A 144,179-nucleotide genomic window follows, 5' to 3' on the forward strand; every position below is an offset into this window, starting at 1 on the left:
CAATGTATTTGATGCACTAAAGAACTGCTAGAAGAAACATTTTGAGTAGTTGAATCAATTTCACCAATTGTTTCTCCAAGTTTTGATATGCAACTTCCAGATTTTGATAGTTTTTGATAACTTTAGTCATTGATGTCAAAGGGGGAGAATATATGGAAAATTGTATTGTAAAGAATTATAATATGTATGTAAGGGAGAGCAATAAGTTGTAATAGGAAGTGTAAATCTGTCACAACATGAATACAAATGTCTTTTATGTTTTGTGTTATGGCTATTTATTTTGATTGGCATGACAGCATGTTTGGGACTTAGTCAATTTTTCAAAATGTTGCCATCAATACCAAAGGGGGAGATTGTTGGAAATATGTCCAATCAATCAGATAAAGTAATTCATAGTTTTCATTTATGACAATATAATTTTTTTGCAGATTAACCTCATTTAGTTGCAGAAGAAAATTGTCTAAGTATCAAACAGCATTACAACAGCAAGATAGTTTTGATGATAACAAAATATTCCCTTAGAATATTCTCTTGCACAGTTAACCAAAGATGCATGGCATCATAAGGATGATATATAGCCATGTGCATGTCCATATAGTCAACCAAACTTGAGTTATGATGAAAAAAATGATGCAGTGCTAACATAGTGCAGAACAAAGCATATAAGCAAAATATGTTTAATGATTTGATTTATTGTTTTAAGTTATTGAGCCAAATCTAATGATGTTATATGAGCTGACTAAAGAAGAATTCACTAAGATGCTTCATATAAATAAAGTATTTTATTTACAAAGTTAAAGTGTGTGTTATGGGTTGTAAAAAGGGTGAAAGCGAATGATTCAGTAATCAATTGATGTGAAGTCAATATGATCTTGTGAAATGAGATTAACAAGTGAATGTGACACTTATATATGTGATTCAAAGATCTGATGCAGACTGATCTATGTGCAATTTCTATTATGTGAAGAATCATCAATCAGAAGGTTTGCATAGTACAACAAACAAGTTAGCATTGTATGTATACTTGTTTCTTGAAGAACTTATTGTATAGTTGCATGTTAGGGCAATGGGCTCTTCTTGCACACATTTGTATATGATCCACCAACTCCTAACAGGTTTGAAGCAACTCCTAATAGGGTCAATATCCTTAACCAAATTCTTATATATAGTGAATCATCTAGTGGGTTCCATCCCAACTAGGGTTTTCCCTTGGCCAGGGTTTCCCTAGTTAACAAAATATGTTGTTATGATCTCTCTTTGTGTATGGTTGTTTACATTTCTCAAACTATTGGTTTATTTTCTTATGCACATCATAAAGTGATTAATAATATTCAGTTATGGTTAAAAGGATTGAAAATACTAATTCACCCCCCCTCTCACTATTATCTATTTCTAACAACTATGCATGGATGGTGTATTAAAACTTGAGCATCAACATCTTGAGGCAAAAGGCTTAACACATATTCCTCATATGCCACAAGATTTCCAAGTTAAATGGATTAGGTTTATCCTCAGTCATGTGAAAAATAGTTAGTTATGGCTAGAACAACCAATTTTGATTATCAAGAAGATGATCCATAGGATCACTAGTTTCCCAATGTTGGCAAAAGCTAAAAAAACTAAAACCCTAGTTTAGGTCAAACTGGAGAAGAAAACCCTAGCGAGTGGGATGGTAAGGGAATGAAAATAAGCAATGTCACTGACCTAGAATTAAAGTTTGGTATTCATGTCATTCCACACAAGATCTACAATTCAAGAAAATTGAATAGTGTGTCATGTGAAGTTGTGGACTTGGCATACAAGGTAGTCAAGAATAACCTTTCTCTTGACCTTGCCAAGCTATTGTTGCATCAATTCAACAAGAACGTGTAGAACCTTAGGACATTAAAGAAAAATCCATGTAAGTTTGGCTCACTTTTGACATTCTTATTTTTCTATGTTTAGAAATTCTTTCCATCAAAAGGTACTATCGTTTGAAGGAAAGATGTGCCAGTACTTCATCAGATAAATGAATACATTACTGAGATGGGAGAAAATTACACTAGTATCATGGATAATTATTCTGATGCATTCAAGGAAAAAATGAATAATAGATTATGAATCCCCAAGAAACTAGTTGAGAATTATAAGGTTGATGTTTGTTTTATGGTGGATAGTGATAAGGTATACATTTAGGCAGTTAGGCCTAGAATTTCATGGGTGAAACCTCTAGGATATGAGGTAAATATTGATGAAATAAAAGATATGATTGAGGCACTGATAAATGAGCCATTTGACCTCAAGGCTACATATTTTGACACATGTGATGAGGCTAAGGCCAGAATAGAACTAGAGATCAAGCTCCCTCAGGCAGTTAACAAAGGCAAGAAGAGGATTGCCAAGTTGAAAAAAAGTTCCACTCTTATGTTGACCAAGGGCAAAGCTGAAGATGAAGAAGCAAAGGATGAAGAATTAGAGGAAGAGGAGCCACTAAAGAAAAAGGGTAAAGTAATTATTACTAAGCCTACCAAGGCAATCACTATAGTATTCACTAGGAGATCCTCCAGGAAGAAAGCTGACAAAGAAGGGGGAGACATGATTTTCAAGAGGTCTCCACCCACATTTGAGGAGAGAATGAAAGTATTGGAATCAGGTTCTAGGATAACAAATTTTAGGGCATTAAAATATAAAACCAAAACAGTTGATGAGTAGAATAAAATTGAAGACATGTTGATATCAAAGATGGGTAAGTGGAAATACTCACCTGATCAGCTCACTCAACAAATTCTCAATGCTTTAATGGATCAAACTAAGCCAAGATGGGAACAAGCAATGAGAACTATAAAGGATATTCATGAGCAAACCTTAAGACAACTTATGCCAAATTTGAATAACCAAAAGGTGAAAGAATCTTTAAATAAAAATGAAGAAAAATTAAGATTCAACACTTGTCTTATTTTGTTGAATGAAATAGAGCATGTTATGAAGAATGCAACAATACTTGGAAGAATATCTATCTTCTTCACAAATTGAGTGATTTTCCAGTTAGTATAAGTGACAAGGATGATGATGATGATCAAGAAAAAGATGAAAAAGATGAAGAAGTAACACATTTTGATAATGTTGATGATGAAGAGGAACAAGAGCAAGAGGTTATCGAATAAGGTACACAAGATGATGAGGAAACTGACCTAGGTAATATTTTTGTAGTAGTTACAACCTCACTTCCTTGCTTTCCAAGAAAATTATTGACTACACCAAGCATGGAGATAGCCTCAACAAGATTGATTGTGTCTAGCACTGCAAGCACAAGCATCCAATCAATCTTTGCACTAGTCCAACTCAGCACATCATTGACTAAAGTACCAAACACTTAATCTACCGAGCTACAAGTTCCACCCTCTACATCAATTTTGGCTACAACAAGGTATTATTTCACCTAGCATTTTCACAATGAGTGCAGTATCAATTTTTGCAGCGAGCCCTACTATTTCAACTATTGTTTCCATTTCAAGTACACAAGCAATAAGTGCAAGGATAGTTGATACCAAGCCTCAACCAAGCACAAATTTTTTGGGTAAAGGTAAAGAAAAGGAGGAGGACATAGATCTTGATGACAAGATTTTCATTCTAGAATGGGACATCTCTAATCTAACTCTAGATCAGATGCAAACCTTTGGTGAAATTCTTCAAAAGAAATCCAAGCAACAAAGGCCAAGAGAAGAAAGGAATAAGGAGTTCAAAATCACTAAGGATGCCAAGAACATTCTAGCAGAGGCTATAGGTATAGAGGTTGATACTTCTGAACAAATTTTGTATTAGTTCGAAGAGGTAGTCTAGAAATACAATGAAGATTTGAATGGACAGGATAAATTATTGCAGAGAGCAGACAAAAAGTTTGAGAATAAGGTTTTAGAAATTATTGCTCAATAGATTGCCCTTCACCAAGTAGAGTTATCTACTATTTTGGGCTCTCTAGAAACTTCTTGTATTAATTTAACCTTACTTTTGTTAAGTTATGTGACACATCAATTTTCATAAAAGAAATAAAAGACAATTTGTCTAAAATTGATGAAAATCTGAAGGAAAATGCATAGCAGTTGTAGCTTGACCCGATTTCTAGCTCTACTTAATTCAATAGAATCATATTTCCAACAGATATGTAAGAAAAACTACTCAGAGAAGAGGCCAGAATCAGATCTACACTAATAGATATCTAGAATATGATTCTCCCTAACATGGATGCACTACAAAAGAATATTGCATATTCAAAAACCCTCATCCATGATAATAATTTCTCTATTGTAGCACTTGATTGAATTGTCAGCAGAAGTGTAGGTGGCATTGCACACATGTAGGGTCTTGCAAGATAACTAGGACAAGACTTTAATGCTGATAATAAAGGTACATTCAAACTTATTGTCTCATTTTGGCATTACTATGTAAATATATAGTATAAATATTTGGCATTAATGTCAAAAAGGGGGAGAAACTATAGAAGAAGCTAAGCTATAAAGGGGGAGAAGCTTTAAAGAAAATGGGGGAGAAAGATGTAAAAAGATAAAGGGAGAAGATTGTAAGAAGAGTCTAAAGCAAAGATGTATTTAGATGTACATATTAGATGTATAGTATATTTTATATTATATGAAGAAGCAATACCATTTATCCTTTACAAAACCAATTTTGAAAAATCTCAAAAATAGTATACTCTACCGAGTTAGAGACATAAGGTGATGATTAAAGGTGTTGTTGAACATTCTTGAATTCAATTTTGACTGATAAGTATTTTTGTCACTAATGCCAAAGGGGGAGATTGTTGACATTCTAGCCATGTTTTTTATTAGTGACATACACTTATTTAGTTTGCGAGTTCATACTAAGCATATTGTAAAGTTAACAGTGTTAACCAAGCATTTTAGTTGCTATCGAGTCCCATGGACAGATTTTAGTTTGCACCGAGCAGTTACTATAGAGGTGATGATTAGTAGTGTAAATCGAGTATCTTAGTGTATGTTGAGTTTACTAGTGCAAACCGAGTTGTGCAGTGCTTACCAAGTTCATAGTTGATGTGATGTGATTCTAGTGTTAACTAAGCTACTTAGTGTTAACCAAGAGACTCAGTTTATACTGAGCTTGAGGTGATAGTGTTGACCGAGCTATATAGTGTGAATAAAGTGATTTAGTTTATATGTTGAGTTTCACAGTATTTTTTGAGTCACCAGTGCAGACCGAGTTCAAGACTACTTGGAAGTGATCAATATGGACCGAGTTTCTACATCTACTAAGTGCATGATGATGATGAGCATTGACATTGGATGTTGAGTATCAAAACCTCATTGAGTCAGTCTTTAGAGCTTGAGTTTCTAAACTTTGGCCAACTTTGTAATATCTATATAAACTTGTATTATGACTGACTTTGTAATTATGTAATTGGATTGATATATATGTAATGTATTGTATCGCATCCAAATCATCGAAGAGAATTAATATAATCATAAGAGAAGAGCGGAAGAGTGAATTAAAAAGGCTACAATAGTATAAGGAGCAACAAAGATTCATCTATCAAAACAAGGTGATTTGTATACTTAAAGAAATCTCATTCAACAAATCAAGTTGCAGATCAGAGATAAACCACTTCTTCATCCTAATAGGTGGATCAGTCAAACCCTTTAACAAGGTAGACCTAACAATCTTATGTAAATCTTTTTATTGAGTGCATAATTTATTGTATGTTTGTAAATCCTTTTGCAAGGTGGACCTAGCAGTCCTTATTGCTACTAACAAGGAAGATCATTAGAAGCAATCAATGTAAGCCTTAACAGGACAACTTTATATTATAGTACTAAAGCTTGTGGGTACCATCCCCACCCCAATTTTACTTTCTATTTGGAATGTTTTTGGGTCACCAAATCTTGTGTTAAAGTGTTATGTATGTTTTCATGTTTTCAGTTTCTCATGCATGCAATTAGATCAAAATTCATATAAAGGATTAATTGCTAATTGGAACAAAAGTTTTAGAAGTTACCAATTCACCCCTCCCCTCTCAGTAACTTAGCTTGTCATAGTATTTCCAATAGAAAGATCACTTAAGATAGTGATATTATAGTGCATTGATAATCTAATTAAGGTTGCAAAGGATTAATACACCGATTAAGTTCAGAAGAACAAGTTAAAAGAATTGTTTCTACCAAGCTTAACAATCTGCATAGTAGTTGTTGAGCACAGTTAGTGTAAGCCAAGCAAAAAATCAGTTGAAGCCTAGAAAAATCAATTTTAGTGTAAGCCGGGTGATATGGTGTAATTCGGGTAAAGTTTAGTTGATTTTGAGCACCAATAAACTTTAGTTCATGCCAAGTGTTTTCATAGTGGACACCAAGCAATGTAATATGTGTCAAGCATCAGAAGAAAGTTAATGTGAAGTATCAGCATTATGAGAAAGATTGTAAATTTGATGAATCTAAGCCGACAAGTTTGATTTCTTGAATTGTGTGAACCATGTAAAAGATAAGCTTGATGAGTTAATGGCGCAGAATTCAAGATAAACCATTTTAAGAAAAATTCAAAGAGGATTGAAGGAGAAGTTTCTAGAAGGAAATAAAATAAAATGATGGGTAGATTCATTGAATCTTACCTAATCCAACCTAACCCTAAAATGGATGGAGGATGAATGAAAAAATCTTAATTTTCTATTTATAGAGATGGTTGGTCACAAGCAAAGGTTGTCATGTGTGAGAACCTAAGGAAGACAAGGAGTCTGGGGTATTGTTTCATTCAGTGACCTAAGATAAGAGTTTGCATTGCAAGCAAAGCAAGAAGGCTTAAGGGTATGGATGCTTGAAAGGTGAACAAGTTGTTAGAGTTGAAGTGTGTGAAAGCTAAGTAGAATGGAGGACTAAAAACAAAGATCTATAATCTGCAAAATAGAGTTGTAATTTTTTATTAGATCAAGTCTTACTATTACTTTCTAATCATTGTACTAGTCCAGGGTAAATCATTTGGATTAAGGTTGACCTAACAATCATTTGTAAATATTTTAACTGGGTGACATTCCAAGTGAATGATCTAAAGTCCTCTAACAAGGATCACTCCTAACAAGGTGATTGAAATTTTTTAACCAAGTCTCATTTAACAGTGTGCATTGTAACCTTTAATAGGGTTGGCCTTTCATAGAGCATGACTTCAGAAGAGTATGTGTAGCATATTACTGATGGGTTTTCCCAAATTAGGTTTCCACTTTAAATCATTATGTCAAATTTCTTATTAAATATGTTATGTTTCATGTTTATATTTCTACAAAGTTGATTTGATAGTAACCTACAAGTTTAAGTCATTGTATGATCTAATGGATGCATGCATGATGAATATATTTTATGGATATGAGTTTATTAAGCTATGAAAAGTTTTATTTGTACATCTAGACCTTGGATAACTAATTCACCCCCCTCTTGGTTATTCTAAAGAATTCTAACAATTGGTATTAGAGCCATCTTCTGAAGAGGACTAGTTTGAAGGTACTAGAAGCAAAAAGATCAAGATGTTAAAAAGAGAGGTACCCAAGCTTAATAGAGATAATTTTTCTATTTAAAAAATTCTAATGAAGCTACACCTTAGAGGTCTTGGAGATCATGCACAATCTACCATAATTATAGAGTATGTTGATCCTATTGGAGCCCTAACTACTAAAGATCTGAAAAAAGAAGAAAGAACACAACCAAGCAATGTTGGAGATTTCCTCTGCCATAAGTTATGTCAAATTTGATGATATCAAGGGTTGTAACAGTGAAAATAAAATGTGGGATGCTCTACACACCATCTATGGAGGTGATGCAAATGTTTTGATAATCAAATCTGAAAGTCTTAAATGTAAGTTCAATGATATGAGAATGCAAGAAGGTGAGAATATTGATCAATATTGCTCTAGGATAAATAATGTTGTTAATGCAATAAGGGAGTCTACTGGTACGATAGATGATAAGACTATACTAAGAAATTTTTTGAGAACATTGTTGTCCATTTATGCTATTAGAGTTTTTGCAATATAAGAACTGAGATTTGTACCAGGTTCTAATCTGACTCTTGAAGGTCTAGTAGGTAGGCTCACTACTTTTGAGCTATCTGATTTTGATAATTTCAAACCCAACAATGTTGAATCTTCTTTCAAAGCGAAGCTATCATTGAAGGAACCTAATGAGAAGAAGAAGAAAAATGTAAAATATGTTTCCACTAACAGTGAAATAAATGAGGAAGATGTAGGTCAACAACTTGAAGCACTACTAGCAAGGATATTTCACAAAGGTAACAGCAAGTTCAAATTTAAATTACCTATCATGTGTTTCATTTGGAATGGGGTTGGTCATATTGTTGCTAGATGTCCAAAGAAGAAGAATTATAGAGGTGGAGACAAGTATAAAAGTAGGTTAAAAAGACAAAGGCAAGAAGTCTTGCTTCATTTTTGAAGAGGAAACAAAAGATGGATATGATTATCATGATGATAAAGTGGTGTATGTTGCAATGAAGTATGAATCTAATGAGGATAAGGTAGTTGCACTAGTGTCTTGTGTGAACAAAAATGACAGATGGATCATTGATAGTGGGTATTTAGATCACATGACTGGAGATAAAAGTAAGTTCATTACCTTGAATTATTATGATGGGAATAGTGTATGGTTTGGTAATGATGCACCCTGTCTGATAAAAGGAAAATGTTCTATCCAACTCAAAGAAAAGATTTCATGTGACGATGCTTATTATGTTGAAGGACTTAATTATAATTTGTTGAGCATGTCACAAGTGAATAATTTAGGTTGTAAGGTTGAGTTTGAGAACAAGATTGCTAAGATATATAATACTGATGGAAAACTAATTGGAAAAAGTGATCAAACTAGAGGTAATTTATTCTACCTTGATATAGAGGATGCTACTTGTTTAATTGTAGATTTTGATGATGTGTGGCTATAGCACAAAATTTTATGTCATGTTAATTTTGATAACTTGGTTAGTATTAGTAACATAAGAAGAGTTAGAGGTTTGCCTAAGTTGAAGAAACCTAATAATATAATTTGCAAACAATATTAGTTAGGCAAAATAGCAGAGTCACGTTTTAAAAGTAAGACTCATACATCTAAAGGAATATTAGAGATTGTTCATAATCACTTGTATGGACCAATTGAATTGCAAAGCTACAAAGGATATAAGTACATTACGCTATTTGTTCATGATTATTCTAGAATGATGATAGTTATGTTACTAAAATAGAAATCTAATGTTTTTCAAATGTTAAAGTGTTCCTTAGCAAGAGTTGAGAAGGAAATAGGTAAGAGTATGAAATGTCTGAGATCTGACAGAGGGGGATAATTTACATCAAAATAGTTTGAGATGTTTTGTAATGAAAGAGGAATCAAAAGACAGACATCTGCCCCTAGGACTACTCCACAAAATAGAATTGCTGAAAGGAGAAACAAATCTATAATGGACTGTGCTAGGGCACTCATGATGGAGAAAAATGTTGCTCTAAAATATTAGAGAGAAGTTGTAAGTACAATTGTCTATACCTTGAACCATGTACAAGTCAAAAAAGGCACTCATTCAAAACCTTTTGAACTATGGTATGGATACTCACCCAATGTAAAATATTTTAAGGTATTTGGAAGAAAATGTTATTTTCTCAAAGATTTTAGAAATGGCAAATTAGATGCAAAAAGTGAAGAAGGTTTATTCCTTGGCTATTCCATAAGAAGTAAAGCTTATAAGTATTTAAACACCAACACTAACAAAGTTGTGGAAAGTGAAAATGTGAAATTTGATGAATATACAGAAGTACATGAGGTTGAACCTATGAAGGAGCCAGAAGAATACAAATCATTTGTATGCTTTTATTAAGATATGCTTGATGATAAAGATGTTGTAAATCAAGTTACAAATCAATAGAAAATTTTAGTAATTGTTGAGTCACATACTATGAATGTCAAGTTGCATTCAGAAGCCAAGTTATAGAATGAATTGGAGGCACATTTTGATTATGAGATTAGTGTATATGAAAGAAATGTTGAAATACCTAACAAATATGTACATAGTGATTCTTAAGTTGAGAGACCAAATGAGGAAAATAGTGAAGAACCAAGATTATCTAAATATATCAAGAGACATCATCCTACTACACAAATTATTAGAGATAAAGATGTTGGACCAATGACAAGGAATAAGTTAAGAAATGATACATGTTTTCTTAGCATTCAAGAACCTAAAACGATGAAAGGGGCCTTAGAAGATGTGGACTAGAGTAAAGCCATGAAAAAAGAGATTGAAAATTTTAAGAAAAATAAAACATGGACTCTAGTTCCTAGACCAAAATATTAAAAAATGTGATTGGCACCAAGTGGGTATACAGAAACAAGTTGGATGAAAATGGTAAAGTCACAAAAAACAAAGAAAGATTAGTTTGTAAAGCATATGCACAAGAAGAAGGGATAGACTATGGAGAAACATTCACTCATATTGCAAGATGGAAGAAGTAAGAACTCTGCTTGCTTACTCTGCATACAAAGGTTTCAAAGTTTATCAAATGGATGTTAAGTTTGCATTTTTGAATGGTATATTGGAAGACAAGGTTTATATAGAATAGCTAGAAGGATTTTTTGATGCTAACAACAAAAACATGGTATGTAGACTACACAAAGCTTTATATGGTTTGAAGTAAGCACCAAGAGCATGGTACGAAAGACTTCGTAATTATCTTTTGAAGATTGGATTTGAGAGGACTGATGATAACAACAATCTGTACTTGAAGACAGAGAAAGGAAAAGGTATTTTACTATCTAATTTTTTTGTTGATAATATCGTAGTTGGAGGTCAAAATACTTTATGTAAATCTTTTGTAAATGAAATGGAGAAAAAAAATGAGATGTCTATGTTTGGAGAAATCAAATTCTTTGTGGGTTTGCAAGTACATCAAATGAAATATGGTATATACATCACTCAGTTAAAGTATGTAAGGAGATACTGAAAACTTTTAAATTGGAAGATTATAAGACAATAAGCACACCTATGGTGACAGGCCATAAATTGTCAAAGAACGATGATTTAGCTTACGTGAATCTAACATTATATAGGTCTATGATTGGAAAATTACAATATGTAGTACACAACAAACTTGATATTGCATTATCTATAGTGATAGTTGCAAGATTCTCTACTAATCCCAAGGAGAATCATTTGATGGTTGTTAAGAGATTAATGAGATATCTGAGAGGAACATAAGATTATGGTCTATACTATAAGAAAATGAAAAAAATTGAATTGAGATCCTGCAGTAATGTTGATTGGGCTAGAAATATAGATGAAAAAAAGAGCACTAATGGAGAAGCATTTTTCTTAAGCGAAAGATTGGTTACATGGACTAGCAAGAAACAAAATTGCATCTCTCAATATATTGTTGAAGCTAAATATGTTGCTGCCACAATAAATTGTACAAATACTATATGGATCAAAAAACTACTCAAAGGCATGGAGGAAATCACTGAACCTATGATACTTTATTGTGATAATAAAAGTGTTATAAATATATCAAAAAATCCTATGATGCATACAAATACTAAGCACATTGCAATCATGTATCATTACTTGAGAAAGTTAGTTCAAGATAAAGAGGTGAAGATGGTATATGTTAACACAAAAAAGAAAATAATTGATATCTTCACAAAAGCATTACCTAAGGATGCTCATGAGTATTAGGTAAACTAGGTGTGATACCCATATCAAAATCTATCTAAGAAGCATGAGAAGTGCCCTACATCAACCAAGTTTATTGACATATGTTACACATTGATGCAGTGGATCTTACTTTAGGAGATGCTTAAAGAAATCAAAGAGCTGGAGTTCCAAATCAATGACAAGCTAGGTGACAAAGGGAGAAACTAAAAAAGTTCATATCTACATATTAAGATGACAAGTATTTGGCATTATTGTCAAAGAGGGAGAAAGACAAAGTAAGGGAGAAATCATGTTGAGGGAGAAATCCTAACTGTTGAGGGAGGTATTGTTGTAATCTAGGAAGAAATGATGAAATGAGAGAGAAATCTAGAAAGAGAAAGAAATCAAAATAGAGAGGGAGATAGAAAATACAAATAGAAGAAACATGGAATATCTACTCAAAGGAAGATAGTGTACCTGTATCTACTTAGTAAGAGGGAGATATAAGAAGTGAATAGAGGGAGTCATAAGGATGAGTTGATTGATTATTTATTAATCAAAACAAAAATTTGTAACCTATTCAAAAGATGCAAAATTGCTCATAGAGGGAGAGATTTCAATACAAAGAATTATTTTCTTTTTGGTATTTTGTTAGTTATACTAATTAAGTTTGATCAGTTTGGTTTGTCATCAATGCCAAAGAGGGATATTGTTGAAAATAGATTGATACAAGTATGAATATGTTTTTCAATCATTGTGTTGTCATTGATGTCAAACTTGCTACTTGCTAGTAAGACAAGTGATTAGATTATTTGAGTACTAACATTTGTTTGATTGATGAAGAGGATTTGATCAAATGAGGTAACAATAGCACCTAGCAGAAAGTTTGAGTTATGATATAGAAAAAGAGTATAAGGATCAATTAAGATAGTGATATTATAGTACATTGATAATCTACTTAAGGTTTCAAAGGATGAATACACCAATTAAGTTCAAAAGAACAAGTTAAAAGAATTATGTCTGCCAAGCTTAAAAATTTGCAAAGTAGGCGACAAGCAAAGTTAGTTTGAGCCAAGTAGAAAATCAGTTAGAGCCAAGAAAAGTGAATTTCAACATAAGCCGATTGATATAGTGTAAGTGAGTAAATTTTAGTTGATTTCAAGCACCAACAAACTTTAGTTCGTGATGAGTATTTTGATAGTGGATGCTAAGCAACACAGTATGTGTCGAGCATCAAAAGCAAGTTAATACAAAGTATCAACATTATGAGAAAGATTGTGAATTCAATGAATCTAAGCTGACAAGTTTGATTTCTTGGATTGTGTGAACCATTTGGAAAATAAGCTTGCTGAGCTAGTGGCACAGAATTCAAGATAAACTATTGAGGTGAATTCAAAGAGGATTAAAGGAGAATTTTCTAGAAGGGAATACAATTAAATAATGGGTAGATTCATTGAATACTACCTAATACAACCTAACCCTAAAATGGACAAAGGAGGATGAACAACAGAAGATCTTAATTTTCTATTTATAGATATGGTTGGTTAGAAGCAAAGGTTATTATTACTAAAATTTTGCACATGTGTAAAATTTAAGTATGAAGACAAAGAAAGTGCAAGAATGCCATTCATTTCACAATAGAATGTCCTTATATTTTTCATCAAAATATATACAATTGATATTTCCAAAGTTGTAATGAAATGAAAAGATAAATATACATGTTTTCTCACACAAGCTATGAGATTAGCTTTCACTGCAAAGAATGATCCTATCCTATTCCAATAAAAGTACATAAAGAAATGAAATGAAAGAGCACAAGGGTCATAAGAATCCAGTCATTGCCTGGTTATGACTGATTATTTCATGCTTTCGTTCTGGTCCAGTCGTTGCTCCAACTCTACAAAGTCTAAAATCCTACAATAAATAGAGAAGAATGAGTTAAATCATTTTGATATAAGCAATGCCAGCTCACCTCCCCTCAAATGCAAAAGCATTTCATTCATGTTGTACTTGCATAGAAATGGAAAAGGTATTAGTAATGAAGTGTCAAGTGAAAAATTTGAGCAAGTAAAGTTAGAGCAACAATAAAGCCATAATTTCATTTGTAGTGTCACAAAGAGAAAATTAGAATATAGTGCTATAGGACAAGTTATATAACAACCTCACGAATGACAAAGAAAGAGCAAATTTTGTTATAGGGTTTATGTAACAAAACTATAACTAACAAAATGGAAGACTATATGTTGTAAGAGCATTTTTATGATAAGCTTCATAAACAAAGTGGTCACTTATGTTAAAGACATGCTAAATTATTTTTCATCAATCAATCGCATGGATGGATGAAAGGGTACTATGATAGCTCCAAGCAATATTTTTTTTAACCCAAAAATCAGAACAAGGGCAGAATCCAGTTTAAAAGTGTAATATATTCATCGATTGTATGTGTTAGCATCATTAAATCTGTAGTGTATGAGAATTTTATACTAAAGAAGACCCAGACAAGATTGTGAAAGGAAAATATCACTTAGTTGGGCATGATCATTTCTTGGAGATTGTGGCTTATGCTCCAATTGTTCTTTAGATGCAGGGGACTATACTTGCTATGAGGTTTCAAGGCTTATTATCTGATTCACATAGAATATAATATCTATTCTAATATTGCTACAGTAAAAGAGAAGAAAAAAAAAATTCGAAGCCAAATCCAATCATGGCAGTCCTACAAATAGAAAGTAACCAACAAAAAATTTACAAGGGAATGCTAGATAATGAGAGTGTAGAAGCAAATTTAAAATTCACGAATACTTGATGTGAAATCAACTTTAGAAATGATTGAATTGCTACAGAAAGAAGACTTCAATGTGCCATTTAAATGCCCAAAAATTCACATTCGAAATGCTTCAAGAAATCATCAAATAAACACTACCTCCATGTGAAAGCAAGCAGACTCGGTCATGGCACTCCAAAGTGGCAGTAAAGGTGCATCACCATAGGTTTTTTTGTTTGTCTTTTTGTATCTTTCTATCCCCTTTCCCTCATAAGTTTTCAAGTTTTAAGTGAAGCATCTAATAAGAACCGGCCTAGAAACCAGAGGCCTCACTTCATTGCATGTCCTGCGTAGAAGTGATTCCCATGTTATACCAAGATTTTTGAACTCATTCAGTTCAGTATTAGGTGCAAATTCTGGTACTTAACAGTTTTGGCATGCCCGATGGGACAAGGTTAGAATTACTTTTCTTTCTTTCTGGTTTTGATATGCCATTAGCAATTTTTAGACCTTTAAGAGATCATTTTTGCATATCTGGCGACTCTGAGAAAAATATATTGGTTTCAAGTGTTTACAATGGCTTATCATACTCATTTTTATGAAGAAGTTTCTTATACATCTTCTTGTAAACCTTACCCAAGTAGTTTTACTGCTAATTTCATGCAAAATGGTCCTTTTCCAAAAAATACCCAGCAAGTCCTACATGCTTTTTACTGATGCACCCTTGTTGATGCATACTGGCAGTATGAAAATGCATACTTAAGCCTATAGAAGAAGTTCTTTGCATGGGAAAGCAACAAGATTTTAGCATGTAGCAATAGGAGCTTGCACATCATACTCATATGCATAAGCAAGAGTTCCATCATAAGAACTATATGGTGGAGTAGTATAGGCAACATGAGGCAAGCCTTGCAAAAGAGCTAGAAGGACAGAAGCAACATTTTGAGCAAGTCTTAGTAGTGCATAAGAAACATTTTGAAGAGTTTCATGCAAAAGAGTTGGAAGCACAAAAGTTGCAACATGAAAGGAATCTTCAACAAGCATTAAGAGCTCATGAAGAATTTCATGATAAAGAGCTAAAGGAGTATAGTGATAAAATGGAAGTCCTAGTTAATGAATTCATGAAGAACAAGAAGGATCATCAGATGGAATTCGGCCTACTTAAAGAGGCCCTTCATGAAGAAAAAGAAGGAAAATGTAAGCACAAGGCTACAAATGAGATAAAATTTGATTTATTCAATGAGCTACCTTACTTTTTTGAAGAGGATGTCATACTTGAAGTATCCCCCATATTGGTTTTATAACATCAGGACGAGAGAGTAAAGACAACACAAGTTTCATGTTTTCTAGATTTGGAAGATCAAGGGATTGTTAAAGATGAACTAGATACCAATTCGCTACCTTTTCTTTGGGAAGTTTCCATAATTTCTCATACTATTCCAAATACATCAACTGTGCAAAAAGATGAAGAAGATTTGGGAGAAAACCAATTTTGGGATGATCTAGAAAAGTTCTGCTCAAAACTAGATGCAAAGCCATCCTCAACAAGAACAATGGTGTATGAACAGTCTAACAAAATAACAGATCGAGTGTTATTTCAGCCTGAGATAGTTTTTTTAATTCAACAATAGGATGTTGTAGTAGTAAGCCATTATCTTGAAATAATTAATCATGAGGAACTAATCAGCAAACAAAACTCCAAGTTTGTTTGTTCTAGAGGCTTCCCTATCAAACATTTGGTAAATATAAAGACCATAGAAGAAGCTGATGTTCACACACCTGATGTTAACTTCTCATTAGATGTTGTTGTTGTAGGAGTGTGCCCTATTGTTGATCCATCCCAAAATGATGATATTTTCAATCAGTTTTTACCAAGTATAGTCTTTATCAAGAAAAGAATGTTTCAGCAAATGGTCAAGATTATGTCATTGGTTCATCTCTTAGAGGCTATTAATAAGCATGTTTTTCATCAAGGGTTAAAGAGGAAGGGAGCTATTTCTCACATTTTGTTAATGGTTTTGTTTGACTGGCTTTCATTGTTGGTTAATCTAGGGTAGGATAGTTGTTTCTATGTTTTCCCTAAGTGTTGTCCAAGTACAATCGAGTAATTTTAGTTTAGCATTTCCTACTTTTAATTAAAGTCTTCAAGTTTCTAAGGAGCTTAGAAGAGCTAAGCAGCACTACATGCATGCAACTACCCTAACCACATACCCATGCCCATAAAGAAGTTTTGTTTCTACAAGGCCCATAGTCGCTATGCAGCGTACATACAAATATGACCACTTGGCTAAGATACTTGCATGCATCTAACACTGCCCTACCTTATTATCTCATTGTTATGTATTTCATGCAATCATAAGAATGGATAGTATTTCTCTTCATAGAAAAGTGCCATATTCACCGCTCATATTGACAAAGGGAAGCCTACTTCATCAATACAAATGATGCATATAACACCTGCCTAACAAGAAGGATTGCCCATTTCCAGAATTTCACTTGACTCCTTGTCTAATGGATTGTTAAGGCTACTAGTTCAGTATATAGCAAGAATACATCCAGCAAAGGTTGCTAGAAATGTTACTAAAATTTTGCACATGTGTAAAATTTAAGTATGAAGACAAAGAAAGTGTAAGAATGCCATTCATTTCACAATAGAATATCCTTGTATTTTTCATCAAAAGATATACAATTGATATTTCCAAAGTTGTAATGAAATGAAAAGCTGAATGTACATGTTTTCTCACACAAGCTATGAGATTAGCTTTCACTGCAAAGAATGATCCTATCTTATTCCAGTAAAAGTACATAAAGAAATGAAATGAAAGAGCACAAGGGTCATAAGGAGCCAATAATTGCCTAGTTATGACTGGTTGTTGCATGCTTTCATTCTAGTTCAGTCATTGCTCTAGCTCTACAAAGTCCATAATCCTGCAATAAATAGAGAAGAATGAGTTAGATCATTTCGATCTAATCAATGCTAGCTCACCTCCCCTCAAATGCAAAAGAATTTCATTCATGTTATACTTGCATAGAATTGGAAAAGGTATTAATAATGAAGTGTCAAGTGAAAAATATAGAAGGAATGCAATGAACATAGAAACTTCATGCAATTGAGCAAGTAAAGCTAGAGCAACAATAAAGCCAAAATTTTATTTGTAATATCATAAAGAGAAAAATAGAAAATAGTGTTACACGAAAAGTTATATAAAAGCCTCACGAATGACAAAGAAAGAGAAAATTTTGTTATGGATTTTTTGTAACAGCACTATAACTAACAAAATGGAAGATTGTATGTTGTAAGAGCATTTTTATGATAAGCTTCATAGACAAAGTGGTCACTTAATGCTAAAGACATGCTAAATTATTTTTCAGCAATCAATGGCATGGATGGATGAAAGGGTAATATGACAACTCCAAGTAATATTTGTTTTGAGCCTAAAAATTAGAACAAGGGAAAAATCCAGTTACAAAGCATAATATATGCATCGCTTGTGATGTGTTAGCATCATTAAATTTGCAGTGTATGAGAATTTCAGACTAAAGAAGACCCAGACAGGATTGTGAAAGGAAAATATCACTTAGTTGGGCATGATCATTTCTTGGAGATTGTGGCTTATACTCCAATTGTTCTTTAGATGCAGATGACTATACTTGGTGTGAGATTTCAAGGCTTATTATCCGATTCACATCGAATATAATCTCTATGTTTATATTGCTATAGTAAAAGAGAAAAAAAAACAAAAACAAAAACTTTGGAAGCCAAATCCAATCATGGTGGCCCTACAAATAGAAAGTAATGAGCAGAAAATATACAAGGGAAAGTTAGACAATGAGAGTGTAGAAGTAGATTTAAAAGCACGAATATTTGATGCAAAGTCAGCTTTAGAAATGATTGAATTGTTATAAAAAGAAGACTTCAATGTGTCATTTAAATGCCCAAAAAAAAAGGTTCAAAATGCTTCAGGAAATCATCAAATAAACACTATCTCCACGTGAAAGCAAGAAGATTCAGTCATGGTGCTCCAAAGTGGCAATAAAGGTGCATCATCATAGGTTTAGTTTTTTGCCTTTCCATATCTTTCTATCCCCTTTCCCTCATAAGTTTTCAAGCTTTAAGTGAAGCATCTTATAGGAACCAACCTAGAAACTGAAGTTCTCACTTCATTACATGTCCCATGTAGAAGTGATTCCCATGTTATACCAGGATTGTTGAACTCATTTAGTTCAATACTGAGTGCAAATTCGTGTACTTCACAGTTATCATGTACGAGAACTTAAGGAAGACAAGGAGTCTAGGGTATTGCTTCATTCAGTGACCTAAGAGAAGAATCCACATTGGCAAGCAAAGAAAGAAGGCTTAAGGGTATGGATGCTTGAAGGGTGAACAAGCTATCAGAGCTAAAGTGTGTGAAAGCCAAGTAGAATGGAGGAATGAAAGCAAAAATTTGTAATCTGCAAAATAGAGTTGTAAGTTGTTATTAGATCAAGCCTTATTGTTACTTTCTAATCATTGTACCAATCTAGGGCAAGGTAAACTTTAATAAAGTCTCCTCCAAAAAATGATATAAAATATTGGCGAATCATTCATTATTTTGAAAAAATAAAATGATTTCTATAAGCAAATTTTTGAAATTTTTATTCTAAATATGATTAATATTGGTGATGATTTTTGAATCATATCTTTTTGGTTTAAAATATTGACGAATCTCAATAATAATAGGAAGTTTATTAATCATCGTGGAATATTACAAATCAAAATTGAACATTTTTTTTACCTCATGGAATATTATGAGGATCGTTACATATACTTTAAATCAATAGTGAAAACTAAATATTAGTGATATATCCCTAAATTAACTAACAATTATGATAATTATTGGTCATCTTAGTTTAATGTCTCTAACAATATATTATATTTGACTAAAATATAATCATGTAACGAATATTGTGGTGAATATTTGAATTTAAATTTTTCAATAAAATAAATTATTGAGCGATTTTAAATATTCTAGAACTAAATTTTATAAAACTATGGTGATTTAGGTTGTATCAAATCTTAAGTTATTAGCCAAATTACTAGCCAAAAAATTCTAAAATTAGCCAATTTGTGAATATTAGCCACTGAAATATACCTTGGTACAATTGTGTACTTAAAGTTAACATTAATTTGAATTCATACTTGGATGTTGATAACATACACAATTTCCAAGGAAAAAGAAGTGGTGGAAGAACAAAAAATACAATAAAAAATAATGTGGTTCCATCATTCTTTTAGATTGATGGACATCTAGCAAAAACTATAACATTTTTATTTTTATTGGTTTCTTGCAAGGATACTGTGGTGTTTTTCAAATTTGTAGATCCCTCCAATATGATGAAGACTGGTGCAACTTTGGCTCTAATGTTAGAGCAAGTTGTAATGGAGGTGAAACTTGATAATATGACACAAACCATAATCGATAATGCAATGGTCTATTTGGCAACAGGTATAATCCTCATAAACAAATTTAGTACACTTTTTGGACTCCTTGTAAAATGCATGTCCTTGACCTTCTTTTAGAGAATGTAGGAAAACTAGATTGGGTGAGATCAATTGTAGAGGATGGAAGAAATATCACAAAATACATCTACAATCACCCTTGGATTCTTTGCTTGATGATAAAACATGTCCAAGGGAAGGAGTTGGTAAGAGCGAGAGTCACAAGATATGCAACGACATTTTAACGTTACAAAATATTCTTACTTCTTTGACTTTTCTGAAGCAAATGTTTGTGAGTGAAACATAGCTAGACTCAAGTTATTTGAAGTATCCTAATGGAGAAAGTGTTGCATTTATGGTCTTCGACAACCAATTTGTGTATAGAGCTACAAAGATTGTGAACATAACTTTGAAACTTCAAAACTTGAAATGTACTTATTTTTTGTATTCAAGTCTTTCATTATTAATTTGTAACTTCAATTATTAATATATTTGTACTTTACAAGTGTAGGTGTTAGAGCCCTTGGTTAGATTTCTTTGCTTAATTGATGGAGATCAAACCCCAATGGGATATCTCTATGAGGTTTTAGATAGAGTTAAGGAGGCTATCAAAAATTTCTACAAGGGGGACAACCTCAAATTTGACCCTATATGAAAAACTTATTAAATAAGATGGAAAAATCAACTCCACCAACCCATTCATGCTACAAGGTACTTCCTCAACCCTCATTTTCACTTGTCCAACCTACTCAAATCCCAATGGAGATGTCATGGAGAGCCTCAATGAATGTGTGCAAAGGATAATAATAGAGGTTGAGGTGAGAGACCTCATTTATTCCAAGATGGACATGTACGAGAATGGAAGGGGAAAGATATTCTCTTCAAATATGGCAAAGAGAGGAAGACACATTCAAACTCTTGATATACTATTTGGAATTTTGGAGTCTTTCACATGCAATAAATAGATAAAAATTTAAATATGTTTTCACCTTTCATTCTAGCTCTTCAATAATTTATTTTGTAGATGCTTGGTGGCAAAATTAGTTACTTCCTGTCAACCTTGTAGTTCATTGATGCAAGAGCATCCTAGGGAAGTTAGCAATCTTGTATGCAAGGGCTTTGAGCTCATATCTGTGGACTTATGGTTTGTGTAGTTGGGGATGTATTCGAGAAATATTGGGGAACATTGTCCTAAATGTGCATAAATTTTGAGTAATCATCTTGGAGTTAGAGCCTTTTTGGTGGTTGATGGTAATGTGTTCCTAGTTTATTGGAAGACTTTGGAGATTGTATTCGTGAGCTTCGATATGAGGGAGTTGGCATGTGCGCTCTTGAATTTGGATAGTTGGATGGCATATAGACCTATGTCTAAGGGTGTGTACTCTTATGTTGTCATATGAGTTAGTTATGCTTTGTAAACTTGGGGCTTGTCCTAAGTATTTAGTTATTTCATGTATTTAATGTTTGTTGCCAACCCGACTTGTGGCTTGAGGGTTTATTTAATGTAAGGGTTTATAATGTAACTTTCTAAGACGACTTGTGGCTTGGTTTAGTATAAGTAGAGGGTCTTGTGATGTCTTGAGTCATTATTCATTCAGCATAGAGAAGATGGAATAACTAAGAGGAATGAAGTTGAGCAAAGCTAGTATCTAGGTGTGGGCTTGGAAAACAAGAAGATTGCTTGGTTGCTTGTGAGAACAAGTTTAGATTCTTCTTGGGGTTTCTACCAGATTATGATATAGGCTAACTCGAGTTTGGATCTTGCGAGGTCTTATAGAACAAATGTTGTATTTTCTTATGTATTTGGTCATAACCCAGAAGGCCTTACAGCCAGGCATATTGGATGTAAATCTTATGATTATATTATGAGAACTAGTGTTGTTTGGATCTAATAAATCTTTGTGTTATTGTTAATCTTTTGTTGTGTGGCTGATTGCTTGAGGCTAGGACATCTCCTTTGGGAATTATCTTGCCTTATACTATGTCATTGATCCAGTTGTGAATGCAATTGGAGTTTTTTTTTAGGCCATCTACATGAATAAGATGATCAAGCTAGTGCAAAATGCCTCAATAACCTTGTCTTTATGAAATTTGACCTTTGGTTGTACAAAAGGAAGATAGAGAAAACACCAATTGGTCCACTTGATTTGGATAACATACGTCCTTATATGATTGAACATCATAGAAGTAGCCTATGTTGTTTGCAAACGAGGAGATCTACAATTTGGAGAGCTAGTTGGAGGAGGGTGGATTTGTAGTGGGCTTGGATGACATTGAGGATAATGGAGAGATTGAGGATGATGATGGGAAGTCATTATTAGAGCTAGCACCATCTAAATCTAGGATGGAGGTTTAGTCATAGCCAAAGGCAATTATGTAGAGGGAAGCACAACTACAACAAACTTCTAAGACTAGACCCCCTACCCCTCTTATATTTTTTACTAGAGAAACTTGGAAGGGGAAGAGGAAGAGGAAGAAAAAAATATATTTTGATGTTGTAGTTCCATATAGTTTTACAAAGACAATTTTCTATTTTAGTTTTGCTACTGACGATCTAGCTACAAGCTAGCAACATTCTGCATGGGGTGTCAACTTGTTTCTTTTGTTTACTCATTTACAAACTCATTAGATGCATCTCTGCATTGAATTTTGTAAAAAAAATACATTTGGAATTAGATTTAAGGAACTTTTCAACTTGCAAATTTCTTTGCAAATAAGTCGTCAAGTATTTACCAATGTTTTGTTGTTTAATTTTTTCCCTTGGAGATAAATTGCCGAGTAATCACTCACTTTTAGCTTTTTTTTTGCCCCTTGGCAATAAGTCGCCAAGTATGAGTTTTCTAGCTATGGACATGGCAATTCCCCCTTATTGGTGTAGGTGTTAGTTTTTAATTACGAAGACAAGTATTGTAGCAATGATTGTTAAAAAATCAAAACTTGTTTGTCTTCCACTCTATCTTTTTCCTAGAGGCCAAAATAGGGTAGTTGAATTGATGTGAGTGTTTGTAGAAAAATTGCAACGTTGGAAAATGAGAAGAATGCAATCTCCACCTAGAGAAAAAAATAAAAAAGAATGATGGCAATGAACCCAAAGTTGTGGAAATGACAACTATTGTTTTGATTAAGTAAAAATAGGTTTTGAAAGGACCCAAAACCTTTTACAAAGGACAAGAAAGATATAACAATGAGGATCTTAAAACAACTATGGAAAACCACTCGGCAAACTAGAGGGACACACCAAAGTTCCCAACAAGAGGGAAAACAGCCCAAGAAGCCACAGACCATCAAGATTTACATTTTGGTCCAATCTTTTGAGAATGTAAAGAAATATCAAATGAAGGTTTGGAAAATTTGTCTTTTTTCCTTTAACTGATGTCCAACCTTCACCTTCCCAATAGCCTTCTACCAATCCCTATTAACCATGAAATGAGAACTATTGTTGCTTTCACTCAGAAGGAAAATTACCTTGAAAATGTCTATGCATTCTCTTGTATTCAATTAATGGGTCATTTTAATATTCAAATGTGGCTCTCTAAGTATACACAACATAGGGAGATTAGAAAAGCATTGTGAAATGTGCATAAAGAGGAACAAATACCTCCAAAATTAACACTAGCTACAAAATCGAATCTAGTAGCCATGTACTTATTTTTGGCCATCAAGAAAATGAAACTTATAAAAATGATTGCCAGATCATTCCCTAATGAGTTTAATCTACTATCGTTTATTTATGTTATTAAGATTATGTTTACAAGATACAACCAAAAATCAATTTATGGTTGATGGATGCAAGTTTAGATGTCCTTAACAATGTGAAGCTTGAGGCCAATCCAATGGGGGCCTAGAGCACACTCATCGTAGGCAAGATATCCACTAAATTGTTTGTTTATCAGATATCCAAATAAAAATTGAGCTCTTTGACTATGCTAACTTATTCCTAGTTTGAGAGCTTCATTATCTCATAAAATCAATTGCTAGCATGTACTGTTAAAGAGACCACTACCCTTAGTCTTTCTAAATGCCCTATTGTTGCCTCGATGTCATTGTTGGCCGCCTAAGAAATAAAGCTAGGAGATAATCCTAGTTAGGATACGAATTATGGAGAAAACAACAATTCCTAAACTAGGATAGGCCATTGAGGTTCCAAGACAGTTCAACTCAAATGAGATCAAGACCATTCACTTCTACATTATTTTTGAATGTGCTTTTAATAGGGTGTTCCAACATCAACTCCTTACTCTTAAAACACCTTTACAACTAAAAAAACCAATTTATACCTTAGTCAAGAGAAATAATTCCTACACTTTTAGTTTTAAGATGGCATTTATCAACACTGAGGAGCAAAATCTCCTCTATTATATTGCTAACTCAAGAAAAAGACAGTAGATTTAGCTCATTGCTAAGATTCTCTTCAACCAAAGTTGTAATAATCCCAGTTGGTTATAACTTACACAATCAGCAAATTTCTTTCACAACTTATATAATATTTATTGGACTAGACTCTTGATCATCACCAACAATCCCTAAAAAGACGTAGCTACAGGAGAACCATATGCACTCATGTCAATTGTATCAACAATTGGTGTAGCCACGTTAAAATATGTGGACACGGGAACATCACCAATTGTCACAACATAAAATTGAACCGAAATTACAAATGATGAAAACTGTGTCCAACTCCACTAAGGTGAGTGATCAACATCAACCTCGAACAACGGATTGTCATAAGACCATGTCGCATCCATGTGAACCATAGGATTGTCCACGAAGTGAACCTCACCATTGTGTTAATTTGAACTATAACATGACTCTACATCGACACCACTCACCTCATCATCAATGACATGTGTACTATCATCATGGCACACATCAACAACTGCATGTATACTATTAAACTCCTCACTAGATGGTTGGATCGACAAAAAAGTGGTTGTTGGTATGATAGTATCCTCACATGCTCCTACTCTCATTATCGTTGCATCACCATCAAATACATGATCATGGGAATTCATGCCAACAACTACATCATCTAACTCAACCTAACATGAATTCTCATCACATTCCACCTCAATTATGCCTAGCTCATACGATGTCTCATAAGAAATATCCCACACATCTATAGCCACAACTATATCATCACATTTCGCTCTTTGAAAAAAAGAATATCATACTTTGCTCAAATCTCGGATTCAAAAAGTAGGGTCATTCTTTTGTGATTTTGATTCAACGCATTCACTAGCCCATCCAACTGTTTCACAATACCTCGTGTCTCAAATTCTCCATCGCTAGGTGGAGAAGTACGCCCTCTACATGTATAATGAATACCAATCCTCTTGTCACCATCCATAATGTTGAAAATCGAATTACAAAATCAATCTGACAATCTTTGAAGTAAGCACTGATCAAAATAATAACTGAGCCCAATTTTTACAGGTTGACAAGAAACCACTCTGATACCATTGTAATAACCCCAGGTGGTTTGCACAACTCCATAATTTGGCTTTTAATCAAACACTTGGCAATCATGCTCCAATAGTTCAAGATTAATTAAATAATTAATATTGAAATTAATAGGGCACTACATATTGACCTTCCAACTATCATTTAGAAATTCACAACTAAATTCTATACAAAATCATTTTAGTTTTTTCATATACTACTGCTGCAACATTATTGAAGTAATTACAAATTAATAAACCTATTAACTTCCAGCATTTGGTCTAATTGCAGCAATCCCACAATCCTTGCTTTGTGTGTCAAACCATCAATCCTTATACAATCAAAATGCAAAGAATAATCTCACACAAACTCATTGTCAACAGAGGCATGAACACATGTTATGGTTGAATACTAAGAGCAACAATAGACCACCAAAAATCAGAATGCATTTGAAGTAGATAGACACTAGTCTTCCAATCTATATCCCACGCCTTAGCAATGGAAATGGAGTGATCGCAACCTTCAACAATAGAATTTTCCTCAACCACAAGAAAATACAGTAGGAGAGATGGCCAATTGTATACCTCGACGAAATTGCCAATGCAACTCAGAACAAAATCTCATATTTGGATGTAGAATACTTCAGTTGTAGATCCAATGGAACAACTCAAAATTCAGACCCTTCTACTTTAGAAAGGGCATTGAAATTCGAAACCTCAGAAAAAGCCACAAAGGCAACAAAAGCAAATAAATATCCAAGCATGTTTTTTCCAATGAAATGAGCTCATATTTTTAATGTTTTGTTAATAAAAATTTGCAAAAGAACTCAATTTTAGAAACTCAAAAAGTTTCTCAAATGAACTCAGCTCTTGAGACTTTCCAACACAACATCACTTTAAATATTTAATACTTAGCTTAGGCATATAATAAATTGCACCATCCAATGATGACTCAACCCTCAACTTAAGTGAAATTATAAAGTTAAATTATAACTTTATAATAAGTCATTTAATGACTTAATAATAATTTGACCACAAAAAATATAATAACTTCCAAAATACTCATCATTTAAATATGTTATCTGAAATTGGAGTCACACCTATTATTTCTCCATGTGACCAAATGCAATTTCTAAAAATAGAAAGGGTTCATCTCAATCAACACCCAACTTACCACAAAAGCCAACATGTAGTTTACTGAATTGTGGAGAAGACAAGACCCTCCCAAGCCAAGTCACTGCCTCAACAGCCCCTCTATCCACAATAATTCACTTGCAAGGATCACAATAATAGACTAATCCTTGAAACTGTGATGCTAGCAAAAATAAAGACACTACAATAGTTGTCCAACCTCTCCAAATAAATGCCAAACATAGAGTACTTGAACATTGATAACTGTAATGTGATCATTATGAGCTAAACAGACTTTGATAGTGTATGTATTGATTTTAGTATTCATCATGCAGGCCTATTGTTAAAAGAATCTTTAACATTTGTACTTGTTAGAAGCATCACTTGTTTTCCATTATTTTAAATTTGCCAACATTTTATTTTACTGTTGCGAAAGCATTTGAATGTTGCTATAGTTTTCCATAATGGTAGCCTTCTTAAATGTCATGAACTAGTTCCTTTAAATCGAAGTGTGTCATGTCTCCTTTTCAAATAATTAAAAATAATAATCTTTTCTAAGGCAGGCAAGCTCAAAAAGGTGAAGTTTCGAAAAAAGGGGATAATCTTTGGAAGCTAATGAACTAATAAATGAAAATTATTATTAAAATATGTTTTATTAACCCCTCTTGGACGTGAGTTAGGGTTATGCCCTCAAAACTAAGGAGTTTGGAGGCATTTTGGGCTCATTCCAAAACTTGATTTTTGCTCATTTCTTTGTTGTTCTTTAAAGGCTGTCAAACCTGTGGAGGAGACCCAAGAACGGGAGTTTGTAGGTTTTCAGGAAGGCTAAGGATGGGAGTTTAAAGCCATTCCATGTGCATGCTCATGCAGAGTTTGCCTTTGTGCTGAACAGTGCAGATTTGTAGGTTTTCGGGTGTATTTTTGTAAGAGTTTGGTGTTTCCAGTTGAGTATTTCATATCAGTTTGGGTTGCTGTTGTATTTTAGACTTTTAGATGTTAAAATAGAGCTGAATATATGTATTTGGTCGTGATTATACTTCTGTGATAGATTATTAGTGTTTTTTGTGATGTTTCTGGACTATTCTGTGTTGTTTTCGGGAGCCCGATGAGCATTGTTTTTATCCTCTGTTTGGGAGTTGTTGTGTAAATGTTATACAAATCTGAAAATGTCATTTTGTAAGCTGTTATGCTGCTGAAATTTCTATAAAAATGTAAACTTTCAAATTTATTAATAATATGTGAAGTTGTGAAGTTTTTGGCACTATTTCCGGCATACCTGATTTGGAGTTTATTGAGAAATTGGTGGATCTTTGAAATAGTGGTTGTTTGATCTTAAAGATCTGATTAGAGGCTTGAAATATCATATAAAATCAGAAAAGGGACATTTCAGTGGTATCAGAGCTATGATCTTGCTAGCCTGAGGGTTTGTCGAAGTTTGCATGTCAGTTTTGACAACTACCCAAATCTTGCATGTCATAATTTATGGTTGCATGTTGTTTCTAATCAGCTGCATGTCAAAATTTATGGTTGCATGCTACTTCTAATCATTTGCATGTTAGTTCTTGGTGAATTTGGTGGTTTCATGTTGCTTCTAATCAGCTGCATGTCAAAATCTATGGTTGCATGCTACTTCTAATCATTTGCATGTTAGTTCTTGATGAATTTGGTGGTTGCATGTTGCTTCTAATCAGCTGCATGTCAAAAACTATGGTTGCATGCTACTTCTAATCAATTGCATGTTAGTTCTTAGTGTTTGAAGAAGTTATAACCTATTGGGGTTACATTCTACTTTATCCAGAATGGACAGGTATAGTACAGAGTCTCAGAGGACACGATCTTGGACAATTGATATCCAGAGTCAGAACAGTAAAAAGGATGGTTATTTAGACATTCAAGATAAACTTAAGAAAATAAGCCATGACATGTCTGAACAGTTGGTTGAGCACCACCGTATGATGAATGACATGTTGTCCGACCCAGCTAAGGTGGATAAGTTGACTGAATTTCTATTTGGCAGATTTTCTCACAGGGCAGATGACACAATTACCAAGAACTTGCATGAGGAGTTTGAGAAACTAACTTATAGCCAGGCAGAGGTCTCAAATTCTACTCTGCCACAGGAGGTAGTGGGTTTAGATGATGATTATGAGGATGTTGTTGTGCATGATGGTGAGATACTTGGTAGAGATGAGCAGACATTGAGCATTCATGACTTTGCTGAGAAAGAGTACCAGGCATAGTTAGATGCTTCATCACATGAGGTTGAGGCAGGTAGTACTTCACATGATTTGTCCAGCCAGCTGAAGGTGAACAAAAATAGTATTGTGACTTCATTATCTCATCATGACAGGATGCGAGATATGATAGAGGATCACATTCGAATGATTCAGTTACAGGGTAGACATAAGGGAGTTCAGGCAAAGTCTTCTTGTGTTGACTTACAAGCGATTAGGGAAGGAATGGGAATGATGAAGTTGAGTTATTTACATCTTCTATCAAATCGTGACCATCTTCTTAGCCTTGTTGGAGACTATTCAGATGCCTTGGGGAGGAAGGAGGAGGAAGTTGACAGGCTTTCTCACAAGCTTGAGGACACTAGAGCTTCTTTGGTGAATACTCCATTGGCATTACAAGACTGGGAGAGACATGGGGATAAGCATGGCATGGAATTGAGTTTAGTTTCATCTTGCACTCCTGATACTCAACTTTCTGCGAACGGTAGATCATATGTGGTCATTGATAATGTTGCGAGTTCATCTTGCATTCACATCCAGGATATAAGGACAATGTTAGACAGGAGCTTATCCGATGTTGGTATTAGTTTTTATACACCGGTGTTGGGCTTTGTTCATATATTCAATCGACCATTTTTGCTGGATGCTGTTGATGATCTTTCATATTTGTCAGTGTGTACAGAGGAGTCTCAGGATCATATTGGCATTGATGACATCCAAGAGGATGCAATGGGTAGTTTTGAAGACTTAGTTTCCTTGGTGGTTTCTTTTGGTACAGAGGAGTTGGATAGCAGTACTACAATTTTTGATACTCTGTATGTTGATATGAGCTCTGGAGTTGATTCGCATGATATGGATGGTAATACTCTAGAGATTGGTAACCTTGAGGATACTCCTTTAGATAGTGCATCAGAGGAGGTTTGTAGGATACAGTCTAGCCAGTGCCATCATGTGTCTAGTCAGTTGAGAGTTAGTGAGCGAGACATTGGTATTGCTTGCCAACATTTTGATGTTGTTCGTCAATTGTTAGCAGTTTATGAATGGGGTTCTCCTACTAGTAATGAGCAGGGAGGTAGTTATCTTTCCTTGACAAAGTTCCACTCTTTATGGGAGGCTTTCCGGATTCTGAGACAGGATTATATGCAGTTGGTAGCCGATAGAGATTATCTTATGGAGTGGGGCAGTACAGCATACGATGCATTGTTGGCCAAGGAAGATGAGGTGAGTGAGCTTACTCAGCAGCTTGAGGTGACTTCTAAGATTCTTGAGAGTACACAGTTGGCTTTCAAGGAGTCACAGTTTCATTTGGCTAAGGTGACCATGGAGTTAGAGCAACTACAGTCTTTGCCAGATTCTATACAGTCACAAGCTGTGGTGTTTGGTGATCTGAGGATGTCCATGGTCGAGATTGTCTAAGACAGTGGAGATGGGGATGCATCCATCCTTGATACTAACATTGGCATATCGAGTTCATCCCCACTAAAGTTAGGTTCAGTTGAGTTGGGTGTTGCAAAAGATTGTTGTGGTATGCCTGACATGGTGGTGACCTCTAGTATTAATGGCATGAAAATTAAAGATGTTGTATCAAAGACCATGTGTGATGTTGGTGAGCCGACAATTGGCATGGTTCCTGCTAGTAATACTACTCCCTTGGTGATGTCTTCAGAGGTAGTAGTCAGTTCCAACTTGGTTAGTGATCGATTGCAGTTAGTTACATCTAGATTGCAGTCTAAGCCACTAACTGAGATTGGCGCATTCTATCAACATTACATTGTGAGGTATGCTCATCAATTCACCTTTGATGACCATGTTGATGAGATGATGATACAGAGATGTACTTTGGTTCCTAGTGCTTATCATCAGTTATGGGATAGTTTGACACCTCGGGATGAGAGTTGTGATGGGCACGACATGGCGATAGGTTCTGCAGTTGACAGCGTGATAATACATGACTTAGAGCAAGAGTTTTGGAGTGATGCTTCAGCAGGTGTTGTTATTGATTCTACTCCTTTGGCTATGACATCTCTTGACTTAGCTGGTGATCAGTCACAGTGGGTTGTATCACTTGTTCATGGTGAGTTGTTGACTGAGGTTAGTTTTTTTTATCAACATTATATTGCAGGGTATGTACATAAGTTAGCATTTGATCCTTGTGTTGAGGAGTTGATGGCAGGCAAATTCGGTTTGCGTTCCATTTCTTGTTGTTTATCTTGTGATGGCTTTTCACCATCAGAGGTGCATGGGAGTTATGGTTATGAGACAGTGGTCGGTGATTTGCAGAGTTGTGTTGACTGTAGGAGTTGTACAATGAGTGAATTCTCCATACTTGGTACAGTTTCATTCGGGAGCATTCACCATTGTTACAGAGTTGGATTGTACATTCCGTATAGGCCAGTGGGATGCGTTGATGGTATTTACTGTGTTGGTAGTTTGATTTGTCCACTTTACTTGAGTTTTGATGTTCTAAGAGTTTGTGTCTCGTGGGTTTCTGACTGTGGAAGTTGTGACTTTGGAATTTGGTTGAGCAGTAATTGTCAGTTTGATTATGGATTCCTCTTGGTTATATTGCAGAGGATATTGCAGGAGCCTGTGTTAATTGACAATAGTATAGTTCATGACTACATTTGGGATCCAGGTGGATTGATTGGTTTATTGTTCAGCCATTGCTTGAGGACAAGCAATATTTGGAAGGGGAGGACTTGTCATGTCCCTTTTTCAAATAATTAAAAATAATAATCTTTTCTAAAGCAGACAGGCCCAAAAAAGTGAAGTTTCGGAAAAAGTGGATAATCTTTGGAAGCTAATGGACTAATAAATGAAAATTATTATTAAAATATGTTTTATTAACCCCTCTTGGACTTGAGTTAAAGTTATGCCCTCTTTTAAGGGGTTTGGAGGCATTTTGGGCTCATTCCAGAACTTGATTTTTGCTTATTTCTTTGTTATTCTTCAGAGGCTGCCAAACCTGTGGAGAAGGAGACCCAAGAACGGGAATTTGTAGGTTTTCAGGAAGGCTAAGGATGGGAGTTTAAAGCCATTTCATGTGCATGCTCATGCAGAGTTTGCCTTTGTGCTGAACAGTGCAGATTTGTGGATTTTTGAGTGTGTTTTTGTAAGAGTTTGGTGTTTTCAATTGAGTATTTCATATCAGTTTGGGTTGCTGTTGTATTTCAGACTTTTAGATGTTAAAATAAAGCTGAATATATGTATTTGGTCGTGATTATACTTCTGTGATAAAAGTATTAGTGTTTTTTGTGGTGTTTCCAAGCTATTCTGTATTGTTTTCGAGAGCCCGATGAGCAATGTTTTTATCCTCTGTTTGGGAGTTGTTGTGTAAATGTTATACAGATCTGAAAATGTCATTTTGTAGGCTGTTATGCTGCTGAAATTTCTATAAAAATGTCCACTTTCAGATTTATTAATAATATGTGAAATTGTGAAATTTTTGGCACTATTTCCGACATACCCAATTTGGAGTTTATTAAAAAATTGGTGAATCTTTGAAATATTGGTTGTTTGATCTTAAAGATCTGATTAGAAGCTTGAAATATCATATAAAATCAGAAAAGGGACATTTCAAAGTGTTATCTTCCAATATAATTGAATGATGTTTGGTTTGACTACTTTGTGGTATATTTTTGATGGAAGAGTATATGATTTTCTCCAACATATGTTGGAACAGCCAAATTGATACACACTTTTACATATAACATGTTAGGCTTGTTTAACAAAACGAGAACATGATCCAAAACTTTAACTAAACTTCAATCTTCCAATATTCTTCTAATGGATGATCATTTTCCAATTACTGAAATCCAGTGGTCCCTCATTAATATCAATGACACCCTTTTTACCTTACGAAGGCTTAAGAAGAAATCTGAAAATATACATCATTTGGATTCTGCGTCATTTAGTTCTGTGTCTTCTAAGTATGGTCTGCAGGTCATTTGATCCTAAATATGGGTCCTGTACATGAAAAACAGAATTCAATTTATCATAGCATGGAATATAGTCATTGTGAGTACCTATTCATATGGACCATGAAGTAAAAATGTCTACTTAAAATCTAAGATAGGTAAAGGATGGAAAATAATTGAACCAGAAAAAGGCTCTTAATCCTTTCGAGAAAGGGTTGACTTCAATGTCAACCCGAGATTAATGAATTGACCTTCAAACCTTTAGCTACAACAAATAAACAGTAATATGGTGAATGAGAAAGAAGAGCAAAACAATATATCTGAATCTTACTTGGTATATGAAAATAAATACCAGTTTCTATTATAAACATCATGATTACACAACATAGTTTAGGCACCTAGGGAGATGCTAAGTAAGTAATTGTGGTCCAGGATCTGTATAAGTTCGAATGTGATCATGTATGTAAGGTCTCGACATTTGCACATCTCTTGTAAAATTAGTCCTGGCTTTTGCATATGGAGCTTCCCGCACTGCATTCAAAAATTCATAAATCAGATTTTTAATAGAAATGATCCATATTGCTTATTAGTAGAATATTTAACAGGCTATGGTTGGTGCAACTTACAGGCAAGTCGTTGTGCACGAAGAATGTTTTGCCTTCTTTTCCACATGCAGACTCCACATAAAAGAGTAAAGATTGCTGACAACATAACTCCTAGAGCTATCCCAACTTTAGATCCTGCTGACAGATGGGCACCACATGATCGAAGTCCAGGAACACCACAAAGGCCTGCATTTTCTGCAAAACTGCATGTGCAAGCATGCTGCAAAATTAACTGCTGATTCTAAGTAAGAAAAATGAATCTTAAATCCTTAAGATTTTCCTCCATGGTGCCTCAACTTTCAATATGAACTTTTTACCACTAGAAACATTGAAACTAACCGAGAGATAATAAGTACACTTGAACATAGTAATGAATTTTCTACAGTCCATGAAGTAGTGTATATGATTGCTTGAATTCAATTAAATGTGGAAATTTTTCAATGAACTTTTTGGATCACTCTCAGAGACCCATCATTAGAAAGAGGACAGAGTAGGATTGAATTGCAGAGGTAGGTGGGAGGAAGTGATGTGAATACCGGGTAGCAAAGCACAGAATGAGGAAAAAAGAGTAAAGAAGTGTGAACCGAAGAGATAGCTTGATTAAATGGAGATAAATGTTACATATTAATATAGTAAACTAGTAAATAACAAATTTAGATTACTCCATTCAAATTAAAACAACAAGATGATGTAAATAAATACATCTAATATATATGACAATTATATTAATATAAAAGAAATGTTGTATATTGACATGTGCATACACCATTCTTTAATATTCCTATAATTTTCAGGATGCTTTATTTTGGTCTTATTGTCATTTTAATTCTTTGTGAATAACCTAAATTTGTTATTTACTACTTTACTATGGTGATATACACTTTTTATCACCATTTGACTAAGCTATTTTTTGGATCCGTATTGTTTTATCCCTGTTTTTCCTCCTCCTGTGCTCCGTTGCCCAGTCCTCACATCAGTTCCTCTCGCCTACCTCTTTTTAAGGTTGTTTATTCAATTGACTCCTTCAGTCTCCACTTCCTAATGATAGATCCTATGTGACTGAAATAGATCATATTTGATTGAAATATATTTACAACTAAATCCAAAAGCATTCATACACACATTTTTGTCTAATACAAAGAGTAAAATACCAAAACAAAATGATTATCTATGAGAAATGAGATAATCATTTGAATGAGTTCACAATGGAAAATTGAAGCAGAGAGCTTTTAAGCAGTTAACAAATTGCAGATGAGAACTGATTTTAAGTCTTATTTTTTGTGGCTAAAAACGTATTACTCACTTTGAACACCATTTAAAGAATAAATGAATAAAATAAGTTAATATAAGGATGGGCATACATTTGGTAGTCAACCACGATCTTTAGAATACACCAAATTAGAGTTTAAAACACTGCAGATGTACAAAGACACAAATCAATTGAAATAGTTTACAGAATAATTTTTACTTAGCTTAACTTCCAGTTTTCTTAGTCTTCTTGTTTGTGGTCTTATGCTTTGTTTCAAACCTTCCAGTCAGGATTGGTTCATGTAAATAAAGATGAGATACAGAGACATAGGATTAGATACAAAATTTAATGTCTCCTATATGAAATAGGATTTAATAATAACTAATAATATTAAAATATTAAAAAGACTATATAGAAGTTTTAAATTAAAATATAAGAGAATTAAATTAAAACTTAATCAAAATATTATTAAGCTTAATTAATGGCTAAAAGGCATGAAATGAAAAGATGCGACTGACTCAAACATTAGATATAAAGGGAGAAGAGAATTTCATTTGGAAGGGAGAAAATGGAGGAGAGAAGAAAGAAGGTTGCATGGGAACCAAGGAAGGAGCAATGTAAGAAGATTGGAATGGGAAGAGTTGATGAAGGGTTGTCACTTTTTCAAAAGGGGTAGTTATGAAATGTTGTGTCTCTTTCCAAGGGCATAAATGATAATGGTTGCGACTCTTTAAGAAGGAACAGTCGTAAAAGGTTGTGACTTTCTCAAAAGGATGACATACATAATGTAATGTCCCCTATCTGAAATAGAATTTAATAATAAATAATAATATTAAAATATAAAGAGTTAAATAAATTTCAAATTTAAATATAAAAGAATTAAATTAAAACTTAATTGAAATGTGATTAGGTTTAATGAATGGTCAAAAGGCATGAAATGAAAAGATGTGATTTACTCAGACATGAGATATATAGGGAGAATAGAATTTCATTTGAAATGGGGGAAAAGGAGAAGAGAAGAAAGAAAGGAGCATGGGAAGCAAGGAAAGGAGTAATACAAGCAGATTGGAATGGGAAGAATTGATGAAGGGTTGTGACTCTTTCAAAGGGTATAATAAATAATGATTGTGACTCTTTCAAAAAGAGAAGTCATGAAAGGTTGCGACTCTCTCAAAGGTTATAAGGGATGAAGGCTTGTCACTCGTGAAAGGTTGTGATAAAAAAAATGTTGCGTCTCTCCCATCTTATAGATATAAATAGGAGGGAAATTCATTTGTTGAAGACATGGAAGAAGGATCATCCTAAGGAAGGTAGTCAGAGTAAGTTTTGTTTTTCAGTATAAGACTAGTTCTGATTTGAATAAAGAGATCATAGGAATCAAGGAATAAGCAAAGAAAAAGAAGGAAATAACTTCCAAAGGGGCAGCAGTGATGGAGGGCCGTGACCCTTTCGAAGTGTGGTAATTGTGAAAGGGTGTGACCATTGAAAAGGGCAGACACGTTGAAAAGGTGTGACCCTTCCTCACAAAAGATATAAAGTGGGAAGAAGGATCAATGCGGAATTGGAAACTTATCTCTTCTTTTTAATCCGTAAATATCAATAGTTAATAAAATGAGAATAAGACATTCACTCAATCAGAGTAAGAGAGAGATATCTGAATATAAGCAACAAATCAGACTGTTATAAGTATAGCAGTACTTATATAATGATATAATGCATAATGATTGGGCTAACTATGATTAGTCTTTCATTTGTTAGGAAGCAAAATATTACACATTGCTACTGTTATATGTATATATTGATATTCCATAATACGGGAGATATTGGTATACTCATAGCCTTATCTTTAATCGCTCACTATAGCACCTTTTGAGGATAGCCTCATGTTGTGTATGGAGAGGTAGAGTAAATACACCCAAGATAGTGACTCCTAAGATGGGATATAGACATGGTCCTAAATTGCTGAGGGAGCTTACTTGTAGATTGGTGCCAAGCATCCTACGACAAGTAAATCTGTATCCTCCTTTGGGTCGATATTCAAGAGAGAAATGGGAACTAGGGCTTAAGTATTTTACTGTCAAACGTATTATAAATAAATAATTTGGTATTTCCTAATTCAATTTACATGCATAGTGACGTATGTTAAACATTGGGAATTGGCAGCTTCCTAGTAGGGACCATTACAAAGACTAAGTAAATTGTCATTTACAAGCACAATCCAAACACTGGCTGGCAATTTTAAGGTGAATCAAGTAAGTCCCAATAGGGAGCATTGCAAATGGTATTAAAGCTTTGAACTTGTCATCCTGCAAGGTAAAGATGAATCAATAAATGTGTTCTAGCCAATAAGACAGGGTCTAACAATGTGTGTATGGTTTGTGTCTGCATGTGTTCATGTGTATGTTTTGTATTTTCAAGTGTATGCTTCATGTGTGGAGCTACTTTGGTTGATAAAGAATAAGAAAAAACCTAAGTTGCTAGTTCGCGGTTCGGTTCCGGGTTCGGGTTCGAGATCCGGTTAGCTGGTTCGACAAAATTTTGAAAAGGGGTTTGGGTTCGTTTGGGTTCGTTAGTACAAAAACATGTAAAAAAAAAATTATTTTTTTTAAATAAATTTATATATATATATATATATATATATATATATATATATATATATATATATATATCTTTACGAAGCATGAGTTAGAATTAGAATGTAGCATAGTAGCATAAACACATTTGAACAACAAAAAACTTTAAAACAGCATAAACAATATAGTAGCAAACCACAGCGATCATTGGAACCCCTAGCGACTAGATCTCTTCCCTTTCATTTAAAAAATTCATAACTGTATCTGATTAGTTTATGCAGATCAACAGTAAGTTTTAATAAAAATTTCTTCTTTTCATAAATTTATTTACCAAACTCTTATTATGATTAACATAATCGATTGAACGTGGTTAAAAACTAATTAGATCTAGCTTGCAGAAGGTAAATCCCTTTGACCAGCTGAATATTCTTCAATCTCTTTGGGCACAATCTCCAAAGCACTGATCAACAACAGTACACTGGAAAAAGACCATTCATGGAGGCCTTTGGATAACACAATCTGACGTCCTAGATTCAATATTCTTTAATACAATTTTTAATATACCTAGAGGAGAAATAATCAGCCAAACAGTGATAAACAATGTGATAAGTAGCTGCCCCACCTGACCATATTCATGTGACCGTAACTTTCTTCTGCAGGGCAACATTTTCCAATAAAACGTTGTTTATTGTTTAGTGTTTGAAAAATTCATATTGCTACTCAAATAGGCCCTAAAATTCCTCAAAATTGGTCATTGTGGTCGCCACATGTTGAGCATCTTCTCTTGTGGGTGTCTCAAATTTAGTAGCATTTTGATTCAAATAGAAAGTGTTTTACAGCTAGGGATTACTCAACACTAAAAAACTGTGGCATTGTAATGCATACCAACCCAAACCCAAGATGTATCAACATAAATTAAATTAAAACATGCTGTAATGTGGAAAATTTATATGTGGTTCTCCTGGGTTCGAACCCTGGTCCGAAATTTTATATGTGGTTCTCTTGGGTTCGAACCCTGGTTCAAACCAGATCGAACCAGGCCTCCAAAAACGAACCCAGGTCAAACCGGACCAAAACCACGAACCGGTTCGAACCGGTACATGGTCCGGAGGGGGGGGGGGGGGAGGTACCCGTGCAACTTAGGAAAAAACTCAAGTGAATACAAAGATATGAATTAACTCGCAAAAGTTGGTCAATCCAAATCAGTTTGGATGCCATTACAAAATGGCCTTGATACTTTGTCTCTAGAAGATGAGAGCAAACATGCCTTAAAATTGCAAACCTTGCAAATTCTCAATGCACTAATAAATATTAGAGTTGTGTAAGCATAAGTTACTTGCATTAAAAGATTTGTATAAAAATCAGTATTGCTTGAGGGCAAGCAATTTTAGGAAAGGCGGATTGTAATGTCCATTTTTTATAATAGAATTTAATAATAAATAATGATATTAAAATATAAAAAAGAATATAAAAAATTTAATTTAATTTAAATATAAAAGAATTAAATCAAAATATAATTTAAGTTCAAAGAGTGGTCAAAAGGTATGAAACAAAAAGATGTGACTCCCACAAACATGACATATAAAAGGGAGAAGAGAATTTCATTTGGAAGGGGGGACAAGGAGAAAAGAAGAGAGGAGCATGGGATCTAAGGAAGGAGTGATGGAAGAAGATTGGAATGGGAAGAATCTATGAAGGGTTGTGCCTCTTTCAAAAGGAGTAGTTATGAAAGATTGAGAATTTTTCAATGGGCAAAAAGGATTAAGAGTTGTGACTCTTTCAAAAGGAATAGTTGTGAAAGGTTGTGAATCTCTTGAAAGATTGTAATAATTAGAGGTTGTGACTCTAACACCATGAAGATATAAACACGACGGAAAGTCAGTTTTTTAAGGTAGGGAAGAAGTGATCATCATAAGGAAGGTAACAATAGTAAGTTCTGTTCTGAAATATGAGACAGTCCTGATCTGCATAAAGAGAGCATATGAATTAACAAAGGATTAATGGAAGAAAAAGAAGGAAGTAACTTCAAAAGGAGGAGCAATGATGGAGTGTTGTGACCCTTCGAAGGGTGGTAATTGTGAAAGGGTGTGACCATTGGAAAGGGCAGACACAGTGAAGAGGTGTGATCCTTCCTCACAAAAGATATGGAGTGAGAAGAAAGATCAAAGGAGAATTGGAAACTTATGTCTTCTTTTTATCCACAAGGATCAATATTTAATTAGAAGAGAATAAGACATTCAATCAATGGGAATAAGAGATAGATATCTGGATATAAGCAACAGATTGGATTTCTATAAAGAAAACAATAGACCTATATAATGCATAATGATTTGGCTGACTATGATTGGTCCCTTATTTGCTAGGAAGTAGAATATTACACAGGTGTATTGGTATATTCATTGCCTATTTGATCACTCACTATAGACCCTTAAGAGGATAGGTTGATATTATGTAGGGAGAGACGGAGTAAATCCTCACAAGGTAGGTGGCTCCCAAAATGGGATATGGACGTGGTCCAGAAGCCTTGAGGGAGCCTACTTGTAGATTGGCACCAAATGCCTTACGACAAGTAAATCCCCATCCTCCTTATTGTTGATGTTTAGGAGAGAAGTAAGGAATTGGAGATTAAGTATGTTAAATGTCAAATGCATTATGAATAATTCATTGTTTCTTAATTCAATTCATCATTGGGAATTGGCAGCTTCCCAGAAGGAAGCATCACAGAGTCTAAGTAAATTGTCATTTCTAAGCACAACCCAAACCCTAGTTGGGAATTTTAGGGTAAACAAAGAAAGTCCCCATAAGGACACTACACAGAACATACTCAAAACATTGATGATACAGCTGAAATCCATGGCTGGTATGGGGTCATTTTCTAACTTTGGGAACCAAGCTGTTGATTCCATCAGGATATGAAAGAAGCATACAGAATTCTTCATCCATTAGAGCACAAGTGTGTGTCACGCTATAGGGGCTAGAACTAAGAGAACTAAGGAATTGGTGAATGATTTCTGCAATGGAGCTTGAGAAGCTATATGTTGCTTTTACAAGTTTCATTTTTAAAGGACAGTTTTGTGAAGATGAAACCCTGATGTAAAAGTTTCCAAAAATGATAAAACTGTGCATCACAAGTGTCTCAGAAAATAGATAACTGATGGTGTGATTCCCATTTTGGCTTCAGCCACTTGATAAGAGTCTTAAATAAGACTTCAAATATTGCATTCATTCATCTGCAGTATGTGAAACAGATTATTCGCTAGAAAACATCTTGTAATAAATGCCAGAGTAACTGCACATGTTAGTACAAAGACATCTCAGATGAGATGAAAGTGAACACAGTTGGGACTTCTTGGAGTCCTGCACATATTGGAGCAGGTTTTTTTTAGTATTCAGGAGTTTTGTTTGTTATCAAGCTCCCAAATCATAGCTACTATTTCAATCATAGTTCAAAAACTTAAAACGTACACAGTGAATTCTTAAATTTCTGTAGTAGACAAGTAGCTTGCTTCCAAATCATGAGCCTAGCCTGCTTCAAATGTTCACAAATCATTAAGAAAGTTTCTGCCAAGAATTGATTAGACTCAACAAGTCATACGAGAAAATCAGTTGCTGACAAAACAAAGTCAAACACTGCTTAAAACCCTCTCCTTTCCTTTTGACCTTAAATCATTTTCATTCTCAGCAATCTGGATTACAGCTGCATGAAGTGATTTTCAACCGATTGCAGTGCTCATGAAGGATTTATTAATAACCGGAGTACATTTGGATGTGTTAATGCTGTAGCTTCAGTTGGATTGAATTGACCTAGAGATGATCATTCTATGGTTATTAGTTAATCATCAATTAGACAACCCCTCATATATGTACTTATATATTTATTATATGTAATATATATATATATATATATTTGTTAATATCATCTAATTGATGGTCAATTTATAAATTACCATAGAGACATGTCTCTTCTATGCATATTTATATAACATTCAATCTGCATTTGGAACACACAGAAATATGGTAGTGGTATTACATTTGCAGAAAACAATCCTACAAAATCAACATGGTATTAGAGCCATGACAACTCTCTGCTTAGATTGATCAAATCAACTAGATATATGTGATTTGTGGATGTGTATTAGTACTGATCTGCTAAAAATGATCAATCACCACTACCTGAATATTGGGCATTTTATGATTCAATTTAGGATCTCTACAATCCAAAGATAGGAATGTTGGATCTCTCCTCGCAATCTGTATTGTAATCAGTCTACCAACTTGTGCTTGGGCACAGTTCTAGAAATTACACAGATAAAAAATATTTTGGAAACTTCCTCCATGTCGGTGAAAATGCGCTTAGGCATGATATGGTCCTAGGTGAACTTTTCTCTTTTCAAATATTCCTTGACTTATGATTTAGTGTTTGGCATGAATAATGTGACACTGTGACTTTCAAATGTTCAACTGGTTTCCTCATGCGCGGTAAAGCAGATCCCTTGTTCTCCAAATATTTCTCAACTCTGATGTCACACGTTTACTGGGAGTACCGTTGAGGTCTACTGTAGATGTCCCTATACAACGACTCTATGACTTGGCTTGTTCTGTGTTTCCACTATTCCTTCTGTGCCAGAGATTCACTGGATGCATTTCTCTATGCCTATGCACTAGATTTTTTTTTTTGGCTTGGTCACAGATGTTCATTCTTATAAAGCTTCTTTCTCTTGCTATGAGCATTTGGGTGTCTGAAAGACTGTTATTACTTTTACCTCAATCATGGAAGTGTGCTCAATGATATGGATGATTTTCACAATGTTCCCTAACTACATGGAAGTCGCGATGGGCATCGTGTATTTGAGGTTAAGGATAGCATGGAAATAAATATGACAACCGAAAACACGGGACACATAACTCGATCAGTCTTCTTCAAGGATTACCACTAACTGTTATTGCTATCTTTCAGATTGTAATTTTTTTGCTTATCCAATCTTCTAAATTTTAATGAATATTTTCTTTCATAGATTTATTTGTCACATTCCCCCCAAAACAAATAATCGTGATCATCAAGAAGTTTCAGAAGGAAATTGGAATTCTATTCTCTGCAGTCTCCAAGAATGGGAATGCATCAAATTCACTTTACTATGACAAGCATACTGTGAAGTTTGAAGATTTGAACAAAAGTGTATCTTTGCGACAAAGCATATCTAGAACAAAGTTGTTTAAGAGAGACTAGTGTTATTAACTTTGTTGTGAATAATATCAACACACTCTATCAGTGCACGTAAGACTCCAGTTATGTAGTATCATCTTGGAAAATGAAGACAAAATCAATTTGACATTTGGCATGAGCTTAGAGTATTGGGCCAATGTTAATGTTTGATTTGTGTCAAATCACTTGTACATCAAATAATTGAGTACTTGCCATGGAAAAATATTTGTTGTTCTTTGTTCAAATATTAACCACAATATCTAGAAGGAAGTGGATTATATTAAAGGCAACTTGTGGATTCTCCTAAGGTTCATAATTCATCTTGACTTCAATAAATATTATTGTGGCGGACTATTTCCAGAGACATTATATTTTGGGCAATGGTCGGTAATCATTACTTTCTATTAAGAATTGGAGTGGAACTTGCAGAGGCATTTCAAGGAACTCCGTAACAATTCATTGCTAGCAGTTTAGAAAACCTTGTGAGCTGACTTAATACCAGTAGTATTGTTGAAAGGAAGCGCCATTGTTGCTACAATAAATAAGGATTGTTGTAAACAAATCTAGGTGGCAGTGGTTATAAAGATTAATATTTGTAGGCTAAGTATTGATTGGCACAAGCTGCAAACTACCATGAAAATTTGATGATTCCCTCAGGATTATTTATAATTGGCTACAGGAAGCTAGTAAAGGATTTTAGAGAATTTTGGGCATTGTAAGTCTACTATAATTACCCAGATCTAGAAATAAGAAGAGAGCAAGACATGGACTCAAGCTTCATTGATAAGGTTGGGTCTGAAAGATAGTATCAGCAATATAATGTTTGTCTTCAACATCAAACAAATATGAGCTTGGAGCATAGTTATATATTCAAAACCAACTATGAACAATTTCACTACATTCACCATTTTTTATGGCTTGACATCACTACTGATATTTTTGTTAGACTTTTTGTTCAAGTGCAATCAGTTTGCATGTGGTACAAACCTAGAATCTAAGTTGCATGCATTCTTTCTACTCAAAAGATATGAATTAATAATAAGTTGAATGTCATGATCATAGTTTCTACTCCCAAAAACGGGTGATAACATGTGTGGGTTCATGAAGAATAGGAGAAGAAGAACTCTATAATAGTTTGACATAATTCCATAAAGGGAGAATTATTATCTCAAGATGTATAAAACTGAGCATCCAGGACAACCTACGAAAATAGTAAAGTGTTAGACTAAATGCCTTAACAATAATGTCCTTAAAGGAAGTCTTGTCTGACAAATTGCTTCAAAGAAATGAGGTCTTAAGGAAGGCACGATAGCTAGTTTTGCAGATTGACATTCAAGTTTCCAATGAATATAAAGATCATCTACTTAATGTTGATTTGAGTGATAGGAGATGTTATAAAATGTTCAGCAAACGGGAACAGACATATTTTGCTACTACTGATAATCTCAATGGATGTTTGGACCATTAATTGGAAGGAAGGACAAAACTCAAGCTTGAAAGAAGACTAATACTTAAATAAGAAAGAAGTAGATTGGTTAGATAAGTATTCTTGGTTATTCAATCTTGAATACTAATTTTATTTGCATTATCATAGTCAATCTCTTAACTATGCATGCAATATAAGAGTCATTTTCTTTATTATGCTCTTGTTCTTTCCCTTGATCCCCAAGGATGATTCTTTTGCAAAGAAGAATAGAAAGAAGTTTTCCATAATTGAATATGATGCAAAATTATTCGAAAATATAAGAGTGGGAACTTCACATTGTGGGGGGGAAATGATAAACAATGTTCTATTCCCACTTGAATTATCTTTGAAGGGAAGATGTTTCATTCATGTGCATATAAGTATTAGTTGTCTTTGAGTATTACATTTATCTAGTAACTATATTCTCTCTTAGTTGTATTTCTATATGTACTATAAAAAGCCATTTGCCTTCATCTTTTCCTTTATATCTAAGGAAATTCTTGTAGGAAACGGTTGGTACTTTACACATGCCACCAAATATTGTGTAGACTCAATCTTATGATAGTAGCTTCAAAGAAGTTGTGATCTAAAATTCATTAGTCATTTGATGATTAGGCTGAATAAAGTGGGGCTCTCGAGTGAATATCTTTGATAATTGAGATTATGACTATCCTTCTCTATTAAGAGGAAGTCTAAAAATACATGTGTGTCACTGTATGGTTTTGATGGGCCTACCCCTATATACATCATGAGGAAGTCATGTCTTGTCACTAGAAAGTCGGAAGATTGATATCAGATTTAGAGGGAGTCTAACATTTTATCTCAGGCATCCTTGGACGAAGAGAGCTTCTAAGGGAGCAGCTAGAGGATCTGACTTCCCAGAATCTTTGTTTAAAGGGAGAATTTCTAGGTGTGATTCCTTGTTAATGAGTTCTTCTCTATGAAAGAAAAGTTTGAGGTGAAATCCCTTGTAATACATTCTTCTCTGTGAAAGAGAAATTTAAGGTGAAAGTCCTTGTTCCGCCCTCTAGGAGCAGCTATGGTGGATCCACCCTCTGACATGGTTCATGGTGGATATCATGTGAGTTTCTACATGATTTAGTTGGAACATCATGAGAGGTGATGATCTTTCATCAATGTTTGTGATGTAAGGCCACTATTGTAAGGTGGCAATCTTAAACATGGTTGGACCTATTATCATGATCAACTATATTAAGTTGTTGTCCCGGAATGTGACAGAGATCATGATAACGAACGTATCATGATAGACTACATTAAGTTGTTGTCCCGAAATGTATCAGAAATCATGATACTACATTTGTTATTCTTGAGTTCTTGATCTATTATCATGACAAACTATATTAACTTTTGTCTCAAAATGTGTCGAAGATCATGATAACTAACATATCACGATAGACTATACTAAGTTGATGCCCTGGAGTGTGTCGGAGATTGTGATACTTGTCATAATGGAGACTACTTTGTTGTCCCTAAGATCAAGGTTGTTATCTAATAGACTACATTTAGCATTGTCCCAAAGTGTGCCAAAAATCAAATAATTCATATCTTTCTAGGATATGATATTCTTGTTCATAGGCATCTTGGTGTTGATGCTAGTGCTCATATCACAAAAATGTGAGATTGATAAGATTTCTCAAAATCAGATCACCATTTTATGAGATGATCGTATTGATCAAATAATCCCTCGAGATCACAATACTCGTCATGATGCACTACACTAAATTGTTGTCCTTGAGACCGGGACTGTTATCTAATAGACTACATTCAGTTGTTGTCCCAAAGTGTGTCAAAGATTAGATAACCCATATTCTCCTAAGATATAACATATTCTGTTGGTAGGCATCCTGAACATGATGCCAGTGCAAATACTAAGAGAAAATGAGTATGATAAATACCATATAATTGATATTTCTTTTAAAATCATACTTTGGACGATATTGAAAGATAACATCTAAGTTGATGGATATATGTTGATATTCTTAAATATGTCATTCCAAGAATATCATATTAAGATGATATCTATCTATATACTTGAGAGCATAATGTGTTCTATAACAATCCTCCCTAGCTAAGAGGGAGTGTTAATGTTGTAGCTTCAGTTGGATTGAATTGACCTAGAGTTGATTGTTCTATGGTTATCGGTTAATCATCAATTAGACAATCCCTCATATTATCTACTTATATATTTATTATATATATTATGTATTATATATTATTATATATGCAATACATACATACATACATACATACATACATACATACATACATACATACATACATATATATATATATATATATATATATATATATATATATATATATATATATATATATTAATGTTAATATTATCTAATTGATGATTAATTTACAAATTACCATAGAGACATGTCTCTTTTATGCATATTTATATAACATTCAATCTACATTTGGAACACAAGGAAATATGGTAGTGTTATTTGCAGAAAACGATCCTACAAAATCAACAGGATGGGTCCTTTGGATCTCTTTTTTTTTTCCTTTCACACTTCATAATTCAAAAGAATCATAACCTTGGTTGCATCCCACTTACTTTCATTTTTTTTTGCAATTTCTAGAATGCATTGTACAATGCAAGAATACAAGGAGGAAAGCACACTACATGAAAGCATGGAACATTGGGTACAATTGAGGGCACAATAATAATATCCAATTATTGTGGGTGTAACATGCGAGGAGGTATCGATAATTAAAATACCACCTTGCTTGAATTGCTATTCAAGAAGTTGTGCACCCAAGTGTAAGAGGAAGTGAGATAAGAAATAAATGGCCTACTTTACAGCCACGCAAAAAATTGAAAAGAAGAGAACAAGGGAAGTTGCATTAATGATGAATTCCATAATTTCCCTTGATTCCTTGGGTGATCATCTTGTAATACCCTTAGCTAAACCTTGATACATGTTCGTCCATCACATTGGCAAGTGTGTATCCAATCTAGATGGTGGGGCCAATTGTCACATACCACAAGTAAAACTCTAGAGGAAGGAAAACTCCACTAGTAATGTAGGTGGACACTATTCACAATCAGTTTAAGCTTCTGGCGTGGTAGATGCCTTGCTTGGTATCAGAGTTGGGGTCTTCAGGTTGAATCCTACAAAATGAGCTAGGCCTGTAATGCCCCTAGTTGAACACCAACAAGCATTTGTCTAATGTGCTAGTGGAAGTGTACCCAATCCAAATGATGGGGCCAATTGCCACTAATCAACATGGAGGTTAGCTTACATTGGAACAAACACACCACACCTAATGTCAGTGGATGTCATTCACCATAAGTCTATTATTTTGATGCAGTGATTATTTGTAATGTTTGTTGAATGAAATCCTAATATGTTGTGATGGTACATGTTGGCAAGCTTACCCAATCCAAATGGTGGGTCTAGTTGCTACATGTTCATGAGGGATTTGGCCTATGTAATCACTTGGGTAGGGCAAAAACCCCTCTTCGTGTTGGTGAATGTTATTCACCATCAGTCCATGTTGTTAGCACAATGATTACTATACACCTAAAAATGTTGCTTTCACCTAATCACCTTATTTCATCTCATCACATTGCTTGATTCATCAATCTCGCCTATATTACCTAATCATCACAGGGCCCTAGTTTTATCTAATTCATTTAATATTCCTATCACTTAGTACACGTGACACCACCTTATCACTTTACACCCAATAAAATAATTAATCCCCAAGTTCTCTAATGTTATCAATCAATTTATTCTTTTCATCCTCTTTAATTTAATTTTTAATGATTTAATTAATCCATTGATTGGATGCTTCTTATCTACATCAATTAAATTATTTTTTGTTATCTAATTAGCTGATATTTCCTCTAGAATTTAAAATAATAATTGTTCTTATTTCTTCTAAAAAAAAGTAAAATCAATATCTTATTTATTTTACAACCCTGCTCATAATTAAATAAATTTATTTATTCATCGATAATTTTCATACATAAGGATTCATTTCATATGGTTAAGTGGTGCTGGTGTTTTGGTCACCAAGGTTCAAGCCTACACTAGGCCTTTCCGATGGCAAGTTGTGCCTTTGCTGATCCAACGTCCTTGCAGGTCTGAAACTCAATGTTGTTGTGCCATTGCTGGGCTACCATGCTCAAGTTTGTTATGTTGCGTGTTCATGCCAAGGAAGAGGTTCCCTATTCGTGGCTTCACCTAGTGTGAGTCAAGCTAAATATCCTTGAATTCATAGGTCAAAAAATCACCATGGACATCCATCTCATCAGCTCACTCGGTCACTTGGAATCTACTCATCAAACAAATCCATTTCATTAGTCCATGTCATCAACTAACCCACTGATTTAGCTTTCCATAGGGACATCTTGTATGCACATTGATCTTGTCCTCTCAATCATTCTCATCCATGGATTCAACTAATCAGTCTTTCATATCATTTGAAATCTACAAAGCAACCATCTTTGAACACATGAATTTCTTCAGAACTTCAAAGCATTCATCCATTGTCAAAACCATATCGATTTCATATCCAAAGAATGCTATCATCATGAAATGAACTGAGCAACCAACATATCAAATTGTTGAAACATATTGGCAATATGAAGTCTTCTTTTTTGTGTGTTTAATATATTAATCTCATTCTCTATTGACTATTTGTTGAGTGTGAAATTAGGTACTTTGATTGTATTGTCCTTATTTTGCAGTTTCATATTTCATCATCCATAGTTACCTTGCTTTTGTAATGTCCTTGTTGGACAAAAACTCAGTTTGCTACAGATTTTTGTTGAGCATGTACCAATCAAGCAGCTAGGTTTCCAAAAGAGGGCTTCCTTACAATAGCACCCTAGAGAGGCAAAAGCCTCACACTTAACATTGATGGGTATCAAAGTCCAGGTCTCAAGGATGAGCCCTTCAAAGCATGGGCGGTTGTAATGTTCCTACTAGACAAAAACCCAATATGCCATGGTGGTGTAGATTCATGTCGACTATGTACCTAGAGTTAGGACTTGCCCACAGTGAGGTGACCATGTGTCCACAATGGGTTAACTCTATAATGGTCTTATAGAGGAACAAAAACCTCACCCTTCACATTGGTGGGTGTCGTTCACCATCAATTTAAGGTTTCACCATGTCAAAAGCTCTCATAAGTGGTGAATGGCATCCACTAATGTTAAGGATGGGCTTCTCGTCTCACCGAAGTGTCAATGTGGACCAAAGCCCTCATGTAAATGTGGTGACTAGCCTCACCATTTGGATTCAATACACACTTGCCAAAACAACAAAGAAAAACATGTTGGGTTTTAGCTAAGGGCATTATGAGTCCACCAATCACCGCAAGGATTGACCTTGAGACCTCAACTCTAATACCAAGAAAGGCAATCACTATGTCAAATATGGACCAACTTCCTCATGGACATGTGGTGACTACCCACACCATCTGGATTCAATACATGCTTGCCACCACAGCAAAGGAAAACATGTTGGGGTTTAGCCAAGGGCATTACAAGCCCACCAATCACCACAAGGCTTGACCTTGAGACCTCAACTCTAATACCAAGCAAGGTGATCGCTAAGTCAAAAACTCAAAATTAAGGAGAATGGTATTGAAAGGCATCAAGAGTGGGGTTTCATCGCACTAGAGAGCCAATGCAGGCCAACCCCCTCACGAACATGTTATAGTTGGGCCCACCACCTTGGAGAAGATATATGCTTGCTAGCATGTTAAAGGAACGTCCTCTAGTGTTCATCCAAGGGCAATACATTATTCCTCTCATTCTTTCTTTCTTATAATAGGTATGAGCTGAAGAACATTGAAAATATTGTAGTAAGCAATGAAATAGCCAAGGAACACCATTTTGGACATTATGTTCCCCCATTGGTGTTTTAAGAGTTAGGATTACTTCAAACGTTTTGGCTAGGGATGCCAATCAGTCGTTAGTGACTTCCTAGAATGTTTCCACCACTATGAAGGAAAAAATGAAGAGCAAAAGAAAATCAAAGAATGTCCTCAAAGTCAAAATCTAAGAAAACATAAAAATTCTATTAATGGCGTATGGAACTTTTTGTTTTATTTTTTATTGCTCCTTCAGTAGAGGGCTGCATTGTTATGTATAAATATAGTTTTAAATATTTCTAATTACCACAATGGGTTTCTAAATTGCCAAGCATGGCATCATTGTCCCCAAAAATGTTCATGTCTCCTTACAATTTACATCTTTTCGTGACCTTGTTATGTGCTTCCTTGACATTTTTTGTTCAGTTTTAACTATTTGAAATTTCTTCATAAATTTTCATACCATGATATCCCCTTTCTGAATTACGATTTAATAATAAATAATAATAAGAATATTAAAAGAATAAAAAATAAAATTTAAATAACATAATTTTATTAAGTTAATCAAGGGTCAAAGGCATGAAATGAAAAAGTGCGACTCCCTCAAATGTGACATACAAAAAGGGAGAAGAGAACTTCATTTGATAGGGGGCGAGGAAGGAAGAAAAAAGGAAAGGTGTGAAGCAAAGAATAATTAATGGAAGAGGAAAAAGGAATGAGAAGAGATAAGGAAGTGACTCCATCAAAGGGCAAAGGTTATGAAGGGTTGGGACTCATTCAGAAAGTGTATAACAGGCTGTGACTCATCCAAAGGGTGGTAATTGTGGAAGGTTGTAATCTTTACAAAGGAAAGTTATGAAGAACAGGTATGACTCTCCCCCACATTGAAGATATAAAAGGGAGAATGTTTCATTCTGAGGAGGACATCCAAGGGCCAAGAGAGAGTGTTGTAGTGCATCTCCCAGTTTTTTCCTGCATGACATCCTGATGGATGTGGCTTTGACTTTATATGCTTGTATTGTGTGATCATGTTAGACTCGTAAGAGGTTTGTACCATTGGGGTGATCTTATTTATGTCATTGTATCGGCAAGTTATTTACACCCTTATGTGTGGTTGAAAGAACCACTGTGCTGTGGCTGGTTGTATACCCAATTTGTGATGCCTTGCTTTGGCTTTGGACACTGATTGTTGCTCCTATGTGATTCATTGAACTGATTTTGTGATTTGGTGACTATTCCCATGTTATGATTTTATACTGGCATTATGAGATGCACTCAATTCAGTTTATTCTTGTGCTCATTCTGAGATTATTGTTGTGGTCATGATGGTATGTGGCTTATGATGTAAGTGATGGTTCTACTAATGTATGTGCTAGTTGCCATTGGATTATGATTGTATCATGTTGTTATTCTGTAATTATTTATATGATGTGATCGGGTGGTTACACTATGTGATGCATTTGATTACCCTACTTTATTTTGGTTATTGTATCGTTGTCGTTTTTAATGTTATATAATACGGTTATTATTACTCTAATCATATTTGCACGATGATGCATACCAATGATTATCATGGCTTCGTGTTATAAAGTGACTTATATGTTATTGGGTATTTGTATGGAGATTTGCATTGATATGCTCATATTGCTAGAAATGAGTATTTAATGTTTTTATATTTAAATGAAATGTTCAATGTAATTGCAATGTTCACTTAAATGAGATAATATTCACTACTATGTTTTGGATTATGTCTAGTGTGTTTGTATGAAGTGAGACAAAATCATAGTCACTCATTCATTATATCTACATGATGCATTGTTCTCCTTCATTGTTTGTTATCCTGTATGTTATATTTTTGGCTATCCTGTGAGCAACCACACTTGATTTTTGAGTGTTCCAATGGTAGTTATGAAGCTTTTGACTCTTCCAAAGAGAGTATAACGGGTTGTGACTCATCCAAAGGGTGGTAATTGTGGAAGGTTGTAACCTTTACAAAGGGCAGTCATGATGAACAGGTGCAACTCTCCCCCACATTAAAGATATAAAAGGGAGAATGTTACATTTTGATGAGGCCATCCAAGGACCAAGAGAGTGCATTGTAGTGCTTCTCCCGTTTTTTTCCTACATGACATCCTGATGGATGTGGCTTTCACTTTATATGCTTGTATTGTGCAACCATGTTAGACTCAAAGCCAATTCTATTCTAGCTAAGAGAAAGCTAATTCTAGAATTGAATGTTTCTATCCTTTTGGTTATTTATGTGGATGATTTGATCATCACTGGTAGTTCAACATCTTTGATTCAGGGAATCAAACAGAGTTTATGCCAATCTTTTGATATGACTAACCTTGGGCTCATGCACTATTGCCTAGGTGTTGAGGTTTAGCAATAGTCTTCTGGTATATTCATCTCTCAATCCAAATATGCCAGGGCTCTGTTAGACAAATTCTATATGTAGGATTGCAAGCCTACATCTACACCTATGGAGGAAGGTCTCAAGTTATTAGCCAAGCCTAATTCTCCTCCCATTGATGATACTACATACAAGCAACTAGTTGGCAGTCTCATCTACCTCTCTACTACTAGGCCTAATATTAGCTTCGCAATCAGCTACATCTCACATTTTATGACAGCTCCTAAGGCTGATCATTGGATGGCAGCAAATCGTGTGTTTCGTTATGTGAAAGGCATTACAGATTTTGGACTTCTTTACTCTAATGAGCTTACATCACTCCAAGCTCACTTGATTAGGATTCAAGAAATATGTGATCAATTGTTTGCCATCAATCACAAGATGGAGGAAGAGGACATTGTGGGTATCACTCTTCGGAGTTTACGCAAGTCCTATGAGCATTTTATTGAGATTCTCAACATCACTTCTTCTGGTGTTGGTTTGAAATTCACAAATCTCTGCACACTCCTACTTTAGCAAGATGCTGGAAACAACAGTTCAGTAGCAATTCCAGCTCCACCTCCTCAGAGCAAGCCTTTGCTGCTAAATCCTTTCAAAAGGATAAAGGCAAGTCTCAGTAGAAATCCTCTACTCTGAATTCAGAAGGCTCCCGGAAGAAGAACATTCGATGCAACTATTGCCACAAGTTTGGTCACATGAAGGTTGAATGTCAAAAACGCTTAGCTGCCCAATCTAAATAATCAGGTTTGCAACCCAAAGCAAATAATGTAGAGCACACTGAGCAAATGGAATTTGCCTTTTATGCCTTCATGGTTAAAAGACCAGCAAATCATGTGAAGTCGTCTGCCTAGTACATTGATTCAGGTGCCTCTAGTCATTTCATCCACTGCAAAGACTGGTTCACTAACTAACAACCATACTCATATTCTATTATTTTTGGTGGCGGAGAAGAGTACATAGTTGTCAAAAAAGGCAACATTCAAATTCAGTCTACTAGGAGGAATCTCATTTTCCTCGATGTGTACTACGTTCCAAGGATGGAACTAAATCTACTCTCAGTCAGTCAGTTATTGTGACATCTCGACAATTGAATGTCACCTTCAATTCACATCAGTGTATCATCACTGATAGGGCAACTCAGTCTATTGTTGCAATGGGTCTTGAGGATTGTGGTCTTTTCCGACTTCCTAATTCTAGTGATTCTCGGGACTTAGCTATGGTTGCTTGGTGGTCTTCTGCTTGCACACTTTGGCATCAGCAGTATGGGCACTTAAATGTGCATTATCTCTCTCAGCTTGCTCGAGAAGAGCTTGTCCTTCATTTTCTAAAGACTCAAACTTAGTAGCTCGAAGTTTGTGATGCATGCCAAGCTAGGAAGCAACATCGCACACCTTTCACCAGTGGCAATTCATGGCGAGATTCTCAAGTACTTCAGCTTGTTCATGCCGACATCTGTGGCCCTATGGCCACTCCTACTGTTCTTGAGTCCAAGTATTTTCTATTGTTCGTTGATGGTTTTAGTAGAAATATGTGGGTAAAAGAAATTAGATGCATTTCCTGTATTTCAGAAGTTTAAACCTTTAGTTGAAAAAGAGTCTAGGATGGACAGCTCCTAAGGCTGATCATTGGATGGAAGCAAAGCGTGTGCTTCGTTATGTAAAGGGCATTACAGATTTTGGACTTCTTTACTCTCGAAGTTCTAATCCTGGACTCAACAAGTTCACAAATTCACAATGGGCAACCTCTGTTGACGATAAAAAGTCAACTTCTAGATGTGTTCAGCTTTGGATCCGGTCCCATCCAATGGACCAGTAAGAAGTAGCGGGCAATTTCTCTCTCCTCTATAGAGGTTGAATGCAGAGGGACAGCCAAGGCAGGTTGTGAAGCTGTTTGGCTTCGTCGGATGCTTGGGGATATGCAGATGTCACCAGCAGGACTGACCACACGAAATACAATCTTCCATAAATGAACCAAGCATGTGGATGTTCATTGTCACTCAATACGACAACTAGTTGAAGACGAGACAATAGACTTGCAGTATGTTCCTACCACGGATCAGACTGCAGACATTCTCACCAAGCCTCTTTGCCCTGATAAGTTTGTTAAATTCAGAGGACAATTTGGTGTTGTGGATAAATTAACCATTAAGGGAGGGTATTACAATAACAGATAAGCTTCTATTATTAGTTAATGATTATCTATTTGTAATCTATTGTAAATATTAGATGTTTCTGATATTAGTTAGTCTGTAGTTATCTATTAGCTTTCTTCTAGCTAGAATATAATGTTTTTATTCTTTACAATTGTTTCCTAAAGAAACGTCATTTTATTCTTTTGTATATATTGACCTCTCAGTCTTTGTTAATATTAAGCAAACATTTACTTAGTACTTTGTAATAATAAAGTGCCTTATATGTTGTTGGGTATTTGTATGGAGATTTGCATTGATTTTCTCATATTGCTAGAAATGATTATTTAATGTTTTTATATTTAAATGAAATGTTTAATGTAATTGCAAGGTTAACTTAAATGAGATAATATTCACTACTATGTTTTGGATTATGTCTAATGTGTTTGTACGACATGAGACAAAGTAGTAGTCACTCATTCATTATATCTACATGATGTATGTTCTCCTTCATTATTTGTTATCATGTATGTTATATGCTTCAATTATCTATGAGCAACTACACTTGATTTTTGTGTGTTTTAGTGGTAATTATGAAGTTTTTGAATCTTCCAAAGAGAGTATAACAGGTTGTGACTCATCCAAAGGGTGGTAATTGTGGAAGGTTGTAACCTTTACAAAGGGTAGTCATGATGAAGAGGTGAAACTCTACCCCACATTGAAGATATAAAAGGGAGAATGTTTCATTTTGAGGACATCCAAGGGCCAAGAGAGAGCGTTGTAGTGCCTCTCCCGTTTTTATCCTACATGACATATTGATGGATGTGGCTTTGACTTTATATGCTTGTATTGTGTGATCATGTTAGACTCGTGTGAGATTTGTACCTTTGGTGTGATCTTATTTATGTCATTGCATCGGCAAGTTATTTACGCCCTTATGTGTGGTTGAGAGAACCATTGTGTGTGGCCGGTTTTATACCCGATTTGTGATGCCTTGCTTTGGCTTTGGACGCTTATTGTTGCTCCTATGTGATGTTGAACTGATCTTGTGATTCGGTGGCTATTCCTATGTTATGCTTTTATACTGGCATTATGAGATGCACTCAATTCAATTTATTCTTGTGCTCATTCTGAGATTATTGTTGTGGTCATGATGGTATGTGGCTTCTGATGTAAGTAATGGTTCCACTGATGTATGTGCCAATTGCCATTGGATTATGATTGTATCATGTTGTTATTTTGTAATTATCCATATGATGTGATCAGGTGGTTACACTATGTGATGCATTTGATTACCCTAATTTATTTCAATTATTGTATCATTGCTGTTTTTAATGTTAAATAATGTGGTTATTATTACTCTAATCATATTTGCATGATGATGCATACCAACGATTATCATGGATTCCTATTATATAAAGTGCCTTATATGTTGTTGGGTAGTTGTATGGAGATTTGCATTGATATGCTCATATTGCTAGAAATGATTATTTAATGCTTTTTATATTTAAATGAAATGTTTAATGTAATTGCAATGTTAACTTAAATGAGATAATATTCACTACTATGTTTTGGATTATGCCTAATGTGTTTATACGAAGTGAGACAAAGTCGTAGTCACTCATTCATTATATCTACATGATGTATCATTCTCCTTCATTGATTGTTATCATGTATGTTATATTGTCATGTCCCCAATTTCTGCCCTTCCTTAGTGACAACATTTTTAGCAAGGTTGGTCTATTATCCGGTTCTCATAGGCCAACAGAGCATAGAGGGAACCAACCCAGGGGCTTTGAGAGTCATGCATGAGCTTCTCAAGTAGTTTGGAGCAGTAGACAACAGTTTCCTACAATTTAGGAGGGATTCCTAATTTGTAGGGATTGACTAGGAGTGGTCTAGGAGGCATTTGGAGACCTCGGCGAACGTTTTGGAGACTTAGAGTGCATCTCCTATTTTTTAGGAGGAACTCCCAGTTCAGTGACAGTTCTCTCAGAGGTGCACACAGTGAGGGAGTCATTGGGACTCAATTTTGGTTGATTGGGGCTGTCTCCTACTTTTTAGGAGCATCCCTAGATTTTAGGGATGGACTGCCAGTTGACCCATCTTGTCCGGCATCAGTCACAGACAGGTGACAAAGTCAGATTCATGTTTGATTGGTCATTTTGGGCCTTTTGGGACCATTTGGGAAATATTTTAATATATTTAAATATTTCCTAAGTTGGTGATTAAATAAATTAAAATAAGGTTAATAATATAACCATTTTGGAGTAATATGGGGATTTTGGCTTCAGTTGATCAGGTACACCTATGTGTTATAGCTCGTTGGAAAGGTCTCGAATTATTATACATGATTTTTACTATCTGTAGACTTTTTGGTGTCTTCAGCTATGGAATTTTAATAAAGTAATGTTTTTCCTATAGCATGGATGACTTTAATTGGGAAAATGTTATTTTATTATATTTTATTTAAAGGGCAAAGTGTAATTTCCCTTTAGGGTTCAATTTACAATTGGAAGGGGATATAAGGAGATGGAGACCTAATTTCTTATTATCTTTTGCATATTGAAAACTTGTTTTTGTGAATTGGCTCTGAGAGAGCAATTCTTCATCTGGGACGCAAACCCCAGGTTCTGGATTGGCTGGGACGTAGCCCTCAGCAGTTATTGGCATTGGATTCTTCAGACAGTGTGCGTTGCTATAAGGGATAGAGTACACCATTCTTTATTGTGGATTCAGGTTGCAGATTTATGGTTTCAGCGTTACAGATTGATTCTTTCAGCTGGGACGTGATTCATTGCAGTCTTACGGCTGCCATTTGCAGCAGTTTGGCATCATTGTTGGATGTAAGCTCCTTGGAACTGCATTGGATTTATTATTTGGCTTTATAAATCAGAAATCTGCCTGGTACGATTTATAGCAATTCTGATTTGGCTCTATGGTCTTATTTATTTTCAGTCTCCTCTCATGTTTATTGTTCATTATTCATTACTATTGTGAAGACTATCAAAAAACACAAAACAAAAACAAAACCTTCTGCAACTTCTGTCTATTCTCAAAGACCATCAAAGAAATCACAGGAAAATATAATTTATTAATTTAAAAACTACAACAGATCAGCAAGGGCAACTATCAAGGATCTTTCATATATGTTTCGGCTATATGTGAGCAACTACACTTGATTTTTGTGTGTTTCAGTGAACATGTACCAAACACATTCCACCTAAGTTGTATTAATATTATTGTAGCTATGGTCGTATTCCTTTACTTTGACATAGATAACATAATTATTGATTGTGAGAATATAATAATTATATTATTATTGATGATATATTATATTAATTATACAATTAATCAATATAGATAATTAATTATGAGTCATATATATAATTAATTATATGAGACATTAATATATTAATTAATTGGGCAACTTGGAAGAGTGGTGACCATTGGTGAAGGGGCACTACCAATAGATATAAAGGAAGATTGAATCTTCCTCTCTTGCTATGGAGAACATATACCATTTTCATATCAGCTTTAGAGAGGTGCTCGGTGGAGACAATCGAGTATTTCTATGGTTGGGAGGACAATAATGATTGAGTTATTGCTCGTGTTCAAACTACACAAAAAAACATTGTCTGAAAGCAAGTTGAATAACAACTAAGGGAGTTTCTCTTGTTCATTAGTTTGTGTATCTTCTACAGATTGTAATGAGTATTTTGTAGGCAATATGTATGTGTTTAGATATCATCGACTAAGGAAGGATTTGCAAACATACTAAACAATGTTCTAGCCCTGGTTTCATTGATCTGAAAGAATCTGCAATATAGGTATTGAGGAGGCAAATTCATACGGTAGTGGATAAAGCTACATTCTGAAGCACAGATGCAAAGCCTAGGAGGAAGAGCAGACATCGAAGCTAATAGAAGACGATGGCAACCTCCACAAGTAGCAAAGGTCTTGCCATTCAGCAGGAATGGGAAGATGAAGTAGAATTTCAAGCCATAGAAAATACTCTTGCAGAGGCTACCTTTGTACTAAATGTATAAAAATATCGACATCTGATAACATAGCTACTGCCGCAGCAGGCCGACGGCTGCCTAGTTAGACAGAGAATTCACCAAACATGATTACATGTCACAGTTCTCTTAAAGCCAGGGTTTCCATAAATATTGATGATAATAGCATCAATTGTTCAATTCAATAGCAATGTATCTAATCTCCAAATCTAAATCTAAGTCATAGTTGTATTTTCCCACGGCCTCTTTGCAGAGTTGTTCATACTTTCAGATATCAAGAATGATGTTGAAAATTTGCCAAAAGAATAAATAAAATTGTATAATCTCGCTTGAGTGCTATCATGTCGTCATGCTTTTTCAGTTTATCAAGGCAAAGGACAATATCTCCAAACACATGGATAGAATGTAATGTCCCCTTTCTAGCATTCATAGCATGATGTTGTCGTTAGCCTAATTCCCCACAGTCCCGTAGGCTAACTAGGACATTAAAGGGGCTTAGAGGCCATTTGGCCGAGACAGTTTCAGTTGCAGGTCTTTTTGAGGGGTTCTGGGGCAACTTTGGGCATACTTACTATTTATAGTAAGTCATCTTGGACATGGCCGGACATTCAGTCACAGTGGTATGTCGATGGTAATTGTCTAAAATCGACAGGAAAACTTATTTATCATTGATAAGATTTGTTATGCATTGATAAAGCCATTTTATAAAGTTAAATTTAAATATTTAACTTTATTAATGCATAGACTATAGTTTGTGGAAAATATTTAAATTAAAAGAGTTCCCTTTATTTTTATAACACATTGGAGACATAAGGTACATAAAGGGAGTTATGTTTTATCCCACACTGAGAAAACGAAGGATTGAGCTCTTGTGAGAACACTATAAAAGAAATGGAAGAGCTTTTTTTTGTATGCTGGGATGAAGATTAATGTTATGTTGCTGGATATCTGATTATCGGGCTTGGAGGACGGAATCCCTCTTTGCTAGCATTCTCTTCGCTGTTGGAAGACACAGTCAGGAGGATCAAGGGTGTTTTCACTTCAGGAAACACACTGGGTTTCATTTGGGGCGTTCGCATAAAGAAATTTACAAAGGTTTGAGGTGCAGATCTGAAGTTAGTTATTGCTATAGTGCCGCATGAACAGTATTTTGCTACAGTCGGCATGAACAGTATTTTGCTACAGTACGGCGTGAATAGTGTTGGTATCAAGTTTACTTGTTTTTCCGGCTGATTAGAAGTTTGGAGGGCTGCCGACTACATCTGCAAAATACTACGGCAACTAATTTCAAGTTTCTTCTGTCAAATTTTGATACTTTGCATAATAATTGTTGAATACAAGTCTGAATAGTTGTTGCAGCCTTTAAGACAGCTGTAAGTGCACATCTACATTTAAAAATCACCCTTTTATCAGCAGATTGAAAGAGTTTCCAGATTTTTCATATACTGTTGAATGTGTGCCAAGTGTTTGTGAAAATGTTATGATGTGTATTATGCATTTTAATGTCACTTCATAGTTGTTCGTAAAACTACTCATTGGAAAGCAATTTATTGAGGAAATCAGCTTTATGAGTTTGCATACAAAGTGTTTGACAATATTCCTTAAGTTAAATTTCTACAAGTCAAAGTTCAAATCAGGGGAGGATATTACATAGAAGTGGGAGAGTTCAGGAGGCGAATCATAATCTTTGAGAACTCAGCAACAATCTATTTCTTCTACATCGAATAGTGAAAGTACAATTGTAGGCATCATTTGCTCAATACCTTTGGTAAAGATAGAGAAAGGTTTCCTTGAAATTTCAACCACGCTCGAATTCCTTGAATTGGTGAGCGACTTTCTTGAAGTAATAAATTGTCATGGACCTTTTCCTAGCGGCCAAAGTTATTAAATGGAAAATCATATTATAGTATGACCAAGGGATATATTTGTGAGTATTAATATGCTATGAGAATACAAAATTATCATCGGGGCAAGACTTTGGTATCTTGAAGCTTGAATAAATATTTGACAAACAAATATTTGAGTTGATAAAGTATTGCCGTGAATAATATCGAGTGAAGGAATTGAACCGGTTACTTTTGGAAAATATATGCCTCATGGGAATTCCTCACTAGGAAGTCCAGAGAACCAAACCTTAGCATTCGCAGCATATGAATCTAGCTTGGGTTCAAGACTATTTTCATAGCTTGGTGCAATAGACATCATGGTACTTGTTAGAAGTCTATTACCATTCCTTTGGCTTATGGGATCCTTTGTTGAACCAGCATCTATTCTAGTGCGTAGAATTTCAGGGCTTTTAGAGGTATTGGAGACGATGTGACTACTTCTTGAAGCTAGCGCAAGCTCTACCTAAAGCAAGATTAGTCCTTTTGATTTCTCACAGGTCGACTTGGTGTTTTTGAATCATATAGAAATAGAAGTTCAAAATTGGTGGCAGTAATATCCTCAGAGGTATTGCTAACGTAATAATTACTCTAATGTGATGGGAGATGACAACATATGTTGAATAGAATACAACTAGATTCATCCATTATTCTACCTTAAACTACTGCTCTTCTAATAATTACTACAAGTAAAGGTCACATTGGCTGAGTGTCTTATGGTCATAGTTTCATATACTTTGTGTTACTGTGGAGATTTTAGTTGCAGACTAAGAATTTTAAAAGAGCAAACTTCTTATTTGATAACGAGTTATTGAAGACTTTAAGTATTTTCTCAAGATGTTTGTTGCTACTTGTGGTGACATTTCTTCATGAGTTCTAGGAAAGAATTTACAGACAGTGAGCTTGTATTTGGATGTGATTGCAATCTGCAAGTTCTTTCTTTGCATTGTGCAAAGCATGTCTAGTACATTGCCTGGTTCGAGTGTGCAAATACTTTAAAATGATTCTTCCTTCATATAAGGTTAGAGATTCAAAGGGAGCTTGAGCAACAGATGGAGAATGCCAAACCCTTTGCAGAGGATTAGCAAGCTTGTGAAGCAGTGTGGCTTTGAAAGCTCCTTGTTTGGTCGAACATTGGAGTAATGAAGACAATTCAGATTTGATTGCATTCTTGAAGCAAGATATCTTCCATGATTGGGACCATGTGAGAAGGGTATGCTTCTGTGTCAAGGGAGCAGCCCAAGGATCTTGGTCATATTGGTTCAGAGGGGGTAGACAATGTCGAGATGGTTTCTATTGTGATCAAGAAATTGTAGTAGTCAGAGGACTATGATTCATGGGATGAATTTCCATGTGTGTAGGTTGGAAGGCTTGTATGTTGACACCTAGGTTGGGATATTCCTCGATAGATGGATGCTTGGTGAGCTTGGGATTCACCAAGAATGATGCAAACTCCAACCTTGTATTTTGTGATTGGTCAAAGTATGTGGAGATCAAATATGACTGTATTAGAGATATGGTGCAAAAGGAATGTTATTCAGTTGAGGTACATTAGCACTAATGATCAGGTGACCGATATTCTCACCAAGACCCTTGCGAGAGTGAAATTTGAGCATTTCAAGACAAGCTTGGATTTGTGGAGAATGATGCCTTTACTGAGAGGGAGTCATAGCATCAGTGATGTCTTGAGATGTACCATAATGCATTCTTCTCTGTGAGAGAGAAGTTTGAGGTGCAACCCCTTGTTAATGCATTATTCTATGTGAAAGAGAAGTTTGAGATGCAAGCCCTTGATAATGCATTCTTCTCTTTGAGAGAGAAGTTTGAGGTTCAAGTTGTAGGGCGTAATAGAACAATAATGTAATTAAAGATAGTTAGTAATGGGTTTGGGTAGTTAGGGAGCGAAGGGATGTGTCGGTTGGTCTCCCTAACCAAACTAGCACTATTTAAGAACATTGGAACATGAATGATGTACTTGTTTTTGGTAATAAATACTATTTTCCCTCGCCAATATTAGTATGCTTATCTTTGGTAATAATTTCTTATGTTGATGCTAGTAACGTGAATTTATGCTTTAACATATTGTACTATAACCATTCTACATTTTGGCATCGTTGTGTAAGTGTTAGCCTGGAGGTCATATGGTAAATGGGATGGAGTAATGGGCAAACCATTCCTACCACAAGTACAAGTCACATACAATGACAGGGAAGAAGAAGCAATAACAAGGGAAGATCAAGTGACAGGAGACTTGGTGGTAGCCTGGGAAGTTTTTGTTGACCACTATGTGCAAAGGGAAGCCTGACACAGAGCAGTTCCAAAGAGCACAGTGCGAAATAAACTTCCAGTCCCACCAACAATGTACGAACTTCTTTTACAAATACCTCAGCTACTAGCAAGAAACTTGGTACAAGTGGAGGAAGAAAAATCGTAAGTACAAAGGGAGTGGAGAAGGCAACAAGTAATCAAACAATTTGCCGGAAGAAGCAAACGTGAATTCAAGGAGCGGGAAAATCCAAGGAGGATAACTAGACAATAGAATTATTCAAGCCCCTAATCCCAAATAAGGACTCAAGGTGAGTACCAGAAGAAGAAACTGAAAGGGAAACTTCCCTACGATGGATCCTACGTATTAGGTAGTAGGAAGAAAGGTGCCACTGTTTGAGAGGGGTTATTAATCAAACTAAAGTGCCAAACCAAACAAAAGAAAATTTGATTGAAAACACGATAAGGAGAATAGTCAATTTAGCAATATCAAAAGGATAGGGAAGGAAGGAGCGGTGGATGGACCCGAAAACCCCAACAAAAAGAAAGCATTGTCCTACCCAAGAACAAATCTCTAGTCAAGCAAAGGGAGAACTACAGGAAGAAGGAGAAGTAACTAGGCCAAATACTCAAGGAGTACTCCAGCTAGGAGGGAACGCTATCTTGGCAAGAACCAGTACTCAAGGAGTAACCTCATCAGGAGGGAACATTGTCCCATCAGGAGGGAACATTGTCACATTAGGAGGGAACATTGTCCCGTCAGGACGTGAGCCAAGTACTCACAGAGTACTCCCGTCAGGAGGGAACACTATCTTGGCAGGAACCAGTACTCAAGGAGTAATCCTGTCAAGAGGGAACACTGTCCTAGCAGGAGGGAACAGTGTCCCCTTTGGAGGTGGGCCAAGTACTCAAGGAGTACTCTCATCAAGAGGGACCACTATCCTGGTAGGAACGAGTACTCAAGGAGTAATCTTGTCATGAGGGAACACTATCCTAGCAAGAGGAACATTGTCTCGTCAAGAGGGAATACTACCCTATTGGGAGGGAACGCTATGAGGGAAGAGTGGGAGAACTAGGATTGCAACAGACAAACAAAACCTTCCTAGACTCATAGGAGAAGGATTGGAGGATCCAACACAACATTGTAAAATGCGCATAACCATATGGCAGGCTAATGGAAAGAACAAGTTGGACAAGTGGTTAAAGGCATTTATGGCCACCCTAAAGGGCATTGTCATTGATTGGTACACGGCACCAATTTGAAGGCAAGGAAGAGAGCTAAATGGAAGGATCTCTACACGGCCCTTGAGGAAAAATTTAGACTCTTACAAGACGATGACAAGATAGTAACAGAAATATACAATACAAGACATGGGAAGAATGAATCCATAAGAGCCTGTAGTAGGAGGATGAAAGAAATGATTAGGAAACTGGAAAACAAACCAACAAACAGGTCAAAAAAGAGATAGTTTATTGAGGGGCTAACTCTATCCCTACATAGAAAAATTTAAGTAGTACCACCATCATCTTTCGCGGATGTCTACACTCGTGCTATGGATGTAGAAAGTGAAAGCAAAACCTCAAAAGGGAGGAAACACAAAACCGAGAGCGAGAGCTTAGAAGGAGCAGAGATGAATCCAAAACAATCTAGGCACTACGAAAAGATATGATGAGGATGGTAAAAGAAATGGTGACCAGCAAGGAAGGATGAAAAGAGGGGAAGGAATTATGGTGTATTGACTGGGAGAAAGGACACACCACAACCAGTTGCACAAGAAAAACATTTTGTGATAAATGTCAGGCATTAGGACACTCAATTAAGAAATGTCCTTATAACCTAAGGCACAGAGCACTCAGGTATTTTTTCATCTACCCCACCTTCCACACCCCCATGAACTACAAACATGGACACGTCACCTAGTGGATATTGGAATAACAGAAGGGGAAGTACTAACAATACAACAAAAATACACCTCAGAACTTAATCTAATATGGCAGTAAGGGTTGTCCCATGATACAATGCAAAAGGTGCAATGAATGATGACATTTTTCTCGGGATTGCCAAACTGAAGGACAAAATAAAGGGATGCTTTGTAAGTGGTGTGGACCTAGTAACCACGAGGATGCCAACTATGCCAAGCAGAAAAGCATGAACATGCTAGAAGTTTCAAAATCACCCAATGAAGTCCTAGCCATCACAGGATGCAAGCTAGGAAACTCATATACCCTAATGCGAGCATGGAAAAAGTGAGGTTTAAGGAAGCTAGGAGAGACGTCCAGGGCACCATGGCAAAGGAAGGACAAGTGAGCACCCCCAGCCTCCTACCCTAAGGTCAGTATTTGAAACTAACATTATGCAACAAGTATTAGAGGCCACAGTACCAATAAGGGTTGACAATTTGTTGGAAACATTACCTCAGCTAAGGATGGTATTATACAGGGCGGAAGTCCTAAGGAAGAAAAACCCGAGGAAGGGAAGGAGGAAGAATAAGTAGGGAAGGACACCAATACTTTATTCTCTATGGGGGGAGGAAGAACACCTATTGTGGTGGAAATGGAGATAATGGGATGTAAGTTGACAAATATTATTGTGGATGGAGGCTCAGGTGTTAATGTCCTCCCTGAAGAAACTTGCAAGGCTCTAGGAAAGATAACTCTCTTGCCACCGACGTTCCACTTGGTAGGAGTGGATCAACATGGAATCAAGCCCATTAGGACATCGATGGGCCAAAAAGTAGTTACCGAGACAAAAAATCTTCCTGGACTTTGTAGTGATTACCTTGGAAAAGAAAGTGTATGACGCACTATTGTGGAGAGGATGGTTGGTTATAGCCAAGGTAAATCACAATTGGAAAAAGAATACTCTTTCCATTGAAGCAGACGGACGAAAGTATGAAATTGACCTTAGAAACCAAACAGTGAGCCAAGAGCTGACCTTGAACTCGGAAGGGGAAGGAGAAGAACAAGACAAAGGTGAAGGGGTAGAGTCGAATGAAGAAGGCATATTAAGGCTGGCAAATTATTCTAAGGATGAAACAGACTCCCTCAATGGATTGTTCCACTAGCAAATGGGGAATTATGAGGTTTTTCAACTAGATTGTAACATGCTACAGATTCAGGAGACAAAATTTCAAAAAGAGTTGTCAACATACGGCAATAATCACTTGAAGGACTTCATGAATGAACCAGAGTTGAACTTTTATAAGAAAAGAAGCGACTTTTGATGTTAAAGATAGGCAAGGAGGGAAAGAGCTCCGCTTAAAAGAGAAAATAGAAGGAAGAAACAAGGAAAAGAGATTGAACATAGATTATAAATTACGGTAAGACGAGGGAAACAAAGTAAAAGAGGAAGGTGTCATACAACATATGAGCACAGGAGTGAAAGAAGCAGACAATGGCAAGGGAGTTGTACAGTACACAAGCAGACAGCGTACAACAGAAGGTGATCCACCTATGAATAGAAAGAAGGCAAATGACACCAAGGAAGCAAAGTGTCAGAAGGGTGACATGGAAACAAGTACGCGTGTGGAAGGAAGAAAGATTACCGTACAAAATCAAGCAAAGTGAGGAGATTGTCGTACGATGTATGACATGCGAACATGAAGTAAGGAAGAGGAAGTCGAACCAGCACATGGTCATACAAAGGACATTGCGTATGAGAGCATTCAGACATTTGCACAAAAGTCAACCCAGCACATGGTCGTACGGAAGAAATTGGGCCAGGAGGAGTGCACCATACGGAAGAAATTGGGCGTACAGAAGTAGGACACTGTCCAAGAGAAATGGGATGTACAGAAGAAGATGTCAAACAAGAAGAGGTTGGACATGACTATACAAGGAAGATTGGCACTACGGTGGAGACAAGGAAGATGGGTACGATTGGGGAAGCATGTCATAGTAGTAGGGCACATGGTATTGAAGGAACTTGTACAAAGCCAGCAGGAGAGGGTACAACATAGCTTGGCAGCAGGGTAATTCCAAATTGGGGAGTCAAAAGAATTTCATTTCCAACTATGGCAAATTTGACTTTGATGAATTTGGTTCCACCGAAACAAATGAACCAAACGAAGGTGTTAGATCTTCGGCTGCATAAGAAGGCTCCACATACTATCAAACTCAACACACTAAAGGGAATTGAGGTAGCTCGGCCGATTGCTTTGGTAGTAAACTTAGCAAGGAATAAAGGAGTGCAGCGGATGCCCAGCAGTAGTGGGAAGCAATGGAAGGGGCTGAAATTGAAAAAAAAGCAACACATGTTGAAGATAAAGTGTAAGATGAGACAAATAGACTACTAGAGAAGTTCGAGATGAATGTCATGGATGTATCCCTTCCTTCACCAACCCTATTGGAGGTAGAAGAAGACATGATGGAAGAAGTTCAAAGCGGAATACCTTCATCGAAGGAAAAAGCTGAAAAGCTCTTCAAAGGCTTACAGGAGATGAAACAAACCACCAGGGAAATCATAAAGCAGGCTAAGGGGTAGAATTTGGACAACATAGTCAGAGCAACGGAGTCACTTGCAAAATTTGTGAAGGAAGATTGTCATACAAATTGGAGCTTGCTCATGCAAAGTAGAACAAGGCACAGAGAGGCAGCAAAGATATGGAAGGCTGGAAGCACCATGCCTACAATTATGGAGCAGCCACCTCTCATGTAGTCACTTGCACAGATGGAGGTGTTTAAGGGGGCATTCTTGGAACTCCACCAAGAAAAGGAGTTGACAAAGAAGATGAAAGAAGAGTGAGAATTGGAGAAAGCAGCCTCGGCAGAGGAGTTGGCATCAGGGAAAAAGGATAGGATGGAAGCCTCGCAATTGCCACAAGGAGTTTGAGATAAGTAGATGGCAGTAGAATGAGAGCTACAACTTCTACGACAGTGCACATCTAGTTCAAGGGACAACATCACATTGAGTGATTCCGTGATGGGCACTTATGCTTATTTGCATTTCCATACATGAATAGCCATGATAGATCCACCTTATTAAAAGTAGCTATGTTGGATGTCATGTTAGGGACTCCATGACTTAGTAATTATGTTTATTCACCCTCTGGGCGTAGCCATGGTGAACGTCATGATGAGATGACATTACATTGAGTGATTCCATGATGAGCACTTGTGCTCTTTTGCATTTCCATTCATAGGGGTAGCTATGATGGACCCACCCTCTAGGAGTATTCATGGTGGATATCACTAGATAGCTCAAATATCGAGAAGGATTCCTCCCTAGCTAAGAAGTGTTAATGTTATTGTATCAATGGTTAGATTCCTTCAAGGCGAAATAGATAAAACAGTTATTGTAATAATATAATTATATTGATTTCTTCAGGGCCAATATCGTCCTTGTATGGACAATGCACTGTAAATGATTATTATCCCCTCTGACACATGTTGGTAAATCCAAATTTCATATGTATATTATGTCAGATCTATCAATGTGTCTATGCATTTAGAGTCCCCGCAACTGTTGCGGATGATTTAGAATTGAATGTTACTTTTGTTACGTTTGGAGAATTTAATATTCCACTATCAGCTAATTTGTTGTAGTTGAATTCCATTTTATTTGAATTGGTTTATTTTGATTTTTGGGGTAAAGTCAATAGTTCACTTAATTATTTAAGTGACTTATTTTAAAAGTCATTAAAAAAGTAACTTTACAATGTGAGAATCAGTTCATTTCCACACTCATGTTTTTGGAGAAATGGGGAATTTGCTTCAATTTGCATTGGAGAAAATTGATCTTTTGCTTGTTGGGTTCAATCCACTTGTTGGATTTGTGCATAGAGTGGCTCGTTGGATTCGTGTTGATTGCTCCACTTTGTCAAAGACCTTGTCCAATTGCATTAAGTTTCAGATTTTTGCTCTTCATTTGAGTTTTTTTACTATTTGTGCGAGGTAGGGCATCTCACGGTTTTTCATTTACTTCATTTAATCGAATAAAATTGGTTGCATTAGTTGAATGGGTTGAGAGTTACAGTTCCCTCATGTTCTTGCTTAATTCCATTACCCAGTTGGATTTTTATGAGCAATTATGTATTTGGGTTTTGAGAAAATGAGGTTTTTGAGTCGTGATGCTACTCAACTTTTTGTGTGTGCCCAAAATGAGATTTTATTCTAGATTTATTTTGTTGGGCAGATTTCCTCCAATACATTTTAATTTTGTAGCTTTGTTTGAGAATTTTGGGTGTTTTTGTGAGCGTATTGTTTAACGTGACACCCAAATTTGTGTATCGCCATATTTGGTGTGATCGAGGAGTTGAAATTTGTAGTATCCCATGACTATTTGAGGATGTTATGGATAGAGGAAATCTCAGGTATTTGTTATACCAATCTGAACTTGGCCCTTTGATGTTAAAATGTTTATTTTTGTATCTTGCCAAAAATTGAGTATTTTGTTGCTTCTAAACGTTTATGCCTTCCTCATGTTCTAATGAGATAATTAATGGGTTCCATTGAAATTTGTGCTCCTGCCAAAGTGGCTAATCAACCAACTTGAATTTGGCTTGGTTTTGCCTCTACTCGGTTTCTTTCCTTGAGTGTTTTGGGGAGTTGAGTTATCCTCTTGTTTTTGCCTATATTATTGTTTCTTATGTCTCTTGTGTTGACACCTTCCATGTTTAAAAAGAGCTTGCATGTGACATGAGGATATAGATGTTGAGTCCGCATAAAGGCATGTAGTTGAGCTATGTTCCTATGCTGAGGTCTAAGTGACCCATACTCTTGGATGAGACTAATTGAGCTTACCATGTTCTTATGGCTTTTGACTTGAGAGTCTATTCTTGATTTTCTTGCTTGTGGATGCTTATGTTATTTTTTGCCCTTGGTGAGATCTTGTTGGCGATGTATCTTGTGTATGCCCTCACATTGAACAAGTTGACAACCCTTGTGTCATACAGTCCTTGTGTAGACGAGTTGATGAAGTCCATATTTCTCGCCCTTGGTGCAGCCCAAGTTGACAAAGAGCTTTGTTATGTCCTCGTGTAGACAAACTTCTTGTTGGTCTTGTTATGTGGCATTGAGCCTTGAACTAGGTGTGTTAAGTTGTTGTGGGGAGTAGCTCCTATGTAGACCCTTTCCCAAAAGTGGTTGTAGTGGATGTATCAAGGAGTTTTCTCAAAAAGAGAAAACATAATAAAATGAAGTGGAACTTAAACATCAACACGATTAATTGGTTTTGTGGAAACCATCACATCCCCAAATGTCATGAGTTACCCGAGTGTGAAAGTAAGTGTGATATGATTATCATTGAATCCTTGAACATCATGAGTGATTCGAGTGTGGGTGTAGATGGTAGACACCATTGAGTCCTTCAACATCAAGAGACATTTTTGAGTGAGATAAATGGTTGAATCCCAGATCTCAGTATTAATCCCTACAGGCAGAGATACTGCCTATGGTTGATACTCTTGTGTCTAGGTTCATTTGTAGTATGTAGCACCTTGATGTGTTGTGCTATATGGTATAGTGATTATGCTTGGGACATCAGTCCAGACATTGAGTGTTCTTCGTCTATCTTTGTATTCTACATCTATATTACATTGGACCTTTACATCCTTATATTGAGATTATGCATTTGCTTGGCATGTGTGCTGACCACTCCCTTCTTGTGCGTTTGCCTTGTGTTTGTGGTTGGGTTACTATCTCTACAAGATGGTGGGGTGGGCCTGAGGGTTCCACATGGTAGGATTGAATTGCATTTTACCGCTATTGGGCGCTAGTAGGTGACAGCTTCCTCCAAAAGTAGCCAGAGACATTGAGCATTGAGTGTTACATGGTATCTTCACCTTTTGTTCATGGTAGATCATTTATATACATGCTTTTTTCTTTATGTTGGTAGAGTAGTTTCTCTATGCTTATTAATATTGAGAGCTCACGTGATTTTTACCTTGATATATATTGATCTGATACTCCCCAACGTAGAATCGACTTGTATGTTAGCCGTAGGTTGGTGTCGAAATGCCTTCCCAATGTTAGAATCCTAGGCTGACCTCTTAGTTTGGCCTCAAACTTGATTTCATCTTTCGCAAAGCAGTTCATCATCTCAGCAATTTTGCATTGCATTTGACATTTTTTGTATCGCATTTGACTCATGTTTGGTCGCATTTGAATTGCCACATTCAAAATAGGGACTGCTTCCCGAGGATCAATTAACAATATGATTTCAATTCTGCGTACCCTTTATTACTAAGATGTCTTCGCTGTCAGATTTCAGGACCAAGGCAATACATAAAATGTAAGTTAAGTATATATCATTTACATACAAGTGACATAATCTACCTTTATTACACTTTAGTTACATTTTATGCAATACTTTCAGGATGTTTGAGAGTGGTTTCAGCCTCATGGGAACTGAAGTAAAGATTCTAGATTTGGAGGCATTCTAGATTTGGAGGCTTTTTACGAAATTTCAAACTAAGTCAAAAGAATGTCAATAAGATGGATTTCAACAATGGATTAGTCTCCTCTTTGTATAGCTGTAGGTTCTTACTGGCTTAGCCTCTTCTGATTTGTAGATGTTGTCTGAATCCTTCTGGGGCAATCTTGTGGCATGTGTTCTCCACTTCAAGTATGTGTTTGAGTTGTCTTGGAACCTTTGGAAGTGTTTGTGAAGTCATCCACTGCTGTATGATCATGTCACAATTGAGTTGTATTCTCTTACATGTATATTGCTTATGTTATGGTTATATGTGATGCACATTGTTACATGATGTATATTACATGTTTCAAACAAAAATTATTCAGTGCATATTTAACCCTTTGTTCCAAGGGTTCCTTGGTGGGGCATTACATAAGTAGCAACTTAATTCTAATGAAAGGAGATTTCATTCCAAGCAAATAAGGAGAAACAATATAAGAGTATTATTCAGACTTTGTGAGCAGACTAAGAGAATAATTCCATTGGAGAAAAAAAATCAATCTAAGAAATCAGACTTCAGATATTCATACAGCTCATCTCATCTTATTCGAGTCAGAATTACATCACTGACTACAATTTTGCTCCTGTTGCATTTTGGATTTGTGAATTTCAGGAAAAGTACAAGGTGATCCTGAAAGGAGACATTACAGCACTCTAGGATTTTTTGCCAATCCTGTTCAATCTGTCTTCCTACCATGCTCAGGCTGTATCTAGAATCTAGGTAGAGATAGAACTTGAACATATATCCAAGAAATGACCAATCTGAATAGATATCAGATATAAGAACATGCATAGCTAGGTGGAAGTCATATTACTCATGCTTTGTACGACCTTTTTCATTGTGGCTATTTGTGAGCTAAGAATTTAAGCCTGTGGAACATTTAAAAACTTTTCTACAACAAAGTATGATAAAGTAAAATAATAGGAGGGAACAACATACTAGCAAATTGGCAAGTTACAACTCAAACCTATAGCCACAGAGTAGAAATAAAGTGCTTAGTTTTGGTTTTCGTATGCAAGACCTAAGAACATCTATGAAATAGAAGCACACTTTATAGGTTCTAAACAAAACAAAAACTTGTAAAAGAAATTTTATAAATTAAAGATTTCGGCAGAAATCCTTGCCAACTTATTTTATGAGAATCAAGATTTTGAAAAAAAAGGCAAGAGCCGGCATTCACGGTGCTGTTATTTTTTAATCTCATTAGTCATGAAAAGAAAACATTGTAAAATATGTTTTTTGCAAACAGGAATAGTTAAGAACAGATATGAGAAATGCATAAAAAGTTACTTGAAGCTTGCCCCATGGATAGGCCCACCATTTAGTGCAGCTGGAACTTTTCCAGACAGAAGATTTCCATTAAGATACCTAGAAACAAAAGACTAAGCATGTCAGACTTAATAATTTTATAAGGAAAACTAAGAGACTGGCAATCAAAAGGAACTCTTTTCTTGCTTACAGTTTCCGCAGATGATTCAAACCACCAAAGCTTTCAGGAATTGAGCCATTCAGCATGTTATTGGACAGATCTCTGTCAGATGGCATCAATTTGTGTAAGATGATTTAATATGAACCATTTTTATTTGACAAGTACACCGAATAGAATAATCTTCTCCCATGACACAGACCCACCTTAAAAACAAGAAATTCTCATTTTTCATCGATCAAAAAGGGCAAAACATAGTACAAAAATGCTAAAAGCTCACATGTTCACCAATTTGTTTTTATTTTTTAAGGAGACTTCAAAGTATTGTTAACATATGACTGGGTGGACCAATTTTATTGAATTTGATATTGTTTCAACTTTCAACTATCAAATAATAGAATTCTGAGAGGAATAAATAAAACACAATCACATCCAATGGAGACTAAGGAGAGATTTAGAAAGTGTCACATCAATAAATTGTTCATTGATACTAGATGATGTAACCTCATATTTTACATGTAATATAGCCAGTCTTTCTTATTTTGGTATATGAATAGAAGCTCTACATTTCTTGGATGTACCCAACAATTGTCAAACCTCCAGATCTGGGTGAAGGTTGGAAAACTGGCCTGGCTAAATGTTGATGTAATCAAATGCGAACCCTAAAAATATCAAATCATTACCTCCAATTAGCGTTCAGTAACAATTACCAGAATGACTGAGTTGAGGATATGGTTTTCATCCTAACTTAAAAAATGTTTCAAGGGTTTTTATCCTTGCTCGCAACTATCATATGTAAGGTCAACAAAAAGAGCAGCCATAACTTACATATTTACCTCTCCATTTAGTGCCCTTTAGTCCCAAATTTTGGCACAACAAACTGTGGTAGTATTATTTTATATATTATTTAATGTTTATTATTTATTACAGTTAACTTTTGTTTAAGAACACATTATATATTTGTGAAGTTCGGGACATGACAATTATCAAGGGCATAATTTTGCAATATTCTCATCCAGGAAAAATAATGGAACCCAATGTTCCATTTTATAAGTACTAGGCCCTCTCCATATTTTCCTCAGCACAGTGGCAAGGAAGAGGAATTCCCACAGGTCATGGGATCCTTATAGGAAAGACCAAGTCTGATAAACGGTTGCCTTTCATTTTCGATTGCAGTGATATGGCTACTATAGGGTTTGTTAAGTCTACTCTTGACAAGGATGGAATGGAGTTTAAGGACCTGCCATGCTCTATAGTGTCCTTCTTGTAGCTATTTCTTTTTGACAGCTACTCTCTTTTATCCTAATGATGGATCACAGAGTGTGATCCAAAATGTTGATGCATTTTTTTTTACATGTGAATCTAGAAATCAATTTCAACAATCATTATGAACTGCAGAAATGTAATGAATTAAATTTTTTATAATGTTTTTCATGGAGGGGACTCGGCAGATTCCCACACTAATTATCCGGAAAAAAAACATCTTAGAATTCAAAGCTAAGAATGTTAGGCATATATTCTTATTTTGAAGCCCAAGAATAATCTACTGAACCAATGGAACATGAACCACATTCATCATTGGAAGGATGTAAATTGTATTTCCCACAATATGGAAAAGCTGGTAGATGAAGAAAAAAAGCATATTCACATGTTCAACAACTGCAAAAGAGTAGATTTCAAGAAGAAGAAATGTCAAAATGATCAAATTATTAATGAAAGCAAGCTCAAATTAAAAAACATTGATAAATAATACGGGTGTTCTCCATGAAAAATAATAATGTGTTAAAGTTCAAACCTTGTGAACCAGAAAAACTGTAAAATGAATGGGCATAGAAAAGGACTCACAATATCTCCAGTTTTGAAATAGTCCCAATTGCAGAAGGAATCGGTCCATGTATACTGTTTCCACTCAAATTGCTGCAACAAAAAACATGTAATTGCACATATTTTCCTGTCAGTACAAGCCTGTGAACATTTGCCAACAGATAAACTCTGAATGGGCAGACACATCTGAGATACACATTTTACTTCAATATTGTGACACAAATGAAAAAGTACAATCCCTGATTGAACATAAAGAGATGTAAAATGGCTGTTCACTAAGTTGTATTTAGCAACATAGTACAAAAAAATCAAGTGCCAAGAAGTTACGATATTGCTGCATGAAAGCCCATTGAGAATTAGGAAATAGAGATTAACGAAAAAAATAACATACATGCTCTGTAAGCGTTGCAGATTTGCTATCTCATCACTTATAAATCCCTTCAATCCCTGGTTGTCAAGGCCTCTGCCGAAATTCAAACATGCAATATTTGAAATAAGTAGAAAATCCTTTTATTAGGATGTGGTTTTCATAATGTATGTCACTAAGCGCAAAAAATATCTGGAAGAAATACGTGTGTTTTCTTTTAAACATCATACCAAAAGCTGCTTGCTATTGGGCCAGTAAAGCTAGTTTACTGATCATCATAACTCAGACTTACACCTCTTTATGTAATATTGTGAAGATGTACAAATTTAAAATTTGGTTTGGATGAATATAAATTTGATTGAAAGAAGTATAGATACGACTAAGAGCATTCTATGCAAAATCAAGTATTCAACATCAAATTGTTGTTCCTTTCTTATTCTCAATTCAAAAGAAATTTCTTCAGTAAACATTGATGGGATAGAAGTAGCTTATTGTCATGTTTTTCAACATTGATTTTTATTCTCTAATAAGCATTTAGAATTCCAGGAAAAACATATACTCAAATCAAACTTTTTTTAACAGAATGAAATTTACCCACACTTCAAATTTGAAATTATAGACGCTAGCAGCTGAGCCATAGCCTCTGTTGTCTGACAGTCTGACTAAGTTTGATCCCATGTATATGATAGAGCTCCCTAAAACTGCATTTGTCTGTGGATTTAGTTTTGTGGAACTGAATATGACAAACCCTATGAAATGCCAACAATACATAGTTAACCAGCCTTTCAGTGATTGGCCATTTTAAGAAAAGTGTGACTCTTTGATTAACTTGGTAATTAGCTTTTTCTTGGCTGTGTCCTGCAATCTTCAGATGTTTTCTAAACCTTATAGATTGTGTGTAATTGAATAACACGAACCCTATCAACTGCCAATAGCAATTCTCAGATGCAGTCAACCAGCTTTCCAGTAATTTACCATTTTAAAAAATTGTGATTGACATGGCAATTGCTCTTCTTTTCTTGTCAGATCTGTCATGTACTCTTCAGATGTTTTACACGCCTTATAGATCCTAAATGCTTCTTTGTGATGTGCCAATTTTTAGCTTTTGATGGAGGCACTTTTCTCACTAAAAATGTCAAAATGCCCATGTGTTTTAGCAAAGCAGTTCTGACAGGACTCGGATATCATTGCACATTGCTTGCTAAGCATAATTTCTTAACTTGTATGTATCTATTTTGTTCAAGAAAGTAATCAGAATTGTTGTACAATTTGAAAAATTGTTCTACAATTCAATAGTTTTCAGAATACTAAAAATTGTCCATGGCATATGATTTAATCAATTCTGAATTGAATAACATGGATTTTATACACAAATTAATAGAATGTCAAAAACCGTGATGTCAGACACTTCAAATATCTACACGAGTTTCCAGGTGACAATGAAAGAAAACAGAGATGTTAAACACAGAAAATAAAAAACAGTGTTGACAGGGCACTAATTTTGACACATATTTGAAATGTGGATGCAAATTGATAATGTTCATGAAGTGGAAGAACTGTTGATTCCATTTGAAATTTCAGGAGAATCAAACTGAAGATAGAAAATGAGAGTTTCAAACAAGCACTTCTTCAATTTGAAAGGAATATAAAGATTAAAACTTTCCAGAACTTTTCCTCGCCTAATTTCAGATTACAGAAAGTGCATTTTGGAATCCTTTCCGAGTGGATTTACATAAAGAATTACTTAAAAATCTCTTGAAAATATTTGATCTGAGAAGATATAGTCTAATGGGATCCTGAGTGATAGTCTTCTACTATGTCATGCTTGCACTTGTTTTTATCAGCATTGCAGAGCTGTAGACACAGAAATTGATAGTTCCTTTTTTATTCAAATTTCTATTTTATAATTAGGCATATGGAGATGAGATGTCTTATTTGATAGAATATTACTACAAATATGTAGCTACAACTAAATCAACAATGTCAACTCCCACGGAGAAAATCTAAGATCCCCAATAGCAAAATAAGATAGCTCACATTGAACATATGGAAATGTTTGATAATTTCGAGTCATATTAATTTGAAACTGGAGATTAAAACTTACTGAAATTACCCATATGTGAATCAGTATTTTAAATGTCATTTTAGAAAATAATTCCCAACTGCAATAAATCTAACATGAAATTGTCTTTGGCTACTATCAATCAGAAACGGATGGTTGCATAAACTTATTAATGCACAAACAAGGATAAGGAAAACAGTATTTACAATCCATCAATGAACCATGCATTTTCTTTATGATCAAATCGGCAGTTGATTCCACTCCAAGGGTGTTGCTGAGGAACACAAGGATCACCGTTCCATCCAAACCGAAGGGGAAGTTCTAACGTCTTCTTCAGCTCCCGCAAAGCCCAAACTACATGAATTGATAATAAAGATGAAAGAAGTTAATTATAATGGATGGTATAACTGCACTTATTCATTGTTGAAAGTCAAATAGGTTTGCCAATGAAATAAGTTTGGTAATCATATCGTTCCTTAAGCAAATTTGCTTGATTGAACAATATAGCAGAAATAGGCTCTGGGACTTATCCAGACTTGTCACGCACAATAGAAGATGCATTTGACTTCAATTCTTGTCTGCTGATGTTTCAAAGTCAAGATGAGGAATGTAATTGCATCATCTATGATAACAAAAATAATGCTTAATAGTAGGGACTTTCCAGAAACCTATTTCATGAGAAAATGATTTCGCTTGACAGCAAAATAACCAATCATAGCATACATTACAGTGGTCCAACTTCTTTCCATAATTCTTAAAATTCTGCATGTAACTTCAGGAAGTACATTCATAATTATCTGTTTGCTTTATCCTCACAAATAAGTAGTTGCAATAAGAAAAAGACATGCACCAAAAATCATGATAGAAGAAGGTACAATGCATAATTAACAATTATGCATGCGGAGTTGCCTTTGTGAAAATTGCACTTAAAAAATGTCCTCCATTTTCTGGGCTGTTACAGTGTAGAACATGATAACAACTCCTACTTCATACATAGAAAACATGGATGCAAAATATACAGAATCATTTATTTCAACATAAGAACAACGCACACACACACACATAAACATATATAGTTCTACTTAACACAATCAAAACAACAACTAGCAGCCATAGCATTGTAGGGTACCAACAAGTGAATTGGTCAGATTTACCTAGCATTTACAAGTAACCGTATCTCTCCACTTCAGAGATAGTGTGCATTGGATCATAAGCTCATGGTTCATATCCACCAGTATTCTATATGGGTATTCACAACTATTACAATTGAAGAGAATTTCACTAAAGTCACACTGTTGAAGTATGATAGCTATGGTACAATATTTGAATCTTTCACATACCTGACCATGCTATCATAACTAAGACTCAAGTATATTGTCGAATCTGTTCTGGCAGATTATCAGTGACTTTCAGTAATCATTTCAAAGTTCTTATTGAATCAGATCAAGTGTGATTATATCCTCTCTGATCGGCAATCTCATAAGCAAAATTATTTATAAGAACAAGTGACAACTAAACACTGATTAGTGATTAAGTTTGATTACTAAGTCTGAATGGGTGCATAATAAGACACATGTCCATTGTCTGTTCATATATATATATATATATATTCAGTGTTTATTAACATAAAATTTGTATCACAGTCATAGAAGATATAAGAGCAAATTTTATAATTTTTATCTTAATTCTGCAGATATGCCATGTCCCCTGTTTAGTTTGACTAGTAGAGTTATGTGAGTTAGCCTATCATGGGGATCTTGTAGGCTGACAGTTGTGGATAGAGACTCATACAGGGTATTCAGTGACCGAGATTGACTTTACAGGCAGTTGGGAGCCAATTGGGTGCAGTTCTTTGATTTTAGGGGGTATCCGTGCATTTTAGGAGAATGTGGCAGTTTCCAGATGTGAGGTTCCATGGGACCATTCCATGGTTTCAGTTTCAGGATGACAGGGTGTGTTCCCTAGTTTTTAGGAACATCCCTAGATTATAGGGAAGGGATTGCCAGTTGACCCATCTTGTCCAGTATCAATCAGAGACAAGCGACAAGGTCAGTTTCATGTTTATTTGGTTGGTTTGGGCTTTCAAAGGCAAAATGGAGAATATTTTAATATATTTAAATATTTCCTAAGTTAGCATTTAAATAATTTATAATGAGGCTATTTATATAGCCATTTCGGAGTAATAAGGGGAATATGGCTTCGTTTGGTCAAATGTGCCCTAGTGTTATAGCTCGTTGAAAAGGTCTTGAATCATTATAAACTATTTTCACTATCTGAGAATTTTTGGCACTTTGAGTTATGATATTTTAATAAAAGTAATGTTTTTCCTATAGCATAGATGCCTTTGATTGGGAAAATGTTATTTTATTATAAAGTGCAAAGTGTAATTCTCATTTAGGGTTTGACTTGCACTTGGAAGGAGTTATAAGGAGATGAAGACCTAATTGTTGATTATCTTTTGACATTTGAAACTTGTGAGATTGGAAATTGCTCTAATAGAGCGATTCAAAGGCTTGGGATGAAAATCCTAAGTCTGGAATGTTGGGACGCAAACCTCAACAAGGATTTGGTGATTCGATATTTGAGTTGGCAAGTACTATTCTCTGTGGCAAGGATCGACATTCTTCATAGCACCATTTATCAGAAGGGAAGATCACATTCAACTAGGCAGCCAGCCTATTCCAGCTTGGGCGTTTCTTCCAGAGGCAGCTCGGGCTTGTATTGTGAATGTCATTCCTTATTAGCAGCCATGTTTTGCAGTTTGGAGATCATACAGGGGTTTGTAACAGCAAGCTCTCCATCTTTTGTGATTGTAAAACCCTTCTACTGTTGGCATCAGGTTCATTGTAGATAGCAGCAAATCCATTTGATAAATTTATTTCTGACTGCAAAAATCTGAATATTATGCCTGGTACGATTTGAATCATTTCCATATTTTTTAATGTTTTCAATATATGAATGCTGCTCATCATTCTTAGTTCGAAGTTATTTGTTATTTGTCATTTACTTGCATATGTCTTCAAAAACACCTAAAAACTTGAAAACGAGAAAAAACCAAAAAGAAATCAGAATTCTATGAAGTCTATTCAGAGTTACAAAACTCAAATTTCGAAACAAACATCAATTTCCAAGGTCACCGGGATTGGGGATCTTTCAAGATAAGAGATCAGAGATTTGTCATCAAACAATTATGAAAGCATAAAGACTTACATTACTATAATCTGATATTAGTTAAATTTTACATTCACACACAACTTACCAATTATGTTGCGGACATGATGTGTGACCAACATGTCCAGCAAATGAAGTTTTGTTCTCGCCTCTCTGCTATAATATTGTAGATTGATAAATGTAGATTGGCATAAACCACATGCACAAAGAAACAAACTTCCAGTTTCAGAGTTATATACACTGTGAATTGTAGATTGGCTCAGTTGCATTTTTTGCCTTGATCAGTAAATTTTGAAAAACTGCTAACAACGTCTCCATTCCTCATTGCTTTTTTCATCCATAAATATGCTACACTGATATGTTACCAATTTATCAATAAACATTTGTATTTATCTCTAATCTCTTAACATTCATTTGAAAGCAGTAAAATAAAATAACAAAAGTGTTCAATCAAGCAAATAGACAGCCAAAGAATATTTATATGTAAAGAGTCAAGACAGAAAACTGGATGAAGATGTGCAACAACTGAATACAAGTCAAGCAATTAACAATGAAAACTTAATGTTCAAAGGCCAACAAGACATATCCTCACCGTTTGATTATTGAACCTACTAGATAGAGCACAATCCCCAGAAGAAGCCTCATTCTCTGATTCTTCTACCCAAATGTTCCACAAAAGGTGATTAATTCCTGAATTATGCAATACCTAATCTCAATATGTGTGAATTTTATCAGATCGTGAAGGGAGCAAGAAACAGAGGGGTAGAAGTGCCAGAGGGACTGCAGATAGAAGTACAATAGCAAGGTGTAAAATGGACCATATGAATTGTTGAAGATTTAATCTGAGCGTCCAGAAACAGAGCTTCGCTCCAAACATAAGGGAATGGATCTGCACTGCTTCATACACCATACGTTTGGACTTGAGTAACCATTTTACTTAAGGTACACTACAGCGGTTTACAGGATTTACCGCCACAATAACAGATATACAGTCCAACATATCTGGATTTCCTAATAATCACCTTTTTAAAGAAAATGATTATGATAATATTATGGTAAGACCATAATTCACCTGCTGGTCTTAAAAACTCGTAGTAAACTGGAAATTATGCTACCAAAGAAACCATACACTGTAAAAAGATATTTCTAGAAGTTTCATCACAAAGAAACTAAAATGAGAAAATAAAAAGCATACCGTATGATCATTTAGGGAAGTCTTCTGGTACATTTCAATGACCTAAAATTGTTTAAGTTTATCACATCATTATGTAACTTCTCTAGTATTCTTAACAATCAAGCTCAAATTGGTGTGCTTCTAGAAGCTTCTGAAGGGGAAAATGTAAAGAAAGGGCAGACCTACCTTCCTACTAGAAACATTCTTCACCTACTACTGCTAAAAGAGTTCCAAACATAATGTACCATAGAACCCTTCAATTGTGAAAGGGCCCATCCATGGTGCTGCATCATTAGACCTCAAAAATTGCCTAACTAGGTCCAAATATACACTAGATTGAACCATGGTAATTCCATCCTATATATTTGGAGTATGCCTCCACAGTCATATGATTTTGGACCTGTCTAGTGTCTGTCTTTTGAGTCAATGGGGTGTGTTTCTAGAAGCTTTGCAAAGTAGAAAAGAAAACAATAAAGAGAAGAAAAACTTGCCTTCTTTCTTCAAAGTATTCTGCTCCATTTCGATCAATTCAAAGATTTCAATCGCATTCACAAGTGCACTGCTCTGTCGCCGTGGCCTGAAACTAATATCCATACTTCTGCTATTCAAAGTCACTGTCACATTCAACACCAAAGCAGTAAAAGCACTCCTTGTCATCCTCACAACATCCACATTCCCAAAAACTACCTGCCCATTCACTACCACATCAAACACCCTCTGCCCTTCCCTGTGCACGTCATTCTCTATCTCTGCAAAATGCAGCCACACAGAATAACTCTTCCCAGGCTCCACACTGAACCTGTAACTCAAAGGCTCCCCTATACCACCCCTTGTAGCCGATTGATAAATCTGCACCGGATAATAATTTGGGGCTGTTGGTGTGTTTTTAATTTGTCTAGATGTCACAACAGGTCGACCGCCACTCTTATCAACATCACTGTCTGAAGACCAGAACAAGTTCCCTATCTCCACAAATCGACTCAATTGAGCTCCACAGTTAACGCGTTTAAGTGTCCTCAAAATCAAATCCGCTGAAACGTCCCCAAAATAATAAGCCTGCGGATGCACCTCAAGAACCTCTATTGACATTACAGATGGATCGCCATGCCCGGTGCTGTGAAAGCAAACTGTCGCAGCTGTGTCAGAAACAAATACCATCATTTCAACATATGACTGCTCATCATTTACAGACCACCCCGGCTTGACAGAATAGACCTGAGTTCCTTCAACGGAGATGTCAAAAAGGGGCTCTCGGTCAGCCAAGACATCTTCATTCAATCCAAAGAAGAGCCGCAACGTATAGTGACCTTGAGGAAGGCCGGTCACATTGTAACAATTTTCAGGGCCATCTGACAGCGAAAAGTAGCGAAGTTTACTGAGCTGCGGTGCAATGTTGCTTGTGCCAGTGGCATTGGCAGACTGGCCACCAGTGTAGCCGAAATCTTTGTGCCAGAGAAAGTTATTGCGAGGTGTTCTGGTGTCCTTGACTGAGCCACAACTGATACGAATGACTACTGGATCTGAAAACAAACTTGCAAATGAAGATGTGATTAGTATATATAGGCTTTTCCTAAGATTTCCATCTGGTATTGTATGCAAATGAAAATTGTAACCAATAAAGAAAATCAAAGAGGTTCCCGTCAAAAAAATTGAATGCTGTCCAATAATATATTATACCCATCAATTTAAAATATAGGCTATGCGAAACAGTGGAAATAATTGCAAGATTTGAAGGTTGCGCAACTACATGTGCAAATCTAAAGATTTAACTGTCACTACCGGGCCAAATGTATGAAAACTTCAAGAACAGAAAGTGAAAGAATTGTGTACGAGTGGATATAACGCCACATTGGCTATGGATCTATGGGCAAGCTCCCTAATCTCCTAGTTTTTCAATATTTATTCTCCAAGTACATCAATTGAAAGAGTACGATTTTGAGTGAGGAGGTAGAAAATGTGACTTCAAATTATTCATGATCTATTTAGCACCCCATTTTGTAAGCAATTACATTCTACTTGTAATAAGATATTGCAGAATTCAATTGATGGTCTGTGTTTTCGCCTTCCTCTACATTTCGGCACCAGTTGGCGAAATAAGTAAATAAAAATTAAACAATTCTTTTAAAAACTTTAAAATGTAGACCATAAAATTATCTGAGTAATTTCCTACTGACGAGTGCCAAGTAAACTGACGCTCCTTATCTGTGGCTTTTCGTCGCACTTCGAGAAAAAAACTCACTTTGTAATTTAATGAAAGATTTTGAAATGGGGACATGATTATATTCCACTACTGCTCAGGAGTACTACCTGTATTTTTCGCAGCTGCAGCCGTGAAAATGCTGAAGAGCACCGAAACCCACAATGCCTGTAAAAATGTGGGGGGCTGTGTTTTTCTCTCCATTTTGTTCAGGAAAACAAGTCAATGGAGAGAAGGCATTGGCTCTGCTAAAGCACATGAATGAGCTTGGATTCTTCCCCGTGATCTTCACAAGCTGAGTGGCTGACAAAGATGGAATGCCCGGGGTGCATTGTAAATAAAAAAACGGGTTTGGTTTGGACAGACACCGATGTTTTTAAGTAGGTTTCTTTCAGTGTCGTCCAGTTTACCGACTACAGTGTGGACAGAGACAGAGTCGCAATTTGAGTCGATTATGCCGCTGCCCACGGATATTAATGACTTTTCCAAATTGACGAACTTTCATTCAACTCCGAGCTCCATCAATGGTGACTGTTGGCCGTTCATTTTTTATATATATTTATATTCTGATAATTAAATCCGCGACAGGTATTTAAAATTGTGATGGAGATTTTTACATTAGTGGCTACGTAGAGAGCCGTATGCGACAAGCATGAGTTTCACGTTATGACAATGTACATAAAAGTTCTTCAATGTAAATTTGGCAATTCTTTATATCTTAAGATCAATATTTAATAATAATAATAATAAACATATTATTAGTTTATTGTATTTTACTAATATTTTTAGTAGGGATACTGAATTAGATTTAATTAGGACAAGTTGTCATATTATAATTTCTATACACGAATTATTTTTAAAAACTATTTTTATGATCTAAACTCTAATTTTGTATTGGTCGAGAGGAATTTAGCTAGGATTTTTTTAATTGTGAAAAAATTGAAAGAAAAAAGGATGCAATGAGAATTTGTATTAATTGCTTTCTCAAAAACCATAATTGTGTTAGGTGGGTGTCATTTATTATTTCGCCTTGATGGGATGAATTTTTATTATGATTATTTGCAGTTATAGAATTTGTGCAGATGGACTGCCATAGCCAAAATTAGGCAAACCCTTGACAGTAATAACCTCCACTATGGCCTTTAATGGGCTCTGGTTGTAGCTTATAAAGCATGTAAGGATAGTTGTCATGTTTCTCTTCTCCCAGACAAAATAGATCACCATATCGCTACAAAGAAGAAACCATTATTTTGTAGTCTAGTAACACTAGCAATTATCTATGGATGTGATTTGTAGTCTAGTAACACTAACATACTCATGTTGTCCATGCCCAAAAATGTCAAGATTAAAAGAAAATCTATGTAGAAATAGTATGTGTAACCCTTGAAACCACAAAAAATCTATGCAAAACACTATTAATTATGCCCTAAGAAGACAATAACCCTTGTTGCATTTGATCAACACAATTTGTGCCACCAATCTTTTTGGGATGACTTCCTCTCAACACCAAGTTGCAAATCAAACGCAATCCCGTGGCCCATATGTACAACACGCCCATTCCATGACATTCATATATTCATTGTATATCCTTTAACCCTGAGTCGTGCACCATGTAAACATGTATATGCACAATGTATATATACCAAAAAAACATATATGCATACCCTAGCTTGTAGCCTTATGTTTGTTCTCTTCACTCCCTTCAATTCTAGTTGTTGTTTGTGATCCATTCTCTAAGCATCATGTACAATAGTTTGCCAAATAAGTAGAATATAAATCATTTTGATTGACAGTTAAGGGATTTGGTTGTACAAAAATGTAATTGTACCCTGAAATTTGTGTTCATTTGCCTGTAAAAACTAGTATTTCTACCATTGAATCAGTCATTGATATCCAATATTGTAAATGCTCTAATCTCATTGATTATTGTAGTAAAACAAAATTTAGAGTGCATTGTTAAATCCATCACACATATTGTGCTTATGACCAAAACACACTAGTAACATGTTGTTATCATTTACCCACTCAAAAATGAAGGCATCTCCTTCCCCAAGACTATTGGCAATTGAAAAATATATCCATCCACTAATCAAGGAAGCTTTAAGGATATCTTAGAGGAAATTGTATAGGCCATTCCATTGCGTTAGGATCCACAAGAGTCAACATTTTTCTTACTCTTGCTAATTTGAGTTTATCTACAAATGTGTTGGGTTTTGTTTACAGAACAAATTTAGACACAAAATAAACATTACCTTTAGAACCATCTAAACCCAACACATGGGAACCAAAATATCCTTTAGACAATGATAGATTGGTTTCTTGAACCCCTATCAAACAAACTTGTAGAGTATAGGAGACTAATCTAATAGAAACTATTGAATATCAGCCCATATCTAAAGACAATGGCTCCAAGTACTCGAAAGGATTTGACCTTACTTGGCATGATTGCACACGACAACCACATGAAGTACCTAGATGCAGAAATAAATAAAGTATACAGATCATAGTGGTGAGCAGCATACATATCATCCTGCAATGCCTTGTTACCTTAGAGGTGTATGCCTAAAATGTGAACACACTTCTATAAGTCATTATATCCAAGATTGCTCAAAAACGAGGTCTCGAATGGGGGCTCATAGTTCTCTATTCATGGAGTGCAAGGGTTTGTAATGGAGATTCTCAATTTTAACCTAGGTTGTGCCCATGCAAGTGCACCATAAAATGAGAGATTCAAAGATCCAATATGCATGCAAATGGAGATGAAAACTAATCTATATGATAACAATGCAAAACAATGCAAGATCTAATCTATCAATGCAAGATCTAATCTATGAAAGCAAGATCTAATCTATCAATGCAAGATCTAAGCTAATATGAAAATGCAAGGATGGATTATGATGGTGTAAGTCATAGATGCATGAGAGAAGAAGACAAGAAGATAGAAGTTCTCCGCAAAATTTTTTAATATTCAAACTCCTTCAAAAATCGATCTCCAAACTTGCAGCATAACAATATCCTAGAGAGTGTGTGTATGTAAAATGAGGAGAAGGCTCTCCCTTGTAAAGAAGATTGGACAACCAAGATTAAGAGGCAAAAAGATTTAATCAAGGATGGAGAAAGAATGATCTGTGTGAAATAAAGATCCACCAATGAGAAAATAGGAAAAGAATTAAATGGAATCCCACTCAGAAATATGTGCATTTAAGTGTAGAAGAATTTTTAATTTTTAATTATTTTATTTCCTCTTTAAGTGGGGATTTATTTAATTAAAAGGGAGCAAGGTCTTTTAATTAAATGGAAAATATTTAATTAAATTAAAAGAGGGGTTTCTCTCAATTAATTAAATGTGGATGAATTATTTAATTAAAAGAGAGGTTTTCTTTTAATTAAATGGGGACTTATTTTGTTTAATTAAAAGAGAGATTTTCTTTTAATTAAATAAGACTTAGAATAAAATGATCAACCTTAAAAATGAAATAATCAAATTTGACCAAGGAAATTGATTTAATAAAATAATGCAAACCATCGATTCAGGAAATTGATAAACTGAATAATGGGGGCCCATAGTCTAGGCGACCATTTTAGGGTGCATACATTTGCCCCTCTTTGACTAATGTGTGATCGATTTGGGAACACATGTATTCAAAGAAAGAAATTGAAGTGTGAGGTTCATTCCAAATCACAAAACAACCTAGATGTGCAGTCGATTCAGGAACAAATCAGGACAAAGAATACATATAAATTTTGACTTTAAAAAGTTGAGGATAAAATTGATAAAATTGATAAAACTGAATCAAGAATTTAAGTTGATAGATATTGCCCCCTCGTGATCGAAATTGAAATAAGATAGAGGAGAAACAAAAATTTGATAAATTTGATCAAATCAAACAAAAGATAAAGTTCTTGATGTAAGATGAAAGATATAAGAATCACATAACCAAGGTAGACCATCAAGCATGAAATATTATGCCCCAAAGGTGAATTAGAAGAAAAAAAGTGTGGTGAGAGCGAATGGAAGGTAGAAATTTGGAAGATATGGAAAGAAACAAAAAGAAAAATAGAAAATTTACCTAAGAAAGAGAATGCTCCAAAATCAATCAACTGTTCAAGATAGAAATTTCAATTGAGATCACGAAAGAAGATAAGGAAATGAAGATCAAAACATGACCACAGTTGATTAAAAGTCTAAAAGAAAGATAAAGGGAAAACCCTCTCAAACTCATAATGTAGCCTAAAAATGCAAACTAACATGAAGCCTAACAATGCAAGCTACATGAAAATACAAAGCTGTACTTGCGCTAGAGCAACTATAACATAGGATTTTGTGTTCATCATTCATTAGAGAATGTTAAAGAACTTATTTCCATCATTGGGCCATTATTAACGGACATTGGAAAATCACACAATCAACACTAGTTACAAGCATAACTATGAAGATATGAATGTGATTTTATATCGGATTGGAATGTGGAAAGATTCTAACATAAGCATCAAAGACATAAAGGTCAAGCTGACTTCAATGTTAGCTTACCCAATTTAATGTAGCAAATAAAACATATGCCTCATGCCCCAAGTCCTTTAGCTATGCATCCCAGCTAGACTTAGGAACAATGACACACAACGAGAATCAATAACAATCGGCACACAAAGAAAAGATCATGACATAGCTCAAACATTAGGAGTTTATGTTTAAAAATTGAAGTATGTTAACTGATATTGAGTTCCAAGGATAAGGATCAAATGCTTGTAAACAGGTAAGATTACATGAAAAAATTGGGTAAGACCAAACCAATAAGTGTTGAAAAACACTCGATGTCAGGGGTTGTATTGAAAAATACAATTGGGGTGGTGTTGAAAAACACTGTTTGTGAGGTGTCCTAAAGACTAATGCATCCAAGAGACTAAAGCTAACATAGTTATGCCCCCTAAACAAAGACCAATTCCAAACCAAGGCAACAAGGACAAGGCATGATGGAGAAAGGCCAAGTGTCGAGGACATGCGCTAAGAAACATGGGTGCAAAGACCTCAAATAGCACCCATTTCTAGGTTTTCACCACTTGGATTTTTCTTTTTCTTTTTATTTTTTGGAATATATAATTTTTTTGAAGATACATCAAAGCACTTATCACTAAGATGATCATTTTTTCAGGACATTTTCCAATTTTTAGAATTTTCACAATATATCATTTTTTTGGATTTTTGAAATATATCATTTTTTTCTATTTTTTTAGGATCAATAAATATGTACAAAGATGCCCCCAGATAGAATGAGCATCACTTCCAAGTAAGAGAACATCGTTTATTCCCAATGTCTAGCAAGGTAGAGGACATGATGGAGCAACAAGCTGGTGGATATGATGGATAAGCAAGGAGTGTATGAAGCAAGTGAAAGTGATCTTCAAGGACTGAGTCCTCAAGAGTATCCAAGCTAGGGGAAAATTGTCATGTAAAGTACATTTGAACAAGAAATGAAAGGCCAACATAAGATAATTCACGAAAGCATAATGTAAAAGTGGGAAAGATGCAATCCAAAGGAGTAGACATGTCAAGAGGCTTCATAGCATCATATTTTACTCTTTTTTATTAGATCAAGACCAAAGGGGTAAATGGGAAAAGGATAGTGAAAGACTAGAATGAATGGAGGAAAATATATATGAAGGCTAAACATGAAAAGAATGAAAACAAGATCATCATAAGACAACTCACGAGATAGCCAAATGTTTGTGTATAGGTCAACATTTTCAAGATCAAAGAGGACATATGCGATAAATGGATTAGGGAATGCCTACACATGACACCTGTTTGCTAGGTTTTCATCATGGTACTTATCCAAGGTGCCACAAGAAGTGGTTTTCACCATAGGACGAATTTTTTCTCTTTACTTTTTCTACCAAAGTACGTGTTTACCAGGTTTTCACCAAGGCACATTTTCAAAATTTTCATTTTTCTATTCTCTTTTTTTTTGAATTTTTTCTTTTTTTAATTTATAGAAAGAGCTCAAGTTGTTTCAATTTAAATAGTGCTCCTATAGGAAAGATGAGTCATGATAATGTATGCTCAAAGATGCTAATAGGGTGATGGAAAGGAGATGGTAAATAGTGTATATGGAGGACAAGGTTTTATGCTTTGGAAAGATAGAAGGAATATGGATAGTAGGTAAGTGTAGGCTTGAAAATATTGCATAAGGGTAGGCGAGAAAGTAGGAAAGATCAACATTGACACACAACTTGAAGGGTTGTGAAATGATGGAATAATCATGGAGGAAATAATTTGAGGTTTAGATGTATGAGGAAGTAAGAGAATTTTGGAAGGAGATGGAGTGGAAATCTTTGGAAGTTTCTTAGAAAGATTTTTGAAAGAAGATGGAGTGGAAGCCTTTGGAAGCTTGAATGCCAACTTTGGAGCATTTTCAGTATTCAAATCTTTCAAAAGAGACTTGGGAATCCATATAGCTTTAGATTTTTCTTTTCCTTTGGATGCTTTCGAATGCATTTCTTCAATGATGTGTTTAGGAACCCATATTTTCTTTGATTTAGCTCTTTGGGTAGTAGACCTTTGTGGTCTCTTGAATAATTTTTCTTTCTTTTTATTCACATGTTGATTAGATGGGACATAGTGATATTCATTTTTCAATGGATTCTTATGTTTGTTTTTCAATTGATCATCCAAACTGCTTCTAAAAGACTTGGTATTTGTGGATGAATAAGGATTATATGACTAGTTCATATGGATAAATGAATGAGAATTCATCAAGGATGAGTTTCTTTGTTGATCTCGAGGTATGATAGGAGAGCTAGGAGATGAGATAGGAGTGAAAGTAGGATATGGAGGAACATAAGTTCCCTTTTATAGATGGAAGGTCTGAAGGCTTTATCTTTGATGGATAAGGACCAAGGATAGATTTAGGAGATGCAAAGGGATAGTGAATAGGGATATTAGCATCTTTAGAGTGAGCAATGTGACCAATGCCATCAATAGACTCATGCGTATCTTTAATAGGAGAAACACCTTTAATAGGAGTATTTGAAGCTTGAGCATAGTTTTGAAGTGAATATGGAGAAGTAGAACAAGAAGGGATTCTTTGATCTTGACAAGTTTCTTTGGATAAAATAGGCATAGAACTTTGTTCACAATTTCTAGTAAGCTCAAGGGAAATAATGGAAGTAGTGCCTTCATCATACTTACGAGGTGGATAAGACATCGGATATGGAGGGATGACATCTTGAAGGAGATGAAGGGGTGCTTGATCTTGATCTTTCTTGACATATTTATTTTTATCTTTTTTCAAGTCCTCTTAACATGGATCCACTTCTAAGGACAAGGGAGTATATGAAGTTTGTGTGATAGGATCTTGAAGGGGTAATGAAGGACTAGCTAAAGTGGGCATAGTAGACATAGCATCACATGAAGGTTGAGGATGTTTAGTCTTAGAAGCATGAAAAGGGTTTTTAGCCAAGTGTAAGAGGTAGCCCTTGAGGATAACAATAGGGAACTATATGAAAAGTATTAGGACCTTTGTTTGATGGAATAATGTTGGATAGCTTTGAAGCTTTGGGAGATGCATAAGTATTGGAAGAAATGGAGGTATCAAGAGAACCATCACTAGACATAGGTTCATCAACATGATCTTTCTCAAGAGAAGCATCTTCATTACATAGGTCTTTAGGAATTTCAACATCAATGATTACATCATCAATAAGATCTTGAATTATATGTTTAAATGCAGTACAATCTTCAATTTTATGACCTTTCCATGTATGGTAGCCACAATAATGATCATCTCTCCACCAATAAGGTTTTACCTCAGGTTCATAAGGTGTAGAAAATTTGTATGGTAAAGTAATGATCTTTTTTGCAACTAAGGTCTCAAGCACCATGTCATATGAAAATCTCAAAGGAGTAAAAGTTCTCTCAAAAGTATATCTAGGACCATTTTTATCATTCTCATCTTGATCAAAGATAGGCTCATCATGAAATATTGACATATTCTCAAAGGAGTTAGTACTCACTTTCTCTCTCAAGAGGTATTTGGATCCATAAGATGAAGACAATTGATGTCTTGGGGTAGAAGATGTAGACCTTGAAAAGGAGAAACTAGTAGGTAAGTCTAGATATTTTTTAATGGAAGAGGAGAACTCATAATCATCTAAACTTGATTGAGGTGTGGTAGCACAGGGTTTGAAGCCCATAGTGATTTTGAAAGCATATAAAAGGAAAGAATCCTTAAGGCTCAATTTGATGGATGTGTCCCCTTTTGTTCAAAGTGGGGAAGGTTCTAAACATTCAAGCACATCAAACACACCAACAACCTATTCAGGTTTCTATAAGGATGCACAAGCTCAACTAGGGGATGTCCTCGATATACGTAAGGTACGTGAGGCCCAAATTCGTAGATGAAAGAGAATACTGCCAAATAGTTGGGAGGAAACGATAACCCAATCTCCACATTCACTTCCCAAAGGTATAAAGTTCTTTGGGGCTTAGCCAAGATCGACAATATTGCTACTTCCAAGAGACCTGTCTTTAGATTCAAGTCACACTATTTATGCTTCACCGGAACACAGGAGTTGAGGTCGTCCCCTAGAGTGATCACTTCTCTAGGCAAGTCCCCTTAAAAAAATTAAAAAATTAAGATCCCTTATTTAGGTTCCCCTCAAACTCCTTAACAAGGATGCAAGAAGAAAACATCAGTAAGAAAATCTTGGGGATTAAGAGACAAAAGGGGTTTCTTATTTTAAGCTCAAATCCAAATGTGAATGATTCATTTTACACCCCTTTTTCAATGTTGGGAAGACACACCAAAAAATTTGACAAAAGAAAGAAAATTATTACACAATGATCACTTTTTATAATTCAAATGAGAAGGTTTGGAATGTGTGCACCTTGATTTCACGCTTTCCAATTTTTTTCATTTTTTGCTCTTTAGACCTCCAAGTTACCTTCACAAACTTCAATCAAGTGCATGAAATCATGAAGAAATAAGAAAATTCATATGAAAATATATTTAACTATTTTATTCCATGAAAAATGACAACTCATATCATGCAATGGAATTTGTACAAATTAAGTGTATTTAATCATGATTTTTAACCTAGTCAACAAGATTGGACCTATATGCTATGAATTCAAATCCTAAACCCTAAATGTAGAAAAGAGACCCCTATAAAAAATAAGAGAGATTTTCAAAAATGTCAAAATTTTGAAAATATCTTTTCATTTGTGCCCTAGGGAGCCATTTTTTCAAAATAGACCATTTTTTACAGAATGAATTATTGAGCCTTAATATGATCTCTAAAATCAAAACACAAAGAACCAACCCTAATGAGAATTTAGAGACCTTTCCAAAAATGAAATTTTTTCTGAAAAAAGTGCTAATTTGTGCCCTAAAATGAATTTTCATGAAAAATCAAGAAAAAATTATAAAAAATAAAAAATATCTCAAAAAAATCTAAAAATTGGACTTAAGCTTCTATGATGTGTCTCAAACTTGCAAAAAAAAAGAGAGATAAAAAAACTAAGTTGTTTGGGAGATATGATCAAATCTTTAAGATCTAGGGTTTTTTAATCTCCAAACAAATCCGTACAAGGGGGTTAGATCTAAAAATGTCCAAAACCAGCAAGTAAAGGTGGGTTAACCCATGGTGGGTTCCAAAAATTTATGCCTAAAATGTGAGCATGCTTCTATGAGATTATATCCAAGATCGCTCAAGAATGAGGTCTCAAATGGCGACTCATAGCTCTCTATTCATGGAGTGCAAGGGTTTGTAATGGAGGCCCTCAATTTCAACCTAGTTTGTGCCCATGCAAGTACACTATAAAATGAGAGATTCAAAGATCCAATATGCATGCAAATGGAGATGAAAATTAATCTATATGATAACAATGCAAAACAATGCAAGATCTAATCTATCAATGCAAGATCTAAGCTAATATGAAAATGCAAGGATGGATCATGATGATGGAAGCCATGGATGCATGAGAGAAGAAGAGAAGAAGATAGAGGCTATCCACAGAAAGATTTAGTATTGTGAGGCCTCGCCCCGACCCTTCGTAGCCTTAGTTGTTACATTACTATTATTTTGATACTCACGACTCGAGATGTCGAGAAATTATCTGATGCTTAGAACATATTATATTATTTCATGCTGTGTGATGTTACTTTCAGATATTTGATGTTTGTCATTTAATGTTTTATGTATATGTATGTTGATGAAATCAGTAAATGTACGATTGATACTTTGATTTAAGAGTTTTTAGTGGTTAAGAAATGAGAGAAACTATGATTGATGTATGTTTCAATTTATGTGAATTTCTGATATGTATATACATATGTGCATGTGATTTTATGGGACTACTGATGTGTGCAATGAGTGTGCAGATATTTTAGCTGAGACAACTGACGGAGGAACATAATTGATCCCTATGTGCTAATTTTGAAAACCTTGTTGTTCGTAATTAAATTGAAATGTATGCATGTATCCTTATGTGATCAGTAAATGTTAATGTTCGTAACTATGTTTTTTAGTGTTGCTTGACACTCGTGAATTGTTTATGTTCTTCATCGTGCTAGCTAGGGTTAGCTGTGTAACCTTTGGACCTAAGTCAGACTAAGTTAGTGTCTCTTTGCTAATTTGGTTCTTAATCGCTCGAGTTTAGTCACCCTAATTTGGATTAGTGCTTAATCTACTTTTTTTAGAGTTGTTAGATGGTCCTAATTATTTCCTAGCTTTTGTTTGGTTCCAAACCTATTCCTAAGGCTTTAAAACATGATATATTTATACCCAAGGGGCATGGGTATGGGTTGGGGGTCTTTTCCAACCCCTAAGCCCCTTTTATTGACTTTTGAGGTCACTCAAAAAGTCTCTTTTTGCCTTTGTGCGAAAATTGACTATGGCTACCATGAGTTGTCTCACCTCACCTCCACTTAGTGGTTAACCATAGTGTGGGTTGAGTTAGGAGCTTCTAGATTGTAGGTGGATGGGTGAAGTTATTGATCAGTTTGGTGGTTGCGTTTGAGGCTTATTTAGAGGCCCTTCTTGGTATAGTTGAGGTTGTTACCCAATCTCTACATTTAGAGAGGAGTCTTGGAAGATTGAAGCAAGGAAGGGAAAAGCTCTACTCAAACTTGTTCATTTTGCCATTACCTCTTTGTGCAGGTAGGAATTCTCATCTCCCTTGTTCAAATTTTCATGTTTGTTTTATGCTTATGCTACCTTGTTGTTGTTTTAATGCTTGTATGTTTATGGGTATGTTGGGAAGATTTGAAAACCATATTTTTTTGAATGTTTTCTTTTCATGTTTATGTTTGAATTTTGAGGTTTTCTTGTATGGGTGTTTTGGTATTACTCACCCTTGGATAGGGTAGAAGTGACCAATTTTGGGAAAGGTCCTTTTAGTTGGACTCCAACAGTGTAGAGTCTCTTCTCATGACGAAAAGAGGGAGAGAGGGTAGGGTGTTATGGGCCCCTATCTATCAGCACAAACCACATATGAGTTTTGGCATGTAAGAATGGAAGAATGGAAGTTCTTGATTTATAGCCCCGATTAGGCACCTGGTTTGGTGTTGTGTCTGACATCTCCTGTTGGAAAAATCCACCTTTCCCTAGTTTTGATTCATTGTGAATCCTATTTTGTAAACCTTGTATGAATATGCATGTTTGATTGTCTCTTGGTTATGCTTGGTTGTCACCCGATTAGATTATGTTCTCTCCACAGTTCTTAGAAATGTGTTGCAGAAATTGTTATGAATCCCTTGATGAGGGTCATGAAGAAAATTCAATTAAATTGTTGTAATTCGAGATTGAAATCCTATGTAATTTGTATTTCAAACTTTATTGTAATGGCAACGAAGCTAGGTTTTCTTCCTGGTTCTTTCCCGACTGAGCCTTTGAATCAGGTTTGCCAATAAAATTGGTGATTGAGTATATTTGTTTATCATGTGATTTAATCGTAATTTTTAGTTAGATGGTTGCACATCAGAAATAAGATGATATGATGATGGTTTAATTGAGCAAAATTTTCAAGTTTCCCTATATCTTCAAAATGAAAATTATGTTAAGGAAAGAAAATAATGGCTAGGGTTGTTATGTTTCAATTCAAGTTGTATAGGAGATTAAATAAATATGGTGTCAATGTGACACAAACTATTGTATCAATGTTTTTAATCTATTCAAAAATATAGACCTTAAAAAATTTATATGTTGCCTTGTAAATTTATACCTAAGAAAAAAAATTTCAAAAAAAAAAAAGTTTCAAGAGAGTAAAAACTCTCTTTCTTTTGTATGAGAGAAACAATTAAATGGTCTTGGGTAACAAAGAATCTTTTAAAGATTCCTTTTATATTCTGTTTGAAAATATAAATATAATTTAATCAATTTATAAATAGGTGTAAAAATTCCAAAATAGACTTCTAACATTTTAAAAATATCCTAGACCCTATCCACCTAACTTTCTGTCATAACTATCTCTACCTTGTTATACCTATAAAACTTTTTTTTTTTAAAATCACACTTTATTTTTCCTCATGAAATCTGGTGCAATTAAAACGAGGTCAGAGCAAGTCTAATCACCTTGCAAGTGGATGGGAGGAGGCACGTGGGCCTTAAGAATTCGCTTGGGAGATTTTTGCTTAAACTTTTGTCTTTTAAATCTTATCTCCTTGACAAGACAACGCCTCTATTTACCCTTGGTTGTCATCATGTATGGGGTGGGTCCATGCATGGAGCTGCGTGTCACCTTCTTCAAGCTATAATCTAGCGCATGGGGGTTTATAAACAACTATTTCCTTTTTGTTAAATGGTTTTGTCATAAGTATTATTGGTATGGCAGGCGCCCTCTTTAAACTTGGGAGTTAAAACATGTTTTTAAAAAAAAAACTTATCTCTTTCTCTCCTGTTTGTCAATGCCTATGTCCTTTTTCATGGGGCTGTGTGAGATCTACCTTGGGTGGCGCCATGCTTGGGAGTGGTGTTAGAGTATGAGGGTTAGTGAAGGATAGGTTAGTATAGGTATGTTAAATGTTGTGGTTAGTATAATTGAGTTTAGATTAGTTATGTTAGGGTTAGTTTTAGTATAGTTTGTATCATTTATGTTTTTAGTTAAGTTTTAGTTAGATTTAATTTTGGATTAGTATTAGTGTTAGGTTAGTGTTAATGTGTTAGTAAAGTTAGTATATGTTATATTATAAATTACATTTTTTGTTATCTGTTATAGTTTTTTTTTTTTAAATTAAAAGTTTTAGAATATGTTTTGTTATGAATTAGATAGTTGTCATTTTAATATAGTTTTGTAATATAATTTTAGTTAGTTTTTATATTAATGTTAAATTAGTTGAATGTTACTTAGTTTTTGATTTGTAGGTTAATAATGAATCATAATTAAGAATAGTATATATAAGTGTACGGGTAGATGTGATAATTCTTTTAATTAAATTTTGAATGTATTTAGTTTTAGTATTGAAGTTAGTTTGGATTTTTGAGTATTAATTGGTTTTAAATTTAAGGTTATTGTCTATTTAAAATAAGTTTAAATGTAGATGTTATTTGCTTAGATTTTTCCATTAAACTAACTTGAAGTCATCTACACTATTATTTAAATAATTTTAATTATAATGTTGTATAAGAAATGTAAGAACATAACTCTTATCGATATCAACCTAATAACGAGAGCATCAAATTTTAACAATGTATGCCTTTACAAGATATGTAACTTAAGATGTAATGAAGAGAATCTTTTCATGCAATGTAATCTCAACCTTATCATCTTAGAGCTTTTTAATTATATTTTTAAAAAAAGATTTGTGTTCTTGCCCTCGTAGTTTGGGCATGACAAGTATTCAAACTCTTTCAAAAATTGCTCTTCAAACCTGCAGCATAATAATAGCCTAGAGAGTGTGTGTATGTAAATAAGGAGAGGGCTCTCCCTTATAAAGAATATTGGATGACCAAGATTAAGAGGCAAAAAGATTTAACCAAGGGTGGAGAAAGAATGATCCATGTGAAATAAAAATCCACCAATGAGAAAATAGGAAAAAAATTAAATGGAATCCCACTTAGAAATATGTGCGTTTAAGTGTAGAGGAATTTTTAATTTTTAATTATTTTATTTCCTCTTTAAGTGGGGATTTATTTAATTAAAAGGGAGCAAGTTCTTTTAATTAAATAGAAAATATTTAATTAAATTAAAAGAGGGGTTTTTCTCTTAATTAATTAAATGTGGATGAATTATTTAATTAAAAGAGATGTTTTCTTTTAATTAAATGGGGATTTATTTTATTTAATTAAAAGAGAGATTTTCTTTTAATTAAATAAGACTTAGGATGAAATGATCAACCTTAGAAATGAAATAATCGAATTTGATCAAAGAAATTGATTTAAATTGATTTAATAAAATATTGCAAACGATTGATTCAGGAAATTGATAAATTGAATAATGGGGGCCCATAGTCTAGGCGACCATTTTAGGGTGCATACAAGAGGGATGTGCCTTTTTGGAAAAACTACCATGGTAAGCCACTTAGAACTATCTTACTAAGTTTGTAGAATTGTATTTTACTTATTTTAAGTTTTCAAAAATTCTTTATCACTACCCATATTATTTCAAACATTGTCTTTGACATTTTAAGAAAATGTTCTCATATCAAAATAAACTTTTATTACAATTTTTCTTGCATTTAAAAAAAAAAAATCTTATATATTTTAATTTAAATAAGCATAAACAATTTACATCTTAATAAATGATCTTTTTTAATAAGACTTAATTTGATTAAATCATATAAGCATTTAAAACTCAACTCAAAACTAGAAGAAGCTTTATCCCTATTAGATAATTTTGATGAAATTCAAATACAACACATATACTGGGAAGGTAATAAAATAGTGGATGAACCAGTGAATTTAGGAGCTAATGCTTTCAACCTCTAAAGTAGTTTTATTAGATCAAACTTAGTTTGATAATATAATTATCGTTAAGTTTTTACCATCTCTGATTTAGTTCCATTTTTGCATATCTTATGGTATACATAATATGTTTCATAACTAGACATTACATAATCATCATCATCATCATCGTCATCATCATCGTCATCATCATCATCATCATCATCATCATCATCATCATTTTCTATATTTTGTTACTTCATTCTAACAATGATCTTGGCCAAGAGTAGTTGTTATTTCTATGGAATATTTACTACTCAGGAAGAAGATGGACTTGCTAAGTAATCTTAATAAAGAATAAAGGCATAGGACAACTTCAAATCATGCATCCTAATGATGGATCATAGAGTGTGATCCAAAACATTGATGTAAAAAATTGTTCACACAATCAAATCTAGAAATCAAATCACAAAACAAAATAACAACTGATGAAAAACTATAAATATACAAAGACGGATTTTTTTTAATACAAAAACTAGGAAAATCAAAATGAAAGATGGATGGAAAGTTGTAAGAAATGACATTAATTATAAAAAAGGGTGTATTTTTAATCAAGCTTGGGAAACTAGGGAATGCCCCTTTTAGCTTTGCACACTATATACGACCCCTGGTCTTGGGCAAAATTAGAGGTTTTCTTTCTCCATTCTTTCCTACCAGTGCTTGTTTGAATGAAGATTTTGTAAATTTTATTTTAATATAATCTATAGGGCTTTGGCCTTTTACAGATCAAAATAAAAAATAAAAAATCATATAAGCATTTTTATTTAAATGTAAGAAAAGATTAAAACAATGTTTTAAAGCATCCCAATTATTAATCAGCGAGGAAGGCTCCAAGTAGTGTCATCAAAAAAGAAACAACTATCTAGTATGTAATAAAATTAGTAGCATGAGGCATGCTCTCATGCATCTATGTTATTACATATGAAAACATGTTTTTAGCAACATGATTCTATTAACAACAATTATATGTAAACCACAAACATCTAGTTGTTGATACGTATAACAACCCTGCTTCAGACACCCTATAGAAGGCAAGGACTCAAGCTCGAATAGAGCTCTTGTTATTAGGACAAAATGTGTAGTTTTTAAGTCAAATTTATTAACCCACGTTTTATGAGTAGTGAGAGGCTTACAAGAACCCATTTTTCATGAGAGAAGTTGAAATATTTAGCACTCCTTGCAATGACTTTGAGAGGTCACCCATTATTCTAGCTCAAACAAGCTTAACCACAAATTTTCCTCCAAGGTTAAACCCACTTTACTCAAACCCCAATTAAAAACGTTCAGCAAGTGTTTTGCCTTGTGAACCATTCATTATAAAGCCCCTTAAGCTCATCGTCGATTGATAAGTAGGAGATCTTTTCCAAATCAAGTCAAATTGTGATATTGTTATCATGATTCAACTATGATTCATAAGGAATAACACTTGTTGAACATTTAGAAAATGGGGTTGCAAGTAAAGTGGGCTTAACCTTAGAGGAAAATTTGTGGTTAAGTGCACTTGACTTAGATTGGTACTAGGATGAGTAACCTCTTCAAAAGTCTAGATGCTTCACCTATATGAGCATTACATATATGCAATGAGTGTGAAAATTTTCATCATTTTCATCATAGATAGGTCCTTATGAACCACTACTCATGAAACTTGGATCAATAAGTTTGACTCAAAAACTAAAAAAAGTTGAATCATGACATCAATATCACAATTTGAATTATTGTGGAAAATATTTCCTACTTATAATGAATGAAGTTTCTTAAAAGAAAAATTATAATCTAAACTTAAAACTCTTAAAATAATTATGTCAATAGATTTATTTAAAATAGATTTTTTTTTTTTAAATGATAAAGTTAAATACTTTATGTTAATAGGAAGTGTAGTTCAAAATTGGGTAGGTAATACAATTGTTCTAGAGCTCCAAAATTGGAGGATGAGATCATTGATGAAGCAAAGACAACAAGGTTATTTTCTCATTGTAAACTTGAAAAAACAAATTATAAATAAATAAATTCCACTTGGAGTGAGATGCACGTATTCTCAATGCAATCACTAATGGGGAATTATAGGTTTAGAAAAATAATAAATTCATTAAACTAATTAGAGTCAAATTTTCTTTACTAAAGAAATTCAAATTTAAACACACATATGTACTAAGCAATAAGGAGGAAGATGTTATTGTGAATTGGGCAATGAAATCAATGAAAGACAGTCATGATTTGGCATGGGAGGATTTCTAAGGATTTAGTGGGATGATTGAGATGTATGATGGGAGGAGACAAGCTAAACAAAATATGTGAAGACTCTTAAAAGCATATCGAGGGAATGTGTTCAACACATTTTCTTTGTCATTTGTAGGAGAATAGATGAGAAAAAACCTTGAAGAGGTTGAATGGTGTTATCCTACTCAAGAAGTTGGAGTATGTTGAGGTTGTTGCAAAATGAAGTGAGAGGAAGTGGAGAAGGTAGGACAAGGCACACGTTAGGTGTGATGTTCCCAAATTTTATTGCAACAATTTAATTTAAATAAATAATTAATTAGTGTCATACTTTAAATTATATAATAAAAAGGATCTTTAATTAATTACTTTAATTAATAAATATGGGGCCTCAATTAATAAAAGAAAAAATGTTTTTACTTAGGGTTCCAATTGATTTATATATATCTCAAACCCATCTTTTATTTTGGTCATAGATGTTTGTTGTTGTGTCAACACTTGTGTACCTTGGGAGTTTTCCTCTAACAAGGTATTTATGACCCACGGGTAGGATGGTTTTGTTATGCGTCTTGAATTATTTTATTACACTACGAATTCTAGTTTGATTTTTGCAGTTTTATTTTTTCTATTTTAGAAGTGAAAGACCTTCCTTATTTGGTTATCTCAGTTTTGGTGGGATTCAACCCTTGCACTATTCTACTTTTCTTGTTTGGTGTCCAATCTAGAAAATCTAGAGTGTTTTCCTTATTTGTAGCTATGATCTAAATATACAAATATTATTTGGATTGGTAATTATTTCCTATTTGATGTGATCTGGAGTGTTATCATTATTGCTATCTATTTTTGATACTTGGAAGAGAATATATACTTAATGAAAGAACATTAAGAACAACAATATAACTACACAACATTCATACATTGAGTATCCACACATGAAGAAACACTATCGTACAAATACCATACAATTAAATATCATCCCCATGCTATATGTTATTGGTTTGACCTCCCCCCTCCATTGTATGACCTATCTCCTCTCCTCATTGTATGTTATCCTCCAATTACCCTTCTATTGTACACACTTGCTCATCATACACCACCAACCCATATAAACACCTACTCCTATCGCATAAACTGTTAGAGTGGGGTTGTCGTTGCACCAAAAGAATGATCTATCAATACTTGATACAACCACTCAACTTATAGTACATAGGAGGTGGTTAAGCCCTTTTCACAAATCCCAAGGGGAGCACTAAACAAATTTCCAAAAATCTCCCCCTTAGCATTACCCGAGGATCTGAGGATTTGAACCTGTGACCAAGCTCTAACACCACTTGTTAGATAGGGGTTGTCATTGCACCAAAAGACTAATATTTCAATGCTCAATACAACCACTCAACTTATACTACATAGGAGACGGTTAAGCCATTGTCATGAATTCCAAGGGGAGTGTTGAACAAATTTCCAACACAAACATCATCTATACTATATGACCTAGGTGAAATCTACCCATTGTACAAAAATTTAGGTTCATCCCATATAGACTCTAATCTCAGTCCTCCCACAATTTTTACAAGCACAAGTCACAAGACATGTGACTTTGGCCTTTTCACACAACCTATTATGTTACCAACAACACATAAGCAAGAGGATGCACCACCCGAGTAAGGGAATCTTACAATACTACTAGAATTTGGTGATCTTGATGATTGAGAGATTTTGGGATTTGGATCATACTATAGGACCCAACAATGATGGAGAGTGATGGTTGAACACATTACAAAAGATTGGCAAAGAAATCAGTGAGGGTGTTGATCATCCATTAGATATATTAGAACTATGTTTGCACAAGGTAGACCAATTACCTTCAATATTTATACAAAGGATCCTTTCTCCAATTAAGGATACCTTAAGTCAACCCAGGCTATTGAGAAACCATGACAAGGATATGAAGTTGGTAGTTGTAGCATGTCTTAGTGAGATCTTGAAAATTTTGGCTCCTAGAGAATTATATGATTATAACAAAATGATAAAGATATTGCATTTGATCATTGACAACTTTCAACAGTTGGATGACATTAGGGGTGATCCTTTTGGAAGGAGATATACCATATTAAAGAATTGTGCAAATGTCAAAGTAAGTAACTTGTAATACTTGGTCTATGATATGTTTCATCACTTCTTGATTACAATCAAGGAGTGGCATGATACTAAGGTTTTAGCTTCTATGGAGAGCATTATGATTTTGTTCATTAAAGAGATGGATGGAATATTCCAACCTATCACATCTATGTTATGGGTTGTCCATAATCTAGAATGTGTCCCTTATATGGTAACATGTAGATTGGTTAGTAATATATTCAAACATTGTGAAGAAAAATGAATATCTCATTTGCACAAGCGGGAAAAAATGGGACAATGATAAGGGTAATATATTACACGAGGACGACAAAGGAATGCTTATAAGGTTTCTCCAAGAGGATATGCAACAATGATTTTCTACCCCTACATGCATAGAGAACCTAAAAAGTGAAGAGGTTGCATAGATCATACAAAGACTATATGGATAGATCAAGGTGACATAAGCTCTATCACTACTCTAGGCCTTCACTTCATTGAGTATTGAGCCCTTATGTACAATAATTTCTATTTTTTGAGGCTCTACCCTTTGTTGAGGCTCTATTTTTCATTGAGGTTCTGTCTATAGGCTTTTCCTATCACTAAGGCTTTATTTATGATCGAGGTTCTCTCTACTAATGATCTCTGTTGAGGATCTTTGTGCCACTAAGGTTGTGTCTACCAAGGCCCTATCCACTAAAGATTTATTCATTGAGGTTATCTCTAGTGAGGTTCTCTCCACTAAGATTCTCTCTACTGAGGTTCTCTTCATCGAGGCTCTCTCTATCAAGACTTTGTTTGTTGCCAAAGTTCTATCTACTAAGGATCTACTTGTTGTTGAGGCTTTATCTACCACCAATATTCTCTCTATTGAGAATCTCTCTTCCACCATGATTCTCTCCACTGTGGTTCTCTTTACTAAGGTTCTATCCATCAAGATTATCTTCCTAACCTCTTCTCATCATTGAGGTTATATCTATTGATGTTGTGTCTTTTGCTAAGATTGTGTCTACCATTGAGTTTTTGTCATTTAACACTATACCCACTACCGAGGCTCTATCTATCATCAAGATTCTCTCCATGCCTATTTCCCTTTTATTTTACACACACATGCTTGAACCATATGACATCTAACTACTCACCTTATACCTCCAAATCATACAAATAGCTTCTCCTACTATACAAACATCACCTAATTGTATGGCATGGGTGCAATCTGCCCATTGTATGATAGTTTAGGCTCATATCATACAAACTCTAATCTTAGTCCTCCTATAGTTTTTACATGCACAAGAGATGAAATTTTGGCCTTTTTGCACAACTTATTGCATTACCATCAAATCACAACCAAGAGGATGTACCACCCCAAGAAGGGAACATTACATTGGGAGCATTATGTGTAGTAGATATAGAAGATAGGTGAGATACTACTAGTGAAATAGTGACTTTGTGTGTGAAGAAGGAATTTAGTAAAATGGCGGCCAACTTTTCTTTGAGAAGTGAAAAGAAATAATTGACATTCAAAGGCAAAGTAATAGAGGATGGATAAAATTCCATGTTTTTGTAGATAGTGAATATGTTTTTTGGAAACAAATTTATATTGTTAATCTTCTCCTTGTTGAGGCTGTCTCCATCGAGGTTCTTTTTGTTGAGGATCTCTATGCCATGGAGGTTCTCTCTACCAAGGCTCTATCCACTAAGGCTTTTTTAGTCAAGGTTCTCTCCAGTAAGGCTCCCTCCATCGAGGCTCTTTGTCTTTCACTGAGATTTTTTCTGTCAATTTTTTGTCTTTTGATGCTATGTCTATTATTGAGGCTCTGTTTGTCATCAAGATTATCTTTTTGCCTCTATCTATTGTTATATTTGTGTTCATGGCTAAGTTTATTTTTGTGTCAGTGGTCATACCTAAAGAGATTGTTAAACATGATGCATGAAGGAATTCATTGATCAGAGTCATTAGGATCCTATTAAAGGGTACAATAAAGTTTGTATTAGAGTTGCGCAACAAAAGTTGCATGACTATGTGTTGTAGTGGAGGTTTGATGTCAACTTACATGTTCAACATGAGTGTTTAATTTGGGATCTGAGAGCTTATGGTGTTGATCGAATAGAGAATTGCTTAAGGACAAACAATCTTTGGGTGGTGAGGATTTTTGATGTTCCCAACTTTTATTATAATATTTAACTTAATTAATTAATTGGTCACATAATTTAAATTATTTAATAAAAAGGACCTTTGATTAATTACTTTAAATAATAAATATGGGGCCCAAATTAATAAAATAAAATAAAATTGTAATTGGGGTTCTAATTGATTTATGTATATCTCAAGCTCATCTTTTATTTTGGTTGTAGGTGTTTGTTGTCATATCGACACTTGTTGTGCACTTGGGAGTTTTCCTCTAACAAGGTATATATGAAAAATAGGTAGGATTTATTTGATATGTGTTGAGTTGTCATTTTGCACAATGCTTAATGACTTGAATCCTTTTGAACTCCTCTCTTGAAAAGCTAATTTGGGATCAACTCAAGGTTTCGGGCGATCTTGTGACCTACTGGAATCCACTCAATAGAAGATAAATGTATTTGTTCATAGGGAGGCCTTTGTTGGTTCTAACCAATTTCAGATAAGATGTTGAATTTGCTTGCTATCTCAAAAGAATAACCACACAAAAAGAAATATATTTTTGTATTTTTTTGTTTTGTAATGAATTTAGTTTTAACTATGCAACTATATGAATTCCTAACTTAACCAAGTGTTTGAAAAAGAAAATAACAAAGATAAGGTAACAAGAAGTTTAAGCAAATGACTTGAAAATTAAATCCCTAACAAACATAAGCCATAGAAACAACACATCTGCGAGTTAAGCCTTTGAAAAGATCAGTAGGTAACCAATGAAAATAGAAGCAATGCTTCCTCAATTCCACTAATGCAATAGCCGATGGGAATTTAGTAATTGTAAGATGTTTCACTTTTCATTAGATCACAAGGCCACAGAAAGTGTGCTCATGCAAGACAAAAAGCTATGCAAGAACAATATGGTGATCTCTTCTCCAACTAAGCACATCAGTGAAATTCATAAACATGTGACAAAAATCAAAACTAAAAGATCACACAATCAAAATAACACAACAAAACTATTGGCTCCATTACACTCCGTGAACATACATTCACAAAATATAACATACTCAGGCAAATAATAACTACCCTTTGAATGAGAGCACCAATAACGTATACTATTGCATCAAAATAATGGCTTGGAATACATGTTACATTCCTAAATTAATAAGAAATTCTCTACTTAATTTGTGTTGAGAGTGAGAGATTCCTTTATGCAAACATATGCTTCTAAACTAATAAAACAAATCTATTTATGTACAAACTGACTCTCTAACTAGTGCTAAGTAGGAATCCACCTTTGTTTATATCATTTAATGGGTGCATGAGCCTTTACATGTCTTAAAATGAAGAAAGCATGAGAAAATAAGAAGAAGAAAGTCATTAGATGATGTAAGAGTCTCCAGAGATGCCAAAAATAGAAGCTCCACCTTCTCTGGATGTTTGTAGGAGTTAAACTGTCGTTAGAATGCATTTTTTATGCATGGAAAAATCTAAATTTAGAACTAGCACTTAATTGTTGGTGCACATCTGAATTCTTCAAAAAATTCTAGTGCACCTTCAGAGAAGCACACCTTGGGAGAAGTGCACCTTGGGAGAAGCACACCTTTGGAGACAAGTTCAAAAAATGCAAAATTTTACCAAGTGTCAAAACTAAAATTCTAGCTTCTAGGTTTTGTTCCCCTTCATACCAGAGCTATGTCTGGGTATTTTCTCTTGAATTTCTCTATAATCTCTATCACTTGGGTTGCATCTGGAAAATCTAAAGCTTCATATTTATTCTTTACCTTTTGTTGATAGTTTCCCACCTTTATGCGAGTCTTTGCAAAATCTCCCAATTTCACATCCAATTCTAGCAATGCCTCTTCGGTCTTAAATGCTTGTCTAATATCCTCATTAGTGGAAGCTTCTTTAAAAGTTTTCTAGAACTATTCTACAACTGCTTGCATAGTTATAAGTCTATCTCTTGACTCATCTTCAAAAATGTCAAGGCAAGCATCATTGTAATGTCTCTTTGCTTCCAAAATCTACTCTTGGGCTTGATCCTTGAGCTTATGAATATTCGCATGTATTGTCTCCATTACTTTATTATTTTCAATCTTCTCAATCTGGTCATCTATTTTATCTAACTCATCTTCCATATATACATCCATCAACATCTGATACCTTTGACCTTTTATTGACTGCAATTCTCGAAGGTCATTTCCCCAGGTATGTACCTCGTCCATTAACCCAAAGTCCTAGTTCAATATAACAACCAGCTTATCTACATTATTCTACATGTGGTGTAGTAATTTAAGATTTCCTTGTATGATTTGCACACCTTTTTCTTCAAAAATTTCTCGCCATTGCTGACAAGCCTTCAAAAATGGATCTAATTATACAGTCTCCTTATCCATCTTATCTAGTGCCACACCTAAAGTCTCCTTTGGATTTTCAAGATCCAACAGACCAACAACTTTGTTCAAATAACCTCTTAGGATTTCATTCTTGTTTTAGAGCTTTAACACTTTAGACTCATCCTATTCTAAGTGCTTAAGCAATTCTTTTATTCCCATAGTAACCATCAGTTTGGTAGTATACATAGTGGGTTTTCTAAGCAAGACCTCTTTGATATGATAGTCTTTTGGGGTCAAATCTTCAATGTCTACATGTAGAGGAGGGATAGCAATATGGGCGAACAAGTCCTAATTTTGATTACTCATAATGGAAGCCAATGTTCGTGCATCACCAATGGGTGGCTTAGGTTTATTGAGAGCTTCAACTAATTCTCTCATTCCCTCTTCCTCATTACAATACAACTGTCTTTTGTGTCTAACCATCACCTCTTTTCTCAACCATCTTGGAGTATCTTCCATTAGAGATTTATCCTTACATGAAGAGGGAGCTTGTATTGCTAGGCCTTTTCCCTTATCACTCCTCTCTAGAGTCTTCTCCTTTTGTGAGAGATCCACATCAGGCATCTCTGTGTCTGTTGAGTCCATAATCCTCACCTCTGTATATTGAGAAGTCTATTGTGGTTCCTCATGTATTTGCCCCTCCTCTGACACTTCATTGGTGGGTTTTTGTTGTGGCTCTTCTTCCTATTCATCTTGTACCTATTCTTCATTAACTGGAGGGAGAGGAGTAACTAAACCTTTATCCACGCAAGATAAATCTTGATTTGGTGATGGTGGATCAACTAAAGGTCCTTGTGGCTGAGGTGACAATTGACTCCAATCCTCTTGTTGAGGTTGATTTTTTGGTGTATCCCTTGTCTGATCTCCTACAAGTTTAGTGACTACAGGTATGAAATCAAAATCTAACATCTTAAAGACATCCATTGCTTGATCCTCTTGCTCATAAATCCATTTTTATAACTCACCCTCTGAAGTTGTAACCTGAATAGGTTATGTAGGAATGGATGGTGGTGTTATAGTGGAGCTCCTTCTTCATTCTACCTCAGTATCTTTAGCAAGATGAGTCATTTGACTCAATGGAAGGTTACCCTCTTCTTCTTTGTCATCCTATACTTCTTCCTCTGGAATAACTTCTAGAATCAATGGAAAAGGAATAACCTTTCTTATCACCTTTTGTCTCCTTGTCCTCCTAACTGGAGTTTTCATCTTTCTCTTCTTGGGAGCCAACAGAGAGGCTTTTTCCTCTTGGGTAGGTGGAGACACTTCCTATGCTTCTTCTTCAGCTTGTTGCCCTTGTTTTGGTGGTGGCACTAGTGAATTATCCTGAGTCTGAGTACCTTCTACATTCACTGCCCCTTCTACATTTTCTGCCCCTTGGCTCTTAGGTGCTTGAATTTCCTCCTTTTTGGGTCCAACTTGCTGAGGGGAAGTTGTTTTCCTGTTATTTTTACCCTTCTGTGCCCTAAAGTATCCAACTTCTCTATTGAGTTGATGCACCATTTTTGGCCTTATTGGAGACTATGTTGTGAATGTTGACACTATCACTTTTGCTCCCCTACCTTTCACTGGGCAGGTTTTACCTTGGAAGATTATCATTTATGTAATCATATCTAACTTAAATGGTCTCTTAATCCATTCTTTGGTTAACTGGATGATGTGCCTCACCCTATGATTGATATCTACATTTTCTTCTCTATCAATCTTTACATTCATGATAGGTTGATCATATATCTTATCTCTATTATACAAGGGATCTAAAACCTCTTCAGTGTCTTGCTACACAATGTTCAATGGGGCCTTCATTTTCAAGACACTGCTTGCCAAATAAAGAGTCATCCTATAGTAATCCCTTATTCAGATCTCGTAGTCATCTACTGCATTCATCCAATGATCTCTATGACATCTTCATGTTGGAACTATTTTCCTACCAAGTACTAAACTCTGCCAATGTTATCAAAATAGGGATGAGGAGAGTTATATTCCTCCAAGGGATACTGATCCCATTTAGACTCAAAATTCACAATATCCCACTTTTGTTTGATACCAAATGGATTTATAGTGATGGGCCATACCCAGGTCTTCTTGTGTTGCTTCCTTACTCTCTCATATGCAGACAAGAGTTGTCTTGCAATCTCTAGCAATATAAGTCTATCACACAGATACCCAGGGAGCTTCCTTGGATTTACAGTTGTACCTACTACTCTCAAATAGGTGAATGTCCCAAATTGGATGTAGTAGGCACCAATTTATGTAATCTTTGCTGCTACCTCTTCTGACATCCTTTTCACATAATCTGCTTCGATGAACTGGATGATTGCAAAAATGAAGGCATCATTCACTATTCTATATTCCTTATTGTGATCTGAAAGCTTTTTCCTCACCAGCTGGGGGTATACCACATAAAGCCATGCATTAGCATCTTGCAAGTTGCCCCTTTTGAACAATCCTAGGTAATTTGTTGCTCTTTTAGCTAATAGATACACCAAATAAGATGTCATATAGAACCTTTGGTCATTTTTGACCATCACCAATTGTTCATCTAAATTCTCACTAAGAATTGAGGCCCAATTAATTGGCATCTTCGTCATTTTGATGGTTTTAATGAAGTGTACCATCCATATATTCAAGTGTCCTACTGCTGGTAATCCCATGATTCTACCCAGGAGCACTATAGAATGTCCAATATCATCTTTCAAATAACCTCTTATCATATCTACTTTGCCTTCTTTTTGTCTAAGAGGAGTCTTATCAATGAGATACAAGGATTGAATAATTTTTTATGCTTCCTCTTAATGCTCTTTATATCACCTTTCTACTTGATGATATAATGTCAGTCTTATATACTGATCTACCCTTGGAAGATGGAAAACATTCTTGATGTTCTTAGGCCTCAAATCTAGGATGATCTCTCTATTTATGCTTTTTACAATTGTCTCCTCTAAAACATAGTTTTCTGCCAATGACATAATCAACTCAGAAGACTATACTGAAACTGGGTGTGACATTTTGTTTACTAGCCCTAATTTGATGAGTTTAGATACCATTGGAAACCTCTCAGTTGGTTTGTTGCATAGGACTAAGAATGTGTTCCAGTCAATATGGCCTAGCTCAGTGTCTCAGATCTCTAAATATGCATCCTAGAAGTGTGACTTTGATGGAACACCTTGAAATTTGAAGAAGCCATTTAATCTGCCCAAACAAACATACATTAGTCCAAAAGGTTGAAAAAAATAATTTAAACAAACCCTAATACTAAAAAAATGACCCAGAAGCCAATAGTGGCATGTTGTGATGGTTAAGTTGTTGAGTTGTTATCCTTGCCATCAAGGTTCAAATATAATGGGGATGAGGTCCCTTGTTTGTGGCCTCACTGGTTCATAGCTCTAGGACAAAGCGTTTACCCCTCTTTAAAAAAAAAAAAGAGAAAAAAAAAGACCCAGAACGTAAAATCCTATTAAAACACCCAAAAACCTAATTTACACCTTTGATGAACAAAACTTTAGCACACCTTGTGCACCTTAAGGGTGCACTAGGTTCACTTTTCCTAAGCAAATGAAACATCACTAAGGGTGTGCACATAGCTCACCTTGTGGGGTGCGCTATGTGCACACCCTTACTTAGAAATTTGGGATGCTTTTCCTTAGTAAAGGTATGCATGCACACACCTTGGAGAGGTGTGCACATGTGCACCTTTCACTTGGTAAATAGTTTAGCTTAGGTTTTAGTTTTGTTAAGTTTGTTATTAAAGAAAAGGTGCATACCTTCTAACATTATGTTTGTGTGTGTTTAGGTGTCGGTTTAATGGAGATCAACACACCTCAGATAGTGTAGAGGTGCATTCAGTTGAAGAAAGAAGAAGAAAGTGAATGAAGTGGAGGGGGCATCCTGGGATTTTATAGGCCTGAGGTGAAGTGCACCCTTTGGGGGTACGCACATGCACCTATGCGCATGTGCACACATCCAAAGGGAAGTGCTTCGCACTTGGGGACTGATCCCACCAGCACACCTTGAAGGGTGCGCTAGGTGCGCTAAGTGCACTAGTGCACCCTCCTAACATAAAAAATGTTTTTTTTCTCCTCAAAATTTCTAGTTCCTGAAAAAATGGATTTTCAAGCAGAGTCTCAGACTAGGTATAAACACTAGGCATACCCCTAAAAAGACTTAGACCCTAGACTAGGGATTTGGACAACAAAAAATTAGATTAGGGGGTCCCCATTTCTAGGAGAAATGGAGCATGCATTATGAAACCACAACAATGTGCATCTTGAATTATTTCATTGCATTATAAATTCTAGTTGGAGTTTCTTTCAGTTTTCACTATGTTGAAAGTGAAGACCTTCCCTATTTGTCTATCTTAGTTTCAATGGGATTCAACCCTCACCCTATTTCACTTTTCTTGTTTGGTGTCAGATCTAGAAAATCTAGAGTGTTTTTATTGTTTATAGCTATGATCTAAATATACAAATATTGTTTGGATTGGCAATCATTTCTTGATTGATGTGATATGGAGTGTTATCATTATTTCTATGTATTCATAATACTCAGAAGATAATATATACTTAATACAAGAATATTGAGAATAATAATTCCATTGCACGACATTCAAATGTCAAGTTATCCACACACTAGGAAACATTACAGTCAGATTCCATCCCCACATTGTATGTTACTAGCTTGAACTTCCCCCTCCACCATATGACTTGCCTCCTCTCCCTACCTTAAGTTGTCCTTCAATTTCCCTTCTATTGTACACACATATGCTTGTACCATATTACATCCAACTTCTCACCTTACACTTCTAGTCTGTATGAACACCTTCTCTTATCATACAAACATCACCTATACCATATTGCCTAGGTGTAATCTTCCCAATATATGATAATTTAGGTCTATATTGTACAAACTCAACCCTCCCATAGTTTTTACATGCACAAGACGTGATTTTGGACTTTCACACAACTTATTGCGTTACCAACAACTTACAAGCAAGAAGACATATCACCCATGAAGGGAACATTACATTAGGAGCAGTGTATGTAGTAGACATAGAAGAGAGGTTAGAGAGTACAAGTAAAATAGTGACTTGGTGTGTGAAGAAGGAATTTAGTGAAGTAGAAGCCAATTTTTCTTTGAGAAGCGAAAAGTAATAATTGACATTCCGAGGAAAAATAATAGAGGATGGATCAAAGTCCATGTTTTTGTAGATAGTGAATATGCTACTGAGCAAAAAATTTATACAATTAAAGTACAAGTATATAATGAATCAATATATTGCAGAGCTAGGTAGAAAAAAAGGATGCAAGATGGATGGTGGATTTATGTACAAGAGGGGAATATAGAGATAAATCTACGTTTTCCACATTTTTCATCCTTATTAATCAAAGTAAATAGTCTAGAATTAAACATCTCCTATAGATGAGCTTTAGAATACAAAGATAAATCTATGTTTTCTACATTTTTCCATCCTCTCATAACACCTAAAGAGTCCTTCCTCAGTTCTATGCAATCTTGGACCTTAGCACCTTAATACATTTTACACCAATTTTCAGTTAAAGATAGTTCTACATTGGTAGATAGATTTTCATAACCATCCCAAGATTCCTCCCATAATTTTACCTTAGCCCCATTCCCTAAAGCCAAGTAAGGTGATCAATAAATAGTTTCTTAGTTTCTACAAGAGATAAGAAAATTCCAAATTTATGATATTTTAGGTGGATTTCTGATGGTAATGATTCTTTCATTTTCTCTTGAGTATTTTGATTTATAATCCACATATATTTTTGATCTAGTTGTGTGTACATTATCTAGACCATTTTTTCACTTAAGGCCTCATTTAGCATGTGCCCACTGCTGAAACTTGAAACCCCCAAGCATTTTTCTTATGAAGACCTTATACTAGGCTAAGAGAGGTATTTTTTCTTGGTTTGCAACACTATCCTAGAAGAATTTTCTCATTTCATGTTCAATTTTCTTTATAAAATTCTTAGGGATTCTAAGGCACCTTATAGACTTAGTCGATATGTCTATAATGATAGATTAAAGAATGAGAACTCTACATGCTAAAGAGAGCCATATACTTTTCCTACTATCCAAATTTTCAAAGAAGTCATTACCTAGATTTTTCATAAGTTATATTTACTTGGACTGCAAAGAGTGGTGAGCCTAGGTATTTACCTCAACCCATTCTAATCCTTAGAATTTTGCTTATCTCACATTTTCTAGATATTGGCGTGCATAAGAAAAAATGACAAATTCATGCTAGTTAATTTTATGTCTTGAGGTCATGTTATAAGTGTCAAGGATTTCACACATCATTATTATTTGTCTGAGTGAAGAAATACCAAATAATAAAGTTTCATCAACAAATTGGAGATGTGAAACATGCTCAACATCTAAGGCCACCTTGATGCCTTTCCAAATTTTAGCTTTTTTTTCTAGAGATTAGTCTTCCAAATGTTGAAATCTGATTGAAAAAGAGGGAGATTGTTGAAGAAGACTATGTGTTTCAATCATTGTTTTGTCAGTAATGTCAAACCTGTTGTTTTCTGGTAAGACAATTGCTTATAAGATTCAAGTACTATCACTTAGTTGATTGATGAGGAGGATTTGATCAACAAGATGTAACAAAAGCACCTAGAGGAAAGGTTGAGTTATGATTATGAAATGAAGTGCAAAGATCAGTTAAGATAGTGATGACATGATGAATTGATGATCTACTTAAGGTTACAAAATGGCTAGCTACACTTAGAAAGTTTGGAAGAATAAGTTTAACAAAGTTTTTCTGCTAGGCTTGGCCGAGTGGACAGTAGGTGCCGAGAAAAGTTAGTGCAAGCCAAAAAGAAAGTTAGTTGGAGCCAAGTAAAGTTTAGTTGATGTCGAGCATCAATAAATTTCAATTGATGCTGAATGATTTTATAGTTGATGCCGAGCAACACAGTATGTGCCAAGCATCAAATGGTTGATAATGTCAACCTACTGCATTATGATAAAGATCGAAGATTCATCGAATCTAAGCTGACAAGTTTGTTTACTTGGAACTTTTGAACTAGGAGGAAGATAAGATTGATGAGCTGGTGGCACATAATTTAATGCAAATTATTTTAGGATAATTTAAATGGATTCTAGGAGAAGTTTCTAGAATAGACAAGATATGGGGTAGATACATTGTATCCTACCTAATCCATCCAAAACCCTAATTTGGACGATGAATAATGAGCAAGAAAAATATTCTAATTTCCTTTATATAGGAATGTCTGGTCATGAAGCAAAGAGGCTAGAGAGGTTGGTATCATGTGCGAAAACCTAAGGAGGAGAAGGAATTAAGGGTTTTGCTTCATCAAGTGACCCAAGAGAAGAGTCTGCAATGACATATTAAGTAAGAAGGCTTAAGGAGATAAATGCTTGAAGTGTGAACAAGCTGCTAGAGCTGCAAAGTATGAAAGCCAAGCATAATTGAGGACTAAACAGAGATTTGTAATCTACAAGTGAAGTTGTAAGTTGTAATTAGATCAAAGCTCTATTGTTGCTCTCTAACAATTGTATCAATTTAGGGTAAATCCTTTGGAGTAAGGTTGACCTAACAGTCATTGGAAAATCCTTTAACAGGGTGGCATTCCAAGTGAATGGCCTAAAGTCCTCTAACAAGGCTCAGTTTTAACAGGGTGATTGAAATCCCTTAACTATGTCACATTTAACAGTGTGTATTATAACCTTCAACAGGGTTGGCCTTTCACAGGGCATCAGTTCAGAAGAGTGAAAAAGGAGTAGCATGTTACTGGTGGTTTTTTCCAAATTGGATTTTCATGTAAATCATTGTGTCAAGTGTGCCGATGAATGTGTTGTGTTTCATGCTTTACATTTTTGCAAATTTATTTGATAGTAACATACAAGTATTAGTAAATACACAATGGATGCATGCATGGGTATGAATGTTTTATTGGTTCACTGAATTGTGAAAAAGGTTTTATTTATACATCTGGACCTTGAATAAATGAGTCACCCCACCCCCCCCACACCACCCCCCCCGCTTTCAAGTTATTCTAAAGTAATTCCATCACAAAATACATCAACCATAATGATGAACAAGAAAGGATAAAATAGGGTCACCTTGATGTAAGCCTTTAGTTTCTTCAAAAAAACCTTCAGGAATTCCATTAATAAACACTAATAATTGGGGAGTGTTAATGCATGATTCAATCTAGTCAATTCATTTGTTATCAAAACCCATCGTTCTTAGGACATCAAGTAGAAATGTTTGGTTCACCTCATCATAAGCTCTTTTTTATGTCTAGATTTACTAGAATTCTCTTTGTGCATGTTTTTCTGACAGTATGCAATGTCTCGTGAACAACTATAATTCCTTCATAGATTAATGTGTTTGAGGCAAACCCACTTTATTCTAGGGAAATGACAGTAACAAAAATTTTAATCTATTTATATTAACTTTTAAGATGATCTAATAAATAGTATTGCATAAAGAAATTGGTCTATAGTCTTCAAAAGTTTATATGTTCTTTTTTCTTTGGAATCAAGGAAATGAAAGTGTTAATTATATCTTTTAGTGTGAAGTTTCCTTGTCTGGATTACTCCATAGAATCCTAACTATCATGGGAAAAATATTTTCGATCATTTTTGAAATAATTCTTCTAGAAAACCATCTAGACCAGGTTCCTTATCACTAACCGCCCCCAAATAAGCCATTTTAACTTCATCCAAAGACACTATTCTTAAACGAATCTTGTTTTGTACCTCACTAATGCAATTTGGGATTGCATTCAAAACTACATTAGAATCATAATCTTATAACCCATCTTATCTGAAGCCATCAATGAAGAATCTTATACCTTCATGATAGATCGCCTCTTTCTTAGTAATAATGGTTCCTGTAGAGTCCTTGATGGATTAGATGCAATTTAAAATATGTTTGGACTTGATTCAGTTATGGAAGAATTTTGTATTTGTTTCACCTTCATGTAGCCAAGTTTTTCTACACTTTTGTTTCAAAAAAAAATCTTATTTTTATAAGGTTTCAGAGTTCTTCATTTATATATTTTCTCTTCTTCAAAGTCTCGATGATTCATCCCTTTAAATACAACTTTTTCATTTAATTTTTTTAGCTCCTGTTCAATTCTCAGTTTCTCTTTAAACTTATTTTTGAAGACTACTCTATTCCAAATTTTCAATCGCTCTTTTAAAAATTGTAATTTAAAAAAGAAAATATAAGCTTTATAGCCTTTCCAATGCAAAGTTGTGACCAACCTGGTTTTAATAAAATCCTTAAATCCCTTTGTATGTGTAATCACCCAAAAATGGTCATCTAGAATATGAGCCTCCTTTCTAGCATTTTTGCTTAATCTATTCATTGCCTATCTTTGATCAAATCCTCAAAAGTCCATTTATCTCATTATAACCTATGGTTTGACCACTTTATCCTTAGTTCTGATTTAATTAAAAGAACTTGCTTCCTTTTAATTGAATAAAGTCCCCACTTCCCAGTTATCCTAAGTGTGCACACATAAAGAATTATTCTTTTAAAAATAAAATAAACGTCTTTTTGTCTCACATGAGTGGCACACTTTCCAAGGTGGGTGGAATCTTTAATCTCCTCCACACATCTTTTGCCTCTTAAAGTCAACTGTTGATCTTGATTAGGTGAGATGCTTATGTACATGGATCACTCAAGATGCATTCTCCATCATTGATTAAGCCCCTCTTGGCTCTTTATCTCAACTGTCAATTTTTATCTAAAAGGAGGACTCTCTCCTCTTTCTATCAATCTAGGTCTTTAATGCTAACATTATGTTGCAGGTTTTCTTAGTGATTTTGGAGCACTCATTTGACATTCATCTTGCATCTTCATTATCTTGCTTAAATTATAGGATCTATTGATATATGATTGAAAAGATCATTTAAGTAAAAAGAATGTACTTGAAGGAGACTGTGTATTCCAATCATTGTTTTGTCATTGATGTCAAACCTGCCACATGCTAGTAAGACAATTGCTTATATGTTCAAAGCACTATCACTTAGTTGATTGATGAGGAGGATTTGATCAACAAGATGTAACGAAAGTACCTAGAGGAAAGGTTGAGTTATGATTATGTATTGAAGTGCAAGAATCAGGTAAGACAGTGATAACATAATGTATTGATGATCTACTTAAGGTTACGAAATGATTGGCTACACTTAGAAAGTTTAGAAGAATAAGGTTGAACAAAGTTCATTTGTCAAGCTTGACCAAGTTGATAGAAGGTGTCGGGAAAAGTTAGTGCAAGATGAGCAAAAAGTTAGTTGGAGCCAAGTGAAAGCAATTTCTAGTGGATGCCAAGTAAGTTAGTAAATGCCGAACAAGTTAGTAGATGTCAAGTAAAATTCAATTGATGTTGAGCACCAGTAAAATCTAGTTGATGTCGAGTGATTTTATAGTAGATGTCGAGTAACATAATATGTGCTGAGCATCAGTAAATTGATAATGCCGAGCTACTGCATTATGAAAAGATCAAAGATTCACCAAATAAAAGTTGACAAGTTTATTTTCTTGGAACTTGTGAATTAGGAGGAAGATAAGATTGATGAGTTGGTGGCATAGAATCTTATGTAAAATGTTTTGGACGCAAATTCAAATGGATTCTAGGAGAAGTTTCTAGAAAAGACAATATATGGGTAGATACATTGTATCCTACCTAATCCATTGAAAAACCCTAATTTTGGTAATGGATAATGAGTGGGAAAAGTGTTATAATTTCCTATATGTAGGGATGTTTGGTCATGAAGCAAAAAGGTTAGAGAGTTTGGATGCGAAAATCTGATAAAGAGAAGGAAAGGGGTTTGCTTCATCAAGTCATCCAAGAGAAGAAGTCTGCAATGGCATACTAAGCAAGAAGGCTTAAAGAGGATAAATGATTGAAGGTTGAACAAGTTGTTAGAGCTACAAAGATTGGAAGCCAAATAGAGTTGAGGACTAAATAGTGATTTGTAATCTGCAAGTAAGGTTGTAAGTTATATCAGATCAAAGCTCTACTGTTACTTTCTAACAATTGTATCAGCCTAGGGTAAATAATTTGGAGTAAGGTTGACTTAACAATCATTGGAAAAATCCTTTAACAGGGTAGCATTCCAAGTGAATGGCCTAAAGTCCTCTAGCAAGGCTCACTTTTGACAGGGTGATTGAAATCCCTTAACCAGGTCACATTTAATTGTGTGTATTGTAACCTTTAACAAGGTTGGCCTTTAATAGGGCATCACTTCAAAAGAGTGAAAAAGGAGTAGCATGTTACTGGTGGTTTTTCCCAAATTAGGTTTCCACATTAAATCATTGTGTCAAATGTGCTGATGGATATGTTGTGTTTTATGCTTTACATTTCTGCATGTTGATTTGACATTAACATATCAGTTTTGGTTAACACATAATGAATGCATGCATGGTTAAGAATGTTTTATGGGTTCACTAAATTTTGAAAAGTTTTATTTTTACATTTGGACCTTGAATAATTGATTCACCCCCCCTCTTAGTTATTCTAAAAGAATTCCAACAATTGGTATCAGAGCCATCTACTTAAGAGGATTAGTTTTAAGGTACTAGAAGCACAAAGATCAAGATGTCAAAAAGAGAGGTACCCAAGCTCAATAGAGATAATTTTCCTGCATGGCAAAGTTTGATGAAGCTACACCTTGGAGGACTTCGAGATTATGCAAAATCTTGCATTTCAGTAGATCACGTTGATTCAACAAGAGCCCTAACTGCTAAAGATTTGAAGAAAAAGAAAGAACACAATCAGGCGATGTTGGAGATTGCCTCTACCCTAAGCTATGCTGAATTTGATGATACGAGAATGGAAGGAGAGAATATTGCTCAATATGTTTCTAGAATAAAAGAAGTTGTTAGTGCAATAAAAGGTGCTACTGGTAAAATAGATGATGATACTATGCTAAGTAAAGTCTTGAGAACATTGTTGCCTGTGTATGCCATTAGAGTATCTACAATTCAAGAGTTAAGATGTATACTAGGAAATGATCTAACCCTTGAAGGACTGGTAGAAAGACTCATTGCTTTTGAGTTATCTAATTTTGACAACTATAGACTAGAGAGCATTGAATTAACTTTCAAAGCAAAGTTGTTATTAAAGGATTATGATGAGATAAAGTAGAAGAAGAATAAAAGAAAGATGAAGTATGCATCTAATGATAGTAGTACAAATGAGCAAGACATTGAACAATTGGAAGCATTGTTGGCAAGAAGATTTCATAGAGAAAAAGGTAAATTCAAAGGTAAGTTGCCTATCATTTGTTTCAATTGCAATGAATTTGGTCATATTGCAGCAAGATGTACACAAAAGAAGAACTTTAGAGAAGGGAACAATCACAAAAACAAAAGAGAAGATGATGGAAGAGACTACAGAGATAAAGGCAAAAAGTCATGCTACATTGTTGATGAACATGACTCTAATGAAAATGATGATGAAGTGGTATATGTTGCAATGAAGAACAAATCAAATGAGGATGAGGCAACTGCACTTATGACTTGTGTGAACAAGAATGAGAAATGGATCATCGATAGTGGATGCTCACATTACATGACTGGAGACAAAAGTAAGTTCATTACCTTAACCTGTTATGATGGAAATAGTGTAAGATTTGGTAATGATGCACCATGTTGATAAAAGGAAAAGGGTATATCAAACCCATAGACAAGATTTCATGTGACAATGCTTATTATGTTGAAGGATTGAATTATAACTTGATAAGTGTGTCACAATTGAATAATTTGGGGTGCAAAGTTGAGTTTGAAAATAAATCAGACAAGATATATGATACAAATGGGAACTTGATTGGAAAAGGTGATCAAACTAGGAGTAATCTATTCTATTTAGATATATGGAAGATGCTACTTGTCTTATTGTAAAATTTGATGATGTATGGCTTTGGCACAAGAGATTATGTCATGTAAACTTTGATAATCTAATTAGTATCAGTAACATGAAAAGAGTTAAGGTTTGCCTAAGTTAAAGAAACTAGAAAATACAATGTGCAAACAATGTCTAGGCAAGATGACAAAGTCAAGCTTTAAAAGTAAAGCTTATACCTCTAAGGAAATACTTGAAATTGTTCATACTGACTTGTGTGGACCTATTGAAGTGCAAAGCTAAAAAGGAGATAAGTATATAATGTTATTTGTTGATGACAGTCATGTTTCTAAAACAAAAATTAGATGCTTTTCAAATGTTTAAATGGTACTTGGCAAAAGTGGAAAAAGAAACATGTAAGAGTCTGAAACACTTGAGATTAGATAGAGGAGGAGAATTCACTTCAAAAGAGTTTGAGATGTTCTACAATGACAGAGGAATCAAGAGATAGACATCTGCACCTAGGACCCCTCCACAAAATGGAATTGCTGAAATAAGAAATAGGTCTATAATGGATTGTGTTAGGACACTCATGATGGAGAAGAATATTGCTCTAAAATATAGGAGAGAAGCTATAAGTACTGCTATATACACCTTGAACCATGTGCAAGTCTAGAAAGGTACTCACTCAACACCTTTTGAACTATGGTATGGTCATCCACCTAATGTGAAATATTTTAAGGTATTTGGAAGCAAATGCTATATTCTTAAAGATGTCAGGAGTGGAAAGTTTGATGCAAAGAGCGAAGAAGGTATATTCCTTGGTTACTCCACAAGAACTAAAGCTTATAAGTGTTTAATTACTAACACTAACAAAATTGTGGAAAGTGCAAATGTGAATTTTGATGAATTTACAAAAGCACATGAGGCTGAATCTACAAAAGAAGTAGAAGAATACAAATCATTTGTATACTATTATGAAGGAATGCCTACTAAAGAAGATGCTACATTAGCAAACCAACAACAAGTCTCAACAACTGCCGAGTCACATCCTATGAATGCTGAGTTGCATTTAGATACTGAGTTGTAGAATGAGGAAAATGCACAATCTGACTATGAGATTAGCACACATGAAAGAGATGCTGAAACACCTAACATAGATGTACACAGTGATATTAAAGTTGAGAGACAGAATGCAGCCATGAGAATTGAGCCTAGACTATCCAAATATGTCAAAAGACACCACCCTACAAATCAAATCATTAGAGATAAAGATGCAAGGCCAATGACAAGAAATAGGTTGAGAAGTGAATGGTGTTTGTTAAGCATGAAGGAACCTAAGATAGTGAGAGATGCATTGGAAGATGATGACTAGTACAAGGCCATGGAAGAGGAAATCCAACAGATAGAAAAGAACAAGACTTGGAGTCTAGTTCCTAGACTAGAAGACAAGAATGTGATTGGCACAAAATGGATATTCAAAAACAAGTTAAATGAGAATGGTGAAGTAACAAGAAATAAAGCAAGACTAGTTTGCAAAGGGTATGCACAAGAAGAAGGAATTGACTATGGTGAAACATTTGCCCTTGTTGTAAGAATGGAAGAAGTGAGAATTTTGCTTGCTTATGCTACATATAAAGGTTTCAAAGTTTATTAGATGGATGTCAAGTCTACATTTCTGAATGGCATAGTAGAAGAAGAGGTCTACATAGAACAACCAGAAGGATTTGTTGATAAAAATAATAAGAACATGGTATGTAGACTGCACAAAGCCCTATATGGATTGAAACAAGCACCAAAAACATGGTATGAGAGACTTCATACTTATCTTGTTAAGATTGGATTTGAAAGGACGGATGATAATAGTAATTTGTACATGAAGATAGATAAAGAAAAAGGTATATTGTTATCTGAAATATTTGTTGATGACATAATATTTGGAGGACAAGATGCTTTGTGTAAAGATTTTGCAAATCAGATGAAGCAAGAGTTTGAAATGTCAATATTTGGGGAGATCAAATTCTTTATGGGATTACAAGTCTATCAGATGAAATATGGTGTATGTATCACTCAGTCAAAATATGTCAAAGAAATATTGAAGACATTTGGACTTGAGGTTTCAAAACTAGTAAGTACACCTATGGTGACAACACTCAAGCTATCAAAGAATGATGAATCAGCTAAGGTCAATCAAACATTATATAGATCCAGGATTGGCAAATTGCAATATGTATTACACAACAAACCTGATATTACATTAGCTATGGGGATAGTAGCAAGATTCTCTGCTAACCCTAGAGAGAATCACTTGATTGCTATGAAAAGGATAATGAGAAACTTGAAAGGAACAAAAGAGTATGGTTTATACTATAAGAAGAATGAAAATTTTTAACTGAAAGCCTACACTGATGCTAATTGGGCTAGAAATATTGATGAAAGAAAGAGAACCAGTGGAGGAGTATTCTTCTTAGGTAGAAGACTTGTTACATGGACTAGCAAGAAGCAGAGTCGTACTTCCCAATCTACTGTTGAAGTAGATTATGTTGCTGCTGTTATTAATTGCACAAACATTGTATGGATCAAACAACTACTTAAGGTAATAAAGGAAGAAATCACAGAACCAGTAACACTTAATTGTGATAATACAAGTGCTATAAATATATCAAAGAATCCTGTAATGCATACAAAGACAAATCACATTGCAATAAGGTATCATTATGTAAGGGAATTGGTTCAAGACAAAGAGTTGAAGATGGAATATATTGACACAAAGGAGAAAATTGCTAATATCTTCACCAAAGCATTACCTAAGGATGCTTATGAGTATCTAAGAGGTAAACTAGGGGTGATACCCCTATCAAAGGCTATGTAAAAGACAGAGGGAGTATCCTGCATCAAACAAGCTGAAATTCATTTCATACAAATTAATGTAGTGGATCTTACTTTAGGAATTGCCTGAAGTAATTACAGAGCTAGAATTACAAATCAGTCACAAACAAGGTGATAGAGGGAGAAAATTGAAGAGCCTGCAAAAGCCTATGTCTACATTAATCAAAGATGCCAAGTGTTGAGTATATGTCTTTGGCATTTTTGTCAAAGAGGGAGAAAGTACATTAAATTGATCAAGGGAGATGATCAAGGGAGAAAGTACATTAATAATTGGTTTGGTAAGAAAGAAAGAGGGAGAAAGTAGAAAGATATTAGAGGAAGGATTAGAACAAAAAGAGGGAGAATTAGATATATTCTACTAATCCATGATAGAAGTGAATTAGAAAAGAAGGAACTCGGAGGGAGTTTTATTTTGTAACCTAATCAAAAGAGGGAGCTGCTAATAGAGGGAGAGTTTTAATCACAAAATTTCTTTTTGGTATTGCCTTACTGTTTTAACCCAGTTAGTTTGATGGAACAAGATGTTTATCATTTGTTTGACTAGTTGATTAGTTTGGAGGTAGATTGTTGATATATGATTAAAAAGATCATTTGAGCAGAAAGATTATAAGAAAAAGACTATGTGTTTCAATCATTGTTTTGTCACTAATGTCAAACCTACCACATGATAGTAAGACAATTGCTTATATGTTTCAAGCACTATCACTTAGTTAATTGATGAAGAGGATTTGATCAACAAGATGTAACAAAAGTACCTAGAGGAAAGGTTGAGTTATGATTATGTATTGAAGTGCAAGAATTAGGTAAGATAGTGATAACATAATGTATTGATGATCTACTTAAGGTTACAAAATGACTGGCTACACTTAGAAAGTTCAAAAGAATAAGGTTGAACAAAGTTCATTTGCCAAGCTTGACCAAGTTGATAGAAGGTGTTGAGCAAAGTTAGTGCAAGCCGAGCAAAAGGTCAGTTGGAGCCGAGTAAAAGCAATTTCTAGTGGATGCTGAGTAAGTTAGCAGATGTTAAGCAAGTTAGTAGATGTCGAGTAAAATTCAATTGATGCCGAGCACCAGTAAAATCTAGTTGATGTCGAGTGATTTTATAGTAGATGCTAAGTAACACAGTATGTGCCGAGCATCAGTAAATTGATAATGCCGAGCTACTGCATTATGAAAAAATAAAAAATTTGCCAAATAAAAGTTCACAAGTTTATTTTCTTGGAACTTGTGGATCATGAGGAAGATAAGATTGATGAGCTGGTGGTATAGAATCTTATGTACACTGTTTTGGAGGCAAATTCAAATGGATTCTAGGAGAAGTTTCTAGAAAAGACAAGATATCGGGTAGATACACTGTATCCTACCTAATCCATCGAAAAAATCTAATTTTGGTAATGGATAATGCGTAGGAAAAGTGTTCTAATTTCCTATATGTAGGGATGTCTAGTCATGAAGGAAAAATGTTAGAGAGTTTGGATGTGAAAATTTGATAAGGAGAAGGAAAGGGGTTTGCTTCATCAAGTGACCCAAGAGAAGAAGTTTGCAATGGTGTACTAAGCAAGAAGGCTTAAAGAGGATAAATTCTTGAAGAGTGAATAAGCTGTCAGAGCTGCAAAGATTAGAAGCCAAGCAGAGTTGAAGACTAAATAGTGATCTATAATTTGCAAGTAAGGTTGTAAGTTGTATTAGATCAAAGCTCTACTGTTACTTTCTAACAATTGTATCAACCTAGGGTAAATCCTTTGGAGTAATATTGACTTAACAGTCATTGGAAAAATCCTTTAACAAGGTGGCATTCTAAGTGAATGGCCTAAAGTCTTCTAACAAGGCTCACTTTTGACAGGGTGATTGAAATCCCTTAACTGGGTCACATTTAATAGTGTGTATCATAACCTTTAACAGGGCATCACTTCAGAAGAGTGAACAAGGAGTAGCATGTTATTGTGGTTTTTACCAAATTGGGTTTCCATATTAAATCATTGTGTCAAATGTGTTGATGGATATGTTGTGTTTTATGGTTTACATTTTTGCATGTTGATTTGACGGTAACATATTAGTTTTGGTTAACACACAATGAATGCATGCATGGTTAAAAATGTTTTATGGGTTCATTGAATTATGAAAAGTTTTATTTGTACATCTAGACCTTGAATAACTAATTCACCCACCCCCCCTGATCTCAGTTATTCTAAAAGAATTCCAACAGTTTCATGGTATAATAGCTTAGATTTCCTTTGTGCTTATAGCTTAGATCACATAGTTTAACTAGGAGGCTTTATAATATTTGCATTCTTGTTAGTTTAGCTTGCATTTACATTCTTCATTTGGATTTCATCTTGCATTGTAGTTTCATTGTGATTCTTGAATCCTAGCACTCTTGCTCCTATCTTTGAATCTCTCATTCTATGATGCACCTTACAAGGGTTGTATAGCTAGGTTCAATTGAAAGTTGCAACATTACTATTTGCACCTTTGCATGTCATAGATAGAAAGCTATAAACCACCTCTTGGGATGCTCTTCATTATGATTATTCTCAAGAAAAAGGGTTTATAGAAGTGTGCCTACATTTTGGTATACATTTTTGGCACCCACCGTGGGGCTGGACAACCTTGTCTAGCTCTTTATCTTGCATTTTCATCATATTTCAAGCTTGTTGTTTCAGGTTTTTATTTTTATAGACAGAAATATTGTGTGATACTTTTTTTAGTATCATACAATACTTTCTACTATATTGATAGGATACATTGCTGGTTTTACCATCGTACTGGTTTGTGTATTTTATTGCCCGACTATTTTGTAAAGTTTCATACTGCCTGATATAGATTATCGCACTAAGAAAAACTATCACCTAGGTATACATGGAAGTATCGTATAATATTGTTGCAACCTAAAGTATTGTATAGTCTATTTCATTTAGCTAATTTTCTTTCTAGTTTTCATTTTCGGCTTCAAAGTATGCATTTTAGATCTATGGTTTCTCTAATAGTTACTAATAAGTGGTTTTGCTGGGTGTTTTTTAATTTCACTAATCCTTTTGTGCCCTAACCCTTGTTGTTTTTTATGCACTATTGCTTGCTTATTTGCTAAAAGACATTGCTACAAATTACCAAAAAAGGGCTACTAACATTGTTGTAGGGTTGCCCAAGCTAAAAAAAAAAAGAACAAGTTTTTGTTTTTCATGTGTCTTATTTTCATTTCATGTGTGACATATACTAGTTGCTTTCTTTCTTAGGCACATAAAACCCATTAATAGTGGTTCATTATTGGTAGGAGAGTATTCTCTTCACCTTTTAGGTGAATCAGAAATCTTCAACCTTCATTTGATCAAGAAAATGGGTGGGATACTTTTCTCTTTAGTGGTTTTAATTAACTTGCTTCACATGTTTGGGGGAAACATTAGGGAGTAGAAGAGTATTCTCTTCACCTAAAGGGTGAATAAAAAAATCTTGACCTCCTTGGTGTGGATCCATTTTGTTATTCTCCTAATGAGATTCATCCCTTCAGAGGGCTTTCTATTGGTGCAAAGATACCAATAGGAATGACCCCAAAGTGGGAACAAGAAAAACCCACCTTACCTGACCCACTATAATCACAAACCCCTTGACAAAGGCCAAAGCCTTTGGGGGCATAACACTTGACTTTACTTAGTGAAGGTACTTGTGGGATTAGGGCTCTAAGAATTTGCCTTAGGGAAAAATCACCCAAGATCAAGAAGATCAAGCACTAGCACAATATGGACCAATAAAGTATGATAAGAATAACAATATGAAATTGAATTGATGTTGTGTACATACACACTAGGAGTGCCTAAATATAAAGGCATCTAGAATGACTAGGATTCAGCAAAGTGATAAGACTCACAACCAAGCACATGTCCACCAAGAGTAGATTATCCTCCACAGAAATTAGTGTGATGATGAGAGGATAAGCCTACATAGGTGTGTCACGTAAAAAGATGTTGTAGACACCATGTGCTAAAATGAGTTGCTAACTCTTGTGTCGTCAATAAAACAACTCATATGAGTACTTATACTCCTAGGTGTCTAACTAATAAATAATAAAATAATGCATTAACCTAAGTAAATTTTAGTAAAGTGTAATAATAATTAATTATTTACACTAACCACCCCCCTTAAGTGCAACTTAGGGGAATGCACTTAAGCTCACAAAAGTTATGATGAAAATGCATGATGGGTCTCGGCTACTAGGCCATTTTAGGTACCCATGTAAAAATGCAATGCAATCTCTTTGAAAATAAAGAAAGAGGGAAAACCTCATGGGAAAAACCCTCCCCCAAAAAGAGAGATGAAAAAATAAGATGCATGCATGGATGGAGTAATTAAGACCCCCCCATTACAACATACATAATGTATATACAATAGAGAAGTATGCAAAGGACAAAGCCCCATAAGAGGAAAAAGTCCCCCCCCCCCCCCCTGCCCCCCCAAATGTAGAATGCAGATTAGTGATAGTTGCTCCAAGATGAATGTAGAAGTTGATCCATGACTACTCAATAATATTCCTCCCCTTAGGAAGAAACAATGTCATAGGTACATAGGAGATGCTTCCCCAATGTGTAGAAAGAATCTCGAAGATGAATGATGTCTCTAAAACCTGCTCAGCTGTCCTTGTGTCGTTATTGACAGTTCCCCTTCCAACACTGGTGAAAAGAAAAAGTTCAGATCTAGCAAGGATGGATGTAGAACATGTCCCAAAGAACCATGTGTCTCCTCGAATGATAAAGAGACCGCTTGCAACTGATGTACATAAGGATCCACAATCATATCAACCTGGTAAGACTAATCATGTAGAGAATGGAAAATAGGGTCAGAGTGTTCCCTCACAACAATTGAAGAAGGATCTTCTTCATCAAAGAGAATATGTATATCATCAATAATGTCTCCCAAATCTACTATGTAGGACTCCACAAACAAGCCTAAAATATCTATTATGTAGTCATCCCTTGATTTTGGAACTAGTAGATAAGGTGTACCCAACTGTATTGAATTACATGGAGCTATCACTGTAGCAATGCATGCATGTGGAATGTGTTGATGTTGTGACCTTGTTCATCATCTATGAATAGGATCCTCCATATCTGAACCTGTTGAATCACTATCACTGTTGTCACTACCAGTTTCCACAATGTATGAAGTATGGAGAGGATTAGAGGATAAGCTTGGTGAACTTTCCTCAAAGTGAACATTCCTCTCTATGAATATTTCATGAGTCTTAGGATCCATAAGTCTATATTCCTTAACACTTTCTTCATATCCAATGAAAGTACAAGGCCTTGGTGGTGGTGCCTTGCATTCCCTTGAAGATATGTGTGCCCATGTTAGACAACCAAAAACTTTGAAGTGTTTCACAACTAGTTTTCTTTTGCACCATGCCTCAAAAGGAGTCATTCCATCTAAGACATTATGAGGAGACCTATTAAGGATGTGATTAGCATTAATTATAACTTTTACTTCAACTGATGGATCAAAAGACTTAGCTTGAATCATACAACTTGCAATTGACTTAAGAGTTCTAATCCTCATTGCTGCAACACTTGTCTTTTCTGCACTAAATGTTACAGGATTCTGAAGATCAATACCCTCAAGTTCACAAGAGTCTCTAAGTCTTGAGTTCACATATCTACTTTCATTGTCCATACGAAGAACCTTAATGGCTTTACTTGATTAATTCTCAACATGACTCTTGAAGGCTACAAACTTATCAAACACTTCATTTTTGTGATTAAGAAAGTAGATCCATGTGTAGCATGAAAAGTCATCAATGAAAGTGAGGACATAGCTACCCTTGCTAACTGATGTCACTAAAAAGGGTCCTATTAGAACTATGTGAACCAACTCAAGAACAATTGATGCTGTCCAAGACTTCCCTTTGTCAATCTTCTCTTCTAGATGCATACCCATTGAACAAGTTGAGCACTCTCCTATAGAAAAGTTGATTGTAGGTAGTCCTTTGACCATATTTTTTGAGCTAAGTTGATGAAGATAGTGGAAGGAAAGATGACCATACCACTCATGCCATAATTTACTTTGTGATTATGAATGTGTCAACAAGGCATGTGAAGGAGACTTAGGCACAAAGTGGGAGAAAGAATAAAGCCTTGTGTCATGATTGACTTTACTTACTACAACCAATGAATCATCTTTAAGATTTCTCACCATTATAGAATCAAGAAGGAACTCAACTTTATTTCCACCTCCATAGTGAGTGATTTGGTAAATTGAAAGGAGATTAGTGCTAAGGTTAGGAACATAGAGAACATTTTTGAACTCTCCATTTTCCATCTCAACTTGTCCTTTCCCTTCAACTTTCACTTGTGTATCATTCCCTACAAAGATGTGAGGTACCTAATACTACTTTAATGAAGAAAAGTGTCCTTTTGAAGAACCCGTATGATATGAGGCACTTGAATCAAGAATCCATTCCCCTAAAGAACTTGAACTTACCATAAATGCTTGCTCTTTTTCTTGTGAAGTGGATGGATTTGAATCCTTGGAAGCATTTGGCACATTGATTTTGTTCTTCCTAAGTAAGTTTTCCAACTCATCTATTCTCTTAGTCTTGCAATGATGCTCATAATGATTTGATTTCTTGCAATATTCACAAAATAGTTTATCCTTCTTCTTGTTGGAAGAAGAATTGCCTTGTTCTAAGGAGGAAGATTGTTGTGTCTCTGATTGTGATTTTGGCTTCCACTGCTTTTTCTTGTTGTTGGTAAAACTTTTTCCACCTTGATTTTTTTGGTTCTAATTACTAGCCACCAATGTTGTAGACTTGAATGACTTGAGAATTCCCATATCTATCAACTCGGATTGTTCCAACATCAACATTTCTACAAATGCATCAAATGAAGGCTTAGTGAAGGCACTTCCCATTGTCAACCTATGAGTGTTGTAACTTGAAACAAAAGATGCATACTTAGAAGGTAGCCTCTTCAAGATGTGATGAATCAATCTATCATTCTTCATGGGATTACCAAAATCCTTAAGTAGTGCTCTCAATTCATTGGCCTTGTTGACATAGTCTTGAATTGTGTCAAAATTCTTAGGATCCAATAGAAGTAGATCATCCTCAATTTGGAATCCCTTTTCCTCATCCACCTTACCATACAACCCTTCGAGTTTCTCACAAGCACCCTTGGCATCCTTAAAGCTGGAAATGTGGAAGAAGAGATCTCTATGAATACAACTCCTAATAATTCTTAAAGCCTAGTTGTCTTTAACTTGCCAATCAACTTGTGCAACAACATTGGTGGGGTTTATAATTGTACCATCAACATATAGATTCAAACCTTTTTCCAATAGTCTGCTCCATATAATATCTTTCCATGTAGTATAATTGTATGAAGTTAAAAGTGGAGCTTTAGGTGAACCCGTGATGCAAAAAATTAAAAGAGCACAAGAGAGAAAGAGAGACATAAGAACACAAGACACCGCCCCCCCGCCCTATTCACTTAATCAAAGAAGACCCCCAAAAATGATAATTTTGGAACTTTATATGTAGTGTGTTTACAATAGGCCACTTGTCAAAATGGACAAAAGTGGGCTTCTGATTTTGCTATTTACAACCTCCTTTTGGAGTTCAAATCTGGTACTTAGCAATGTAGCTAAAATATTTAACAATTTTAAAGTTTAATCAAAGCAATATAATGCAAAAAAGGACCTATTTCTGAAAGTAGTATTTTTTTCCACACAAGCCTATAATCTGATTGCAGATCTAGAAAGTAGATGAAAAATTATGCACTTTGAAAAAAAAATAGAACCTGAATATGTGTCAAGATGAGCCCGAACTTAACTTTTGAAGTTGCAAAAATCAAGATTTGCAATTCACAGAAAAATTCAGGAATACAGGTCTCAAACATCCTGCACCAATGTTTATATCATGAAATTCTACCCCAAAACAAAAAAAAATTGCTCGAAAAAAGGAGTTCGTATGAGGGAGATATCACTGTTTGAAAATCACCTCTACAATTATTTTTTTGAATCACTGTTTTCGCACCTCCAAAAATCAATTGACTTTAGATTTCACCTTAGATGTCTGATTTTGATGAAAGAAAAGTCTATTTGGGGGTTTTTGACCTTCTTAATATGATGCCAATATCTGATTTGCACTAGTAAGATCCAATATTTTTTTGTAAAAAAATCTCTCCTATTGGCCTAAAAAGCCATTTTTTTTGCAAAATTTTAGAAACAAAATACAAATCCAAAAAGCAAAAATGTAGAGACACAAAAATATTCAAATCTAAAAAATTAATTGCACAAATCTAAAGAGATTATACCAATTTTGCAAATTAGGCCTTTAGGTTCCGGTTTGTAAAAAAATTTGCCTCAGATTTGACTATGGCCTAGGGTAGGCAAATTTATAGTCAAAATTCATCGAATTGATCCTCCAGATGCAATGGTTGGGTCCACTTTGGCTCTAGAATCTTCCAATAACTATAGATACTCAGGATTTGAATAGTGGTCCTTTGAGAGGTGAAGCAAAAATGGTCTCCAATGGCTATGTGAAGAGAAGCTCCCTCTACTCTGATACCATGTAAGAATTTGCCTTAGGGAAAAATTAACCAAGATCAAAAAGCTCAAACACTAGCACAATATGGACCAATAAAGCATGATTAGAATAACAATATGAAATTGAATTGATGTTATGTACATACACACTAGGAGTGCCTAAATATAAAGGCCTCTAGAATGACTAGGAGTCAGCAAAGTGATAAGATTCACAAGTAAGCACATGTCCACCAAGAGTGGATTATCCCCCATTGAGCATAGAAATTAGTGCGATGATGAGAGGATAAGCCTACTTAGGTGTGTCACGTAAAAAGATGTTACATGCTTAATTAGAGTATGAACAATTGTGCTGTCTACATGACAACTCAGTTAAATATGCAAACTCCTATGTTGTAGACACCATGTGCTACAATGAGTTGCTAACTCCTATGTTGTCAAAAAGACAACTCATATGAGTACACATACTCCTAGGTGTCTAACTAATAAACAATAAAATAATGCATTAACCTAAGTAAACTTAAGAAAAGTGTAATAATAATTAATTATTTACACTAATAGGGACCATGATGAAATTACTAGGTGGGTATGCTTAAGGTACTCTTATAACCTTGAGGTCTATTATTATGTCATGTATAAGGTGCAAGAGGGGTGTTATGAATGAGACCCTTACTAGACACTCTAGGATTTAGAGGTTTCCCTTTTTAGCCGCTCAATATCTTGGTGCAAGGATTGATCCTAGTGGACTAACCAAATCACCCCAATATTTACACTCACCATATGTGTCCCTTTGGTTGTGTTACTAGCACTTTTTTGATAGAGCCAATAACTATTGTGGGAAACCACTTTGTATGAGGTGAAGTGCATCAAGTTGTGGCTAAGGTATTGAGTAATGAACTGTGACCTTTAGGTAGATATTGTTTGGTATATTTTCAATTTATGCTAGATCCATGGAAATCTATTGAATATACACATGATGATAGTCTTCATAGGATATTTTCTTTAAAAAACTCCCAAGTGTTTGTATTCACAAGGTTGCTTTGTCTCTTGTTCAATTACTTGAAGACGTGTTTGTGCCACAAATTGCTCTAAAAACATCATATTGTTGTTACAAATAGGAAAAACACTCTGTTATACCTATCATGTTGCTCAAACAAGAGAAAAATTGGAGTTAAACATAGGTCTCATAGGCACAAAGTCACAAAATGGTCTCTGTTGAAGTTGTATCATACTACTCATTTGAGAAGTATCGTACGATACTTCTGGATTGAAGAAAGTATCTCACTCTCTTACAAAGTCTATCGCATGATTACTTTTCACTATCACATCACTAAAACTATTGCACAAGTATTCTGGGTACTTTTGTATGAGATTTTTTGTTGAACTTGTATCACCTTGGCTTTTTAACTATGTCACCTAAGTTTGTTTCTTTAAAAAATCCTTCTTGGATTGCATTCTAGCAGAATAGGGATACTTGCACTTGGTCTTATTGTGTCTCTAGGAAAAAACTTACATGTTTGGCTATGTTCTAGGCCAAAGAGATTAGCTTGGCTCCTTGGATGTGAACTTGATTGCATAGATTGTTCACTTGTCAAACCTGTTTATCCTACTTCTTTAGCTATTTTCTATTGAGCTTCTTGCCTAGCTCCCAACTTGAGTCACTAGTGTCATAAGTTTCTTGGACACTTTTGACAAGCTATTATCATTACTATACTTATTGACTAGTTAACATCTTGACTTTATAAGTTTCATTCCAAGTTCTTTGTGTCATCTTATTAAGCTAAAATTTTCCATTACATGTTAGTTATAACTAGGCTACAATTTGGTCAAGTAGGTTATTGTCACAAAGCTTGCACCCTTGTACAAATTTTTTACCTAAGGACAACCTTGTGAGACATGGAAACAACCTCCAAGTTGTGGGACTTGAACTCTGAAGTTGAGTCTTTGAAGAAGGCCGACTTCCTCTACTATCAGGATGCACTTAAACTATTCTTGAAGAGAAAAAGGAGAAGGAATACATGAAAGTAACTAATTGATGTAGAGGAGGAACTAAATGCAACAACAAAAACAACTAGGGAAATGGAAATAATACACATAGAGAGATATCAACATTAGAGAGAGGGAGAGAGAACCATAATCTTCTATTGATTCATCAAATTTCCAGCATACATGCCTGGCTGTAAGGCCTTCTGGGTTATGGCCAGATACAAAATATATATATTCAAGATCTAAGAAGCTCTCTATTGATCTCTCAAAAACCATGCCTTACTCTAAGCGTAAAGACTCTATTTATACTTGCTAAGATGGCCTACGAAACATTCTAGATTATCACATAATAGGAAAGTTGACCCAAAGAGATCTCTTGCCAAAATGACTAACAAAATGTTCTAGATCTTGCCAAAATGACTTACAAAATGTTCTAGATCATTATAGAATAGGAAAACCAACCTAACAATGGTCTAGACACATCCCAAGACAAGATCTTATCATAAATGTCATGATTTAAATAAATCCCTCAAGTCGGCTCACACAAAAAATATGTAGAAATCACCTCCAAAATACTAATGCTCACCATCAATAGTATAACTCAGCACATGAATAATCACTTGGCATACACTAGGTAACTTGGCACATGAAGGAGAGCTCGACACACACTATAGAGCGAGATCGGATAACACGTGAACCTGAGTGTTAACGTGACATGGGATAACTTGAACTTAACTTAAACTGCAAAATTATTGGTTCTCGACAATTGTTGCAACTCAAAAATGAATGAAACTCAACAACAACTTGTAAACGCTTAAAATCATCCCTAAAGATTATAATAATTTATTAATATTGGCCTTGACATTGTAATTAATTATTAATTAATTAATTATATTGCTCACATTCTTCTACTTATTTAATTAAATTATTTTAATTAAATGAGTTCATTCTTCTAAGTATTTAAATCTAATTTAAATACTTCTAGCCTTAATGTGTTAAATTAATTTAACATATGATCCTCCATGTTTCCCATTTTAAAATAAATTTAATTTATTTAAATCCTCACATCCCATTAATTCCTCTAAACTCACAATTAAATTAAATCTCATTTAATTTAATCTTAAGCCTAACCTAGAGCCTAGCCTATAACCATCATTTTCATCCTCTTAAGCCTATTTCTTCTCTAATCTCACTTAATCATTCTTAATCATCTCCCTAATCCCCCTCATTAGCCTAAGAGTGTGCTCACACATGTGTGAGATGGCATGCCTACACACTCTTGCCTCCCACTTTTCTTCTCAAGTTTGCTCACACATGTGTGAGAAAACTTTGAATTCTTGACCATTTGCATGACTTGCATGTCACCTTATGTGGCATCTACATGGATGCCACCTCACCAAGCCCTCTCTTGAGCCTATAAATAGAGGGCTTGTCTCAAGCATTTGCATCTCCCATTTTTGTATTGTTACCATGCCATTTTGAATTTTGAGTTCTCATGCTAAGAGTTTGCATTGTAGTTTGATTTTCATGGAGATTCCTAGAATCATACTAACAATTTGGTAGTTGATTTAGTTTGCTTCATGCATTGTTAATCTAGTTTTTTTTTAATGCATTAACATCTCCATCTTAGTTTAACTTGCACATTTCATTAGTTTCTTGGTTGCATTTCACATTTCATCATTGAATACCCTCAAGTATGGCTTTTTCCATAGCCATTTCTTGAGGTATTCCTCATCTCATTTAGCCTAAGTTCATATTGCATTTGCACTCACATTTGCATAATCATTCAAGAGATTCATACTTTTGCTGTGTTTGGGAGAGCACACCAAACATACCCCCCCATCTTAACACACTAACAAGACCTCTTATGGGTGCTCTTGTTGAGCTATAGAGGTGGCTAAAAGATTGGGTTTGTTAGCTGCTTAAGGTTGCAAAACCCAAGCAAGCATTAGTTAGTATTTGTTCCTTTCATTTTGATGCACTTTCAAAATTTTTAGCTAATGTTTGTTTGTTAACCCATGCTCTTAATAGGTCATATTTTTCAGCACACATTTTGGCACGCTCGGTGGGACTCACGTCCCTGGTTTCATTTCAAAAATTCGCAAACAACCTTGGTTCAGTCATAAAATATCACATTGTCGTCTTCGTCGATCGCAGCATCATCTGCGCTTGTCGTCTGAGCATACCAACGTCTCTGCAGACGAGCATCTGCACTCTTTAGTGTCCCTATGGTAGTTTGAAATAATACTTGCATTTTTACTTAAACCATTATGTCGTCTACGTAGATCGACATCTGTGTAAATTGGCGTATGTGCAAATTCGTGTCTCCACAAGTTCATGTTTATTTTACATTTTAAAAAAAAATTCTATTTTGTCGTCTATGAATTTTTTTTGTCGTCTCTGCTTCGTAGATTGTCGTCTGCATTGTGGGCGCACTAAATTGTTGTCTCCGCCTCTAAAACTGTCATTTGCAGTTTTTGTGACCTATTCTGTCGTTTGCGCTTTTTTGACAACTAGCTACTTTATCATTTGTGATTTTTCGGTGACCTATTCTATCGTCTACAATTTTTCGATGACTTCTATTCTGTTGTTTGCGCTATTTTGTTATCTGCGTGGTTTGTCGTCTATGCATTTTGTCATTTTTGCCTGCATTTTGTTGTCCATGATTGATTTTTTTTGACTTTTGGTAGTTTTGTAGGAATTAGGTCATTTTAAGCATATTCATGTATAGAAAAAATTACAAAAAATGTTAAAATAAAAATTTCCCATAGTTAGCCTTCATTTTTGAGATTTTGTTGAAACTAATTAATTTGTTTATTGCAGCATTGTAGATGGGAGCATTTTAAACACTTAACTATATTTTCTTGCAAGTTTTTTTAATGTTCATTACTCTTGAGAATTAAGTTTGAAAGACTTAAAACAAACAATAGTGATTTTCATCACTAAGAGAGTTTGAAGTGATTTTTATCACTTAAACTTAAGGGTTGATGAACTTGCATGTTTAATCACTTTCATTTGAATGTATGATGCAAGTTAATAAGTAAACCCTAAACACACTCTTGAATGCCTAAAGAAAAACTTTTGTGAATGCTCAAACTTTGTTGGAATGCATGTTTAAGGTAGCAAACATTTGGATTTGGTGCATACAAGGAACTCACACTATCTTGAATGCATTAAGTGACAATTGACATGTATGCCTAGGCTAGACAACATTTAGAATTGGTGCATAAAATGAAGTCACACACTCTTGAATGCTCTAAAGGAAGTTGATTTTATTTTAAACATTTTTGTTTACACACACTCATTTTACTTTCTTGTTGACGAATTCGCATTTTCATTTACATTGGCACTATTTCAAGTTGAAAAGAACATTGTATGCTATAAACACGCGTGTCTTCAAAGTATATTACAAAACCTAAAATTTTATTGGGAAAAGAACGAGTGTCTTTTGAACCCCAAGGCCACTTATGTATTCTCTCCCCTCGTGCCTTTAGGTGATCTTAGGTGCACAAGAAATAAGTGGTCTTATTTTTCTTTTTTTAGGAGGCCTGCTTGGGAATTTCATCACCCTTTGGGATGACCTCAACTCTAGTGTTCTGGTGGAGTATAAAAATCAGGAGGTGAATCAAAAGACACCTCTCTTGGAAGTAAAATATTGTCACTCTTGGCTAAGCCCCAAAGAACTTTATATCTTTGAGAAGTGAAGGAGGAGATTTGGATTACCGTCTACCCTTCGCTGTGTGATAGTATTTTCTTTCATCTACAGATTTGGGCCTCACGTACCTTGCATATATCGAGGACACCCTCTAGTTGATCCTTGTACATCCTAGTTGAAACCTTATAAGTTTGTTGGTGTGTTTTACATACTTGAATGTTCAAAAACCTCCCCATTCAAAGGGGACAAACACCATCTAAACTTGCCTTGTACATATTTCCTTGTTTGATTTTGCATCTTAAAACGTAAAAATCCAAAAACATCATAAAATTTAAAAATCCAGAAAACATTTTAATTAATCCAAAAAAAATTAAAAACATTTCAAAAACAACAAAAACAACAAAAATAAGCTCATGTTTTCTCCATCACTTCTTCTATCCATCCATCCTATCATCATCATGCATCTCTTGTCTTAATCACATTCTTAATTGTTCAAATCTTTCCTCAAAACCTTAATCATCTCTATTCATCCAAATCATTTCCTCATCATTAAATCTCATCCATAATCTTCATCCTAATCATGGTTCATAATCCACATTAGAATCCAATTCCTTCATTCAATGATTCATCCTCATGATTCTTAATCCAATCCCTTATCAAATTCATTCTTTTCTAATCAATTTCTAATTCAATCCATTTACATCTTCTTCCATAATCAATCTTTCTAATTTCATTCAAGTCTTCTTCTAATTCAACTTTGCATCAAATCTTCTACTTTGGACATAGGAGCATTGTCATGAACATTGGACTTTAATTCAAATCCAACATTCACTTGTTCACAATATTATAGGATTTTTATCAAATCAAATCAAACCCTCATCCAATCAAAATCAAATCAAATCAACATCAAATCAAATCATATCAAGTCCAATCCATTTCAAATCAAATTAGCATAAAGCTCCTAGTCCTAAGTTCGTATCCCATCCATCATCCATCTTTCATCATTCTTCATCTAACATCTATGGATCTAAATTTACTTAATCAAATGGTTGACAATCTTCAAAGACAATATGGAGTTATACCTCCTGTTCAATCGGCATATCAAATTCATCCTCAACATTTCATACCCAACTCTAATCCATCTCATGTTCATTATTCTTCTACCTTTGACAAGGGAAATCCACCTCATTATCCTTCAACTCCATACAATTCCATTCCTAGCACGCATACTTCCTCAAACACAAATGACCTTGCCAAGGAAATGGAGCAATTAAAGAATTATCTCTTGGAAAGCCAACAGAAAGAGGCCACTTTCCATGCCATGTGTCCTCTTCCTCCATGTTTCAAAGATCCTAATCCTCATGTCCCATCCAACCCCAACCCTCCATGCAATCCCTTACCCATAGTTCAACCTTCACATAATTATAGTCCTCCAAAAACATCATCCCCACCTCATAATGGGTTTTTCTCACGTAAATTCTTGGCTAAGTGTACAATTGAAAATGAAGAGAGCCAATCACCCAAAGTCATACACCCCATTCCATCTTAAGACCTTTTTCCAAAGCATGACATTATAGATGCCTCTTCTCCTCTAGATCCGAGCATTTCTCCATCCCATCCTTCCCTTATTCCTTATTATCCATTTATCCCCCCTAGTTCATCTCATGATTCCCTTCCTAACCAAGATCAAGACATTCCATGTACCACACACCTTACCATTTCCACTCCCTCTCAAGAGTTAGCCTCCATAGATCGTCCACTTTATGAAGAGATTCCTTCCACTCTATCCACCTATATTCCTCCATGTCAAGATCAAATCACTCCATCTCATAAACCTAGTCCATCTCATGATCAACTAATTCCACTCCATGATCCTCTTCTAAGTCAAGATCAAAGCTCCCCTTCATTTTCCTTTCATGATTCCACTCCATCACAAGATCCTTTTATCCCTCATGATCTCCCTTGCAATCCTAATCCTCCACATGATTGTATCATGCCTATCCCATCCACTCATGAACCCCATACACTTGGACTCACATCTTGTATTGCAAATGATAAATATCCCATTAAAGAAATAACATCTCAAGATGTCGGTATACCTTCCACAATTCCTCCTTCCAAACCTAAAGCTTCCCATCATTCATCTCCCAAGTCCATTCTAGGTCCTTATATCCCATCCATTCTAGGTCCCTATATTCCACCGCCAAACCCTTCATCCCTTCCATCCATTTTGGGCCCTTACATACATCCATCCACCGTATCCATGTTTTCCACTTTATCCCCTCATGGTTCTAGTCAAGATCAAAAAAGGCACACATCCTTGAATTCCTTCCAACATTCACCATCTATACGCTCTCCTTCATGCACCCATACCATGGCTAATGACAACAAATTGGATGCAAAAGAAAAAGAAAATAAAGTCAAAAATCCAAAAAAGTCCAAAGATCAACATGTCACCTCTAAACGACATGTTCAAGAAAAGACAACTATGATCCAAAGCAAAATCAAAAAGCCACAAAGGCTGAAAATCAAAAATGCAAAAATTTTGTGGATACCAAAGCTACTTAATGTAGCAATGAATCTCAAAGAAAGATTCAAAATGCCATCCAATTTGGCTAATCCAAAGGCTTCCACATCCATTTTGGGTCCTTATATACCCAAATCCACCATTCCAAATCCATCATCTCCTTCATCCATTTTGGGTCCCTATATCCCAAAATTCAAACTCTCTCCCATGTATCCTCCACAATTTCCTCCTTTCCATCACCCTTCAAGGTGTGTGCCCATGACGATCTTTCCACTTCCTTCACAAGTCTTCTAACCTAGCATCCATCAACCATGTCTTACTCCCACCTACTCCACCACCTTACTCCAAACCCTTTCATAAGTCATTAACCTCCATTCCCCATTCCACCTAATCCTTCTTTTCCCTATCCTATCAACATCTATGAGCAAATAATAAAAATTCCTTGAAAATAACAAAGAAAAAAGGAAAAGATATCAAGGGATACCATCTATGAAAATAGATGCTTGAGTCCTCCCTTCATTTCCCTATCATGTATCCATTACCTTCCACTTCCATTTATCCTTCCATCTATTCACTTTTCCTCTTCCACTTACACTCTACACTGGGGGCAAGCTCCGTCTATACCACATTGCCTTACATATCTTCCATGCTTCCATCCATCGTTCATTATCCTTTTCCATCTTTGATCTTGACTTTCACTTTCCTTTCATCCATCCATATGCACTTTCCATATCCCTTGTGCATTATCCATACGTTATCCTATATACATCCATAATTCTTCCATATAGTTGATCTTGACATGTTCTCCATATCTTGCATTCCATAATCCTTGTCATGTTCATTTCATCTATTTTCCATCCATACTCCTACATACTTCCATCCTTCATATGTCCTTGATCTTGGTCATCCCTTCCATCCCATCTCCTTCATATCCCACATTTTATCCATACCCTTCATATCATTATCCCTTTTTCATACCCTCCCTCCCATATCCCTTCTTCATTTCCCTTTCATGCCCATGCTTGTGATCAATATTAGAGGCATATTAACAAAATGTTCAGACATGCTTTGGAAGAGCACATGCCTTCTCTTCCTCCATACAATAGCCTTCATTCCACCTTTCCATTTTCATGCATCCTTTCCCACCATATCTGCTTCCATTTTCCTATCCTTGGTATGGGGCATTGGGACTCCTTCAAAACATGGTCCTTGGCTTTGCATTTTCCACTACCATATCATTTGGGCCACTCATATCCTTTCACCTTTCCTTTCATCCACCAACTCACATTGCTTTTCCTCCATTTACCATCCCTTGGTTATCCCTTGTCATTGGTTCTAATCCATTCCACCTTCCATCAATTTTTACCTCTTCCAATCCATTCAATCAATTCATTTCTCCTCTAATCTCATCATATTCTCTTCTTCTAATCATTTCATTCAAATCATTTCCATAATCAATTCCTTCATTTTTCCATCTATTCGCATATACCTTGATCAAATTTCTAGTCTTCCATTCAACACACTTTCCTCTATCGAACATTTATCACTTGCTCTCTCAGATTCCCCTTCCATTCCAATTCAATTCATCACTTATCTTATCATATCTTATCCAAATTCTTCTATTTATCTCCTGACACTGAGCTTTAACCCATCAAATTGAACTTATCAAAATAGTGATTGCAAACAAACTTACACAAATTCACACTAAGACTACATGATTTAAGAACATTGTTCCTTTCACACTATTGCTAGTGAACAATCACAAACATTTCAATATAATTCCATCAAACAATCAATTTTTGCCTTACAGGATGAATCCTTCCTACACAGGCTTAACAAATTTCACTATCAAAATCACATTCATGGCAAGAACTGTGGATTGAATGACTACTTGGTCATAAAGTCTTATCTTTGTGTGTCAGCGATAACCTCTCCATGTGTGCCTCAATCTTCAATATCTTGGTATAATTTGAATGGCTTAACCTGATTACACATGTCATTTTGCAATATGATCTATTTTCTTGATTCTTTAGCACATATTTGTTAGTTTTCAAGTTATGATTATGCATTTCTCACTGGGGGCAATGGGTTAGCACACTTTCCACCAAGATCCCTAACAAGACTTTGGGTGTGCCCAGACCTCTCCAGTGTGTATATGTCATTTGTTCCATCATGACTCTGAAACCTATGTCTATTGTGTTAAGAGTCTAGTCCATGCAAAGGAATATTGTCATCTATGCTACTATAGCGTTTGATGCATAACTCCCTTTGCAAAATGAAAATAAGGTGTACTCTCCATATGAACACAACTGAATCTCATGCATTCATGTAGTTAAGTTGCATTTAGATTAATCATTATCCACTTCACCTCGCTTCATGTCAAGCTTACCAACAAGTCATGCAAGGTCATCTTTTAAGCTTTTTCTCTTTCTCTTTTCCTTCTCGTGTCTATTTTCGAGAAAATGGGGCAAAATATATTCATTTCCACCCCATTTCCTCGAGGGGGCACCCTCCTCCCTTGTCGTCGCTTTAGCACAACTCTTAGGACTCCTATCCTTCTCTGGGGCAACCTATATTTTCTTTTCTTTGATATGATGTCGTCCCAACATCACATCAAAGAGGGACAAAATGTAGACACTTAAAATCGTCCCTAAAGAGTATATTAATTTATTAATATTGCTTGTGATATTGTAATTAATTATTAATTAATTAATTACATTGCTCACATTCTTCTACTTATTTAATTAAATTATTTTAATTAAATAAGTTCATTCTCCTAAGTATTTAAATCTAATTTAAATACTTCTAGCCTTAATGTGTTAAATTAATTTAACATATGATCCTCCAGGTTTCCCATTTTAAAATAAATTTAATTTATTTAAATCCTCACATCCCATTAATTCCTCTAAACTCATGATTAGATTAAATCTCATTTAATTTAATCTTAAGCCTAACCTAGAGCCTAGCCTATAACCATCATTTTCATCCTCTTAAGCCTATTTCTTCTCTAATCTCACTTAATCATTCCTAATCATCTCCCTAATCCCCCTCATTAGCCTAAGAGTGTGCTCACACATGTGTGAGATGGCATGCCTACACACTCTTGCCTCCCACTCTTCTTCTCAAGTTTGCTCACACATGTGTGAGCAAACTTTGAATTCTTGACCATTTGCATGACTTGCATGTCACCTTATGTGGCATCTACATGGATGCCACCTCACCAAGCCCTCTCTTGAGCCTATAAATTGAGGGCTTGTCTCAAGCATTTGCATCTCCCATTTTTGTATTGTTACCATGCCATTTTGAATTTTGAGTTCTCATGCTAAGAGTTTGCATTGTAGTTTGATTTTCATGGAGATTCCTAGAATCATACTAACAATTTGGTAGCTGATTTAGTTTGCTTCATGCATTTTTAATCTAATTTTTTTTTTTATGCATTAGCATCTCCATCTTAGTTTAGCTTGCACATTTCATCATTGAATACCTTCAAGTATGGCTTTTTCCATAGCCATTTCTTGAGGTATTCCTCATCTCATTTAGCCTAGGTTCATATTGCATTTGTACTCACATTTGCATAATCATTCAAGAGATTCATACTTTTGTTGTGTTTGGGAGAGCACACCAAACACACCCCCCATCTTAACACACCAACAAGGCCTCTTATGGGTGCCTTTGTTGAGCTATAGAGGTGGCTAGAAGATTGGGTTTGTTAGTTGCTTAGGGTTGCAAAACCCAAGCAAGCATTAGTTAGTATTTGTTCCTTTCATTTTGATGAATCTTTGATGCACTTTCAAGGTTTTTAGCTAATGTTTGTTTGTTAACCCATGCTCCTAACAGGTCACATTTTCCAGCACACACAACCTAATGCATGATGGAGATATGTACATGTGGAAATGAAATTAAAATTTAAAAAACTCTTTATGTGGGTGCTCCTGCACCATACACCCCAAGCAAATTTATCTCAAGCCCACTTGAGATGAGCTCTTGTAGAGTGGTACCCTTCTTGTTTATATCATCTTCTATCATCCACACAACATCTACATCAAAATAGCCTTGGAGTTTTACCAAATATTGCTTGTACTCGTTTCCTCTTATCTTCTTCACTACTTTGGTGTCAAGTATCTTCTCTAGCTTTGGCACCTCCGTCAATGGTAGATCTTTAATGCCTTTTACATCAACAATCTGCCCTGTATCAACTCCTTGAGTGGCTACTTTGAATGGTGTGAGGTTTGCTATGTTGAAGATGGGAGAGATTCCAATCTTAGGTGGTAATTGAATCTCATAAGCATTGGTTCAAAACTTCTTCACTATTTGGCAAGGACCTAGTTTTCTTAACACGAGGTTGGTATGTTTACCTTTTGGTAGCCTCTCCTTCTTGAGATTAGCCCACACTAAGTCTCCAACTTCAAATTCTAAGTTTCTCCTTTTCTGATCTGCATGCTTCTTATACTTGTTAGAGGTTTGTTAGAGTTATGCTTTGACTTCATCATGGATATCTTTTATGGCTGTAGCAAACTCCTTGCCTTATGCACTAACTTGTTGGTGTGAACTCATATCTCTTAACTCCAAGATCCCTCAAGGATGAATTCCACACACCACTTGAAATGGTGACTTTCCTGTACTCCTATTGATGGAGTCATTATATGAAAATTCAGCTTGAGGTATGATTGCATCCCACTTTTCTCCATGTTGCCTTGTGAGTGATCTTAACAAATTTCCCAATGTTTTATTAACTAGCTCTATTTTTCCATCAGTTTGAGGGTGATAGGCTGATGAGAAAGACAAACTGGTTCCAAGTTTTCTCCATAAATTTCTCCAAAAATTTCCCACAAACTTCACATCCCTATCTGAAACTATGTTGTTGAGAGGTAGGCCATGAATCCTTATGACTTGTTTGAAAAAAAGATTTGCTATATGGGAAGCATCATTGGTTGATTTACATGGTAAGAAGTGAGCCATCTTGCTAAACTTGTCCACTACAACAAATACACTATCATGCCCTCTTTGTGTCCTTGGTAACCCCATTACAAAATCCATTGT

General features: G+C 35.1%; 1 protein-coding gene across 1 annotated transcript; it reads right to left on the reverse strand.

Annotated features, from left to right (window-relative positions):
• Window positions 1–32,832: 32,832 nt before the first annotated feature.
• Window positions 32,833–83,463, reverse strand: RLP4 (receptor like protein 4). The gene is made up of 9 exons (XM_089799667.1): window positions 83,041–83,463; window positions 81,225–82,253; window positions 76,595–76,742; window positions 74,351–74,422; window positions 73,981–74,052; window positions 72,169–72,240; window positions 72,000–72,077; window positions 33,257–33,438; window positions 32,833–33,161 (listed from the first exon to the last, which is right to left on the reverse strand). Exons 1-9 carry the CDS (start codon window positions 83,132–83,134, stop codon window positions 33,040–33,042), a joined length of 1,869 nt encoding a protein of 622 aa, XP_089655793.1. The 5' UTR covers window positions 83,135–83,463; the 3' UTR covers window positions 32,833–33,039.
• Window positions 83,464–144,179: the final 60,716 nt, after the last annotated feature.

Source organism: Cupressus sempervirens, chromosome 9 (assembly GCF_028749045.1).
Source record: "Cupressus sempervirens isolate cs-2001-9-10 chromosome 9, ASM2874904v1, whole genome shotgun sequence".
Lineage (NCBI taxonomy): Eukaryota > Viridiplantae > Streptophyta > Pinopsida > Cupressales > Cupressaceae > Cupressus > Cupressus sempervirens.

Coding starts and splice junctions, on each gene's coding strand:
- RLP4 (XM_089799667.1), bottom strand. CDS start 83,134: ATGGAGAGAAAAACACAGCCCCCCACATTTTTACAGGCATTGTGGGTT. Junction 82,254..83,040: donor TGCAGCTGCGAAAAATACAG/GTAGTACTCCTG, acceptor GTTTGTTTTCAG/ATCCAGTAGTCATTCGTATC. Junction 33,439..71,999: donor ATCCATGGGGCAAGCTTCAA/GTAACTTTTTAT, acceptor TTGCACATGCAG/TTTTGCAGAAAATGCAGGCC.